Source organism: Aplidium turbinatum, chromosome 18 (genome assembly GCF_918807975.1).
Source record: "Aplidium turbinatum chromosome 18, kaAplTurb1.1, whole genome shotgun sequence".
NCBI lineage: Eukaryota > Metazoa > Chordata > Ascidiacea > Aplousobranchia > Polyclinidae > Aplidium > Aplidium turbinatum.
Genome location: NC_137489.1, coordinates 20,253,415 through 20,388,209, shown reverse-complemented (window position 1 = coordinate 20,388,209; position 134,795 = coordinate 20,253,415). Strand labels below are relative to the sequence as shown.

Below are 134,795 nucleotides of genomic sequence, written 5' to 3'. Positions count from 1 at the left end.
CAATCAATAACATTACTGAGCAATTTTCGACTGCAGGCAAATCAATACCTTGCAAATATTGATATGCTTGCAGTGTTTTCGGCTTTGGGCACAGTTGCGGATCAACAGGGATTTTGTTGACTACTACGACTTCTTGTAGCTCGAAGTCTTGTTCTTCATCTAGAGATGATACTATAAAGGAGACGACGGGGGGTTCCAAACGTTGAGGACTCTCAGACGATAGCGTCTGGAGAGCAAAACTACGCTCACACTCTGGTTTGGTATCCAGAAGTTTTATTAGTTCTTCTTCGCAGAAAGTACGGTCAGAACCAGAGTCTAGCAGCGCATAGGTTTCGACTGTTTTTTCACCACAAGTTACCTTTACGGGAACGATGTCCAGGTACGAGTTTTGGCTAGCTAGCTCTTCCGGTTCTGAGCGCACGGCGAAGTTAGGCGTTTTTACAAATGTGTTGTCATGGCGACTGCGAGGAGTACGGTGCCATTGGTTGCTCATAACTTTAGAATCCCAATGGTGGTCATTGCGACGGAAGGTATCGTCTTTTGTCCGTATTGCAGGTCCTGACGTACCTTGTTCTGAAAGATTAGGTGAATGTAGGAGAGTGTTGTGTTGTCTGCTCCCGCAACGGTCTATCTGGTACGAAAATCTTGAAGTACACGCTGAACTTAAATGGTTTGTGCTTAGGCATTGTTTACATAAGCCTTTTTCTTCGACAAGGCGTACTCGTTGTCGATAAGATAGAGCACGGAATTTTTTACATCGAAACACACTATGAAAGTCATCTAAGCAGCATGCACACTTCCAATCCTCCTGCCGTTTGTTAGGCTTAGTTGAAGGAGTTTTTGGGTTTTGTACAAAGTTAGTGCTAAATGAAGACACCTTATTTTTTCCAGATTGTGGTACACTAGACTTGTGTGGATTACTCGATAGTAGCTTTCGGCCGTAGACCGAGTTTGCATTCATAGTATTCTTTTCTATGAATGCTACGAAGTCAAGAAATCCAGCTGGTTTCTTGCCTTCAATGTTTTCTATTATCACACATGATTTCTTTATCCAATCTAATTGCATGGTGTGTGGCAATTTTTCCACCAACATCGTGATAAAATTGACGCTGTCTAAGCTGACGGCAGACACCTTGCCATCAGGCGTGCGAAATAGGGAAGCGCTGCAGCGGTTTAAAAGCACAGACAATTTTGTGAGACGTTCTGGGTCGTACCGCGTAAATTTCGGTACGTTAGTAAGAGCTTCTTCACAGGCCTGGGCTATAATATGTGGCTCACCATACCTGTGACGAAGTTCTTCTATTGCTAACTGGTAGTTATTTCTGCGGTCAGGACAGTCTGCAAAGTGATGGATTTGTTCCTGAACACCCCTGCCGCAATGTTGCAGAAGAAATGACAACTTCTTTTCTGAGGGAAGCCAACTGCCAACATGAGTCTCAAACCGGTGTTGAAAGGCACGAAAGTCCATGGGGTCTCCTTCGAACTTTCTTATGTCAGGCTTGGGAAGTAGTCGCTCACTGACTTTGGCCTGAAATTCATATGGGTTAATACGTCGAGATTGAGAAACATCGATGTCGGGGTTTGAGTACCTCATATCCCGGCTACTGTAGCTTGGATGTCCGAAGTGGGGTTCGTCATTAATTTCGAAGTTATTTGGGCGTGACGGGCTTGTGGAAAAGGCGACTTTGGCTCTTTCATGAGTTACATTATCATTATAGCTTCGTTCATTTTGTTGAGGTAAAATTAAAGTTTGATCATTTGATCGCAAATTATCATGAATTGGTGAACCATTAATTATTTGTTCAGGGTTTGAGACTTGGGGCGGAATTGACAGGTGACGAACGCTTCTTACAGAACCTTCCTGAGAATTTGCTTCCCACACATCTGCTTCGACCCTAGCTGCTTCTAAAAGGCGAAGGTCTTCAGCTGCGGCTCGGTCTGCTTTCAATTTCGCTTTCTCCAGCTTGAGTTGCCTCTCACGCGCTTCTTGTTCCAGTTTTAATTGTCTCTCACGTTCTTCTTGTTCCAGTTTTAATTGTCTCTCACGTTCTTCTTGTTGCCGTTTCGATTGCCTCTCACGTGCTTCTTGTTGCCTCTCACGCTCTTCTTCGAGACGACGCTGCTCATTATGCTGCACAGCTAGTCGTCCAAGTTCTAATTTAGCTTGCAACACCCTTTGCTTAGAGCTTCTGTTGAAGCTTGTTGTCGTCGTTCTGCGGCTTGCAGTTTTGGATCCCGATTTCGAATGATGGGAGACATTGAGAAGATGCAAGGAGTGAGACTGACTACCCTCATGCTCGTCCTGTTCTTGTAGCCAGCTGTCGACTTGGGCCATGAACTCGCCTTTATCTCGAATGTAATCATCCTTTGTAAGAGTGGAAGATTCGAGCAAAGGCGTGTCATCGGGCATGTCAGTGCAGAGATCCATCAGCGCAGGGCGCTAAATAACCTGTCTAGGCCGTGAAGCCGGGCACGCACTGTTGTTGCACAATTGGGACTTTTTATTAAGTTGTTGATTTCTAAATAGAAATCGCTTAATTGCTTGGCCACATCAGAAAGATTTTCAGCGGCCATTTTGCTGTAGAGTTTTTCGCTTCTTAGCATACAACGCGTTTGAAGGCAGAAAAGATAGAAAACCAAGCGAGAATTTGCTGGTTAAATTTGTTAAACCGTGTAGAATTTTGAAGCGAATTCTACGTTAAAGAATATCTTTCTCACTGGCGCCAAACAGTGGATTGGATTATTATATGCGTCGCTTAGTTAATACGGTTATGCGCCTACAACGGACAGAGAAACAAGCCAAGTAGATTGAACCTGAACACGGTCTTGAATTGATTGATTGAATCTTTATCCTCGGACTGGGAAAGCTTCTTGTAGAGCTTAATCCTGGCAGTTTCGCATACTTGTAGAGGCTTTGAATCACTGACGCAGGCCCGGTCACCGAGATTGACAGAGTGAAGTTTCCGATTGTTGAAGTCTTGTTGCCGGGGAATTATTCCATCCATTAGACGCCGCTGAATGGAGAGCAGTCCTTAACGTGTGTTGCTCAAGCGCACACCCCGAGAGTCGAACCAGCGCCGAGGTCAGAAGGTCACAAAGTCACAGGATCACAAGTTGCAGATCTCAAGTTCACGGGGTTGCAGGTCGCAAGTTCAGCCACAAGTTTGCAGGTCGCAAGTTTGTTTAACAAATTTAGTCCGCAGATATGGGCTACTTCAATCCTATACAGAGCTGATGGGGGACAGTTTGGTCGACTCACCGATGCAGCAGAAGCAGGGCTTGAAGTGATAATCCATACAAACCATAATCCAAATAATAATACGTCGCAACAGTCATACAGCAATTGATTCTACTAGTGCATCTTATTCAAATAGAATAGAATACAAAAATTTACAATTAGTAAATGGTTAAGAAATACTTAACATAAAGTTTCTCAATTTATGCTTAAGAGTTAAGATTTAAACATCTCGTTTTACCAAATGCAGCTAATACAAAACTCAACGGAATTTCTGGTCTATGCTTTCAAACGTTCGCTTTGCTAAGCCTTTTATGCTGATATTGCAAAACACAAAAAAGATGCGCTATATAAAGACAACGATAAGAAAAAATAGCTTCAGTAATATGCCTTGGTTGAAGAAAGCAAGCGGATAACAATCGTTCGCTAACGTTCATACAACATCTTTCAAGATGCGACGAAAGCTTCGAAGAAATATTGTGCTACACCAAGTATTTACATTCACATACAGACAAACAACATTTAGACGTTGAATTACCGTTGGCCGTGCTAAGGCAACGTTTAAATGGATGATGAAAAACAACGATTAATTTTCAGCCCACAAGATGACATAAAATTGTTTTTTAGAGCAGTAGAGTTAAAAATAGCATTTTAAAACAACACACTACAGAAACTCTGGTGCCGTTTCATGAGTCACAATCCCTTGCAAGCCCAGTCTCTTGTCTAGAAACTGACAGCAATTGTTTAAACTTGTGTTTCGGGAAGAATAAGGAATTGCTAAAAATGTAAATTGTTTTTGTACAATTCGATAGACTACTAACTCTGTGGAGAGAGATATATGGATTTAAGTAAACACAAGCTTTATGTCTGTAAAAGTAACGTAATAATTCTATCAGCACGAAGACGCGATTGACGTTTCAGAGGTTTGTCTTGAAACAACAAGCATCGCTAGGTCTGGCTGATGCTTGACATAATACTCAAAGCGATTATAAAATTAACACGTTATGCTCCAAAACAACAAATCAGTTAATCAAATGGAGGTGATGTTGACATGAGTGAGCTCAACAGACAGCCCTTCGATGTCCTTCAGATTGAGTTTTGATGTTGATTGCACAACCAGTCCTTCTCTGACAAACATGGCGCTGCCATGGTTTTCATGCGGCCTTTCAATAACGTTTTTCATGCCGTCCACCTGAGGTCTTGGATCGTTTTCCCCTCGGTGAGTTTCTTGAAGGCAGAGAACATCACAGTGATGGTCTCTGCACAATTTGGAAGTCAGAGCTTGCTTGGGTGCGGATACCCCTTCAGCGTTGAAAGATATTATGGTCAACGCCGGCTTTGATAAAAGCCGATCGTTGTGACGTTGACCTTTCTTCTTGCATCGTTGGCCTCTCTTCATAGCATACGCTCCTTGGGCAAAGTGGAAAACATTAAATCGACTCCGAACCGGTGTTGGAAGCACTAAGTCTGCAATGGTGGAGTGGGGCTACGACACGGGCCCTGCTGCATGTATCTGTGGCACCGAGCCCCAAACAGCGGACCACCTTCCCAGTAAACATTGATTGTTGGGCAACATTGGCAAGAAGTTGGCCGCAACATTGGCAAGATGCAGACGCCAACATTGGCAAGATGTTTTATGCACCATTTGGATGCATCTGGCCAGCGTTGGCGTCTGCATCTTGCCACCGTTGGCTTCTGCATCTTGCCAACATTGGATTATGCATCTTGCCAACGCTAGCTTCTGCATCTTGCCAACATTGGCTTCTGCATCTTGCCAACGGTGGCAAAATGTTTTATGCACCATTTGGATGCATCTGGCCAGCGTTGGCGTCTGCATCTTGCCAACGCTGGCTTCTGCATCTTGCCAACGTTGGCTTCTGCATCTAGCCAACATTGGCTTCTGCATCTTGCCAACGTTGGCAAAATGTTTTATGCACCATTTGGATGCATCTGGCCAGCGTTGGCGTATGCATCTTGCCACCGTTGGCGTCTGCATCTAGCCAACATCGACTTCTACATCTAGCCAACGTTGGCATCTGTATCTGGCCAACGTTGGCAAGATGGCTTGTGCACCATTTTGCTTCATCTGGCGCCTAAGTTCTGGTTGACTTTTATGCACCATGATGCTGCTTCATCTGATCTATTAACTATTGTGATGCCCGCGCTTTGACCAAGGTTGGCCATGCGAAGCAAGCTGGTGCATAAAACATCTGAACAGCATTGGCATCTACATTTGCCAAACGTCTCTGTACTTAAACCTCGCTCATCACCAAAAGTTTATTGTTGAACCTAGCTAATCCTTGGGCGAAAGAACAGCAGCAACACGGATTTATAAGCAACACTTCTCCCTTTGTGACAAAGCAAAGTAACAGCCGAGCTTCATATATTTTCACATTTATTAGAAACAAGCCACATCAAATTGTATTGATAGATGGAGATTCATTGCACATCAGCAGCTTTTTCTTGTGTATCTTTATCATTGTGAATTCCTGCGAATGAAACAAAAATATTTAATTCAAGAGGGCTGTTTGGCAACAGTGTAGGAATCATAGGCGTAGCCAGGGGGGCAAAAGGAGCCATGCCCCCCCAAATTTTCAAACTTTGGATTCCGAAGTTGAGCCCTTTGTTGAAAATGCAATAAAGTTTGTAGAAATTTATATCGTTTTCCAAGGCATCTGGCTATTAACACCCCCAAGGACTTGTTTTAGACACACAGAAAGACACCAATAAATTTTCCAAATCGTAAATCGCCCAAAATTTACGCGATTTACATTTCTTTGAACTAATTTGTGGAAGCAATTTCAGAATGGCTTACTCTGTTGGGCCTTTGTGTAGTTATTGAGTTTTTGTTTAGCTGAGTTTTTGGTGTTCTCTAATTTAGCCGCGCAGTTTTTGCCAGTTCGTGTGTAAGAGCTACCTTTAACCCATTAAAAGCCGCCACAAGTTCCCGTTGCTCTTTTTAGGAAATATTTCAGCCACAAAGTTGTATTGTCATAACTTTTGAATTAGTTTAAAAAAATTTGATGATTTTTGCTTTTTTGATGCATTTTTTTGTTTGCCTTTTAAAAGGACACCGGCCACATAGTCAAATGTAAATCTCGCGATACCTTAACATAAGAAGGTGTTTGTTTCGGTAGAAATTTGTCAGATCTTACTTGAAGGACGTTTCAAAGTTATTGTATGAACATATTATATTCACGGTAACCATCGGCGTAGCTAGTGGGGGGGTGTCCCCCCCAGTGGGCAGTCTCCCCCTCGGTCGGAAGCTTGTGGCAGTAGAATATTTTTAAACGTAAACGAAAAAGCATAGTCAAAATCTTTTTTGAAATGGATTTGGATCGTATTCTATTTGCTGGTTCCTACTTCACGCGTTCAGGGGTGCAAAATCATGGTCCGCCGCGGGCGGCACAAACCATAGCGATACGCCACTGACAGTCGTCGGCTCCAGCTCGTGACCGAGCATTGGTTTCGTCATCAAATCGAATTTGGCTTTGGATGGTGATGTCATATATGGCTTTGGAGGCCAGTGTATGATGGAAAAGACGTTAGCAAAAGTCACATTGTATGGGGGGTAAGGATTGTATGGAGGGAGGGACGTAGTAGTTTTAACTTTTCTAGTGTTCGTTTTTCTTGGGCTTTTTGTATCCTTTTTTTTCGAAAATTTCCGTGCCTTCCTTAGATCTTTTTCTCCAGAGTAATCTGTCACTAGCAAGGTTTTCCCATGAATCCAGATCAATGTTTGCATGGTTGAGGGAGACTTACAGCCGATCTTTGTATCTCATTTTTGGTCTTCTGGAGGGGGGGTTTCCTGTCTCTAGTTGTCCCTCCTCGTTGTTCCTTCTCATGACATGTCCTGTCCAGCGAAGGCAGTGTTGCAATATGGTGACTTCTGAACTGGGCAACCTAGCGCGATCAAGGATTGCATCTTTGGTGAGACAATCTTCCCAACGAGTGCCTAGCATTTGACCCAGTTTCCTCTGCTGAAAATTTTCAAGACGTTTGATGTAACGGCGGTATAATGTCCAGGTTTCACAAGCATAGAGAAGAGTGGATAGAACGACTGCCCGGAGGACCATAATTTTTGTGCGGATAAATATAGCATGGTTGTTGAAAACACGATGGTTAAGTCTTACATAGGCACAATGTGCTGCTTTTACACAATGTTCAATATTCTTTGACAGTGTTACAAACAACCAAAAAAATGTGGCCATGTGGCCGGTGTCCTTTTAAAAGGCAACAATAAATATAAAGCAAAATAAACAAATAAAAGACGCAAAACCTTACACAAATTAGAGTGTAGTAGGAAGCACAATATTACAGAGTGTCAAACTATGAAGAAACATAATTCATATCTATTACCAATAGGAAATAAAACAAGCATGTTCCTCCTCACTTCACTTTATCGGGCTCTTCTCATTTTTCAACAATTTTCAAACTTTCACAAAATTCAGAAAAAGTACGTTGTTTGCAAATATTTATCAACACCTTCCAAAACAGACCCTAAACAACTACTAGCAAGTCCAAAATGATTCAATCAAAATAAGATGATGCAATACTGATGCATTCAAAACGATGTCCTTTTAAAAGGACACCGGCCATGAATGGGTTAATAAGTTAATAGCTGTTTATCTGCTAATAAATTTCATACAAATATTACCCTAAAAGTGTTTTCAGAAAGCGCTATAATCCATTATTTGAGTGTAATTTTTCAAAAATTTTCCGGGGGAGCATGCCCCCGGACCCCCTTAGAATACGCGTGCCTTCGGCACGATCTAACGCCGCTACCAGTTTTATTGCTTCAACCCACCAGGATACGCCACTGCACATCAAAGTGGCGATGGCTTTAAATCAAACACTTTGTTGTTCTCTTCAATTCATCAAATATTTGCCCCCCCCAAAACATTTTTCTGGCTACGCCACTGTGTAGGATATTGATCAGTTGTCGTTCAGGATACTACGAAGTTAATTGACAATCTGCAATATCAATGTAATATCCCTCTCTCCAACGTGCGTGACAAAAAACTTATCATTCGATTCTGCGCCACGCAGAGCAATAATCAAGTTCCAATACATTCTAATTGCGTGTACAGTAGTTATTCAACAACTAAAGCAACACATTCGCTGTTGTCTTTCAAACATATAACAAGCTCACCAAAAGTTAGTTTTTGCCGTTTTCAGCCACCTTGCCTGTCTTTCCAATTTCGAAATCACTCTGAAACTCTTCATCAATTTGCTGCACGGCAGCAGCTTTGTCGTGCGCCATCACCATGTCTAATCATGAAACTAAAAAAAGAAGTGTTGAATCAGTATATGAATGCTGACATAGCCTACTAACCACCATGTTCGTTGTTCACATCAATGCGAATACACCACTAAAACATTTTCATACATTACTCAATACTCTTCACAATTACATCATACATTAATCAAAAGAACAAAATGGCATAGTTATGACATAATCATTTAGTCGTAGTAAAAACATTTATCCGTACTCACCAAGAACAATCTTTTTCAGATTCTTTTTTAAACAATCAAACGAGTGCTTAGACTTCACGACGTTTTTTTTTCTTTCTTTTTTCTCGACATGACTTGAACTGTGTTGTGTTCGATAATAATAGTTGGAATAAGTCCACTGATACAATCGCTTGTATTTTTGCCAACAACTTGACTTAAATTTGCCACCTGCAAAATGTAAATCGAATGTAATGACAGGGGTTTCATCCATCATATTAAAAAGCTTCAGCACTTGTTACAGAAAATTTCGACTGTTACAAATGACAGCCAACGATTAAAGTTTATTTTGGTATTCCAGTCGTCTGTTGTGTTGCGTATGTACGTCGCAGTGTAGGCTACTGTAGGCTATGTTGTCGCAATGGGCGCAAAATAAAACATGTTATTATTATTATTATTCATTTGACGGCAATGAAAGCTACATTTGCAAATACTCTACAACCATCACAGACCTATCCACACGACATAAAAATACAAACACATTCAAGCAGTCAGGCAAACACTGCCGGAGCAGCAAAATCAAAGATTGAGCAAAACCCTACACATGTTGTGGGACATCACAAGCTCTGCTACTTTGCTGATATCTTCTTAGCACTCATCTAGAAGCACTGGCACTAAATTTGTCACGAGAATATTTCATATGAAAGTTTTCCATTGGTCATTGAGTTTTATAACTTTCTCTAAATTGAGTTTTATAACTTTCTTTAAATTGTGTAAACGTAGCCTAGTGACAAAAACGACTTTACACAATGATTTCAGGTTCAATGAATAAAAGACATTTACTTACCAGGTTTTCATAAACATTGTCGTAAGTCATTCCTATAGTTTCATTTTGATCATTTCTAAAACTTCTTTCGGCCGTAATAGGCCTATCTCAATTGAATTCGATTTTTTATATTTTCGATGCAAGAAGCGAAAATTCCTCTTAGCGCTGTTCACCTAAGCATTGTGCTTTCGGCTCTCCACGTAATTGTGTATTGAGCACAACCGCCATGCTTGAACAGTCGAAGTGAATCGAGGGACGTCATAATCCCTTTAGCAAAGGATTACGTCATGGCCTTTGTCTTCCTTCATAAAAAAAACAAGTTCTTTTGCTAAATTGCATCTCCTCACGTTGATATAACACATCGCCGCATTATAAAGCTTTGTTGCCTCTTTCACTTCAACGCGTCATATTGCCCAGTCAAAGTTTAAGTAGTGACGTCATAATGGAGTTTTCACAACAATTATTGTGCCTGCAGTATTGTTCTATGCACCGCGAGAGGAGAAAAAACGATTCGCCGGATCGTTGAAAGTAAAAGTAGCGATCGTTTTGTGAAATCTTGCTTCAAGAAATTGAGGAGAGATTTCGACGCAACATGACTGCTCCTGAAGCTGGCCTATTGTGCAAGGTTTGCTACATTTAAAGTGAAAACGCCCCTTTGTTGGCGACACGAAAATCTCACCCACGTGGTCAAAATCAGACAGTGAGCGAGACTGCTCTCAGAACAAAATCAACAAGTGATACTGCATCAATCGATTTTTTTTACATTGATTCAGCGTCTGCAGACAGGTCAGCAGCGCGGCGGCAGTGCAGCCGCAACTCAATGATTACATGATCACCACAATCATGCTGCTGTGTCGAGCGCTACCAAACATCAACAAGTGAATTCGATTAAGCTTACAAGTTGTTTTAAATTTTCTTGAACTGCACGCAAATTTTGAGGTTAGTCCTAAAAAAATGTTTTCAAAAATATTACAACACATTTTAGTATAGTTAAACTTGAAAATTAAAAAAGCTTTTGTTGAACACAAGAAAAAAATGAAGACCTGGCAACTTGAATTAGCAACCACGTTTTTAAGTTTATCGCTTGTTAGTTACCTTACCAACGTCTGCAGACGTTGAATCAATGTAAAAAGAACGGATTATGCTAGTTGGGTATTGGAGGCGCCAAAGCCTAAACTTTCTGTAAGTGTTCTCTGAATCACAAGACATTTATTGCACTAAATTATCTGAAGCAATTGAATATGAACAAACGATTTTTATCATGGCGTTGTTGGTACAAGAATACGGTATGCTAAAGAAACTGTGTTTTTCCACTAAACCACATGAGTCATTTGGTTAAAGAGTCATTTTATTGTTGGCTATTAATATTTTCAAAGAATAAATCCAGTGAAACTGAAATGAAGTAGCCAACGTTGCAATTGTTTATTTTGTAGAAACGCGTAGGGCGAATGGAAACTTTAAACTGGTTCGGTATCAAGCACGTTATCGCGTTCGCGTTTTGTTGCTCCTACCTTTTTCTAGACCTCTGCTCCGTTTGGCATAAACAAACTTGGCAAACTATTGGCTACACTTTTGACCAACGCTGGTCTTAAATATTCATAGTATACTTGTATGGTATCAGAAAATAATAACAGCATTGATAGCCTATTATAAAAATGTAAAATTGTAGCAAAATCATGGTATACATTTGCATAATTTTAAAGAAAACACCGAAATTGTTATGAATTGGCACAACGCTGGCAATGCTTCTGACCGATGTTAGCCAACCACACAACTGTGTTTTGAAGCAATACCACATGAAAAGAGGTTTGTGTTAGTAATTTTAAAGATTAAAACAAATAAACCTGAAATAAAATCTTTGAGACCTTTTTGAACGCATGATAAGAAATAAGTTATTGAAATTGATGGCGTATTGTTGGCAACATGTTGGACATAATTGCCAATCTTGTGCCCTCACATCCAGCATATAGCCGACATTGCAATTGTTTATTTTGTGGAAACGTGTAGGGCAAATGGAAACTTAAACTGTTTCAGTATCAACCACGGAATCACGTTCGCGTTTCTGTTGCTCCAGCCTTTTTCTAGACCTCTGCTCAGTTTGGCATAAACAAACTGAAATGAAACTACTTTGTTGGCAAACCGTTGGCTACACTTCTGACCAACGCTGGTTTTAAACATTCATTGTATACTTGTACGGTATTATAAAAACAATAACAGCATTGATAGCCTATTATAAAAATGTAAAATTGTAGCAAAATCATGGTATACATTTGCATAAGTTTAAAGAAAACACCGAAATTGTTATGAATTGGCACAATGCGGGCAATGCTTCTGACCGATGTTAGCCAACCACACAACTGTGTTTTGAAGCAATACCACATGAAATGAAGTTTGTGTTAGTAATTTTAAAGATTAAAACAAATAAACCTGAAATAAAATCTTTGAGACCTTTTTGAACGCATAATAAGAAATAAGTTATTGAAACTGATGGCGTATTGTTGGCAACATGTTGGACATAATTGCCAATCTTGTGCCCTCACATCCAGCATATAGCCGACGTTGCAATTGTTTATTTTGTGGAAACGTGTAGGGCTAATGGAAAGTTTAAACTGTTTGGGTATCAAGCACGTTATCGCGTTCGCGTTTTGTTGCTCCTACCTTTTTCTAGACCTCTGCTCAGTTTGGCATAAACAAACTGAAATGAAACTACTTTGTTGGCAAACTGTTGGCTACCCTTCTGACCAACGCTGGTCTTAAATATTCATAGTATACTTGTACGGTATCAGAAAATAATAACAGCATTGATAGCCTATTATTAAAATGTAAAATTGTAGCAAAATGATGGTATACATTTGCATAATTTTGAAGAAAACACCGAAATTGTTATGAATTGGCACAACGCTGGCAATGCTTCTGACCGATGTTAGCCAATCACACAACTGTGTTTTGAAGCAATACCACATGAAAAGAGGTTTGTGTTAGTATTTTTACAGTTTAAAACAAATAAACCTGAAACAAAATCTTTGAGACCTTTTTGAACGCATAATAAGAAGTATTGAAATTGTTGGCGTAATGTTGGCAATGTTGGACAAAATTGCCAGCCTTGTGCCAACATACCCAGCATATAGCCAACGCTGGCCCAGCAATCAATGTTTGCTGGGTTCTTGTTTGCTCTCGGCTTGCCACCCGGTGCAGTAGATGGGACCTGTCAGTGTATAACTCAGCGGGGGGCCTCCCCCAGAAATTTTTGAAAAACACTTCCAATTTGGTGCGCTCTGAGAGCATTTCCAAAACAAATCAAAAATAAAAATCTGTCAAATTGTGCTTCGCCTATGTCGTGATCATACATCCATTTAATGTTTAGAAGTCATGAAATAATCTTAATTTTAACGTTGCAGGACCAAAATCCAGTGTTAGACATGGAATGATAGTTGTCTAAATATTTAATTCGTCATGAATGTTCATTCTCAGATATTCAGTTAGGCCTACACTACGAAAACTAACACTTAGGCCTAAACATTACAACCGCAAGCAATTTGTACAAAAAGCTGGATAAGTTTGCCTCCTGCGTATAGAAGCTTAAAGAACTAAATATTACATCCGCACCTGAACGTTCATTGGCGAAGTAACGTTATATTAACGCTGTAAAAAGGGCAAAAGCATGACTATGAAAGCTAGTAGGCTAAAGTACATGGCGAGGAGACATCAAAAAACAGCAACAATTATTTCGGCATTATGATGCTGTGCTCTGTACCGTGACCAGAGACCATACTGACAAGTTAGTCTAGCCGCTCTAACGAATGTTTGCATTGACGTCACTGGGAAAGCAAAACTAACCATACCATAACCATAACACATCTGATTGGCTAAGCAGCTGGTGACGTTTTGCAAAACGAGTGAGGATTGGATAAAATGAAGGCGTTTTTTGACATTTTTGAATCTGGGAAAGCAAGTTTGATAGATGCTTACCTGGAGCCTCAGTAATTGTTTCTGACAGAAGCATTTGCGTTAATTGGCATTTATAGGTAAGACATGCGGTTTGGTGAGGACTTGGACTACTCACAAGCGTTACGAGTAATTCTAGTCACGAATACAGTAATTTTCAAGTTAAAATAGGCGTGATAAAAATAATAAGAAGTTAAACCTAGAATTCAGTCATTATCATTATATTTTGCATAGTTTTCGCTGTTTTCACTGCTTTCCTTGCTTTCCCTCACCGATCGTCACTGCTGTCGAGACATTGTAGAGTCCACAAGACTTCAAGCTTAACTTTCGACACTTGGCCCCCACCCAACCAGAATGCTTTTGTCAAGAAAAGTCTGGGTGAAGCTCAATCGACCACACACTGACGTCAAATTGTTTCGGTACAACATGCACAAATGGAGGACTGTGTTCTATGAGTGCGCAAGAAAAACGATATCGTCAACCACATCACCTGTGCTTTCTATCATGCGCCAAATGGGAAACTAGATGATCAATCCAACATCGACAACTGCTCCTGACCGAGTCACTGCCACTACTCAAGGGTGATAAAAAGCACACCCCATTGACCCTTGGTGAAGTCACTGCATGAATTAAAATTTGTAGAAGTGAAAACGAAGGCGATTGCACACTGCACAGTGATGTCAAGTTTTTCTTTGCTGTTCAGTGCACTAAAATTAAAAAAAAAAAAACTAAAAAAGCCAAATAAAGTAAACAATATCACACCAAATCAGAAGAATCGGTTTATTTAAATACAGAGCTTTCGCCACACAAGTGTGGCTTCATCAGTATAAACTGCAACAATAATAAAGAATGATATACTATTAAGATGGTTATAAAATTTAATGAAAGTGGTAAAAAAGTAGATAATATAGTAAAGAAATAGAAAAGATCAAATATTATACATAACTATAAGACTTTAGGTCAATACACTAGATAATAAGATGATAATCAAAATGTAAAAATTCAAATCTATTAAAATTGTAATTGAAGAGAACTTTAGAGAAAATTGGAGAGAACTTTTAACTATAAAACTAGTTTCTACGTATTGTAGCTCCTATCATTTGTCTGACTTGTCTGACTTCTAACGATGACATAGCCTACACTATTTATTATCGTGATAGCAAGGAATGAAAACAAACTGAACTGCTAATTCAAAGAATGTTGAGATGCAAACAAACTGAACCGCTAATTTAAACAGAACTAAATTCTAAGAATGTTGAGATGCAATGACATTGGCATAGCAACGATAGGTTAAAAGTAAAAATGCATTTCAATAATGATGTCATAATGAAAATTTTATATTAGAAATGAATTAAAAATGAACAAGGGAGTAGTAAAGAAAAAAACGTATTGAAATGTTTAAATCAATTAGTGAAAGAAAAGAACATTTAAATCTAAAACGAGAGAATTAGGAAAATAGACAAAACAAGAAGGTCTAAAAAGTAGTTAGTAAAAAGATCGTCGGTAAAAGAGTGATAAAATAAAATAATGTATAATAATATAATAATAAAATATATATATAATATAGTATAATAAAACAATGAAAACTATTAATACTACAAAAAGTGCTCAATGCCAAGCAAAAAGGCAAAGCAGAGCGAATTAAATCAAATGTAGTTATTACTATCTGAAGCCTTTACAAATTGTTTCACCTAACGGATCATCAGAAGGTCTTATTCAAATAGATTCTATTTGAATAAGACCTTCTGATGATCCGTTAGATGAAACAATTTGTAAAGGCTTCAGATAGTAATAACTACATTTGATTTAATATAGTATAATATATATATATATATAATATAGTATAATAAAATAAAATAATGTAAAATAAAATAGTGTAGGCTATGTCATCGTTAGAAGTCAGACAAGTCAGACAAATGATAGGAGCTACAATACGTAGAAACTAGTTTTATAGTTAAAAGTTCTCTCCAATTTTCTCTAAAGTTCTCTTCAATTACAATTTTAATAGATTTGAATTTTTACATGTTGATTATCATCTTATTATCTAGTGTATTGACCTAAAGTCTTATAGTTATGTATAATATTTGATCTTTTCTATTTCTTTACTATATTATCTACTTTTTTACCACTTTCATTAAATTTTATAACCATCTTAATAGTATATCATTCTTTATTATTGTTGCAGTTTATACTGATGAAGCCACACTTGTGTGGCGAAAGCTCTGTATTTAAATAAACCGATTCTTCTGATTTGGTGTGATATTGTTTACTTTATTTAAAATGTTTTGTCACACCGTGCATCCCAGTGGATCATCAGTTGAATTATAGGAAAATTTGATGAAAAGTTTAGGAACGAAGCTTTGTTTTGGAATTTTTAAAAAAGCCAAATTTGAAAAAAGGCGCACAGGTGTGACATTTGCTACTTTAAAAGTAGAAAATTACCGCTACTTTAAAAGTAGCGGTACTCAGGTTAAAGTAGCGCACGCTACTCGCTACCAATCGATAAAATAGCGTGTGTTACAGCTGCTACTCCATCAGCTACCTTAATCTTAACAACTGACACAGAAAGCGCTTTGTGACATCAAAATGACCTTGAAAACGAATAATATCATTCGTCTTCACGCAACTTGAAGGTCGTCAGACCACTCAGCAATTACATTTCAGCTATTGCCAAGTAAGCAAATGAGATGGACAGTGAAGTTTCCAATTGTTGAAGTGTTGTTGCCGGGGAATTATTTCATCCACTAGGTAGGGGAAGGGAAGGTAATTTGATGCATTTTTGCCTGTTAACTGAAAATTACATGACACATAGGCTACTATTAATTTTAAGCTTAAATGAAAGTCTAATCCCTAACATACTTTTTAAAAATATTTTCACTTTTCTATTTTTGCTACGTTTTTAATTGAAATGTTAGGAACGTCACTCAAATGAAGGTAAATTGATGCACCCGGAAGGTAGCCTAATTGGATACAGTAAAACTAATCAGAAATCCCCTTTGACAGCAAAGCAATAAATAAAAATTTAATATGTGGTTGGCATGCTTGGGTGCAAAGATGACTGTTGAGGCCCATGTGTACGGCGAAGCTTCTGCTGCAGGATGGGCGTGAGAAGGATGATTGGCTGAAGTTCTTATTCAAGGTTCGTGCCTGACCTTGTTCTCGTTTTTTTGAAAGCAGATAGCTTGTTGGGTTTTCCTTTTTTTTACAGCAAAAACGGATCGTTCTGAAGTTCACATAATTGGAGTTGAAGCGCTGGGGGCTGTGTACAAACTCTAACGCCCATGGGGAAAAAAAATGAACAAAGTGGTAAGTTATTGTTATGCATCACAAAGTTTTTTTGTCAATTACAATAACAAAGAAACAAAAATTGAAGTGATATTGCTAGATTAGAGCAAAGCTGACTATCATTTCGAGCAGTGGCGGCTCGTGCCATGGGGCTGCAGCCCCACCTGAAAGAAAGAAAAGAGAGAAAATATGTTTTCCTCTGTGTTTGTCCGACCCAGTTACTTTTTTTCATTTAAGAAGCTACGGTTTAAGTGACGTAAAAAATGGCGAAAAGAAGACGATAGAAAGCAAATTAAGTGATGGATTTTTTGTCAGCTGGTTGGCTTAGAAATTAGGGTTAGGGCTAGAAAGTAGTCATTTCATTGACGCGGGTTGGATTCCCACTACTGCTATTGCTCTTTTTTTTCTGTAATTAGGCTACCAAATAAAGTTCAAAACAAGCATTAACTCTCTGGATGAGTGCTAGAAGGATCACAATTGGACAGTAGCCTCTTATAACATGTTCTGATTGGTTGACGGTTGCATTGCAGTCATTCGCAGTGGAAGAATTTCGACTTGTTAAAGTGGCTACCAACTGCTTTGCAGCCCGAGATTCTGGATTTCAAGCGCTCTGATTGGCTAAAAATTATCCTTGAAGCTCCACTCTTTTAGTATTTTACAGCAATTTTTGAATCTGTTGGGGCTGCCGGCTGCATTGAAAACAGCCCCACCTAACCAAATAACTTTACAGATTTTTTAAAGTTAGTTTTTATTTCGCAGAGTAGCGTGAGCCATGAATGTAGAAGTGTTAACTGTAGAGTTAGGGTATTCAACAGGTTATAGGAAGTGCTAGTCCAGCCCAGGGCATCTCAATATAACTTGAACCTTGTATGCAACGGCTAGGCTAGTCAAGACTAAGCTCAATACTACTAAAGTTTGTCTCCAAACCAACACTGTTAGTTTTTTTTTAAATTATAGCTTAGAAATACATCAACTTTTTAACAAAGTTTGAATGCTTAGAACTGAAGCTTGAATGCTTGAAAGCGAGAATGCTTGAATGCGAGAACTTGAATGCTTTGGAACTGAAGAACTGAACTAGAGCTATAGCTTAGAACTGAAAACAACTGAATGCATTGTTTCAAAATTTAGGGTAAAAATTAACATGCTCAGAACGCTCCAAATTTAATGTAATTTTTCAAATTATTCTGGGTTGCACCCCAGACCTCCCGGACTATTCATTGCAGCCTGTTACGGACAATTTTCATATCAAACGTCATATAAAACCGTTCAGGTCTACTGAATCTTAGCGTATTACGTAATGAGATATTTCTAAAAAATGAGCAGATTGCAGAATCGTTGCAAGACCTGTAAAACATTGCAGCTGCAGCATAACATTACATCATCGTTAAATCTTTAATTACTTGAACAGGTGTAAGCCAAACTTAAACAGGTGTAAGCCAAACTTGAACAGGTGCTTGAATAACTTATCATTGCTTATCATTATTACGCCACAGTAACTGCTTACGTGCGTTTGAAATATCGTAATTTATTCTCGTCATTTTAAAGTTGTTGCTTGAAGAAGTTGGTCGCATAAAATTTAACTGTTTTGCTTAGTGCTTGCCAGCTGGACAAAATTTTCGTTTTTTATTCAAGTAATTTGCATTGTAGTGACAAGTTTACCCAGCAAACATTATACTTCGGCTCAACGTGTGTGACAGTTGGTAAAATAATGCTCCTCTGTTGGCACTACGTTGTAGTCGAAGTTGACCCAACGTATCTTGCACCATTGGTCGCAGTTGGGACAACTTCTTTAAAAATCTTTGGGCCAACGTTATCCCAACTCTGCACCCAACGTAGTTAATCGTTGGTACCCTACGATGGCCCAACGTATTTTGCACCATTCGTCGCAGTTGGGCCGACTTATTCTAAAATCTTTGGGCCAACGTTATCCCAACTCTACACCCAACGTTGTTAATCGTTGGTACTCTACGATGGCCCAACGTATTTTGCACCATTTGTTGCAGTTGGACCGACTTATTTTAATACGTAATCCCAACTCTACTGCCAACGTAGTTCATCGTTGGTACCTACGCTGGCCAAACGCACTTTGCACCTCTCGTCGCAGTTGGCCATACATATTTTTGCACTAATCGTTGTAGTTGATCAACGTTGTTGGTTAAACTTAACCTGCAATTTCAAGTTGACACTGTCCTGATGATTCATATGCCAATACGATGACCATCTTCTTATACTGAGCAAATTTAAGTCAATGATGTAAACAAACGTAAAGTTGTTGAAAAATACATTTATTCGAATGGTAAAATGCACCACCCATGCACAATTCACAGCTACGACAAGACATGCATAAAAGTCTAAAAACACAGTGAACTGAGGTACTTCATGCCTCATCAGAAGACTGCGCCTGGATGTAACAACGTGATCTGTGGCGGCCTCAGACTCTAACAGACTCTAATTGCTACATATCTCATGGATATATGCAACATCCGGTTATTTTACAATAACAAGCATTTGTTTTTTGTTTTGTTATCATTATCCTGCATTGCGGGAAAGCGGACTTGAGCGCTATGCATCGGTGTACGCCTTCCAACGTACACCTGACCCACGCTGCAGCCGACTGCAATGTGTGTTTTCGGTTGTCTACTCTACTTATGTCTTAAATTTGGTACTACCCATTACTCGAAATTGATCACTGGGTAGTATCCTAAAGTTTCTTGCCCAGAGAAACAACAGCAACTGCGGGTGGCTGGAGTCGAACATGCAGGCTCTCGACTGCGAGCCCAACGCGCTAACCACTCGGCCAAATACAACCTAACATTACTCAGTATGTTATAATTCTGTAATTCGTATATGATGGGGTGGGGAATGGGTATACCGTTATGTTCTATTAACCTCCAACATTAATGCACATTCGTTAATCGTGTTAATGCCGTTTGCCTTCTCTAACCAGTGCAAATTATTATTGTTATCGTTTGATAGTCGAAGTCAAGTCTTAAACTGTGTGCACATTTCTTGAAGTTCTGCTCCAGTAATAAACTAATCGCTGGTTTAGTAAATAAAAATGCTTTTATTGCCCTTATTGAGAGAATAGTAACGATTTGTCTTGTTTGAGCTTAACTGAAGCGAGCAGCGTAAATATGGAATGCTCCCGCATATTTCTAATGTTTCTGACGGCATAACTCTGAGAAGTATAATTTGCTTTTTCTTGTTACCAGAGCTTTCAGAATTGCGTTGTTGCAGTTCTGGAGTTGCTTGCTACTGTATCTGTATAACGCTTTTGTTCAGTGATAGTGTTGATAGGTGTAGGCTATAGATCAGTGACGGAGAAAACAAATGAACATACCCGCAGTACTTTTTTTAACAAGACGTTTAAGCCGGCCCCCATCGCGGTCTTCCCACGTTTTAAACCAGTCGCCCAGTTTGTGGTCGATTTCCTGTAGAGTGCATGATTTCGTATTGCTCTGGACAACCTGTAAGTAAAGCAGTTTTGTAAACAATGTTGTTACATCGATTTTTATTTTTACACAATCATCTACAGGAGTGGCCAGCGGCTCTTAACCTGTGGGTAATTACTCAATCTGGGGAAGTTTGAGGTCTTCCAGAGGGCAATGAGCAGGACAGTGCAAATTGTTACCAATTTGTAATCAAACTTCAATCATTGTTGGGTTTGGCTTTGGCTATTTTGTTTGTTTGTTTGTTTGTTTATCTTTATCCTGCATTGCGGGAAAGCGGACTTGAGCGCTATGCATCGGTGTACGCCTTCCGACATACACCTGACCCACGCTGCAGCCGACGGCAATGTCTGTTTCCGGTTGTCTACTCTATTTATGACGTAAATTTGGTATTACCCATTACTCGAAATCGATCACTAGGTAGAGGCAATTATCGTAAAGTTTCTTGCCCAGAGAAACAACAGCAAGTGCGGATGGCTGGAGTCGAATATGCAGGCTCTCGACTGCGAGCCTATTTCATTCAATTGATTGCCAAAGACTAATAAAATTGGTACGAATGGAATTAATTTTATGCTGCTGTTTGGAAGTCTTCACGAGAAGATGCAGAACAACGTGTTTTTGTCGAAGGTTGCTTATTTGTGCGACTTTTTCTCTGACATGAACGCCTTGAACTGCTTGCAGGGCAAATGGACAAGGTTGTGGGATTTAATAGACAAAATAGATTTAAGATGCCCAGCATGCTTAAGTGGGGTAACGGGTCAGAAAAGGTTAAGAACGTTGCTCTACAGTCTGTTTCACGTGCGTGGCACGATCATCAGGAGAGCTGTAATGAAAATAAAAGCGAGGACATCACCATAAGCATAGCCGCCGAACACGGGAAGGTCGGCCTTCCCGGACCTTTTCGCAGGGAAGGCCACCCTTCCCTGCGAAATCGGCCAGATCAACTTTCTTATCTCATCTTTTTTATTGCACACGAGTAAACAGCAGGTGTTTTTCAACTGGATCTAGACTGAGGCATTAACCAGGGATAGTAAAGCAGCAAATTGACAAAAAAGATAACGAAAAAGGTGAACTTCAGATGCTGCAAAACTTATGTTATATCCAAGGTTGTTATTTTATTGAAAATTAATCATGAATAGTAAGTATTCTTTCTGGAGACGATATCATACCAACAAAAGGTGAATACAAAACTTAAACAAACTACTTACCTACGACCATCTTCTTTAAGTTTTGCATGGAATCACAAGAAAACTTTTTCTCTCCACTTTATTTTTCCCCTTCCCGGTCCAACTCGCGACTTCGTTTAACAGCACTGAGGCATCAATCGATTAACCGTGTCGTATAGGCTTCTTCTTTCTCCTATACGACACAGTTGTTTGAACTGCAATAGAACGGATGGATGTTGAAATGCATAAGCCGAGATCGTTAAAACAACATAGAAAGCAGTCCCATCAAACAGTCGCGGTGCGTAGGCCTACCAGGCTACCACCTACCAGCGTACAATAGCATGAATTTTTTTGTAATATTGGTGTACCATGTGGTTATGTGCGTTGAATTGTGTAATTAGCCTGTTGAGGCAGACATTAAATAGTTTAGAATTTATTCATTTAAGTTTAAACTCATTTTAGGCTACATAGAAGAACTAACTCCCCACACATAAAACTCATGTATTACCAAAAATGTGAGTGACTTTAGATAGGTAATGCACAGAAAGAACTAAGAACATACCGTGTTCACTAACCACAATCTGATAGGTCTCCTCATTCTCCAGCATGCTGTATACGGTTTTAAATTCCGCTATGGTTGTAGCGGGAAGAGGAACATCCTCAGGAATCGGAGCCAATTCTAGGAATTTATCTGGGATAATCCCTCCCTTCTCTCTCAGCATAATTTCGATTTCACAGAGCCGTTTGTTCATTTGACGTTGCTCTGTCAGAATGGTTTGAAGATAAATGAACACTTTTACAATACCCCAGTATGTCATAATGAAAAGGTGACATGACCACAAAAATCTGTCCGCCCCATTTTCTCAGTGGTTAAGCACTCGACTAAGACCAAGTGGCGCTGATTCGACTCTCGGGATGTGTTCTTGAGCAACACATCGAAAGGACAACTCCCCATTCAGCAGAACCTAGTGGATGCTGCGGGTGCAACCTAATTCGTACCATGAACAATTCGTACCGTCAGTTCGTACCTTGAAAAGATCGAAAGAAAAAATTAAAAAAGCCGTAGTTGCTGATCGTAGTTTCCGCAAACATTTTAAAAGGATTAGAGTATCAATTAGGCATCGGTATCCGCAAACAAACAAACTAAAAAGATCGATAGAAAAAAATAGAACATTGCGGATCGCAGTTTCCGTTTTTCCACAGTTTTCGCAAACATTTTAAAATTTCCGGTAATGCAAACATTTTAAAATTTCCGGTAATGATCCTAAAAGTTTGCCGAAGTCGCTGATCGCAGTTTCCATAAACATTTTAATAGGGTTAGGGTTGATCGGAGTTTCCGTAAACATTTTAAAAGGGTTAAGGTTTAAAGTAAGGGTGTTTCCGCAAACAAACAAACTGAAAAGATCGAGAGAAAAAATAAAACAAAACCGAAGTTGCTGATCGCAGTTTCCATTTTTTCCGCAGTATACGCAAACATTTTTAAATTTCTGATAATGATCCTAAGAGTTTGCCGAAGTCGCTGATCGCACTCGCAGTTTCCGAAAACATTTTAAAAGGGTTAGGGTTGATTGGAGTTTCCGCAAACATTTCAAAAGGGTTCGGGGTTAGGGTTGATCGGAGTTTCCGCACACATTTAAAAATTTCTTTGAATGATCCAAAGAGTTTTTGTTTGTTTGCGGAAAAATTTTAAAATGATTGCAGAAACTGTGATCAGCAACTTCGGCATTTTTTAATTTTTTTCTCGATAATTTCAAGGTACGAACTGACGGTACAATTTTTCATGGTACGAATTAGGTTGCATCCGATGCTGCGCAATCTATTTCATAAAACAATCTGCAAAAAACCCGTGGTATATACATAATGCGGTGATAGTAGTGTTCCAGACAATTGTTCACCTAATCAAACGTCATATAAAAACCGTTCAGGTCTACTGAATCTTAGCGTATTACGCCATGGAATTTTTCCTAAAAAAAGAGCCAAAATTGCACCATCGTTCGTAAGACTTGTGTCAAACCTGTTTAAACATGAAACATTGCATCACCAATTTTGAACACCTGTTAGAATTGCGTGACAATGTCTTTCATTATTGCGTCACAGTTACTGTTTACGTTAGTTTGAGATATCGCAAATTATTCTAGTCATTTTAAAATTGTTGCTTGAAGAGGTTGGTCGCATGTTTAACTTGTTTTGCTTAGTGCTTGTCAGCTGGACGAAAATTTCCGTCTTTTATCCAAGTAATCTGTTCTGTAGTGACAAGTTTTTAGTGGTGTATCGCGTTGCACCCAATTTTCGACAGCTTTGAGGCTATTTTTACAGAAATACAATTCTCGAATAGACGTTTCCTGAAGAGTGTTTCTTTTCGGTCATTACATACAGACGAACGGATCTGGGAATCTTATGTTACAATTTTCCCACGAAGAGATTATGGTTTACCGCTGTGACCATAAAGAATAAAAGACGTTACTCTGTCTAGTGTTTGGTGCAGAAGCAAAAGAAAATTAAAGACATTTCTTCTCAGTTGGTACTGAAGAACTTCAAGCTAAAAAATTAAAGGCGTTTCTTTGTCGGTTCTGAAGAAAAAACTACATTGACATTCATTGGCAAGAAAGAAGATTAAAGACAATCGATCTGTGCTTGAAGATTCAAGTCGAAGAATCCAAGCAAGTTTTGTGGAACTTTAGGACTTCATATACTCGTACAACTACGGTATTGTGCATTTAAATTCTTGTTGTATTTTTACGGTCTTTGCAGTTAAGTTTTTTATAACTACTGTAATATTTTTGTGTGTTTGTGTCAATTTTTTTAATTGTTAAATTTAGCCCCAACATTTAATATGTCTATACTCGGTGGCGACAGGGACTCGGCCGCCGTCGACTGGACTGAGTTTAAGCCTGATGATGGTCTTTGCGGTTGGGCAGGCCATTCTGGGGAGGGACCCAGTAACGATGAGGCTAAGTCAGTTCGAGAGGCCCGGCATCTTAGAAGGGATATTTTGACTCAAATTGGGGAACTTTCTGTAGCCCTAGGTTCTTTGAGTGATAAGCAGGAACTGTTAATTTTTAGATCTAAGTTCTCTACTTTGGAAGAGGATTTACGGCATTTCCATGCTCTTTTGACTAAAATTTTTAACTCTGCAATCTTGGCAGAACTTCGTGATAGGGTAGATCCCGAATTTAACTCGTTAAAAAATAACTTCGAACAAAAAGAAAGTGAGTTCTCAGATATGTTGGATGCTGACATACATCCTGAAGATAGCGCCTCAAATGTAAGCACTAGGATGTCTAGGAGTTCGTCTCGGATAGTGGCACAAATTAACCTACAGCTAAGACGAGAGGAGCTCCAGATACAAGCCGAAGCCGAAGCGAGAGCTGCTGAGGCTGCCATGAGAGCGGAGGGCATACGAGCTGAGGCTGCCGCGAGAGCTGAGGCCAAAGCGAGAGCTGCTGAGGCCGCCGCGAGAGCTGAGGCCATACGAACTGAGGCTGCCGCGAAAGCTGAAGCGAGAGCTGCTGAGTTCGCACTCAAAGACGCACAGTTGAGGGATGAACAACGTAAAGAAGTAGTTTTAGCTGAATATCGTTCAGAGTTGGGCTCTCGGCGTAGCTCTAAGAAGGGATCTTCTAGGCATTCCAGAAGTGAACATCAATCTCGGTTAAATTTAGATAACCTTTTCCAGACACCTGTTCAATCTGTAAGTGGTCCAGTCCAATCCACACGGTTTCCAGCTGTTTCAGGAGGTCTCGGGGCCGCGGCTAAGGGTCTTCCGAAGGCTGTAAAGCCAAGGCCTGCGAATTACAACGGAACTCCTCCCCCAGAGCGTACAGGTCACGGGGCCGCCATTAGCAGTAATGCTTTGCCCTCTTTACAGTTTTCTGCGCCGCTAGGTTTTAATCGCCCAGCTACACGTAATTTGGGTGGTTGTGAGAGGCGTGTCGCGTCTACTGATTTTAACGTTTGTGAGGATCTTGATCGTGCTGTGCACGTGACTGAGCCCCCTCAGCCCCTTAAGGGATATAGCTTGTCTTCTCCCGCTAAATCGAGTTCTCAACAGCAGGATTGCGTTTTTGAATACCAAAATAGTAGGACGTTTTTCGATAAGGCGGCCTTGATTGGTTACGATGGTAATAATATGCCATTTATCTTCTTTAAAAATCGTGTTACGGCCTCAATGGCAGCTTCGCCCTTTAAAGGAACTCGTTTGACTTTGTTACAAGCAGCTTGTGTTAGAACAGCTGCGCAAACGATTGCTAATTTGGTTTTCGACACTCCTGGCTTGTCAGAAGAAGACAGGATAGAAATGTCGTTAGCTCGCTTGTCCCAGCGTTTTGGGGTTCGTGGAGGTCTTTTCGCCGAACTGGAAATTAGAAAGTATCGCTATGGTAGCAAATTGACTTCGATCTTGTCCTTGCATGCATTGAGCCAGCTGCACTACGGCGCCAACGTGCTGTTCTTTCCCTGAGCCGTAAAGCCCTAAACCCTGGCCATCCGCTACACACAACCACGCTGAGATATCCACCAAAGCAGCGGCTAAAATCAAGAAAGCCATTTGTACGCGCTGCACAAGACCTTCTGGCAGCCTCTGGTGGAAGCCCTAGCAAACAGTGGTGCCACGCGGCGTGGTGTGAACAATGGTCAAGCAGCACGTCCCCACTTCGCCAAGTATTCAGATCCCCGTCCGAAAACCAGCTGGGACATGGCCTCTCTAGACTTGCCTCATCAAGGTGTAACCGTTTGCTCACTGGTGTTGGACGCTATGGTGCAGACATGTTGCGCTGGGGCTTGGCAGAGAGTGCTGCTTGTGAGTGTGGCGAAATGCAGACGGCAGCCCACATTATCAAGGATTGCCGGCTATACAGACCACCCCATGGTATGGAAGGCCTAATCTCCATCGATGACGACACCAGGCAGTGGCTAACCAACGGATGCCCTGACATATAGCGACAACACGAGAGAAGAAGACTTCGATCTTTTCCAGTGATTTGAAAGAGTTTAAAGATGAATTGTCGCAGTGTCTGCTTTACGCGCAAGCTTATGGTCAGCGTGACTAATTGGAAGGACGTTTTGTTTTGGATTTGGCTAAGCGACTCCCGTTTGACGCTAAGCAGCGTTATTTTGACTTTTTAGGTGATCAGTATGGTGGCACTAATGAGCCTACTTTTCAGAGTTTGTTCGATTTTGTCATAAGTCATTCAGGATTTGACTTTGTTCGATAAGTCATTCAGGATTTGACTTTGCAAAATGAAACCTGTGAATTGTCTCGCATTGATATTTTGGCTAGAGAACTTGTCGAACCGAATATTGCGTTGAAAGATGGTCGATTTGAGATACCTGTACCGTTGAAGGAAGATATTGATCTACCCAACAATTTTGTGTTGGCGTCAGATAGAGCTGCTGCTTTAAGGAAGAAGGCTTTAAAACAACCTGAACTTTGTGATTTCCTTACTGACACCATGAAGGATCTTAAATCTAATGGCTATATTGAGCGTGCTGGTGAAGCAGAAAATGTAAAGGGATTTGAATGGTATTTACCATACTTTGTGACGTCACAATTAAAAAAGCGTATTGTTTACCATGGCAAGTCTGAATTTCGAGGAACTTGTGTTAATGATGTAATGTTTTCGTGTCCTGATTTGTTAAACCCTCTGGCAGATCTCTTGGCTAGATTTCGGCTGAGTAGATTTGGTTTCGTGGCCGATATGACCAAGTACTTTTTTCACATTTTGGACTCTTCAATACGTAAGCCCAATTTCATTGAACTGCTTACGTACACAAGCAGTGCCGTTCGGATCGTGAACGAACGCCCTTTGGTACCTTTGAGTGACGACCCTAGGGATTTTACTGTCATCACCCCTGCCTCACTTTTGACCCCATACTTAGACCCATACTGTGCTGTTGGGCAACCACATGATCGTGACCAACTAAGAAGGGATTATCGGTTCAATTTGTCACTTTCTCAGCAGTTTTGGAGTAAGTGGATCGATTTTTACTTGCCAGGGCTTCAGGGCCGGAAAAAATGGTTAAAAATGGCCGAAAATTTGGAGCCTGGTCAACTTGTAGTGGTGGGTTCTCTCCAAGACATTGGTAAACGTGGGAAGTATCAACTTGGGAGGGTGCATGAGGTAGTTCCACAAATTAGGAAAGGGAAGCCTGTGGTTCGTAGAGCTAAAGTTGCCGTCTGCAACTATGATGAGAGTACAGGGAAAGTGAAAGTAGACTACGTGTTGAGGGATATTTCGTGCCTCGCCCCCGTAAAGAACACCTAAGTGTTAGGGTTTGAGCCTGGTTTTGTCTGCGGTGGCCGATACTTGTCTGAGCCCAGAACAGTCGGTTATTATCGCAACCATTGTACATAGCGTCAATTTAGCGTTTACCTATGGTACCAATTTCATGTATCGTCGTGTATTATTCGTATTGCTGTTCATTCGTTGCATGCCCTTTGTATTTGCGTATTAACTTAAACGTGAGTGATTCAAACAATTTGTGTATCATGTGTTTTTATTCATTAGCTCACAATTGTCGTCAATTCTTTTTTAGTTATGCCATGTCAGACTGTCATAACTAGGGGCCGCTATGTTCCAGACAATTGTTCACCTAATCAAACGTCATATAAAAACCGTTCAGGTCTACTGAATCTTAGCGTATTACGTCATGGAATTTTTCCTAAAAAATGAGCCAAAATTGCACCATCGTTCGTAAGACTTGTGTCAAACCTGTTTAAACATGAAACATTGCATCACCAATTTTGAACACCTGTTAGAATTGCGTGACAATGTCTTTCATTATTGCGTCACAGTTACTGTTTACGTTAGTTTGAGATATCGCAAATTATTCTAGTCATTTTAAAATTGTTGCTTGAAGAGGTTGGTCGCATGTTTAACTGTTTTGCTTAGTGCTTGTCAGCTGGACGAAAATTTCCGTCTTTTATCCAAGTAATCTGTTCTGTAGTGACAAGTTTTTAGTGGTGTATCGCGTTGCACCCCATTTTCGACAGCTTTGAGGCTATTTTTACAGAAATACAATTCTCGAATAGACGTTTCCTGAAGAGTGTTTCTTTTCGGTCATTGCATACAGACGAACGGATCTGGGAATCTTATGTTACAATTTTCCCACGAAGAGATTATGGTTTACCGCTGTGACCAAGTAGCAACACTCGAATCCTGATAAAAGCACTTCTCGTTGACATATTAGTCATTTTTATGCCACTTGAAAGTGAAGATACCACTTTTTAAAATAATTGAGTACTTCTAAAAACGTTACTCCAAAACCAATAAACAGGTCGCGTACCGTAATTGCTGTAAAAAGTATTAAATAGTTTACCCTGAAGAATAGATCTGAGTCAACTAAAACATACCTTACCTGAGTTTTATGATGTGGGCAGTGCTCCCATAAATGAAAACCTGAAATTCCCCAAAGTTACGTCTAAAAATTCCTAGATTACATCAATCCCTAAATCATTATTACACTTAGTTTCACGTTCTGAAACAAAAAGCAAGAGTTAAGCGGTTTAAACAACAACACTAGCAAAAACCATTCTACATGACTTTGTTGTATTAGTGGGCTAAGTCTCACAGCAAAAAGCAGTACGGCAGTGCTCTGATAGTGCACGAATACTGGCAGTGCACGGCAGTGCACGAATACCTACGGCAGTAGGTATGTTAAATTACAGTGATGCTTAACATTACAGGGATACAGTTGTAGAATTTTGACGCGAATTCTACGTTAAAGAATATCTTTCTCACTGGCGCCAAACAGTGGATTGGATTATTATATGCGTCGCTCAGTTAATACGGTTATGCGCCTACAACAGACAGAAAAACAAGCCAAGTAGATTGAATCTGAACACGGTCTTGAGTTCTGTTAGTTTGTTGTGGCAGAAAGGTTGCAAGATCACAAGTCAGAAGATCACAAGGTCACAAGATCACAAGTTGCAGGTCGAAGGTTCAGCCACAAGGTTGCAGGTCGCAAGGTCCAGCCACAAGGTTGCAGGTCGCAAGGTCCAGCCACAAGGTTGCAGGTCGCAAGGTCGTTTAACAAACTTAGTGGGCAGATATAGGCTACTTCAATTCTAGATAGAGCTGGTGATTACAGTTCAGACTCACCGAGACAGCAATCAGGGCTTGAAGTGATAATCCGTACAAATAATAATCCAAATAATAATAAGTCATACAGCAATTGATTCTACTAGTGCATCTTATTCAAATAGAATCGAACACAAAATTTACAATTAGTAAATGGCCAAGAAATACTTAACATAAAGTTTCTCAATTTATGCTTAAGAATTAACATTAAACATCTCGTTTTACCAAATGCAGCTAATACAAAACTCAACGGAATTTCTGGTCTATGCTCTCAAACGTTCGCTTTGCTAAGCCTTTTATGGTGATATTGCAAAACACAAAAAAGATGCGCTATATAAAGACAACGATAAGAAAAAATAGCTTCAGTAATATGCCTTGGTTGAAGAAAGCAAGCGGATAACAATCGTTCGCTAACATTCATACAACATCTTTCAAGATGCGGCGAAAGGTTTCGAAGAAATAACGCGCTTAGCCAGTATTTATAGTAACATACAGACACACGGCATTTATACGTTGAATTAACGTTGGCCATGCTATGCCAACATTTAAATGGATGATGAAAAACAACGATTAATTTTCAGCCCACAAGATGACATAAAATTGTTTTTTAGAGCAGTAGGCTAGAGTTAAAAATAGCATTTTAAAACAACACACTACAGAAACTCTGGTGCCGTTTTATGAGTCACAATCCCTTGCAAGCCCAGTCTCTTGTCTAGAAACTGACAGCAATTATTTAAACTTGTGTTTCGGGAAGAATAAGGAATTGCTAAAAATGAAAATTGTTTTCGTACAATTCGATAGATCACCAACTCTGTGGAAAGAGATATATGGATTTAAGTAAACACAAGCTTTATGTCTGTAAAAGTAACGTAATAATTCTATCAACACGAAGCCGCGATTGACGTTTCAAAGGTTTTCTTAAAACAACAAGACTTGCTTGTTCGGCTGGTAGCCTACTTGAGATGATATTCAAGTCGATTATAAAATTAACAACAGTGAAGATTTACCAAAGCTTATCACATGCTAAAAATGACATAAACTGTGCACGACTATCGACTTATTCATGAGAGCTAATTCGACTAGCAATTAGTTGATTAGTTCATGTGCTTCAGCATCTGCAGCTGAACTCTTCATGAGCCATTGCCAACTCAACAATTTAGCTCGATCCCTTAAACCCAGTTTGTCAGCTTTTGTCAGCCCAAGTCGTTCAACTGGGGCATTTGAACATGGCAGGGACATTAGGCACGTGACTACTTTGCTATGAACTCAAATACGGAAGAAAACTTCACAAATAAACTTCCATTCATTCTGTAACGGACAAGACAAAACTGCTAAAATCCCTAAATCATCAAATTTCCTAAACTTGTCCCTAAAAGTGGTCAAAAGTCCCGATTTAGGGACAAATTCCCGTAAAATGAGAGCACTGGATGTGGGCTACTTGCGTTTTCCTACACTACGCTGCCAGCTATGAAGCTAATGCAAATGTCAGCTAATGCAAATGAAATGTTGTCACGCCGCCAGCTATGAAGCTAATGCAAATGTCGTCCATTTGGGTTTTCGCGCGTTTTCTACGATCCACGTCACAGACACGTCACTAGCTTCTGATTGGCTCGAGGTTTTTAACAACAACTGGACAGCGCATCTCTTTTGAGATTTTTGAAGAAAGCACGTTTAGACGTCCGCTATTGTTATAGTGTACCAATTCCTCGAGTTTGTCAATGCTTTAGATATGGCGTGCTGTGCATATGGATGTAGAAAACAAAGAAAATACAATTCAGATGATAAAAGGAGTAAATATTATTCCAAGATATTTACTAATCTCTCGGATCATGTGTTTGAATGCACCATTACCAATAATCATATTTTCACACTAGTCAAGACTGTGTCCAAATGTTATTTAAAAATTAGGTTTTACCGCATTGGTAAGGAAACCTGCAAGCAAATACAAGCTAAATTGGTTCGTAAAATGCTTAACAAAAATTCTTAACAAACGTCTGCAGACGTTGAATCAGTGTAAAAATGACAGATTTTGTTGTATGGGTTGGCTGTAACAGCGCAGCTTTCACGCAAATTTGAGACACTAACAATGGCGAACGCCTTTTTTTAATTTCTTCAATCGAGATGCGAGAAGCGCTGTCTGTAGTGTATTGAAATGTGATTATTATGTTATGCTTATGACCGGTTACCAGATTATCTTTTGGCAACCCTGGCAAGTATCCCGGAAGGACATTCTGTTGTGAGTAATTAATCAAAGTGGAAGTGCATGTTGTTTCTGTATATAATACACCAGTAAACAGACAGAATATGACATTTGGCGACAAGGAAAATAATTAAAATCTGTAGCCTATTAGTTCAAGAGGTCCAAGCAGACAGTGAATTGTTCTTATCGTGTTGTCCAAACTACTAGTGAGCATCATGAATGGAGCTGCAGTTACCTGCGAGGTGTCAGCTGTATTACCCTTTGATGTCAATGGTGATGCACAAAGCCAGGGACAACGTTGGAAGCGATGGAAACGGGCGTTTTCATTGTATATCACTGGAAAAGGTGTCACCAGTGATGAACAAAAACAGGCTCTGCTGCTGCACACTGCTGGTGTGGATGTGCAAGAAATTTATTTTTCTTTGGTTCCAGACAATGAAGGTAAAACTCTTCAAGAGACTTTAACATTGTTGGATGATCATTTTCTTCCTAAGGCTAATGTACCTTTTGAACGCCATGTTTTTAGGCAATTGATGCAAAAACATGATGAGCCGGTGAACAAATTTGTTTGCAGACTGCGACAACAGGCAGCTATGTGTGAATTTGGTGATTCATTGGATACCCAACTTCGTGATCAAGTAATTGATAAATGTCATTCCAATCATTTACGACGAAAGTTTTTGGAAAAAGGAGATGTGCAGTTAAATGATATATTAGCTATTGCTAGAGCACATGAAGCAGTTAATTCACAGGTTAAGATGATGGAAAGAAAATCATTAGAACCAAGCATGCAGCATGAAGTAAATTCAGTTCCTATACAAAGAAAGAGTAACATTAAGTCAAAACAGGGAAAAGACACACAAGAGTGTTTTGCATGTGGATTATTTGGTCATTTCAAACTTGACAGGCAGTGCCCTGCAAGAGGGAAGAAGTGTCACAAATGTGGAAATCTGGGACATTTTCAAAAGAAATGCAGATCAAAAGTAAGGAATACAACACAGTTTTATCAACAAAGAAATGCAAAATCTAAAACCTTTTTAAAATCTAATGCCAATCAAATAGATAATTCAGGATTGGGTGAAAATGAATTTGGAGCATCAACTAATGTCTTTTCAATGAAAAATTCAACACATGGGCTGTGCAGTGTAAGTTTAAACATTGGTGGTGTGTCTGTGGGAGACATGTTAGTTGATTCCGGTGCATCATGCAACATTGTGAACAAGCAAACTTGGGAATGGCTGAAGACATGTAATATTAATGCAACAACAAGGAAATCTGCTAAAACATTGTACGCGTATGGAAGTAAGAAGCCAATTCCAACATTAGGAACATTTACGGCAAAAGTTGAATCAAAAGTTACACAAAAAGTATGTGTTGCTGACTTTGTTGTAGCAGATACCGATGGACACAGACTATTGGGCAAAGACACTGCAGAGACTTTAGGTTTGTTGCATGTTGGTCCAATACATGTAAATGGTGTTAAATCTGGTGCTAATAATGTTGAACCTCAAGTTGATAATGACATTGTGTCTAAGTATGATGGTTTATTTACTGGTGTTGGCTTGTTAAAAGATTATGAGTTAAAATTGCATATTGATGATTCTCTTAAGCCAGTAGCTCAACCTGTTCGAAGAATACCATTTCCGCTGAGAGAAAAGGTAGATGTGAAGTTAAACGAATTGCTTGATGCTGATATTATAGAAGAAGTCCCAGAAGGACCATCAAGTTGGATCTCTCCATTGGTAGTCATACCTAAGAGTGATGGTGACATTCGCATTTGTGTTGATATGCGACAAGCCAATCAGGCTATAGTTAGAGAGAGACATCCAATTCCCACTGTTGAAGAACTGTTGTATCAACTCAATGGTAGTACTGTTTTCAGTAAGTTGGATTTAAAATGGGGCTTTCATCAGATAATGTTGGATGAAACGAGCCGCCATGTTACAACATTTGTTACATATCGAGGTCTATACAGATATAAAAGGCTAATGTTTGGACTGAGTTCTGCTCCTGAAAAATATCAGAAAATTATTTGGGATTTATTGAAGAACTGCGATGGTGTTGCTAACATTGCAGATGACATTGTCATTTATGGAAAAGACAGGACAGAACATGACAGTCGATTACATGTGGTACTGGAAAAGTTGTTAAAATCTGGATTGACTTTGAATAAAACAAAATGTCAGTTTAGAATGTCAAAGCTTACATTTTTTGGACATGACTTGCACCAACAAGGGGTAAGTCCCAGTGCAGAGAAAATTGCAGCTATTCAAAAAGCACAACCTCCAACTTCAGCTAGTGAAGTCAGATCATTCATGGGTCTTGTTCAGTTTTCAGCTAAGTTTATCCCAAATTTAGCAACCATTGCAAGGCCTATACTAGACTTGACCAAAAAGACTGCAAAGTTTCAATGGCATAAAGCACACCAAGATGCATTTTTGAAATTAAAAGCAGCGATCACAAAGGCTGATACATTGGCATATTACCGGAATGACTGTAAGACAAGAATTGTGACAGATGCATCTCCAGTTGGTCTAGGTGCTGTGTTGACTCAGTTACAAGATGGAGTGTGGAGAGTCATTTCTTATGCATCTCGAAGTTTGTCAGATGTGGAAAAGAAGTACAGCCAAACGGAAAAAGAAGCTCTAGGGTTGGTTTGGTCTTGTGAAAGATTCAATTTGTATGTATTTGGAAGACATTTTGAACTTGAAACAGATCATAAGCCCCTGCAATACATTTACACGAAGAAATCAAGACCATCAGCAAGAATAGAACGCTGGGTATTGCGTTTACAATCGTTTGATTTTAGTGTTATCTATCGTCCAGGGAAAACTAACATTGCTGATGCATTGTCAAGGCTAAATAAAGAGCCCTATGAAGAAAGCAGAGATTTAAAAGAACCTTATGATTATGTGAGATCTATTGTTCTTCAAAGTATGCCAGTCGCTTTATCTACAGAAGAACTTGAACAAGAATCAGCTGCTGATCCACGGTTGTCAGAAATTAGGGACTATATTCATTCAGGAAATTGGTCCAAGTGTACAGACACAAGCTTTTTGCATGTAAAAAATGAACTGTGTACATATGGAAACTTGTTGCTCAGAGGGACAAGACTCGTTATACCTGCTACGTTGCGTGAAAAGGTGCTCAATTTGGCACACGAGGGTCACCAAGGCATTGTCAAGACAAAGAATCGATTACGCACAAAGGTGTGGTGGCCAAAGATCGATGCTGATGCAGAAAAGATGTGTAAACTTTGTCACGGATGTCAAGTCACCAGTGACTTTTGCAGACCAGAACCAATTGCTCGGGTATTGCCACCAGGGCTCTCACAAATGAAAACCAGAAAATCCCTAAAGCTATGTCAAAAAATCCCTAGATGGCATGAAAAATCCCTAAACATAATTAGCGCGTTATATTGGATTTCAAATGAAAGGTAGCCCACCGCATTTCCTTTCATTCAATCGTTTCAACACTATTTTCAATTCGGCATGCATATGATGCACACAAATGTATCATATGACAGCTACACTTCATTGTCACATCAGGATAGTCTCTCTTTAATAAGGCAACTACACTGTTGCTGCCAAAAATTACTTAGCAGTGTCAGATGTGTATCCGACAATGTTGCACATTGGTATGCCTTTGTCATTCAGTGACTGCTTGATTGCACTAACTGTATATGCCTTTTGCTGTGCTGTTATTAACTTCTCCAAGGTCAAGGAACTGGGTTTTAACACACATTGTCCGCCCCGTTAGCTCAGTGGTTACGCGCAGGGCTCAAGATCACCTGGTGCTTATTCGACTCTCGGGGTGTGCGCTTGAGCAATGTATTTTGAGACTGCTTTCCATTCAGCGGCACCTAGTGAATGGAATAATTCCCCGGTAACAACACTTCAACAATCGGAAAACTTCACTGTGCTAATCTCGGTAACCGGCCCTGTGTCAAGAGCCTCTACAAGTACCAGTATGCGAAACTACCAGGAATAACCAATCAAGGCTTTGTCAGTCCGTGGATAAAGATTCAAAACCAACCAAACCAACATACCTTCGACATCACAAAAGACTACAACAATGCCCAGTTGTTTGGCGGATGTTTAACATCCTTAGTTTCATCCGGTAGGATGCTGAATTTTGTCTTTATTAACGTACATATTAGTTTCTTAGCGAAAATAAATCAGTTCCTTGCCTCACAACATTGGTGCACTTTGTGGCATTAAGGTTCACTGGCGATAAGGCAACTTAATAAACGCCTGGCATAGTGGTGCTGCTGGTCAACCCTGGGCCACTAGTCTAAAAGCAAACCTTACCGTATCTGGTGTATAGTGGCGAAAAAAGAAACAAACAGGCCACTGACCACAAGGAAACAAGTGATGGTGACATGATTTCAAAAATCACATTCATATCACATAAAATAAAACAAAACAGAATTTACTGATTAGCAAATTATACAACACGATCTGCAAGAAATTGCGAAAAATCCCCAAAAAATCCCTAGATCATCAAAATCCCTAGATGTGTCCCTAAAAGAGGCTAAAAGTTCCAATTTGGAACTAAATCCCTAAAAGTGAGAGCACTGATTGCCACCAAGTGGGCCTTGGCAAGATTGTGCGGCAGATATTCTTGGTCCATTACCAAGTGGTGAGAACATTTTAGTAGTGGTAGATTACTTTAGTCGTTTTTACGAAATTGCAATCTTGAAATCAATCACAAGCGAAAAATTGATTCAAGCGATTCTGCCCATGTTTTCAAGGTTTGGAGTACCTTACTCATTGCGAACTGATAATGGTCCACAATTTGTATCGAATGATTTTGAGAATTTTCTTGAAGAATATGGAGTAATACACCGCAAAACAACACCATTATGGCCTCAAGCAAACGGTGAGGTGGAACGACAAAATCGAACATTGTTAAAGGCAATCAAAGTTGCTCAAGTTGAAAAGAAAGATTGGCGGTATGAGATCAACAAATTTCTAATGGCATATCGTTCAACTCCGCAAGTTTCTACAGGTTCTACTCCTTATTATATGATGTTTCGCAGAGAAATGAAGTCTAAATTACCTGAACTGTGCCGAGAACCTCAGATCTTTGATGAAGGGATTCGAGACAGAGACTGGAAGGGTAAAATAGACGGTAAACTATATACTGACTTTAAGCGACGTGCTGTCGACTCAGATATTCGGGTTGGAGATGAAGTTTTGGTTAAAAGTCAAAAATCAAATAAACTTTCTGCAAATTTTGATAGCGCTACCCAACAGGTAGTTAGGAAGGAAAGGGGGGAAGTGACAGTACAAAACAATGAAGGGGTTCAATTGACACGAAATTCGTCGTTTTTTAAAAAATTGAACACCAGTGATGAAAATGTAAACTCACCTCCTGCTGACATGACCGTGAACGCTGATTTGAATGAGTCCTCAATACCTGTACGTACTCGTCCGACACGTAATGTCAGTAAACCTGCTCGCTTTAACGATTATGTAACTTGAAGTGACTAGAATGCAGACTTGTATGCCTATGATTCCTTTTGTTCTTTCGTTATAAAGACTAGCTCTGGAACGCATGTCTATTTACTTAAATGTCATGTCAATTGAGTGGTAATCTATTTAATTGTTCGTCACTACAATTTCAAGATCAAAGTGTGAAAAGTAGAAGCAAACGTATTAGGCTAATCATGATCTTTGGTGTATGGCTATATTGCTTTTGACAGTAAATGTTGGTACTTAAAGTTAATCTGTGTATACCATAGATTGCATGAATGATGCTTACGTAAACGAAACCTAATGATGATGCGTCGTTTGGTTCAAGTGCTCATGGTTTTCATCACCTGTAGCTTAATAATCATTTAATGTAAAATGAGTTTTATCGAAATAAGTAATGCCTTTGAAAACTACGTTTTAAACCGAGAAGGAAGGGATGTAGTGTATTGAAATGTGATTATTATGTTATGCTTATGACCGGTTACCAGATTATCTTTTGGCAACCCTGGCAAGTATCCCGGAAGGACATTCTGTTGTGAGTAATTAATCAAAGTGGAAGTGCATGTTGTTTCTGTATATAATACACCAGTAAACAGACAGAATATGACACTGTCTAGTTGTTATAAGATGTCTATGGTAAAAGTGCTTGCCTGCGAACACATGGTACAGGAAACTATGGTCCAATTAGCCTATTCAGCTCAGTGTTGTCATATTTTTGTTCAAAAATAAAATGAAAACTTCGAAAACAAAAATGAACGGAGCACGTAAAAATTGCGAGATGAAACTACAGCCCTGATCAATTTAAAAAAAGGCAGAGTATAGTTATATAGAGCCATAGTAGAACACTAAAAAAACTAGCTGCTGCTAACAAACTTGAAAAACTGCAGCTAAATTTGCGAATTAGTGTTTTTTTTCAGAATTAGTGATCCTCGTAGTGATGCATGATTTAGAAAAACATTTCAATTTTTTTTTTACTTATAGCAATAACGTAAAAAAATTGAGGGGTTACCGTAGTTCGCCCGCAAATAATGACGTTAGCCCAACGTTCTGTACAACTGCACACCAACATTGGAAAGAACGACTTCCTAATTCTAAGTTTTTTTGCATTTTCATTGTCCCATTACAATTGTAAAGGGAATACCATGAAGCAAACTTAAACAATTCTTCGAAGGTATCTTCAATTAAAATATTTCAAAAGTTGGCAAAGTTGGCAAAACTACACTACCCTCAGCCAACCCAAACAACCGTCAGCCAACGTTGGGCCAAGAAAAAATGTTTATCGCGTTGCATTCCAATTTCGACAGCCAGTGGCTATTTTTACAGAAATACAATTCTCGAATAGACGTTTCCAGAAGAGTGTTTCTTTCGGTCATTACATACAGACGAACGGATCAGGGAATCTTATGTTACAATTTTCCCACGAAGAGATTATGGTTTACCGCTGTGACCACAACCCCACTGCTAACAAACACCACCAGCCGTCACTGATTTCGAGGGCCAAAAAAACGAAGCTCGCGGTTGCCTTATTCTCATGACACTACCAGTACCAGGGCGGTAGTTTGTATTGCTTTAAACATGTGGTTCTTTTTAAAATCGCAGAAAGTGCAGCTGGTAGTGCAGCTGGTATAATGAGCTACAGAAGACAGTTAGTAAATGTTACGTAGAGCATATTTAAAATAGGCTATACTTGTTTACAAAGACAGTTAAAAAGTTACCAGTAAGCTGTTTTTTTTACCAAAGCCTTTGCAGTAGGCTAGATGTAAAGAAAGTATATGGGTAGTTGAATTAACAAGCAACCACGAGCATGCTGTGAATATCCAGGCCTGATGCTAATAGCGCAATGCAAGTTATCATAACAAGATTTATTAAACTACTATCGGTGCCAATTGTCATTTTATGATAAACACAGATTAGCCTATTTACGATAAAAAAAAGCCTTTCCATTGTCAGACGTAATAAAAGCCTTCGTATCCCCTTTTTTTAGATATCCCTGATTTAATATATCGTACTGTACCAATTTATCTTCTGCACATATATCAATTTACCCTTTTCCTTTTTTTTTTTATAAAATTCTGATTTTTGCATGCTTGGATGCACATTGCAAAAAAACCACAACGGTACACGGTTCCACAACATATCTATGATAACATGCCCTTGAAGCCAAGGATGCCAGAGAGCTTTGTTTTTCCACCAGTGCTTCGACTGCTTCCACTTTGGTGGTAATTACCACAATTGTGGAATTTTCATCATGTTTGTGGTAAAAATGTGGTAATGAAAAGTTTGTGGTAATTTAGTGGTAATATGGAAATTTCAGATAATATGAAACCAAGGAACTTTAAGAAATAATTAATTAAACTACCATTCAACGTTTTTATAGGTAGAGAAAACTTTTTCTCAAACCGTAGAAAATTTCATTATCAGATCACCGCTTCAATGCGTGATGGAAATCTACAGATAAATCTGCATCAAGCATTGCAGAGTGCAAGCGGAGTTGAAGTGGTGATCTGATAATGAAATGTTCTACGGTTTGAGAAAAAGTTTTCTCTACCTATAAAAACGTTGAATGGTAGTTTAATTAATTATATGGAACTTTTGTTTGGAAATGTTGCCAAAATGTGGAAATTATAAATTTTGAAAATTTGACATAAAATGCAGTAATAAATAAGAGCATTTAAACTGTTGTCTTCCGAAATCGAACAGATATATATGCAAAAAAAAATACTTATAATAGCATGCGACCCCGCATGCGACTAGCATGTTCCGCTGTTTTTGGTTTGATTTTGGATTGCTTCCTGACTTTTGGCTTTTCTAGCTGCGATGTCAAGTACAATAGCCTACTTTTCTTACTCATTTTGGACGTTTTTATGACTGTTAATAACCGGCACTGTTAATAAACTAAGTAGTTGTTTTAAACCTTATTTTACACTATATAGTGTAATATAGCCAAATAATAGCATTGCCAGATAAGGAATTCTGTCCTAATTTGAGAAAAGTTTAAAGCTGTTGAAAACGGATGCAACCTACGGTAGTTCGTACCATGAACAGTTCGTACCCTCAGTTCGTACTTTGAACAGATTGAGAAAAAAAATTAAAAAAGCCAAAGTTGCTGATCGCAGTTTCCGCAATCATTTTAAAATTTTCCCCCTGAAATAATCGTGAGAAAAATTAGCTCAAAGCCAAAGTCCGCTGATCGCAGTTTCCGCTAACCCTAACCATAGAGTAATCTATGCTCTAACCCTAACCTTCGCTGACCGCAGTTTCCGCAAACATTTTTCCGCAGTTTCTGCTTACCCTAATTCTAACCATAGAGTAATCTATGTTCTAACCCTAACCCTCGCTGATCGCAGTTTGCGCAAATATTTTCCCGCAGTTTCCGCTAACCTTTACCCTAACTATAGAGTAATCTGTGCTGTAACCCTAACCTCGCTGATTGCAGTTTCCGTTAATCGCAGTTTCCGCTTACCCATGGATCACGGAATTAGAAATTAATAAAAATTAAAATAAGAATTAAAAATCTAATTCAGTGGTCCATGGCTTACCCTAACTCTAACCATAGAGTAATCTATGCTCTAACTCTAACCCTCGCTGATCGCAGTTTCCGCAAACATTTTTCTGCCGTTTTCGCTAACCCTAACCCTCGAGTTTGTTTCAAATTGTTTGGGAAAACTCCGATCAGCGACTTCGGCGTTGTGTTATTAAACTGCGATCAGCGACTTCGGCTTGTTTTAATTTTTTCTCTCGATCTTTTCAGGGTACGAACTGACTGTACGAATGGTTCAAGGTACGAACTAGGTTGCACCCGTTGAAAACAAAACTTTGCATTTTGGAATTTTTTTTAGTTCTGGGTAAAGATCAAAACCATAACGTTATTTCTAAGTCTAACCCTTACCTTAACTCTTCCTAACTTTAATCCTAACTCAGGCAACACCTGATTGTAACCATGGCAACAAGTGTGTAAAAATAGCCGCTTTGTTAATATAATAATAATAATAATATATGAGATGTTGTAAAGCAGAGTGCTTATTCATCTTTCAATCACGTACAGTAAACAACTAATAAAGATAATAACAATATTAAGATTAACAGAGGTATCAACAGTGATACACACGCAAAAGTAAACAGCTATATAAGGTAAAAAGACACACAAAAACAATACCAATAATGTAATAGTATGTTAAAATACGGTTAAAATTGAGAAGAAAATCACAGTAAAAAATGTGGTATATAATCTAAGGGCGTTTGTGGTAATACAAGTGGTAATCTAGCTTTGTAAGAGTGGAAGCACTATCATTTAGATCTGGGTTTTTTTGACCACATCTGGGTTTTAAGTTTTTTTTTCAAGTTTAGGTAAATCTAGGTTTTTTGGTTTTTAACTTTGTATAGAGCTTGCACGGTATTAAGGCACTGGGATCCTCGGTAAATGGTCCACACTGCAACACAAAAATGATAAGGTAATGTTTTTTGGGTGCAACCTAATTCGTACCATGAACAATTCGTACCGTCAGTTCGTACCTTGAAAAGATCAAGAGAAAAAATTTAAAAAAGCCGAAGTCGCTGATTGCAGTTCCCGCAAACATTATTAAAGGGTTATGGTATCGGAGTATCGGTATCCGCAAACAAACAAACTGAAAAGATCGATAGAAAAAAATAGAATATTGCTGATCGCAGTTTCCGTTTTTCCGCAGTTTCCGCCAACATTTTAAAATTTCCAGTAATGATCATTGATCCTAAGAGTTTGCCGAAGTTGCTGATCGCAGTTTCTGCAAATATTTTAAAAGGGTTAGGGTTGATCGGAGTTTCCGCAAACATTTTAAAATTTCTGGTAATGATTCTAAGAGTTTTTGTTTGTTTGCTGAAAATTTTGAAATGTTTGCGGCCATTGGCGTAATTTTTTTTAAAAATTTGACAAAATTAGGGGTGCTCTAAGTTATCTTATGAAAATCGTCAATATAGGCTAATCAATTGAAAACCTGACCGATGGAAAATGTTAAAACAAATGACTCAATCTAATAGTAAATTCAACCATGTTTACTGTTTAGCCTACAGGCCTCGAAATTTGTACTTTTTTTCCGGCGATCAAGCATGTCCTGCCGGACTGGCCCTTTCAGCGGACATTTAATATCTCAACCGGACATATTTTTTGCATGCGTAGATTTTGCACAAAATTACACTACAGTATTGTGTAGTCGTGTTTGTAGAAGATTTTCTACAACAGAATAACTCTGCAATGGTTGATGGCTTAATTAACCGACCCTGAAGTATACTGGAGCAGATTGCTTGCAAATAAATCAGTGCGTTAATGACAGTCGTGTAATGACGCAATAAACACAATTGAAAACAACAATCCAAATTTCCTTATTACGAAAGCAACTACGATCACTTATTCCGTGGTTTTCGCGTTATAAAATCGTTGTGCCGAGCGATTACTGCTGGCGCGGGGTCGTAAATCTCCAGCTCAGGACGGTCCAGACAAATGCGCAATAATGTTAGCCCTCAATGGTGTTAGTGTTAAATTTCTATCAGTATCAGCGTGAATAAGGTCGCCACATTCGCCTGTGCACGTGCGGAACCCAGCTGAGACTTGCTTCTCTGTGACGTTTCTTTTTAACAAACGATCAATGTAACGCAATAATCCTAATTGTTAAAATTAGAATACATATCCTGCCGGAAATTTCAGACAACTTTATTTCAAGGCAACAGTGCAAGGCGTTGAAATGATGTAAAAATGGCTACTTTTGCCATCAGCTCGTTAACAACGCTACTCTAATGTGATCTTTAAAGCAATTGCCTCTACTATTAATTGTTTCAGCTCCGTATTTGTTCGCGTTAAACAAACAATTGTAACAATTCAAATTTAAAATATATTTTTGCTGCATTAGCTCTATTTTTGTCAAGAATTTTGCGGCGGTCATTTATGACCGACCAATGAGTCGGCTTCGGCAGACATTCAAGGTCATTCCGGAGGTCATGTCCGCCATGACCGCCGGAATTTCGAGGCCTGCAGCCTACGTCATGAAACGTCGAATCAACATAAAAGAAGATAACTTTGTCATATGTGTAATCGAATAGACTGCAGCGGTATGTCAAACGATCAGATAGAAATGAAAACAAGTATTACATGCGAGGCGAAAGTGATCTTACATTGAATATTGAAATATATTCGACTTTAATTTGTTCACGTCTGCCTTATAATGCGGCTTGCTATAAATTAATCACATCCAAATTTGTTTCTGCGGGTCGTTGTCTTGGAAACAAACTCCGTGACAAGTTCTTCCATGTTTAATTTCTCCGCCAATTCGTGATGACTACCTATAACGGCCAAATTGTTCAATCGTTGTTGCGTTTGAGTGCTGCGAAGGTAGGTCTTCAAGCGTCGTAATAACGAAAAGGAACGTTCGGCTTCACAGGAAGAAGTCGGCATAACAATGTAAGTTACCAAAGCTGCATATATATTTGGCATTATATCGACCATTGACGGCTGTGCAATGAATTTCTGACGTAGCGTATTCACTGTCACAACATCACCGTCACGTTTGCAACAAGCGAACCACTGTTTGCGTTCACGCAGCAAATCCTTGCGTTCCCAGTCACCATCATAAAATTTGGTTACTTTCGTAACATCGGCTTCTTTCATTGTGGGATTCTCTAGCAGCTCTCCTAGCAAATTTGCCATTCGGTATGATAAAGAAGGGAAACGGCTAACGATTGCATCTGACGCCGTTTGCAGAATGTTTTTGTAGACGTTTGAGTAGAAAACAGCAATTTCGTCTTCTGAAACGGTGAAGTTCTTGCGAGACTGCCGGGGAATTTTGGGGAGATCTAACCTCAAGTCACAAGCATATGATTTGCATTCTTCGTAAAATGATGTAGCATTATCTGCAGAAGAGCTATCGGCAGTCAGAGTCTCTACAAGCGATTCCATCCAACCGCTAACATCACCAGCTACTACGTTCCTACCTTGACAAGATTTGTGAACTGGGTGAATAGTTTGGAAGAGATGTTGTAGCGAGCGAAGTCCAAAGTAGTTGCAAAATCTTTCCAAGCTTTGCAAGTGGCCAACAGCTCGACCGCGAATGCTCCCAGAGACCCAGACTGTGACATGTCATTCCCAATTTCTTCTAAAAACTCCAGAATAGAGGGATATTGGCTCAAAAAGCAGTTCAAGGCGTCCAATCTTAACACCCATCTTGTATCGCTGAGTGGTTTGATTTGACTCACCTTGCTTATATTAGGATCGGAGTTTGTCGCCAATATTCCCTTGAAAATACTCCAACGTTTTGGTGAATCTCGTATAAAATTTATAACTGCGTTCAGGAGTGTCATCGCTTGACTGGCAATGATGTTGTTATGACAGGCATCCTGTACAGCTAAATTTAATTGATGGCCACTACAGTGAAAATACAAGGCCTTATGATTTTTATCGGCAATGCGTTTTTGAAGACCGGTTACCTTCCCTGCCATATTGCTCCCTCCGTCGTACCCTTGTCCTCTCAATTGGTTGAAGTTGAGGTTATACCGCAAAAGAACATCATTGATGATTCTATAGAGTGATTCCGCATCTGTTTTCGGTGTTTCGTAAAAACCCACGAAAACTTCATCACTTTCTAAAGAGCTTGTGCAGTAACGGAAACATATACTTAATTGTTCTTTGTTGGAAATGTCCGATGTTTCATCGGCTATAATGGAAAATACGTACTTATCAATATTGTAAAACTTATTGACTCCCAGAGATTGACTTCGGATGTTAAAGATCACTTGACGGATAATTTTGTCCCCGATAATTTTGATTATTTCGTTTTGAATTTTTGGTGAAAGGTATTTATCACAAGCATCTGATGATAGGTAAGACATTACTTCATTGTTATAAATCCCAAGGAGCTTCAGGAGATTCCAGATGTTGGATGAAATCTTTTCATCGCCATGTCCCCGTAATGGTGTACATGATTTTCCACAGAAAAGAATAGCATTAAAAATAGCTGATAATGCAACCCTGTTTTTGCGTTGCTCTTCTTGGGTGCGACTGCAAATTCGTGCACGGTTGTGTGAATCACTGAGGCTGATCTGTACAAAACAATAATATTTAATAGTAGCCTACAGTTAATTTTCAAGCTTATTTTTTATATGTTGCGCTGATATTCATCTTGACGAGGCCTCTCCGCATATTGATTACAAAACTTCATCACTTGAGCGTCTTTTAACTGTATTAATATGCCTGGTGGGCCACCAGGCTACTACCACAATACCGTACGACATTACTACTACTATACCACTCTACTACCACCACCAGTGGTGGCAATTATCACTTATGCTAACTTACGTTTAGAACATTTGTAGATTGTTGATGTAAATCTGAATTTTTGTGCTTCTCTAAAGAGGAGGTTCCTTTGCGAAAAGTTTTCCATGCTGAACGTCTCAATATCCATGGCGTTGATGTGCCGACATTGACACGTTTATTCGCAGTGGCCCAGTAACAGAAGGAACAGTAGCAGCTTCCATCATCGTTTAGTCTTAACCAGTTATATTGAGAAAACCATTCTTTTTGCGCGGATCGATCTCCGTTGTCGTTTCTTGGCATAACTTCCGGAAATTTTGTGAGAGGAGAAATATCGGGCAAACTATGCGTATCTACTTCCGTTTGATTTTTGCAGCTGTCAGCTGATGAACCTGGGTTACTACTTGTAGGCCTACTTGCTGCTTCATTAGCGCTTGGGCGAGGCCGCTTGGGCGCAAAAAAACCTGCAATGCTTGTCTGATTTGTTTTTTTCATCTTAATAACTCTTGGTATCTGAAATACAATCTCTGATTCTTGATGCAACTGATTTGGATTACAACTAGCTTGAAATGAGATTTTATTCGACTCTGACTCCTTTATCGTTGAACTTTCTTTCATTAACTATCTGTTGCGTCACAAACGAACCCCTGCGGCTTCGCCGTTACATATTGCATCGACGGGAAACCAATCGATTTTCCAACCAGAGCCAGACAAATTGTTTTCTCTCGAACGGCACTTCTTGACGCAGTGCGCGTGTTTGTGCTTAATTGTTACAATCATGTCTGCCTTTGATATGTGTGGCGCTGCGTGCCACCCACAAATGTAAAACACTGAAAATATTGCGCTTTGGTAAAACGACTTTCAAGAAAGAAAAAAAAACGTTATTTAGCAATGCAAATTTCCATTTGAATCGGTGTATTTTGTATGCAAACCAGGGCCCAGGGGTGCTCTCGCATTTATATTGTTACCTCAGATTTTCATTTTGGGGTGCTCAAGCACCCTTCGCACCCCCGAAATTACGCCTATGTTTGCGGCGGAATGGCCCGTTTCGGCGAGTCCGATTCGGCGAGTCCGATTCGACTAGTCCGATTCGGCGAGTTCCCTATTCGGCGAGAGCCCTTTTCGGCGAGTGCCCTATTCGGCGAGTTTTTGAAATTTTTAAAAGGAAATTATCGGGTACCGTAGCCTAATTGCAATTGCCGTTTTTACATCGTTTTAACGTCGCTAAACGTTAAAATCGTGCAGAAAGGAATAAACAGAAAATGTTTGAACTATTAATTAAATTAAAATTCGTCATGTCAGTTCAGTTGTTTTTATTTCTGACCATCATATGAAAAACAACACACGTCAACATAGCAAAGGTAGAAGCGACAATTCACGTCAACATAGCAAAGGTGTAGAAAAAGGTAGAAGCGACAAAACGCGAACGTTAAAACGTGCTTGTGACCGAAGTAAGTTATTGAGTTGAAAGAAATTTGGCAAGGTTGCATCACCTTCAAAAAAATTTAAGATATGAAGGAAAAATACAACAAAGAAAATGTTACAAAAAAAATAATGTTTATGTCTATAAGTTAGTACTTTTGAATAGTTAAAATCATAGGCGCCTAACTATTTTTTTGGCCGTGGGGGCGAAAGCGTGTTTCATCAGCAGCAACGTAAATTCAGCGAAATGTCACGCAGATGGATGACGTAATTATGTCGTCACACTAGGATTGCTTTTATTGCCACACTCGGAGTTATCGCTACGTTCGACCTACCGTTAATTATTACAAACAAAGCTCGACCAAAACACATGGTCTGCGTTGGCTAGCGGTTGATGGACTGCGACTCTTTAAGCTAAGCGCAACATTAAGTTTAGCAACATATTTATTAGCATGAAACAAGAGACGAAAAGGTTTACTAAAAGGTATACTGTAAATGGAATGAAAATACTAACTTGATCATATGCTTGAAAATATACCTGTTGAAAGCAAAATCATTCATGTTTACATCAATTCAACAGCACGTCACCTTTAATAAATTTAAAAGTTGCTGACATCCGTAAACAGCCCTTGACAAATAGTTACAGAGAGACGTTTGATTAAGTTTTCGACTTGACATTGCTCCCTTTTCACTACAATATCGCAATTTATGGCTGACCAGCTTTCAAGTTTCAATTCGCTGTAATACGCCCGCTTTCGTGTTGCAGATCAAACAAAAGATGCGCATATTCCCCGCCTTTGATCGGGTTTCCATGGCAACGGACGTGTGTGCGCCATGCAGTTTGCGCGAGTCCGTTGTGTTGATTATGCCGCTTGTGCGACTGTGGGCAGCGCGGTTTGTACCAGCCTTTGTTACGTTGGTTGGTGGTTACCTCGGGCCGAGACTTCAAGTTCATGTTCACAGCAACCGATTCACTGCCGCGACAATTCTCTGCAGAGGTTTCGACTTTCGAAAGCGACAGGAGGCTGTTTGCAAGTGCATTAAGTTAAACGCACGCTGCGTCAACGTAGCAAATTATGTTGTTTTTGGGTGCATTCAACATCTGATGACATTGAATCGACGCAAAATGGTAGATTTTTGCTATGTCACAGGCAGCAAAATCAGTCATTTTTACATTGATTCAACGTCTGCAGACGTTAAATCAACGTAAAAATGACAGATTTTTTTGTCTGGGGTGGGATTGTAGCATCGCTACTCGTTCTAGTGATTATTTACTGCGAAGCTATTGCGGTTTGTATTTAAAAATGTTTTCCTGCTGCCGATCGCTAGTTCATCTAATGTTTTATATATCAATGCCGCATAAAAAGTTGCTCCCACGCGGAAATATGCGTGGGGGCCTGGCCCCCACGGCTTAGGCGCCTATGGTTAAAATGATTAGTTTGGATCAACAAATGTGTGACCTACACTCCTACAGCTTAGATTGAAAGGAAATTATCGGGTAGGCTACCGTAGCCTAGTTATACCGACCAGCAAAAATTTGTTCCAAGAACCCAGTTAGCCTAACAGTTCATTTTTACATTGTAGTTCATTCATAGCTTGTCACGCCAGTGTCGGAGCCAGGTAAGAGCATTGTTTGTGATGTTTTTGAGGTCGTTGTCATTGTAGTAACAGAATGAAAAGGCTAACCAAATGTGTGGCCTATCGTTTTAACGTCGCTAAACGTTGAAATCGTGTAGAAAAGGGTGCTTTTGCTGACTAGGATACGTTGAAACTGAGAAACATTCACAGAAGCCCTACGATACGTTGCATTTTTAAGATAATGTATTCAGACGTTGAATCAATGTGCAAATGAAATGTTATGCTAAATGGGTTCTTGGAACAAATCGTAGGGCTTCTGTGAATGTTTCTCAGTTTCAAAGTATCCTAGTCAGCAAAAGCTTCCTTTTCTACACGATTTCAACGTTTAGCGACGTTAACACGATAGGCCACACATTTGTTTAGCTTTTTCATTCTGTTACTACAATGTAAAAATGAACTGTGTTCTTGGAACAATTTTTTGCTGGTCGGGATAACTAGGCTACGGTACCCGATAATTTCCTTTCAATCCAAGCTGTAGGCCACACATTTGTTGGTCCAAACTAATCATTTTAACTATTCAAAAGTACTAACTTATAGACATAAACATGATCTATTTTATTTATTTTTTGTAACATTTTCTTTGTTTCATTTTTCCTTCATATCTTAAATTTTTCTGAAAGTGTTGCGACCGTGCCAAATTTCTTTCAACTCAATAACTTACTTCGGTCACAAGCACGTTTTAACGTTCGCGTTTTGTCGCTTTTACCTTTTTCTACACCTTTGCTATGTTGACGTATTGTTTTTGATATCATGATCAGAAAGAAAAACAACTGAACTGACATGACGAATTCAAGCACGTTTTAACGTTCGCGTTTTGTCGCTTCTACCTTTGCTGTGTTGACGTGTATTGTTTTTCATATGATGGTCAGAAATAAAAACAACCGAACTGACATGACGAATTTTAATTTAATAATTCAAACATTTTCTTTTTATTCCTTTCTTCACGATTTCAACGTTTAGCGACGTTAAAACGATGTAAAAACGGCAATTATAATTAGGCTACGGTACCCGATAATTTCCTTTCAAAAATTTCAAAACCTCGCCGAATAGGGCACTCGCCGAAAAGGGCTCTCGCCGAATAGGGAACTCGCCGAATCGGACTAGTCGAATCGGACTCGCCGAATCGGACTCGCCGAATAGTAGCAGACCCTGTTTGCGGAGACTGCGATCAGCAATTTCCGTTTTTTTTTCCTCGATCTTTTCAAGGTACTCGACCTATTCTTAAAAATCCAGTGCTTTGAATTCCATTGCCAAGTGCTAGAGTGTGCTTACGCTTACAGTGTTGCAAAGATTACATACAATGTTTAGCTTGTTGCGGAAACACACAAGTTTACTCCTGTCATAATGATTGATTATTTTGTAATGTAAGAGATAAAATCAAAGTTCAATGATGATCTTCGTTTCCAACCAGACAATGCCTTCAGTTTACCTACAACAGCACTAGCCAAATAAACACTATCCATTTTACTTGCTCTACTTGGATAACATTTCAACTGCCGAGTATTCTGTCATCAACGTTATTGGTTGGTCAGCACACTCTCCAGTCAATGGTCAATGCTCCATTACTTCAAATGATATTGCATCGCAACTGGTCAAAAATGAGATCTATTGGACAGGTGGCCGTTTAGTTCTTTTAATTTGTAAAAAGAGAAACATCTGACCTCTGGAAAATGTCAACACTAGATGGGGAAGCATTTTCAGCAATCTCACATTAGCTGAGTTTACCACTGCCCTCCACTCACTCAAGATCTAAAAGGCTTCTGGTCTCGACAACATTTGTCCTGCATTCCATTCTGGCAATGCTATTACATCTTGCTGTGAAAATTTCTAAATCTGGAGATAGGGCAAGTAGTCGCTAGAGGACCTGAAGAGCTATGCGCTGGCATATGTTGTGTTTGTGTTTTCTGCGCTGTTCTGTCCTTCAAACTCTTTGAATACCTGATCTACACTTGAGTCGAACCAACTATAAGTTTAATCATTAGCCTACCATGTAATTGTAAGCAAGGTGATTTTTTACATGAAAGATCTACTGCATACCAAGTCAAACAGTGATGATGTTGTAGCATCGAATTGGAAGATATATATAGCAGTATTTGAGCAACTCAATTTTGATCAAAGCTCTATAATTTTTCTATCAACTTAAAAAAGGATAATTTTAGTATTTTGTGGCCAGATATTTAAAAAACTTAGAAGTTAGTAGGCCTGTGACATTTTCCTAGTAGTTTGCTTAACAGCTGACAAATACCGAATACGTGGTTACTAGTTATGTTGTGGCATGAAATATATATATATATATTATATATAAATCAAATATAGTTATTACTATCTGAAGCCTTTACAAATTGTTTCACCTAACGGATCATCAGAAGGTCTTATTCAAATAGAATCTATTTTTGATTTGATTCTAAGCTATATTTGATTTAATTCGCTCTGCTTTGCCTTTTTGCTTGGCATTGAGCACTTTTTGTAGTATTAATAGTTTTCATTGTTTTATTATATATAAATTATATTTTTCAGTAGCTTTCTTCTTTGCTTGAAATTATCAATTAAATTAACACTTTTCCATAAATATATTGCAGTGATGGAATATTATTTGGAATGGGAAATCCCCTTTTGGATATTTCAGTCACTGTGAGAAAAGACTACCTTGAAAAGTAAGATGTCTTTCTTAGATAAAAGTTACAATCTTCATCTTTTCTAGCTTATTTTAACTTTATCTTTTTTAGTATATATATATATATTTGTTTTAAGTAGATAATTTTATTTTGGCTGCATTTTATTCTAAAACAGTGTTTGCCAACCAAGGCTGCCAAGGAATTGTTGAGCTCTGTTTAAATGGTCACAAAAATGACAAAACAATTTTTTTATATCATTTGACTAAAAGTTTCACTTGTGCATTAAAAGTGCTTCATCATACAGCACTTTACATCTTAATAACAATGAAAGACTAGCCTATGTGTTGTGTGTTGGGCTGGCGTGAGTAGGGGTGTACGACTGTATGTAGTACACCGCCCCACAATGGACAATTGGACATGATGACATGCTAGTCTGACATAACTCCCCTTTTCTTTATCAATTTAATGAAAAACAACAATAAAAGCATCAACACCATTTGTATTTTGTAATACCAGTGTAAAGTATTGCCGAAGTGTGTTGATATGATGTAAACTTGTACATAATCTATTTTAAATTATAGAAGTTGCAATAATGTTCTGCATGGATTGTTTATCGGCTACTATCCATATAATATATCGGAATGGCCCGTTTCGGTGAGTCCGATTCGGTGAGTCCGATTCGGTGAGTCCGATCCCTTAACGGGGGATTTTTTCAATTTTTTTTTTAAATTATTGGGTACCATAGCCTAATTATCATTGCCGTTTTAGGATTAGGGGTTAGAAGTTAGGAACTCACCGAATCGGACTCACCGAATAGTAGCAGACCCATAATATATACAATTTGGGTAGAGAGGTAGCTCTTTTGAACCATAAACAAACATAAGTCAGCAACAACACTACATTAAACATTACATATAAAACACACTACATTTAACATTATTTAACAGTTTTTGATTGAATTATCACGTCTTGTGCTTCTCGAATTTTCTTTGTTTGTGCCACTATCTCGTGTTGTGCTTCTGTCAATCTTGCGTAATTCTGCCTGATTTCTTTTCTGAATAATTAATTAATTTTTACTTCTCAAATACTTGACCCGTTGTGTTGTGTAATTTTCAGTTGTCGTTTTGTGTGAGAGAGACAGTTTCTTAAATGTTTAGATTTGACCATATTTTTGCTGTGATACTATATGATTCTTTAGCATTTCTTTTAATATGTATTTTTTCTTATAGGCTTGAAAAGGGCTGTATGACTAGCCGAAAACGTTCGCTTTTGTTTTTTGTTCCATAATATATAGCCTATTAATATTGGATAGTGTAACAATCTTCGAACTGCAAGTAAACCAATAAAACGGAATGAAGTATGTAATGTAATGCTGTAACCAGCGCATTATATACATTGTCCAATTATGCGTTACAAACTAGGTTTTGTCTCAAGCGCCGAAGATTGATTTACAATGACAACTGTACAAGCTGACTGTCACAGTTCTTTCTATCTCTTACCAGTAAAGAGACTTGGAAAGGATTAATAGCGTAGTTTAATGGGAGCAAGTTTTTCAGGCGCAGACAGTTAGGCACCGGTCAAATAGGCGCGCACACTGTGGCGTCTGGATATTTAGGTGCGGAGCACTGTGGCGCCCGTTCATTTAGGTGCTAATCCTGGTATAGTCTGCAGATTGTATCAGCTTGGCAGGTAGGGCAATGCTTTTCACACAAAATGTTGTATTGAACAGAAAAATATGTCATGGCTTCCGTGAGTGAAGCTGCTTAAACCGGCAATGCTTTTCACACAAAATGTTATATTGAACAAAAAACTATGTCATGACTTCCGTGAGTGAAGCTGCTTAAACCGGCAATGCTTTTCACACAAAATGTTACATTGAACAGAAAAATATATTGTATTTGAATGCGCGTGTTCGGCATTTATTTGTTGTTAGTCCATCCAAGTTTGCGTCAGCGAAAGCTTTATCAATAAATTATTCAAGTTTCCAAACATGACTGAGTTCACTTTTAGTGAGTCAAATAGTAACTACACTCAGTCCTCGAAATTAGCGGCGGCACACGGCAATTGCCGTGGTAAATGCCGCCGCAAACGTCATAATGGCCATTCTGCTACGGCAATAAAAATGCCGTCGCAAAATGAGGATTTAATTCGGACAAAAATTGTTCAAAATTTCTTCCTGTTTGATTTACTTGCAGCGTGAGTTTAATCAGCAGAAACATCGCACCAAGACCTCACCTCGGACTATTTTACTTGCTGTGAACACTCACACAGTCTTCAAAATTAGCATATTTTTGCTTCACAAAAACGTTGACGAGGCCAAACGGCAAAAGTTGAAATTGCCTCGGCAATTGCTGTGAACGTTTATTACAAAAAAATTGTACCAAAACATGTAAAACGAGAAGAGAAAAAAATAATTGAATAGTCTATCACGACTGCACTGTTTGATTTGTTGTGATGTAATAATACCAAAAGTAGCGATAAAGCAAACAACGCGATACGCACGCTGTTACGGTGATTCACGTTGTAACTCATTGGGGTAAAAAGTAAGTTAATTTTGGGTTGATTCAACGTTCGAGTCAGCACAAATCGATTTAATTTTCCCGGCGAGTTATATCGCGTAACAACAATGCCCAATAAGAAATTTACGTTTGTTTTACATTAATTCGAAATCTAGCGATGTTAAATTATCATGAAATAGCGTTAATTGCTCAATCAGGTAGCGATGACAAATCAATAGCTCCCTGCGAGAAGATTGCCTCGATTTACGTATACAGTACACTAACATAATTTCGGCACAATTAGGATACTGCGAGCAACACAAAGTCTATCGGATAATGAACTAGTCAGAATCGGAATCATCGAAGGATGAGGTTGTCGCGTCGTCACTGGAATACTTCGCAAAACTCCCCGTTCATGAACGCGGAATGCCATATGATCGGAAGCATTACTTTTCTTTACTGCCGAAGAGAACTATTTATCCAATTTTGTACCACTTTTTATATTTGAAATGACACCGGTAAACAATAAGCATTCGATGAAAGAATAACTTTTGCATAACAATTAAGCCAGTATTTATAAGGTTGCAAACTTTTTACAGTTCACAAGAGCATTGTCAGTGCATAAAATAGCGTGCGTGATGCTCTGGGCTACCGCCGTGTGACACACGATGAAAAAGCGCATAAAATTTTGTTTGATTAAAGCATACGGCAATTGCCGCCGCAATCCAAGGTTTGTTGATTTGGCGACGGCAATGTTTTTGCCGTCGTAGATGGAAGCTAATTTCGAGGGCTGACACTAAATATCAGTCAAAAATATACCGTAGCCTAGATTCAAGCGGGTGGTAGGCTTCAGTGAAGGGTAACTTAGTTTTCCGTCAAAACCCCGAATAGGTTTAATAACGAGCAAAGTTGTACCATTATGCTTGCAACTTGTAGCTAGGGTTCATGTGCCTCATGGAAATGTATTCATGTAGTAGAGCGTTGTCTCATACAAACTCGCCACACGACCAATCAATCCCGAGTAGAAGTAATTGCGAAAGATAACAGATTAAGTAAGGTTCCATCTGGCTGCAACCTGTGTTCAGGATGCATAGCAAATGTCTTGTGGAGATGTGCTAATATCAATAGTAGTAGAGCGCCTCATCTCCACACGCGCATTAACAAAACAAAATATTTTTCTGTTTAATATAACATTTTGTGTGAAAAGCATTGCCCTACCTGCCAAGCTGATACAATCTGCAGACTACTAGGAATAGCACCTAAATGAACGGGCGCCACAGTGCTCTGCACCTAAATATCCAGACGACACAGTGTGCGGCGTGCGCGCCTATTTGACCAGTGCCTAACTGTCTGCGCCTAAAAGACGTGGACCCAGTTTAATGCGGAATGGCCCGTTTCGGCGAGTTCCCTATTCGGCGACTTTTTGAAAATCAATAATCAAACAATTGCATATTATTCAAACAATTGCATATCTATTTGAATAAGCTGAAGATGCTATTACTATAGCGAAATCGATTCTTACTTAATAAATAACACTAAGAGGTTAGATTGTTGTGCAAATGCCAGCATTTGATGAATGCAAAATAGCAGTACCATTCAATATTCAGACATTGAATCAATGTAAATACGAACTGTTAGGCTAATTGGGTTCTTTGAACAAATCGAATGACTTTTGTAAATGTTTCTCAGATGTACAACCTACACTCTCAGGTGCAGCGGTACATCCACCTTTTTTGCGTCATGTACGACTTTTGTAAATGTTTCTCAGGTACAACCTACACTCTCAGGTACAACGGTACATCCACCTTTTTTGCGTCATGTTTATGTCATTCGTCATTGTAATGTTTTGCGTAATCCTTGACATCTGACTATCTCGGACGAACTGTCATAAACAAACAGATAACTTTATTTGAATCTCAGCATCAGGGATATATAAAGAAAGATATGTGAAGACTCACAGCGATTGCGTTATTCTTATGACACTACCAGGGCGGTAGTTTGTAGCGCGTGAAACATGCGGTTCTTTTCAAAATTGCAGAAAGTTTTATAGTGCAGCTGGTACAGTCAGCTACCAAAGACAGTTAGACTATACGTTGTCATAGAGTATATTTAAAGAATACTTGTTTGGAAATACAGTTGAAAAGTTACCAACAAGCTGTTCTTTTTAACAAAGCTTTTGCAGTAGGCTAGATGTAAAGTAACTGTACCATAGGCATAGCCAGAGGGGGCAAAAGGGGCCATGGCCCCCCCCAAATTTTCAAAGTTTGGATTCCGAAGTTGAGCTCTTTGTTTACAATATAATAAAATTTGTAGAAATTTATAACATTTTCCAAGACATCTGGCTATTAACACCCCAAGGACTTGTTTTAGACACACAGAAAGACACCAATAAATTTTGCAAATTGTAAATCTGGCAAAATTTACTTGATTTACGTTTCTTTTAACTAATTTGTGGAAGCAATTTTAAAATGGCTTACTCTGTTGAGTTTTTGTGTAGCTGAGTTTTTGGTGTTCTCTAATTTTAGCCGTAGATTTTGCCCGTTCGTGTGTAAGAGCTACCTTTAATAAGTTACTTAGCTGTTTATCTGCTAATAAATTTCATACAAATATTACCCTAAAAGTGTTTCCAGAAAGCGCTATAATCCCTTATTTAAGTTTAATTTTGCAAAAAATTTCCGGGGGAGCATGCCCCCGGACCCCCCTGGAATACGCGTGCCTTCGGCAGTTGGCACGCTTTAACCCCCACCAGTTTCATTGCTTCCCCTTGCCCAAGCCACCAGGATACGCCACTGCACATCAGGTGGTGACTGGCGATGTCATAAATCAAACACTTTGTCGTTCTCTTCAATTCATCAAATATTTGGCCCCCCCCCCAAGTTTTTTTCCTGGCTACGCCACTGAACTGTACGGGTAGTTGAATTAACAAGTAACCATGAGCAATTGAGCATGCAGTGAGCATCCAGGCCTGATGCTAATAGCGCAATGCAGGTTATTATAACAAGATTTATTAAACTACTATCGGTGTCAATTGTTATTTTACGGTAAACAGAGATTATTTACGATAAACAAAAGCCCTTCTATTGTCAGACGTATTAAAAGCCTTCGTATCCCCTTTTCAGCAATCATCATGTACTCAGACTTCAACATAAACTAGCAACGTAAACGTCCACATAGCTGCGGCACTAAAACGATTGACTTACTATTGGAACTCAAGTTCGAAAATGACGCGACGCTGTCAGGAAAGCATATTTAACAGCGGCCGATCAAGAGGTCATGGAAAACGCATAAGGCAAATTGCGAAACACAAGGTACAAACTTAAAAGGCATGTTTCCAATATTACAGTCATGTCATTCATTTTTTAAATAAGCTATTTGTTGGTTTTATATGATATTTCAAATATATTTTACATCGAAACAACCTTTTTCACAAAACGATGAGCTGTAACTCAAAACAGTCAAAGAATTTTTGATGTCAACAAAACTTTTGAATTTAATGTAAAGGCAATTACATCGTTTTAACGTTGCCAGACGTTGAAAGCGTGTACAAAAGGGAACTTTTGCTGACCAGGTACGGGTTGAATCCAATTAAAGAACCCAATTCAAATAACCCAACTAGCCTAACTTACATTGATTCAATGTCTGAATATTGAATAATATTCAATCATTGGATTTACAGAAGGTGTCGCTGGATTTTCAAAAAATTGGCGAATAGGGAACTCACCGAATCGAACTCGACAAAACGGGCCATTCTGCATTAAACTACCGGTACGTTATTAATCCTTTCCTAGTCTCTTTCCTGGTAAGAGATAGAAAGAACCGTGACGGTCAGCTTGTACAGTTGTCATCATAGGCGCCGAGTTTTCAAAATAGCTGGGCTGGCGAACACATACTGTCACGTCATAAAGGTTATTTTGTGCGTTTTTCTAAAGGGCGATTTTGCTAGGTTGTTGGGCTAGCCTAGTTTTACATTTAAGTTTATGTCTCCTTTAACACGATTTGGAAACAAGTAATAACTATAATTGGTACGCAACAACGTCTGGTCCTGATAATTCAGTTCCGCATATTTTTTGTGATTGGTATGTGCGGGTTGCGGGACGAAAACTGCAATACTGTACTAGTTCCATAATGACATTACTATCAGTGTTGCCAACCTTGCGGTTTTCCTCGCGAATTTGGGCTTGTTTCTTTCTGGGTTTGCGGTATTTTTTTAAGACTTGCGGGTTGCTTGTTTTTGGGCTTGTTTTTTTGTTATTGATATATTTCATTTTATTGATATAATTGTTACATTTTTAAAATTATTATGAAATTTTTAAATCTTATGGAACTTTTGCTGTTTTAATTTTCTGTTTAAACAGATTTAGTATCTGGCAACGCTGGGAAGCGGTTTCCTTTTCCACTAGGCACTTTCCAGGAATTCCAGGCCAGCACACACACAACAGTCAACAACTCAGGACTCAGCACACAAGTTTAGTCACAACTTAGTAGTTCAAGTTCACAATGTCACAAGTCAGTAGCCATAGCCAGGTAGTCAACAGGGGTAGTGTGTGCTTCTGCCTTGTAGTGTAACTATAGCTTATAGTAACAGTGTTGTACGCGTCAATGAAATAAATGGACGGCGTCGGCGCAAATTGCCTAAAGACTTTGCGGCATAAAGTACTGCGTCAGCTCTTAAAGAAATTGACAGCGTCAGCGCTAATTTCTAGCGCTATTTTAGCCAGGGTCTCACAAAACGGAAGTATTTCAACCAAGTGTAGGCTAACAATTAGCTATAAATATAGAGCAGGTTTTATGTTTTGAGAGTGAGACTGTATTGTAATTAGCTACTTTAGCTTATTAGTTAGTTTTTTGTAGAAACACAAGCATTTCAAAACGTTTGTCTGACAATCTGCTGCGTTTGGGACGCATAACGTCCTTTCCAAGTGAAAACATATATGCGTTCCACAGCAGCGCTGAATGGTATTGGTGTGCTGTATTCAAAAATAAGTCTTGAAAACATTTACTCGGAAAGGTAACCTATCACTGTCTGTTCCAAGCGTGATGTGATGTCTTAGCATATATAAATCTTATTTTAACGAGGTCCACTGCAACAACATCGCTCTTTTCAGCTCTTGAAATAAAGTTTCTTCAACCTCTGCGATGACATTCTTTGATTTTTCGCTTTCTCTCTCTGATTCATCGTTCTCGATACTGCTCACGATATGAGTGATCACCATTTGGCAAGCTTCTACCGCTTGTATTCCAGGGAGCCATTCCAACCAACGCGAAAGCCATTAATTCAGACTAGTCGCGCTGGCCAGAATAGATTGTGAAACGAGATTTTCCATGAAGACAAAAATGACGCATAGCGTTTGACGCTTAAAATCGGCAAAATTGTTCACGGCGCTATCACTTCCGTCAACTAAAAAAATAAACTGACGGCGCCAGCCTCAGCGTCAACAAAAAGTTGACGGTGTAAATTAGGGATTCATAGTATAGGGATCGCCAACTCGGCTGAAAATCCGACAATCGGAGTGTAAAAGTGTTGCCAGATATTTTTTATATTTTTAGAAAAAATGTTATTTTGGCATTTTTAAAGAGTAATGGTCGCCCAAAGCTTGTCCGTTTAAAACTAATCTGAAGTTTAAAGTTGCACAAGATTGAGTTAAAGTAATTTTTAGTTGTGTTACTTTGCAATAAGAATGTGCTGAATTTATGTGCAAAACTTAAATAAAACTTGCAGGTTTAAAAAAAATTATACTAACCAGTTAAGAACAAAAAAAATTGAGAAACTTAAAAATAGACCTCAGGAATAAAGAGCTTCATGTTTTAAGTGTTGAAGCCGCTAATTATTTTTCAAGTAATATGTTTTATGTACAAGAGAGGTTAAATTTGCCAAAAATATGATAGTTTGATAAGTGAACAATAAAATTTTTTTAGATTAGTTTTAAAATATTTATTTAAGGGCAAGTTTTGGGCAACTACTACTTTAAAATTGCCAAAATAATATTTTTTCTAAATATATAAAAAATATCTGGCAACACTTTTACACTCCAATTGTCGGATTTCCAGCCGAGTTGGCGATCCCTATAGTATGAATCCCTGGTGTAAATGTACAACACTGCCTAGTAACTCCTTATTTACTGTACCAAATAACTCTACTTCATTTTTGTTACACTTAATAATTGTTCTATCATCAACAAACAATAAGCATTACTTTCGGAAAGGCAATTATTAAAATCATTCACTGCTATTGCTGCTATTCCACTGCTATTTTGGCTGTTTTTTTTTTTGTTGCTTGTTTTTGGGCTTGTTTTTGTGTTAATTTGCTTGTTTTGGGCTTGTTTTTCAAATTTTTTTGCTTGTTTTTGTAAAATAACCTGGCAACACTGATTACTATTGCTAAAACCACACAATAACACACACACAATACATCGGTGGGTTCATACGATAAGTCGGTCCTAGCGAGCGCACAGATAAGATACAAGATGCAGTAATGCAACGCAGAAGCGATTTTACGGCAATTCAGCTCCCGCAAAGCCATCTAGCGATAAACTGCGCTATCAAACCGAGCTTAGATTGAATCTACAATTAGAACAGTTATAGAACGAAGGAACTGAATTGCAACTAATGACAACCAACGGTTTCATCCGGCCAAACCAACAGGTGTGCACAGTTTAATATCAGTGACGTAACAGACGAAACTGTGATGATTGGAGACAACAAAATAGAGCATTTTGGCAGCAGAGTTAGTCGTTTGAGAGAAAATTACTCCTTTGAAGAACAATGCTACAGTTTTACATCTGGCGATGTTAAAACGATGTAAAAGCAGTGGAAATCGCGGTCAGACTTTTGCCACGAATGAAGTTCCTCGCAGGTTTGCGCAATTTACTTGATTTATAGCACTGGGCTACGAGTGACAGAGTGGAGACAAACGGCGCGGCTGGACACTTTTGCTCGTTTAACTGCGAATCAACGTTGTTTAACGTTGCATGAATGTAACAATAGCAATAATTGACGAAAACTAATCGCTTAATTAGTAGGGCCTATCATATGGTGACAAAATTCTGCGAATAAGGTAAGTAGGCTAGTATAAGAAGGTGGCAGATGGTTACAGAAATTTTGGGATTTAAAATTGCATTAATTTTTTTTTTAATTCCTGAAATTTCCGGCGGGCGCGGCCCGCTCGCCCGGGACTCGGCGCCAGTGGTTGTCATTTTAAATCAATCTCCGGCGTTTGAGACAAAACCTAGTTTGTAACGCATGATCTATATTCTATATGATAGCTATAGCTATTCAGCTTTTGTTTTCTTCAGATATGGTTTGACTGTAAATAATGCCATCTTGGCTACAGACACACACATACCTATGTACAAAGAACTGGTCCAAACATATGACGTTGATTACATTGCTGGAGGCTCCACACAAAATACCATCAAGGTCGCACAGGTTAGTGTAGCTGCCGATTTTACACACTACGGTATATAATAGTACCGTATTATGAATGAGCTATTTCTTTCAGAAATAAAAAATTTAAACTCTTTTTCAAGATTTTTTGCTGAAAAAAATGGGCAAAAAAAGGAGCTTTTCAGCTGTGGAGAGGTCAAAAATTGTTATGTTAAAGGAAGAAGGGTACTCAGAAAGAAAAATATCCGAAAGACTAAAGTTCAGCAAGACAGCAGTCCACCAGGCAATAGTTAAATTTAAAAAACTTGGAAGTTTAGTGGACTTGAAAAAGGGTGGTAGACCTAGGGTTACCAGTCCAAGAGATGACCATATGATGAGGAGGATGGTAGTGCGCTCACCCACGTGTTCTAGTAAAAAAATTAGATCGGCTTTGTTGTGTAAAGGTACAAATGTAAGTACATCTACCATAAAACGCCATCTTAGAGATGAATTTGGCCTCAAAGCACGTGGGTGAGCGCACTACCATCCTCCTCATCATATGGTCATCTCTAGGACTGGTAACCCTGGGTCTACCACCCTTTTTCAAGTCCACTAAACTTCCAATTTTTTTTAATTTAACTGTTGCCTGATGGACTGCTGTCTTGCTGAACTTTAGTCTTTCGGATATTTTTCTTTCTGAGTACCCTTCTTCCTTTAACATAACAATTTTTGACCTCTCCTTAGCTGAAAAGCTCCTTTTTTTGCCCATTTTTTTCAGCAAAAAATCTTGAAAAAAAGTTCAAATCTTTTATTTTTGAAAAAAAACAGCTCGTTAATAATGGCTTAAACAGAAGGCTCTGTTACATAACACTGCCCTAATGGCATAAAACCCAATTTGACATAACATTTAAAATGATTTCCATAGATTATTGTAAGAATCCAAAATTTTGACAGGTGGTCTTAAACTTTTGAGCGCGACTGTACTTTATATAATCGACTTATGATTGAAAAGAGTATTTAGTGAATATTGGTTTCTTGATACTTGTCAGAAGATTGACCACTCTTGTACATCCTAGTCCAAGGCTCTAGTAAGATTTTTCTACATGTGGTGGACAGTGGCTGGTATATTGAAGGTTTGCATGATGTTGCATAGATATTTTGTCGGGTAATGATGCTTACACTGATTGCAAAGTAAGAATGGACACTTTGAAAATGGTATAATACCATATTGTGGTGTGTTACTGGAATGTATATCATGGTAAATAGTGAACATACTTAAGTTGCTCAACAACAAAATTTCTTGCATCCTTACGACTGATCGTTTAAAATGGTGACCTGCTTTATGGCCTTTTGTCAGCATGCCTGACTTAATCAAGGTGTTGCTTCAGACAAAATCTATCCGACAAAGGCATTACCGGTATGCTATTTGCTGCTTTATTGTTCAGTGGATGCTGCAGCATCCTCACAGCACAACATTTGTTGGTTGTGTTGGAGACGATGAGTACGGGGTGATACTGCAAGAAAAGGCGGAGGAGATTGGAGTGCGGACGGCTTATTATAAAACAGCGGAGGAATCTACTGGCTTGTGTGCGGCGTTGCTTTGTGACAACGACAGGTGAAGGAATCGGTGGCGTTGTGGTAACCTGACTAGTGACTACGTTTCAAACAATCTGATAAAATGTTCAAACTTGTATGTATATATAGCAAGATGGGCTTCCCCTTACAAATTTGCTTGGATGCGCTTTTTTTCTGGTTTTAGATACAACAATACATATTTTATCAAAGTCTAGTTGAATATATTGGCTACCACTAGTGGGTCTGCTACTATTCGGTGAGTCTGATTCGGTGAGTCTGATTCGGTGAGTCCGATTCGGTGAGTTCCTAACCTCTAACGCTAAAACGGCAATGATAATTAGGCTACGGTACCCGATAATTTAAAAAAAAAAATTGAAAAAATCACCGAATAGGGATCGGACTCACCGAATCGGACTCGCCAAATCGGACTCACCGAAACGGGCCATTCGGACCACTAGTCAACCCATACAATGTTGGAATAGTTTATGTATATATCTGAGTAGTTTCTTCAATCTTCCGCAAATAAATAGATTTCAGTTTGGCTTGCATCGTGTTGCGAACCTGGTGGCATTGAAGTTATGCCTCATTATGAAATGAATCACTGGAACCAGTGCTTAACGCGAAATGGCATTGAAACAAATAGCAAGTGAAACACACTTACTTTACCGTGGCTGATTACTGATTAGGAGACGCTTCTATGAGATGATTGTTTCGGTGCAGTTGTTCTCGGAAACCAGTTTCATTGGTGCTGATGTTTAGTTGAAGAAACCGCCGTGAGCATGATTTAGATAAACGGATCGTTCGGACTGTATTACAGTGTTGCGGATTAACATTAACTGTTATTTTCCAAGTAATTGTAGCTGCTCGATTACATCTTAGGTATTGAGCATTTCAATTGATAGCCTTATTTGTTTATCTTCAATGTCATCTGTGTTATGTGCTGTCATAACTCTAATTACGTTTGAAGACGTTAATGCAAGAAATTACGAAATGTCACGCTCAGCACTTAATTAAATCTGGTGTCTCCAGAGACCATCGTATTTTTAATATAGCTTAATTTCAAATTTGTGCAAGAAATATCTTGATTGCGTGAGTTTGTTCACACTTTTTTTTATTAGCGTCACACATATCGGCATCTGTGCATTAAACAGTATGACAGACTGGAGTTATCAGGGCTGCAATTTTTACACTATTCGACAAACGTAGTGCCTTACGGAAAAAAGCTGAGAAAGGACGTCAAGTCAAGTCGAGGAACAATCGGAACAATGTTGCAAATGAATGTATTGTCGAGTCATTCTGCTCCAGCTCCGCACTGCATGACTCGCGATTAAGGCCGCTGTCTGATGAAGCTATTCAAGATGAATTATTCATTGGCATGTGCAGCCCACCAATTTCACTAACGAAATCATTGTCTCCAAACTGTTTGGAGACATGTCTGCACCGAAACGGGATGTATCCAAAAACGGAATTTTGGAATCGACCATTGTCTAACTGAACAACAGTTGCCGTCCTTTCAAAGGATGCCCTAGTGAAGCCTGGATTAATCAACACAAAGTCCAAACAACCTCCATTTTGTTGCTGCCCACCGTAGCAACCAGACAAACTGTTAACGTCATATCACGTGAAAGCTACTGGCAGATGGATTTATGAAAGGGTTTCTGAAAGTGTGTTCAGTTTCTGGGTTTCAGTTGGATCAACTTTCAATCGACTCCTTGCAACTGGAAAAGTTCATAAAGACAAAGTGTGAGTCGCGCGAGTGATTACACGTCGTCTATGAACGACAGGCAACGTCCAGCGAATATGATATAATAGTTTTAAAGATACCGCCACACTTTGGTTAAATACTAGCCATGATTACACATGCTGTCGTCAGCATGCGGTGATGCCTTGGATCTCGGTATACTTGTAGCAGAATTGCTCATGCAATTTGATGAAACACATTTATCAAACCAATTTTATTGATTTTTATGTAGTTAATGAATCCGCACGGAGTCTAATCTCTCTATTTACATGGACGCCGGCTTAAATAGCTTCAAGTTCTAAGCTTGTTAGAAAACAGTTTGTTTCCAGGTCGTTGTGTGCCAACTTAGCTGCAGCTAATTGCTATGATGTCGCCCACTTAAAGTTGGAGGAGACATGGAAGTTGGTTGAAAAAGCCAAATATTTCTACATCGCGGTGAGTTGCTTGCTCAACCAGTTCAAAGATTAAGTCGAGTGCTTGCAGTATCACTCTTACCGGTTCTGTCGAAAGGAACCGCTTTCAACCGGTTTAATAGAGCTTGTTTTCTTCCAGGGATTCTTTCTCACTGTGTCTCCAGAATCAATACAGACAGTGGCGCGACACGCTGCTACAAATGGGAAGACATTCATGATGAATTTGTCAGGTTCGTTTCATCAGTCGTAACTTGAAGAAAATGTATTGTCGGTACTCGTGGGTAAAAATAACAGGGGTGGAAATTGATGCACTTTTTAATGTGATCCTAATCGACTGTGTTTTCAAAGCATTAACGCAGTGGTTCCCAACCTTTTTACGCTTACGGCACCTTCCAAAAGAGATTTAATTGCAAATCAACAATCTTTCATTTCGAATGCAGCAGGTTGTTAAAGCAAACTTTAACAGTTTCATACCAAAGACTTTAAAAAATCGTATTCATGGCAATAATCAAGGAAACATTAACAATAATAGACTAAATGAAAACGATTAAATTCAATGGATAAGTATTGAGCAACATACACTACTGTCATTTTGACTGACACAGAAGAAAAATAGGAGGAAAGTATGGACGAAATCAGCAAAAACTACCAAATGAAACTAAATTTGAAGAAAACAAAGACAATGTTGAATGAAAAAAAAACAAACAATGAAAATAAAAATTAAACTGGATGGAGGACAATTGGAACAGGTCACTAACTGTGCAAACATGCTTACGGTCCCTCATAGCGCAAGATGAAAGATGCATCAATGATGTAAAAAGAAAAATCGGTCCAGCAAAACCGTTATTTTGGAAATGTAAGGAATTTTTAAGAGATATAGATTTGCAATTAAAGCTGAGACTATTATCTTGTTATATCATTATATCAAACAAAAGACGATGAAGAAGGTGAATTTATTGAAAAGATGCTAAAGTCAAAGAAAGGATCAGGCACAAATTAACTATTGTTAAACTGATAATTTCACTTCTACTTTGACTAAATGTTTATGATGATTTATTAATAGTTGTACTGATGAGTTCTCTATGAACGAAAAGCGGTTCTGCAACAAATACATTGTAAAATGAAATTGTAATGCTGTGTGGGAGATAGCTAGTCGTCGATGATATAAAGACTGACTTCGAGCAAAAACCTTAGAGGTTTGTGTCATTTAATGAAGAAGGTGAACCACTATTGCAGTCTGAATTTAACAAAGCCATAGCTGAATTGAAAAATCATAAAGTTTCTGGTACAGATCAAATAACAACGGAAATGATAAGAGCTCTGGATTGTGAAGGACTGAAACATATTTATGACTTATGTAATAACATCTACATGAATGGCCACATGCCACTAGAAATGAATGAATCCATTCTTGTCAAACTGCTGAAGAAGTCAAAAGCCATGCAGTGTACAGAATTTAGAACTCTTAGTCTGATGAGTCATGTACTAAAAAATTTGCTGAGAGTTGTTCTCAGAAGAAGCAGAAAAATCATTGAAAGCGAAATTAACGAAACTCAAAGTGGTTTTATGTCTGCAAAGGGAACATGGGAAGGAATTTTCAGTATGAGAACTACATGTGAACGTTACAACCAAATAAATAAAGATGTCTATTGTCTATAGACTATGAGACTAAGGTATAGACTAAGTTTCATAGACTATGAAAAGGCCTTTGACCCTTTTATTTTTCCCGACTCCGCAGTGGGCTCTAGAGTAAAGGCTATTCAAGCAACACCACTCTCTTCTATTAGCCTAAAGATGGAGCTTGTTGAAGGCTTTCAGATGAACTTGACATAGCAGGATGTTGCGTTCCATCAAACTCGGATGACCATTGTTCTAATCGTGTCACCGTTCTCACGCTTGTGTGTTCCAATGGGCTAACAAAACTGTAATAGAAAAATTTCACAACAGATAAAAATTTCACAACTTCATTGCATCCAACTCTCGAGGAAGATACTTAATAATGATGATCAAACTAGTTATGTCATATGGAAGTGACAGTTGGACCTACAACAAAAGTTCACAAAAACGTTAATGCTTTTCAACTGTGGTGCTACAGAAGAATATTAAAAATATCGTATAAAAAACACAATACAAACAAAGCAATTAGAAAAAGAATTGGAGTGCAATTTTGAGACCTCGATCATTTTCACACGTTTTTAATTGCAATAAGTATTAAACCATTGTGTATTGCATAAAAGGCAATTCTTTCACTCAAATCAATTATGATGTATAATACCTACACCGGTACACGACAACTGGGCGAGACAAAGTGGGCGAGACCAGGTGGGCGACGAGACAAGTGGGCGACAGACCAAGTGGGTGACGAGTAGGGTGTTTCATTTGCTCCCTTTATTTGAATTTTGATCTGTCCCTAAGTTAATTCTGTTCCATTTGGGAAAAAAATAACCTGGAAATAATTTTTAATTTCATGGCCCCCCGTTTACCCCCCCCCACCGCGACTCCGAAATTTCTGCCTACTCCAATTGCCATAACTCAAAAACCACTTTAGATAGACATGGGTTGTTGGGTATCAAAGTTATTGCCATACCCCACTTTAATTCAAAAATGCTGTCAAAATAATAATCTGAGCAAAAAAATTTTTTTTTTCATTTTTGCACAACATAAGAAAAGCAGTTGGCATGAATATTGAATAGCCAAACATACGATGTGAACAACCAAGCATAAGTGGCAGCAACTGACACAACACCAAAATTAATCACATGACACAATATTATCAAAAACCATCTATGAAGTAATAGGACATCACAATAAGTAATAGCACAGCAGGGGCTCACACAACCTCCATTAAGCAGGCAGCAACGTGGTGTGTTGTGCTTAGCGCATTGGTCTTCGCACCAAAGAGTGTTTACATTAATTTCAGCTACTGAAACCACTGCGTTGCTGTTTTCTTGTGCAAGAAAGGACAAAATGATTGCCTCCATCCAGTAATGGGTAGTTAAAATAAATTCCAGTCATACTAATGTAAGTCACTGGAAACAGTGTATTACAGGCAACTCCAAAGCGAGTGCTGCAAAAATTGCCTACTATGGGCTGTGCTTCAATGATGTTTTTCCGTCCTGGAGGATAAAAATTCAATGACGACAATACAAGTGGGACATGAATCATGAATAGTAACACAGCAACAGCTAACGCTCATTAAGTAGGACATAGATAGGATACTAAGGCCCGTATTCTGAGACCCAACTTGAGTTCAAGCTGGAACACAAGTTGGACTTGGGTTATGGTATACCAAATGCATGGACCAAGTCAAACTTGAGTTTCAGCTTGAACGCAAGTTGGATCTTAGAATACGGGCTTAAGTTATCTATAATCCTGCAAATAGTTACATTTTTTCAAAAACTGCAAGAACGATTAGTATCCAAGCCAGTTGGTTGACAATTGACATATTATCATGATTGATGATGCATGCATATAATCGTCAAAGAGGCAGTTGGGCATCATCAACAGTGGGTGCTTCTTTTGCGAAGGAATAGTTGACACTTTCTGTGTTTTTCTGCCACTTGCAGGGTGTCTTGGTAGGCCTAATGTTCTTCGCTGTGAGAAGATCCCAAGAAGTCTGAGCTTAATTTTATATACCTTTCAGCACAGTCATTAATTACATTGCTTCCTAGGACATTTACCAGGTTTTCGTTTAAGATGCTGGTATCATGCCATTTATTAACAGGCAGGTGCAAAAATTTATGGTTCAGGTTTAACAAGTTGATAAAATAGCATGAATCTTGTCCAACTAAATCACCAATCCTTGTTGATGGCCCAAAGTGTTGTGGATTTGTTTTTCAAAAACAAATCCACAACACTTTGGAAATTTTGGTTTTTCAAACCCAGATCCATGTCGCTGTTTTGGGATGGCTGAGTGTGTATGTATCAATGCATTGTAGCATTCGATCAGCAATAAACCAAGTTTCCTCAACAGGGGTGTGTTCTCTGAATAGAGAAAGAGAAATAATTTCCTCTGTCAAGTACCAAAGGTGTCTCTTTAATGCCTTCAGAGCAATACAGTTATTGATGTTGCTGTAAGTGAACAGCATCTTGTAAAACTTTAGATCATTCCATGGAGCATCAGTGGGCGATGGACATGTCAAGCACCACTGAGAATACACATGACATGAGTGACGAAGTTGACAAAGCCTCTTATCTTTGAGGTTTGTTGAGTGGTAGTAACAGTGCCAAGTGGAAGTTCTCCAATGTACTTTCCCAGAAGATATATCTTAATGGAGTAAATCAGCTTTGCCGTCCATCTGGCTTTATGCAAAGCACCTGGGTTTTTGAAGGTTATTGGATTTTGCAGTGAATTTTCCAGGAAAATATGACAGAGTTCAATGAACTCTAATTAATCACCCCTCTGGAAACTATGCTGAGCAGTACAGCGTAACATCAGGAGACTTGGTAATTTGAAATTTTAGATCATTAAAAATTCGAGACAGAGTGACTTCCCTTATACTATGGTGTCTACAGGCAGACTACAAGGGACGCTGCAGACTATCTTGATACATGCTGCTGAATACATCAGAAAGTTGGACTTGGGTTATGGTATACCAAAAACATGGACCAAGCCAAATTTGAGTTTCAGTTTGAACTCAAGTTGGATCTTAGAATACGGGCCTTAGTATCCTATCCATGTCCTACTTAATCAGCATTAGCTGTTGCTGTGTTACTATTCATGTCCCACTTGTATTGTCGTCATTGAATTTTTATCCTCCAGGACGGAAAAACATCATTGAAGCACAGCACATAATAGGCAATTTTTGCAGCACTCGCTTTGGAGTTGCCTGTAATACACTGTTTCCAGTGACTTACATTAGTATGACTGGAATTTATTTTAACTACCCATTACTGGATGGAGGCAATCATTTTGACCTTTCTTGCACAAGAAAACAACAACGCAGTGGTTTCAGTAGCTGAAATTAATGTAAACACTCTTTGGTGCGAAGACCAATGCGCTAAGCACAACACACCACGTTGCTGCCTGCTTAATGGAGGTTGTGTGAGCCCCTGCTGTGCTATTACTTATTGTGATGTCCTATTACTTCATAGATGGTTTTTGATAATATTGTGTCATGTGATTAATTTTGGTGTTGTGTCAGTTGCTGCCACTTATGTTTGGTTGTTCACATCGTATGTTTGGCTATTCAATATTCATGCCAACTGCTTTTCTTATGTTGTGCAAAAATGAAAAAAAAAATTTTTTTGCTCAGATTATTATTTTGACAGCATTTTTGAATTAAAGTGGGGTATGGCAATAACTTTGATACCCAACAACCCATGTCTATCTAAAGTGGTTTTTGAGTTATGGCGATTGGAGTAGGCAGAAATTTCGGAGTTGCGGTGGGGGGGGTAAACGGGGGGCCATGAAATTAAAAATTATTCCCAGGTTATTTTTTTCCCAAATGGAACAGAATTAACTTAGGGACAGATCAAAATTCAAATAAAGGGAGCAAATGAAACACCCTAGTGACGAGTCAAGTGGGCGACGGACCAAATGAGCGACGAGCTAAGTGGGCGACGGCCAAAGTGGCCGACGGAAGCGAAAGTTTAGCCGTTCGGAAAAAAAATACGACTTTTATTTTTTACTTTAAAATACAATGATTGATTTGTGGAAAGGAGGCAATGAGAGTTCTCACGCTGAGTTTCACGAAGCATTGGAAGCAACATTTTCATTATTTTTTGTAGTGTAGTATTATAATAGCGCTTGCTGTTTGATGTTAATTTGCATTGTGACATCATCTTGACACATTATTTTGCAATTTGCGGCGTCAGGGTTTATCGTGCATCTTAAGAGAAACCCCTCAGAAAAGAGAAAATGTTGCTTCCAATGCTTCGTGAAACTCAGCGTGAGAACTCTCATTGCCTCCCTTCCACAAATCAACCATTGTATTTTAAAGTAAAAATTAAAAGTCATATTTTATACTGACAAGCTTCGATAATGGTTAGGGAGCGTTCATAACTGACTTAAACCACTCTTTGGCCATTCGTTTGTCTCTTTTCTGAGGAGTTTCTTTTGAGCTTCACAATAAACCCTGATGCCGCAAATTGCAAAATAATGTGTCAAGATGATGTCACAATGCAAATTAACAGCAAGCGCTATTACTAGACTACAAAAAATAATGAAAATGTTGCTTCCAATGCTTCGTAAATGTCTCCCTTCCACAAACCAACCATTGTATTTTCAAGTAAAAATTAAAAGTCATATTTTATACTGACAAGCTTTGATAACGGTTAGGGAGCGTTCATTGCTGACTTAAACCACACTTCAACCATTCGTTTGTCTCTTTTCTGAGGGGTTTCTCTTAAGCTTTACGATAAACCCTGACGCCGCAAATTGCAAAATAATGTGTCAAGATGATATCACAATGCAAATTAACATCAAACAGCAAGCGCTATTACTAGACTACAAAAAATAATGAAAATGTTGCTTCCAATGCTTCGTGAAACTCAGCGTGAGAACTCTCATTGCCTCCCTTCCACAAACCAACCATTGTATTTTCAAGTAAAAATTAAAAGTCATATTTTATACTGACAAGCTTTGATAACGGTTAGGGAGCGTTCATTGCTGACTTAAACCACACTTCGGCCATTCGTTTGTCTCTTTTCTGGGGGGTTTCTCTTAAGCTTTACGATAAACCCTGACGCTGCAAATTGCAAAATAATGTGTCAAGATGATATCACAATGCAAATTAACATCAAACAGCAAGCGCTATTACTAGACTACAAAAAATAATGAAAATGTTGCTTCCAATGCTTCGTGAAACTCAGCGTGAGAACTCTCATTGCCTCCCTTCCACAAATCAATTATTGTATTTTAAAGTAAAAATTAAAAGTCATATTTTTTTTCCGAACGGCTAAACTTTCGCTGCTGTCGCCCACTTTGGCCGTCGCCCACTTGGCTTGTCGCCCACTTGGTCCGTCGCCCACTTGGCTCGTCGCCCACTTGACTCGTCGCCCACTTGGTCCGTCGCCCACTTGTCTTGTCGCCTACCTGGTCTCGCCCAAGTGGGTATTGCCCACTTTGTCTAGCCCAGTTGGCGTGTACCGTACCTACACAATTGGCTATTAGCAAGACAATGTTACTGTAAAATTGCTTTGGGCATTTTATTAGAATAAAACAGTGATGAGAATTCAGAGGAAGTACTGGGAGAATCATAGTTAATTTGAAAGCATAAGAGAATCCAAAGTAAAAGTTTTCGGAGGTGAGTAAATATTTTTGTAGTAAACTTGTCATGCCTGGAAAGTACACTAGTAATGAAGAGAAGGCTCGTATTCTTGCATGGAGGCAGGAAAATGTGCCAATAAAAGTCATATGCGAGTGAAGTGGAAGAGGAAAAGCAACCATTATGAGGCTCTTGGCTGCAGCCAAAAATTTTCCATGCAAAACAGTTCCCAAGCATAAGTTTGGTGGAGGAAGAAGAAAAAAAAACATATAAACTGACACCATCATGAAACGAGGACTACAAAAGAACACTCGTTTAACAACATTAGGCCTGCAAGATCTTCATCCAGATCTGCTGCAGCTTGTAAAAATCCGGACAGTTCAGCACCGCCTCCAAAAGGACTTAGATCTTCCGAGCCGTAAAGCTGCCAATAAGCCTCTTATCAATGAGCGGATGAAAAAACAACGGCTAGCATTTGCCAAGAAATATGCCCATTGGACCACTGAACAATGGAGAAAAGTAATGTTCTCTGATGAGAGCAACTTCCAAGTCTTTAAGATGGGGTCTACTACGGTGCGGCGTCCAAGGTCATCTGATCGTTTTGATCCTCGATATACGGTTCCGACTGTTAGTCATGGTGTGAGGAAGTTTTTCTGGAGAGAAGGCCTGCACTTTCTTCCAAAAAACAAAAAAATGAACGCTGATCTCTATATGCAAGTTTTGGAGGAGCATATGCTCAATTTCTTCCACATTCATGGCTCCGAGGTGTTTATGCATGATAGTGCACCCTGCCACAAAGCCAAAAAAGTAACAACATTCCTTGAACAGCAACAGATAAATGTTCTTGAATGGCCTGGCAACAGCCCGGATTTAAATCCCATCGAAAATTGCTGGCACAAAATGAAGAGAACAATGGCCGAAAAAAAATCCTAACCTGGATACTCTTAAAGAAGAGCTGAAAAAAGTGTGGTGCTTGGAAATGACACCGGATTATTTTAGAAATTTAATTGACTCTATGCCCAAACGCTTGCAATGGTTATCAAAAACGGTAGCCGGTCAGTTGGTCGACAGGACAATTGGTCGACAGACATTTGGTCGACAGGACGATTGGTCGACATGACGTTAGATCGACAGAACGATTCATTTTAGGGTTAGGGCTAGTTAACTAACCTTAACCCTAACCTAACTCTAACCCTACCCAAACCCTAAAATGAATCGTTCTGTCGACCTAACGTCCTGTCGACCAATCGTCCTGTCGACCAATTGTTCTGTCGACCAATCGACCTTACACCTCAAAAACAAGGGCAATATGACAAAATATTAACAAAAGTGACTATTTTTAATAAAAGCGTTTATAACAAATAAACCTGTGTTTTTCTTTAAAAATAAGGTAGGTCTCAAGTCATTTTGCGGTAGCTGTAGATGGGCAAACGACTTAGCAAAACAAAAGATGAAATTCGCGGGACATAGTTTGAGAGAATCGACAGGACAGCTACATCAATTGGTTATTGAAGGTATGGTGAAAGGAAAGGTTCAGGGGAAGAAGGAGAGAATAACCTGGGAAGATGATGTAATACAGTGGGCTGATTTGTCAAGCATCAAAGAAGCAAAAAGAGTAGCAGAAAAATATGTGACGTATGGAAACAATTGACAGCCGACGTTCTGCTCGGAGACGGCACATGATGTTGATTCATAGCTTTTCTGCTCGACTTTCAGTCCTACAGTAATGCAATGCAGAGAAAAGTGGAAAATTTCGCTTGTTGTGCGTTGGGAAGTTTCGCCCGGGTAGCCTATATTTAAGCCGGTCCACTGTATCGCGGCAATAATAATAATGAATTAATTTCTAATATATTTAATTTAGTTTACTGTTTTAAAATTGAATATCATCGTAATTATGTTATTTGAATTTGTAAATAGCCAAACTCATCATATGTGAAATCATTCTCATCTTTGCAAGTAGATGCAAATTGTGGTCATTGCTTCGTATGTTATTCAAATTTTGCAACAACTACATAATGTGATGTAAAACTTTAGGATCATTTTAAATCACAACGCTTAAATTTACCAAACATCAAAATTAACCCAATTTGACGAAAAAAATAAATTATGCAAGCTGCTATGATGGAGCCACAGCCCCGCAGACTCAGGCAGGTTTTGTTGTCACTAATAATGGAGTTCGTTACGGGCACACTTCAGGCGATCTACTACGGCTGGTTGAACGTCGGCAATTGTGGAGACTTTTTTTTATTACAAACTGGCATAAATAATGCTTGTTTTAGTGAGATCAGGTGATTATGAAGAAAATTTAGTTGACCGGAACATATTTTCCATCTATCGCATGCAATGTGCAGTATACTGCCGATTTACTAAGCTTTCAAGTTGATGCCAATGAAGTTTGAGATTGAGGTGGGTGACCAAAATAGTGAAGCAAAAATATTTTACATAATTATTATAAGCATGCAGCAACCAATGTGCACTGTATTACTATTAGTGCACACAGTAACCAAAGCACACTGCACTGATGCACACAGCACTGATGCACACAGCAACCAAAGCACACTGCACTGATGCACGCGGCAGCCAAAGCACACGGCACTGATGCACCCAGCAATCAAAGCACACTGCACCATAGGCGTCGAAATAGGGTGGGCAGGGTGGGCGACGCCCACCCTGCCGTGAAACGAGGGTGGGCAAAATATGTTTCGCCCACCCTGTTTTCATGACACTTATGAAGTGTTCGTTACAATTATTTCCGTTTTTCTTAAACGCTGGACTATCCAACCAACTGCAGCGCAACTTCTTGTTTTACGGTATGTCTCTCGCTAGGTATCCGACAGAACAAAGCAATTCCGTAACAACGCTGCGTGGAAAAACGGCGGTACGCACTGCATTGTTGTTGCTACGGCAACTGCCACAGCTGGCAATTCCTGGTGAGAGAAAGCCACGTTTGATCTTTTCTCCAAATTTGCGTCGGCAATTTGATCTTTTCTCCGAATGGTCTCACTTTCGTTACGTCACAATCAAACTTCAGTTCCCGGTCAGCGTAAGGGAATGTGAATATGACATCATAATGAACATGACAATAAAATAACCGATACAAACTAAAGACGTACTAAAAACAATCGCTTTTACAAATGCGGCAAATCCGAAGGCGCCACTTTAAAGATAACAGGTCACGAGTCACGCGCTTTTTAGGTCGCAAAGGAAAACATAAAAGAAGTTTGTTTAGTTTAGCAGCGCTCATAAGATCGCAAGATGCAAGAAAGAAAACATCCAACCTATTAAAGCTTAATTGCTGCAGCGACGCTAAACGCAGTCTTTGTGAGAAAGACTAACCACACTTTTCGAAATTAGCGTCGGCAATTGCCGAGGTGATTGTAAGGACAACAAGATTACAAGAAAAAACTAATTTACTTAGACTACACCAGACTAGAATGTTGATTCAATCTTACTATTGCTGGATGGTTTATTTGGGTTACTTCCTACTTCGACGGCGCTTAGACACGTGCCCAGCTGGGAGAATATTTTATAAAAATATCACCCTATAATTCAGGCCTCGAAACTGAAGGCGGCCATCGCCGCGATTAACCTACAAAAACCGACATTTTGTCCGCCGGGTCTCGCCCTTCCGTCGGCCGCATTTGTTCGCCATGAAGTTCCGAGAAAATTTTACACAAGCGGCCTTGTAAATAAAGTAGTAGTACTTTGCCACTTATAATCACAAAGGACTAGAAAAGAGTTAAAGCACTCGATAAATCACAATACACCTTTCTATGCTTGAATTGTTAACATTATTGATTGACCAAGCAGCTGATGTCTGACATAAGCAGGATGTAAGTGACACCACAATACACTTTATTGATGCGATAAATTCAGTTTTCAAAATTAGCGTCGGCAATGAAATTGCCGAGGCCACACGAGCGCTTGTAATGTTAGGGTTAAACATTCCTCCCAGTCGTTATGGCACAGCATAGATTTATTCCCTAATCAACACCCTGATGGATCTTTATGAAAAAAAAAGAGGCCTGTGGAGTGGTATCAAAGCCCGAAAGCCGCAAAACGTGGACGCTTCATTGCGAACGGCAAAGACGGTATAGATTTACAGCCAAGCTATGAGCCTCTTGATGTGTCTGATTCCAGTGATGACGCGACAACCTCGTGCTCCGATACAGCATCTGATGATTCCGATTCTGACAGCTAGTTCTTTATTAAACAGACTTTGTGTTGTTCGCAGTATCCCAATTGTGCCGAAATTATGTTAGTGTATACGTAAATCGAGGCAATCTTCTCGCAGGGAGCTATTAATTTGTTACCTGTTTCTGGTTGAGCAATTGACGTTATTTTATGATAATTCAACGTTGCTAGATGTCGAATTAATGTAAAACAAACGTAACTTTCTTATTGGGCATTGTTGTTACGCAATATAACCGAGCGGAAAAATTAAATCGATTTGTGCTGACTCGAACGTTGAATCAACCCAAAATTAACTCACTTTTCCCCGTGAGTTATTTAACGTGAATTCCTGCAACAGCGTGCCACGTGCGTATCTTGTAGCTCGCTTTATCGCTACTTTTGGCATTATTACATCACAACAAATCAAACAGTGCGGTCGTGATAGACTACTCTAGTATATTTTTCGCTTCTGCCGAAGTAAAAATGTGTGTCGAAGTTCCGATGGCCGCCATGTGCTTGTGATTGGCCGCCGAACAGCTTGATTCAGTCGGACACGTTTGGCCGCCGGAAAAAAAAGTTGTTTCAAGGCCTGCTATTTGCATTGATTTAACTCCAGTAGACGTCAAATTATTGTAAGCATCTACTCCTTGTTGCGCCTCGCTTTCCGTTATCTCGTCCAGCTGATACAGCATCTGATGATACCGATTCTGACTAGTTCATCAAACAGACTTTGTGTTGCTCGCAGTGTCCCAATTGTGCCGAAATTACGTTGGCTTATAAGCTTACGTAAATCGAGGCGATCTTCTCGCAGGGAGCTATTAATATGTTACCTGTACCTGGTTGAGTAATTCACGTTATTTTATGATAATTCAACATCGCTAGATGTCGAAATTAATGTAAAACAAACGTAAATTTCTTATTGGGCATTGTTGTTACGCAATATAACCCGCCGGAAAAATTAAATCGATTTGTGCTGACTCGAACGTTGAATCAACCCAAAATTAACTTACTTTCCCCTCCCGGTGAGTTTTTTAACGTGAATTACCGTAATAGCGTGCGTATCGCGTTGCTCGCTTTATCACTACTTTTAGTATTATTACACCACAATAAATCAAACAATGCGTTCGTAATAGACTACTCTAGTATATTTTTCGCTTCTCGTTTTACATGTTTTAGTACAATCTTTTCCTAATAAATATTTACAGTAATTGCCGAGGCAGTTTCAAATTTTGCCGTTTGGCCTCGGCAACGTTTTTGCCGAAGTAAAAATATGCTCATTTCGAAGACTGAACCATTGCGAATTTGCAAACACACATTCAATGAAATCTGTTTGAAAACTCTTGCCCACCCAGAATTCCTCTCTTCTAAGAAAAAATCGACGCCTATGCACTGCACTGATGCACCCAGCAATCAAAACACACTGCACTGATGCTCGCAGCAACCAAAACACACTGTACTGTTGCACGCAGCAACCAAAGCACACTGCACTTATGCACGCAGCAACCAAAGCACACTGCACTGATGCACGCAGCAACCAAAGCACACTGCACTTATGCACGCAGCAACCAAAGCACACTGCACTTATGCACGCAGCAACCAAAGCACACCACACGGATGCACGGCTTGCACGCAGAAGCCAAAGCACACTGCATTAATGCATGCAGCAACCAAAGCACACGGCACTGATGCATGCAGCAACCAAAGCACACTACATGGATGCACGGCTTGCACGTGGAAACCAAAGCACACTGCATTAATGCACGGAGCAACCAAAGCACACTGCACTGACGCACGCGGCAACCAAAGCACACTGCACTGATGCACGCGGCAACCAAAGCACACTGCACTGATGCACGCGGCAACCAAAGCACACTGCACTGATGCACGCAGCAACCAAAGCACACTACACTGATGCACGCAGCAACCAAAGCACACTGCACTAATGCACGCGGCAACCAAAGCACACTACACTGATGCACGCGGAAACCAAAGCACACTGCACTGATGCACGCAGCAACTAAAGCACACTACATGGATGCACGGCTTGCACGTAAAAACCAAAGCACACTGCATTAATGCACGCAGCAACCAAAGCACTTGGCAATGATGCACGCGGAAACCAAAGCACACTGCACTTATGCATGCAGCAACAAAAGCACACTATACACGGATGCACGGCTTGCACGCGGAAACCAAAGCACACTGTACGGATGCACGGCTTGCACGCGGAAACCAAAGCACACTTGCACGGCTTGCACGCGAAAACCAAAGCACACTGCATTAATGCACGCAGCAACCAAGGCACACGGCAATGATGCACACAGCAACCAAAGCACACTGCACTGATGCACGCAGCAACCAAAGCACACGGCACTAATGCACGCAGCAACCAAAGCACACTACACTGATGCACGCATCAACCAACGCACACTGCACTGATGCACGTGGCAACCAAAGCACACGGCACTGAAGCACGCAGCAACCAAAGCACACTGCACTTATGCATGCAGCAACCAAAGCACACTGCACTGATGCATGCAGCCACATATCTGCGTGTGAAGCTTAGAACTATATTCACTCGAGTGGAATGGCCAGCTGGAACTATCGGACCATTACGTTACGACACTTTCTTAGCATTTTAAGTAAACTACTTTTATATTTGGTTTGCTTGATAGTTAAATTTGTTACTTTCGTTGTTCAGCCCCTTTCCTGTGTGATTCCTTCAACCAGCTAATGATGGAGGCGATGCCATACGTGGACATATTATTTGGAAACGAAACGGTAGGTTGAATGATGTTCCTGTACCTGCAATGTGGCGTTTAATTTTCCTTACATTTTATTTGGACAGGGACTTTGCTGTTGATGAATTTCCAATTGGTTCTTTTATTGTTGTTTTTTTTGTCGTTGTTGTCATAGGCGCCTAATCCGTGGGGGGCCAGGCCCCCACGCATATTTCTGCGTGGGAGCAACTTTTTATGCTGCATTGATACATAAAACAATAGATGAACTAGCGATCGGCAGCAGGAAAATATTTTTAAATGCAAACCGCAACAGCTTCGCGATAAATAATCACTAGAACGAGTAGCGATGCTACAATCCCACCCCAGACAAAAAAATCTGTCATTTTTACATAAAAAATCTGTCATAAAAATCTGTCATAACGTCTGCAGACGTTGAATCAATTTAAAAATGAATCTACTATTTTGCGTCGATTCAATGTCATCAGATGTTGAATGCACCCAAAAACAACATAATTTGCTACGTTGAAGCAGCGTGCGTTTAGCTTAATGCGCTTGCAAACAGACTCGATGTCGCTTTCGAAAGTCGAAACCTATGCAGAGAATTGTCGCGGCAGTGAATCGCTCGCTGTGAAAATGAACTTGAAGTCTCGGCCCGAGGTAACCACTAACCAACGTAACAAGGGCTGGTACAAACCGCATTGCGCACATGCAGCATAATCAACACAACGGACTCGCGCAAACTGCATGGCGCACGCACGGCCGTTGCCATAGAAACCCGATCAAAGGCGGGGAATATGCGCGTCTATTGTTTCATCTGCAACACGGGCGTGTTACAGCGAATTGAAACTTGAAAGCTGGTCAGCGATAAGTTGCAATATTGTAGTGAAAAGGGAGTAATGTCAAGTCGAAAACTTAATCAAACGTCTCTCTGTAACTATTTTTCAAGGGCTGTTTACGGCGTCAGCAACTTTTAAATTTATTCAAGTTGACGTGCTGTTGAATAGATGTAAACATGAATGGTTTTGCTTTCAACAGGTAAATTTTCAAGCGTATGATCAAGTTAGTATTTTCATTCCATTTACAGCAGGGGTCGGCAACCTTTTTGAGCCGCGGGCCAATTTGATAAAATAAAATATACTGGCGGGCCGTAACTGCCGGACAGCTTTTCTAAAACGCGAATATCTTACCCTTAAATTGCACGGTGTTTTACACTCCTATTTATGCTTATATAATATGTTCATTGATATGATAAAATGAATTTATTACTTTGAAACTGATTATTAAAAGAACAAATGTGTGCAACAATTTAATGTGAATGTTGATGTTGTTTGCATTTTTTTTTGCCAAATTGCCAAAGTCAGTTTTGATATTGGAACAAGAAATTTGTAAAACATCATTAACATGTTCATCAGATAAACGTGACCAAAGTTTATTTTTTGCAAAGTTCATCTTGGAAAATAATTGTTCACAAAGATAAGTGTTCCCAAACATGGATGCAATTTTTTCGCATTATCTGACACAATCTTATCATTATCTGATTACCATCATCATTATCTGACACAATGGAAGATCTGAGAGGGAAATTTGAGAAGTGTAAGGAGTCGTTTGAATGTAAAGGTATGCGTGTGGACATCAAAAAGACAAAGGTCGTAATAAGCGGAACGGAAGGGGAAATCACAATGAGCAAAATTGACCCATGTGGCGTCTGCGGAAGAAGAGTGATGGCAAATTCTGTTACATGTACGAAATGCAAGAAATGGGTGCATGGAAGATGTGCAAAGATGAAGAGAGTGACATGCAGATCTGGAGATAATTTTGAATGTGAAAGATGCAAGAAGATTGAGGAAGGAATGATTGGTCTTGTTGAAAAGCTGAATGACGAAGTTGAATCAGTAAATGCCTTTTGCTATCTAGGAGATACATTGAATGCCAGTGGTGGTTGTGAAGCGGCAGTGACTGCAAGAGGAAGGTTTGGTTGAGTGAAATTCAGAGAGTGTCGAGAGTTGTTATGTGGTAGAAGATTTCCGTTGAAAATGAGAGGAAGAATTTATACTAGTTGTGTGAGATCTGCAATGCTGTATGGAAGTGAGACATGGTGCTTACGGGAAAACGAATTGGCGATTTTAAGAAGAACTGAGAGAGCGATGGTGATAGCAATGTGTGGTGTAAAGCTGATGGACAAAAGGAATACCGAAGAACTTATGAGCTTGCTTGGGTTGAATGAGAGTGTTGATAAGTTGGCAAAAGCGAATGGAGTGAGGTGGTATGGGCATGTTTTGAGAAGGGATGAAGATGATGTTTTGAGAAGAGCGCTGGAGTTGCGAGTGGAGGGTCGTAGAAAACAAGGAAGACCAAAGAAAACATGGAAAAAGCAAGTTGAGGAAGAAAGCAGCAAAATGGGCTTGACAAGAGAGGACGCGCTAGACAGATCGATGTGGAGGCAGGGTGTGAAGACGATTGCGGCACTTGGAGGTGAATCCGGCCACCCTCGGTAACGGGGACATCATCGAATTAAAACTGGACTACTACTACTCGTAATTTTGGAAATAGGGTTGCAGATACATGTTCTTTGTAAAACACTTCCGGAGAAGTAACGTGGAACTTCGACTTTAACGTTGTATTATTCTGAAGTTCAATCAGTTCCATCTGCACGCTATTGTCCGCATCGGCTGGATCCACATCAAAAGTTGTTGCACTATGATTTTAGCATGCGAAAAACAACTTATTTATTGCAGCGGGCTGAATTGCGTGCTTTTGCTTGGAACTGCTCGCGGGCTGGAACGAAGCGCCTGGCGGGCCGGACCTGGGCCGTAGGTTGCCGACCCCTGATTTACAGTATACCTTTTAGTAAACCTTTTCGTCTCTTGTTTCATGCTAATAAATCTAGTTCGTTGCTAAACTTTATGTTGTACTTAGCTTAAAGAGTCGCAGTCCATCAACCGCTGGCCAACGCAGACGCATAGCATGTGTTTTGGTCGAGTTTTGTTTATTATAATTAACGGTAGGTCGAACTTAGCGATAACTGCGAGTGTGGCAATAAAAGCAATCCTAGTGTGACGACATAATTACATCATCCATCTGCGTGACATTTCCCTGAATTTACGTTGCTGCTTATGAAACACGCTTTTGCCCCCACGGCCAAAAAAATAGTTAGGCGCCTATGGTTGTTGTTGTTGCTTCCAATGCTTCGTGAAACTCACCGTGAGAACTCTCATTGCCTCCCTTCCACAAATTATCAAATTTCAATGTCTACAGGAGCTGTTTGAATTGCATTTACGAAGTCACTAGGGTTTAATCATTGTATTATCAAGTAAAAATTAAAAGTCATATTTTATGATTGAAAACAGAAAATATGACTTTATAAGGACTGACAAGCTTCGATGACTTCAACCACTTTTTGGCCATTCGTTTGTCTCTTTTCTGAGGGGTTTCTCTTAAGCTTCACGATAAACCGTGACCCCGCAAATTGCAAAATAATGTGTCAAGATGATGTCACAATGCAAATTAACATCAAACAGCAAGCGCTAATACTAGACTACAAAAAATAATGAAAATGTTGCTTCCAATGCTTCGTGAAGCTCAGCATGAGAACTCTCATTGCCTCCCTTCCACAAATCAATCATTGTATTATAAAGTAAAAATGAAAAGTCATATTTTATGGTCTAAAATAGAAAATATGACTTTATAACGACTGACAAGCTTCGATGACTTAAACCACACTTTGGCCATTTGTTTGTCTCTTTTCTGAGGGGTTTCTCTTAAGCTTCACGATGAACCGTGACGCCGCAAAGCAACTAGTTAAATTATATATGTCACCACCGTTCTGAACGGCTAAACTTTCTCTACCGTCGCCCACTTTGGCTGTTGCCCACTTGGCTTGTCGCCCACTTGGTCCGTCGCCCACTTGGCTTGTCGCCCACTTGGTCTCGCCCAAGTGGGTATCGCCCACTTCGGTAGTTCAGAGGTTACCTTCTAGCTCAAGGGTTGGTCTCCAGCTTGCTTCACGAGTATTGATTGAGAAGAACGTACATTCTGAATTTGGCACTCAGGGCTGCAATTTTTTCTTTCTTGTCGAACGACCAAAAATTCTGCGTTTGTTTGTCGAATAGTGGTATGACGTCACAAGAGTCAGATTATAAGCGTTTGGCCGCGAATTACTGAGTGATAGAGAGTTTTTTCTTTGTTCCTTATGCACTTGAACGGGTTTATCTATAAAATTTTATTGTTGAAAAGTGAAAACCATAGAGAAATAAGTGAAAACGTAGTAGGCGCATTTTACTAAGCATGCTTTTGCTTACAACTATTAAACTAAGCATGTTCAAAATTGAGAATGCTTTGCGACGTTAGGCTACTAAACGCTATTAGCCGGAAGTTTACCTGAATAAGTTCCAAAGTGACGTGGCAATGCTTTTCTCGATAGCTCCATCGAACAGATCCCGCACTTCACTCGCTGTTTGCTGAACCTTAACCGCTTCTCGGTAAGACCGACCGAAGCTTTTGCCATCCGTGTTGTCGGAGGATTCTTTCGTTTTTTAGTCATTATAGGATACTGACTAACTGAAGACTATCCTATCTGTAGTTGGGCAAAGCTATGCTGTTCTTACAACTTGCCAATACCTTGCCTTGTCCACTCCCAGTGACTACCTACTATTCTTCTAGAAGCGAACTCTTATATATAGCGACCTTTCTTATCTGTGTTTCTGATTGTGAACATCTGGTCGGAAACTAGGCTATTTTCTTGATGTAAAAAACTTGCGTAATAAGTAGGCTTTATTGTGTGCTTCTGCGATTATTTTCTCCTGTATCAATCACCTGCTGTTATATAACGGAAATGAAATCTTTAATTTGTTTTCGTCATCATGCACTGGCTACATAAATCCATCATTATGTGTTAAATCTGTCAAAGGATGACATCTCGCCTGGTGCGAGATGTCCAGATTTCCCAGCCAGCAGACTTGTTTTTACATGTCATGCACTGTGATTCAACGTCTGCAGACGTTGAATCAATGTAAAAATGACGAGTTTTGCTAGCTGGGTTGTGTGCTTTTGTGAATGTGCAAAATCGCCCATTACGTAATCACAGAAACTCTTTTAGTGGAAGGAAGTCGAGTTGCAACCGTGTTTATCTGTCTACTATTCTTTATTCACATTGCAAAACATGTTTGATGGCAGGCGTTAGAACTTTGATCAAAGCATTTTCCCGCAGTGTTCAAAATGTTCTGTAAGAGAACTCCTTGCCATAAAAATAGCGTCTTTTTTCATCTGTATTTCTGAACATCTGGTCGGAAACTAGGCTCTTTTCTACATGTGAAAAACTTTCATAGCAAGTATCCAACAGTCATTTTACCAGAGCAATATTGTTAATTGGTTCAAACGGTGAAATACAAACTGGCATAGACGTTGACAACTCAACGTAGCCTAGATTATTTCATCTACAAAAGAAACCCGTTGTGTCGAATAGCACGAAACGTGTGTTGCGAAATGTTTGATGCCAGGCGTTGGAACTTCGATCAAAGCATTCTCCCGCAGTGTTCAAAATGGCGGTGCTGACGCCTTGGGAGTTTCTCGTGTGAAGCGTCGCTTTTAGACCTTGCTTTGAAGTACCTGGCGCAAGAAAGTTTACGTAAGTCAGCACTTTTATGATTGCATCACATGATACCCCCCCTTCCCCCAATTGTTCCTCGACCTGACCTCGACCTCTCTCAGTTTTTTTTCCTTTATAATTTCCTTTTTTTCTTTTTTTTCTTTTCTTTTTTTTTCGTAAGGCACGGCGTTTGTCGAATAGTGATGGCGTGTGTCGAGTGACCTCGTCACCGAAAAAGGCAAAAATCGCAGCCCTGTTGGCACTGAGATTTTCATTTTCCACTTTTCGGTTTAAGCGTCTCGACAATATTTTTATTGGCTTTAACCGGTAAACAGTTTCTGCTCAGTGGTCCATTAGGTCCATTGCTGATGAACAACAATGCTGAAACAAGTAAGTCTTCTTCGTCGTATGAGCTATTCTTCCGGACTATATGTTTGGGCATGATGTCATCAGCCACTCGACAGTCTCGTCATCCAGGGCCTTCAGTCCAAGCGTTCCATGTGGTGGTTGATGAATTGTGCAGTCATGGACGACATGGTCTACTGTCTGGTCTGTGGCGCCACACTCGCATCTCGGTGAGAGAGCCAGGCCCCATCTGCACATTTCTGAACGAAAGCGACCGACGCCGGTTCGTAGGCGGTTAAGCCGGACCCACGCAAGTCTTGCGAGGGACATTCCCGGAGGGTGGGGATCGACGTCGGGTAGGAAATCACGGAATCGGGATTCGGGAGGTGTTGTTTTGCCACTCCATGTTCCATGTGTAGTTCGTCCAGTGTGCCGCACTTATTCCAAGATATTCAGCGTTGTTCAGAAGCTGTCGTGCGGCGGGCACAAATGGGCATCTTGATTTCAGTCGCTGCTGTTCTCCAGGTAACAAGTGATTGCAGCCGTGTGATGACCAAGTTCATTTGCAAAAATCTACGTTTGGTTTCAGCTGAACTTATTGCAATTATGTCGGCTGCATAGCCGAGTGGTGAGAGCTCTGGTTTGGCGCCGCTCAAGACCATGCAACTGTGTCTGTGACAAGACACTTATAGGCACACCTGAAGGTGCACACGATAATTGGCTTCCATGACTTCCTGTGTTTGATCTTCAACTACCGTTCTTGAGCAAGTTCATCGTCTGTGTTATATATATGGTCAGGGTTGGCATCGTACAATCGGGAATAGGACTGATGGCATGAAGTCGTTCCCTATTTCTCGTTATCTCTGCTCCCCTTCTTACCATGGAACTTCGATTGCTGCAGGTCATAGCTCTAGTCTAGTACAACAATTTCTAAGTTTATCACATAATTTTCATTGTTGGTGTCAATCATTATGCTTTTGTCGAGCAGAGCTTGAATAAACCGATTACGCTCAAAAGAAGCATAGTCTCTACGTCGAGCTTTGAACTGGTCAAACAGTATGTTTTTAAAGGAGCAGTTTTCTTAAATTTGAGGACTCATGTGAACATCTTCATTAAACACCTTTCTTCTTGAACACCTTTTTTATTTGAACGAAGCAACAGTTCATTTTAACTTGACGATTTGGTACTAAATATTCTCTGTCTGGAGAGTTTCTGACAAGAGCGCTCACTGCTGAATACAATTGTTTAGAAGCGCCAGATCCTTTGCGAATTCCTGGGTGGTCACTGGTCAGTTTGATGCAGAGACCTCTGAGCGTGGCTCTAATGTTCGTTTCTGCGAGACTTGTAATTGTTCAAATGCAATGTTGGAAAACTATTCCACAGAGCATCAACAGCACGATGCGAGAACGCAACTCAACTCACACTGAAATTGTTACCTGCTTTCCACCCGACATTGAACTATATTGTACAGTTTCCGGTACAAATTTGCGGAACTCGAATAGCTACTGTAAACTTTGTCGTAACTGATGAAATCAATTTATAGAGTCTATAAAACTGTTCAATCGAAACGTTGTGGTTCAGCAAGAAGAACAAAAACATGAAAGCTTAAACGAGCCCCCTTGATCAAGATTTTTTTTATTTTGAGGAGATGAGCCTTTCAGTAATGCAACCCTGTTATCGGGCGACAAATTTTTTTTAGCTGTTCTGTCCCTATCTGCTCCCTTGTTTGAGGTGACCACAGCTCCGTGACCACATGCCAGATTGCCGGTCCGGTTGTTTTTACAAGCAGCACATGATGGGTGTGGCTTATATTTTGATCGGCTCTCAGCATCAGCGATAGTGTCACAATCAATGTGCGGGGCCTCGCGATGGACTGCTTTGTGTCTTCAACGAGCGTGTTGTTTTGATTGTAAAATTCTGGTGCGATGTGTTATTATTGGTTATGACCTGAAGTAACCTTTGATCGCGAATCGTTGTTATGTAACGTAGTTCTGGAACATTCTGTTGTTTTCACAATTGCCAATATCGTTTGTCATGATGTCACAAGGATGTTTACCAATGGATCTCTGATTGCGAAATCATTATTATGCAATGCATTTTCTAGAATCGTTTACCCTACGTGACAATCTAGAAACTTCGGCTTGTTTACGATTTAATGCAACTTGACAGAACCATTAGTCCTATGACGTAACATTACGTAACCTTCTCGAAGTTACTATACCGAAAAACCTTCTATAAATAGTGGTGTAATTTGTGTAATGTTTGATATGTTGAGTTGATTATTATGATGAGTTGGTGATGAGAGATCATTGTTGTAGTAGTAGCAGTCGGTAACAGACGCAAAGATTATTGTTGATCGAGAGTTGAAGTATTGAATACGAGTAAAGCAAAGTTGATGCTAATATAATTTCTGATTGAAATTAGAATCGTATGAGAAGCTGTGAGTGGATTACGTTAAACTCGATCAATACTCGCAAGCATTGGAATCTATTGCTGTTTACTGTTGCTGTTATTTTGATTAATTGCTGGAAGTGGTGAACCATTCGTTGGAGTCCTTCAATCGTTTTTGTATATCATTTCACCAGTAGAACTATCCGTGAATTTAATTGACTGCTTTTCGGTTATAACCCATTAAACTACGTCATTGAACCTTTCCAAGTCTCTTTTCTGGTAAGAGATAGAAAGAAAGCGAGAAAGAAAGAGATAGAAAGAAAACGTGAGCGGCCCATTACCAAACTTTCACCACACACAGTTTGGGAAGCTCTGTCTTCAGAGGACGGTTGAGGTTGAGCACCCCCGGCTAGACGCATCTATCCCGGTGTGCAAGTTGTGCATCATCCATAGACACCATAAATAGCCATAGACAATCTATTTAAGGTGTCTATGGCACCATCATACGAACCTGATCAGTTGACTTCTTCTTCCTCATGCAGGAAGCGTTGACCTTCGCGCGCGTTCATCAATTCGACACCAGTGACGTCACTCAGATCGCGAAGTTGATCGCCGGGATGCCAAAGATGAACAGATCGAGGCTGAGGACTGTCGTTATCACCCAAGGCCACCAACAGACGATCGTCGCGACCGGTAAGTTGGTCAGGACCATCCTGTAGACTGTAGAGTGTAGACGTACCGTCATGCACCGGCAACCCTCGTCACAGGAGACAAGACGATTCCACATACAGCTTCACCAGTTGCGGTGGAAAGTGTAAGGAGAGAAACTTTAAAACATTTGCTTTTTATTTATACTTGTAAACAAACACATGCATTGCATGTTTCTCATCTCGTGTTGTGTGGAGATAGAAAGCGGTTTAAATGTTTTTTCGCTTGTCAGGTCCTGATGACGTAACATCGTACCCGGTGATTCCCCTAGATGACGACCAGCTGGTCGACACTAACGGTGCCGGTGACGCCTTCGTTGGAGGTGAGTGATCCGAGGGGGGGGCGCCTGCACGGTCATCCGGTGCTAACAGCTTCAACGATCAGCTGCGTCCAAGACGAAATTTTAATGTTAATCTTGATCGACTTATACTTTTAGATCAGGTATCGACGGTTCAACTCTCGGCGTGTGCGCCTCAAATTGTTCGCCCCGTTAGCTCAGTTGGTTAGCGCGTGACTTCGTAAACGAAGAAATTTCAAGATCAAGCTGGGCTGGTTCGAGTCTCGGGGTGTGCACTTGAGCAACGCATTCTAAGGATTGGTCTCCATTCAGCGGTACCTAGTGAATGGAATAATTCCCCGGCAACAACACTTCAACAATCGGAAACTTCAATCTCGGTAACCGACCCTGCGTCAAGAGCCTAGATGTCAGCGAAACTACCAGGAATATCAAGGCTTGGTCAGTCCGACGATAAAGATTCAAATCCAAACTCGGCACCAAACGAGTAGAATTATTTACAATCAACAACACTCCAAACCTTTGATGATAAATATAAATATTGTGTCACAAAAATAACTATTATTTTTGCGTCCAATGTGATAACACACAGCAAGATACGACGAAACAGACGACTAGAAATCGGGAAAGACTATGCTATGCAGTCATCAAGGACTGCTCCTATTTGATGACGTGTGTTTAAGAGTCTCGCCGAGACGCGGCTTTCGGGAGTTGTTGTAACGATGTACAGAATCATTCCTCGTTTAAATTAAATCTCCACAGGTTTTCTGTCCCAGTTGGTGCAGGAGCGGCCCATGGGAAAGTGCGTGGAGGGAGGTCACTTCGCGGCTAATACAATAATACGAAGGTCTGGATGCACAACACCAAAAGAGTGTCCCTTTGAATGAAGCCCATGCGGTTCCGGTCGTTGTGCGGTTTGTAGCTTCATCCTGGCATGTCAAGCTGTTATTTCTTTGACCATGCACATAGCAAACTATCGTGACTAATGCAAGATTTTAAAGCATTTATACACAAAACAAGCCTGGTGGCTTATTCTCTTAACATATTTTACAACACTTCACAAATGCATTTGTACACTGATATCCTCCACTGTGCGTTCATGTTGGTACTTTGTCTTTATTACACAACATATTTTACCTGCGTCATCATGAGATTGCTGCATGACGACTTGTGCTAACATTAATGAAGTGTCATTTCTCAAAAATTTTCAACGATTTGATCGCAATCCCTAGATGAAGTTGAGCAAATTGTCGTGATCACTGTGCTGAGGTCGGCGCCATCCGTAGTTCGGCAAGCTCTTTGCAGTTCCCACCATACTTGTGGTGCAAGATGTTGTGTTTATGTATTTTTCTTTCGCATCAACATGTCTTGTCCATTCAACAGCAAAGACTTACTCGTGGTGGAAGCCTGGCTAGCTCAGGGTTACCATATTTGAAAAAGAAAAATTCCCGACAGTGCATGACTATTTTCATGAAACCATATATAGCACTACCGAACTATTAGCCATTAGAATTAGTCAAGGAGTCTATATCAAAAATTCACTAGGCTTCCTCCTCTATGACATTTCAAGTAAATCTCTGATTAGGCTATATTTGCGAAATCGCCTGCTTTTATAGACTGTTGGAATGTTCTAGTAATTTTCGCAGCATGTGATCTATATCTAACCAATTCTGATTCAGCACAACGGTCAATAAGTTGAAGAAAGTTCCAAAGCTCCAGAAAGTTCTAAGTGGTAAACATCATTGATAAGGAAAACGCTCTGTTACATCATAATTCCGTACAACCTCGCAGTAAAAAAAATGGCAGTGTTGCACAGTACGATTGCAGATGCAGTAAAATGAACTGGCTGAGCGAATTTTCTAGAAAAAAAATTCTAATTCCCCCAAAACGCCCATCATAAAATTCTGGACATTTGAGCATTTTTTAAAATTCCTCCCGGACGCAAAATTTAACACTAAATTCCGGACATGTCCGGAATTTTCCGGACGGTATGGCAACCCTAGAGCTAGCTCAAAGTTTACGAGAATTGTTCTGTGATGATTGATGGCTGCTCGTTGCGGAGCGTTGAAATAAATATTTATGCCATCCACACTATAAATTGAAGCATTCGTTTTGAAAGTCTGCATTGTATAAACTCCAGATCTATCAACATGAACGGATATAACGATAACAACAGCAAAAAAGGACCAGGAATTCTCTGCATTACTTTTTTTTCAATTCAATTTATTTGATTTGAATTATCTAGATTTGGCTACTTTAAAACCACAAATAGGCCTATACTATTCTTATTAGCCTGTGTTTCCTTCAGAAAAATAATCACAAGATCTCAAAACCTCTCTGCGTGTTATTGCTCAGGATACCTTTCAAATACAATTTTATGCTACATGTTTTTTCGCCCATCTAAATTTTTTAACCACGGTAGTTCGCCTAACCCTCATTTTGCAGCTCACCCAAGACCTAAAAGATGTTTAGTTGTAGACTAGGCTTGATGGTCTATTCAAGTCAAGAAACTTATTTAAACTCAAAATTTCGAAGAAAAAGAATCAAGACAGGGCTGTACGTAGGCTAATTTGTAATAATCTCTTTTTTCGTTTGGTGGCTGTTCAAATTAAAAATAGTGATTTTCAAACGCTGTTTTATACTTATTTTAAACCTTTTGCTTTTGCCATTTTTTCATTTTGTTGGTGTGGAATTCGTGTGTTTACTTTAAGTTTTGTACATATTCGCGCCATCAAAGAAAAATAAATTGAATTGATGTCAGGAAACCATTTTTTCTTATTTTTATTTTAAAAAGGGAAGTTTTCTTAAACGATTTAAAAAGCAAAACCAAGTGACATAGTCATATTTCTTTCAAATCCTTTTCGATCGCAAAATATTCGTAGATTGAGCAGTGAGCACTTTGGCAAGGTGAATGAAAGTATCCAAATGTGGTTCCTTTTGTAGCCTATCACAAATGGAAAAATCACCACGCTGAGTTAGCCTACTTACATCGTAGGGGAAGGTGGGGTTAGTTGAGTCATGTTTCAGATTTTTCCTTATATTTTTTTACTTATTGTAGATTCACCTATGAAACTCAAAGTGAAACAAAGGTAATGAAGTATGCTTGCTACTACCCGTTTATCAAAATGCTATCTCACGTTTAATTGCCATTTTTATTACCTCGAACACAGAGCACCGTTTGACTCAACCAACCCTGCAGGCAGGGTTAGTTGAGTCAGTGGGTGGGGTTAGTTGAGACGTAATAAAATTCATGAGATGCATAATTTTTGGGGGCTATTGGGCACCGCCTCCATCTGGCACCTCTGATTTATACCATCAATGAACGTTTATTGTATCCAGGAGTGGGGAATAACTTATAGTTTGTACTGTGGGCCACAGGAAATATTAAAAATACCAGGCGGGCCACATGGCTCCAAATTCACCCGTTTCTACAGTCTTTTCCTAAAAAAAGAGCTTCACTGCCACCAGACCCAAATTTTCCTCGATTTTGCCTGACTTCATGTCGTTTCTCTAAAAAAATTGAAAAGAAAAAGGTCTTCACCGCAACCAGGCTCAAATTTCCCTCGATTTTGCACAACTTCATGCCATTTCTCTGAAAAAAAGGTCTTCATACCGCCCAGACCCAAATTTCATACGTTTTATCGAAAGTGAATTGAAATCTAATGCTTTTCATGCTCCACTGGCCACATTATATTGCTTCGCGAACCAAATTTTGCCCGCGGGGCCGCAGGTTCTCCGCCTCTGAATTAATCACCAGTGGGACACTGTTGTCGGTGCACGCCAAATGTGCTCAACTATTGCATTGGAAACATGTAGAACTACTACTTCCACTGGGGCAGCACGAGTTGCATCCAGTACAGAAACAACGAATCGAGCAATTCCCAGAACGTTGATGGTGCCGATCATAATGACCAAATCTCCTCTATCCCTAGAAACAATAGACTCAACTTGATAGACTTAGCATCAGCTCCAGTTTCATTTACCTTCTTCATATATCTACGAAACGTTTCTTTTGTCCACACCAACTCATCCTGCTGCCTTTCTTATAATCTTAACGACAATCCATCTTCCACTAACTTCAAACCAGCTTCAAAAGTCTCCATAGGCCATCGTCCACGACCAGTTTTTCTAAGTTTTTTTCGTGATTTTTAAGACTTAATTTGAAAATATTTTAAACTAAACAGAAAAGTAATACAGTAGATAATTAATCAAATAATAGCTCATTTTGTCCAAGTAACTGATTTAATGATACGCGTTTAGCAATTCAAATGCAGAAGTAAGATTTCAGCAGCCTGCAACTTGAGGTAGGGTTAGTTGAGTCACTGCCTCAACCAGCCCCGCAGCTATTGACTCAACCAACCCCAATCCTTCCTCGTGACAATTATTGAACGTATTATCTACACGTAAAGCTTTATCAGTCTTACACAAATGCACTGCGAGTAAGATAGCTATAAATTATATGAAACTTTAACGCTATCTTCGCTCACGCCTATCATAGCTTCAGCATCCCAATCAACTTTGAGCTAAAAATATTTACTTTTTAGTCCAAAAAATGGCATTTTTCTGATTGTATAATCTGTATAACTTACACAGTGCTAAAACAAGACGGACGCAGTCTGTAGCGCACCCAGCATGGGGCTAAGGGGGCTCAAGCCCCCCCCAAACCCGCCACTAAAAATGAAGTTTTTGTATGTTCCTCATTTAGCCTATACATTTTGCTTACAGGTTAGGTATGAATAAGACACAACAATACAACAGGGCTGAGCATTATAACAATATATTTTACATATTTAACTTAAAAATAGTTTTAACAGTTGAACATTTTCGGTTTAACTTAAGCTCTCATCAGGAATCTGAAAATATTTATAAAAATGCAATAAATTTCAACTTCTTGAAGGTAAAATTACATTAGGAAAAGGCAACTACATAAATAACTACCTACGAAAAAACTTGCTCCACGGGGAAGGTGATACATCAAGTAGGCTAAATGTTGAAGAGAATGGACTCGACCAGCAAATAATTGTTTGTTTAAATTTGAGTTATAGCGTTTGATTAACAGTGCTTCCTGAATTTTGGTGTCAAATTGGGATTTGTCTTTGCGTAAAATTTTAAATGAGTCGGCAGAGAATTTTCGATCAGAGCAAAAAGAACATTCCATGATATGGTCTTTGATGGCACTTTTCTTTAACTCCCTATAAAGTTCAGATGCTCCTGTACTCTCGTGGTCAAATGTCTGGTGGACATACGTACCGATGTACCGTACGGTACGTCAATGCCGAATCACACGGACATGTAAAACTGTTTACGACGTTTGAGCAGAGAGACGAAGGCGTCTGGGACTTTAGTTGAAAATACGAACTAAATTTGAATGTTTTGTAAGTAGAAAAAACGTCCACATCAAATTTATTGTTTACAAATTTAGTGTTTTGTTTCAAAGTGTTTTCGTGCTAGTTGTTGTTTTCGCACTTATTTGTGTTGGCAAACGAAAATCTAATTCTGTTTTGTCATACATGACGAAAACGTCGAGATCTATAGAAGATTGCAAGAGTGGACGTAGGGATGAGGAAGCTGATGGTGCTAGTAGCATGGGGTTCACTAGGCCAACTTCTAATCTGATTGAGAGAACGAATCCTGATGTATCGGCAACCGGTGGGTTGTGGGCTGTGAGCAGTGGCGTAGCCAAAGGGGGGGGGGATTTCAACACCCCCCCTTTGGCACGCGTGTTACGTCACGATATTGAGAATGATGCTTTCAGTTTCTTTATGTCTTTAAAACAAAGTTTGCCTAATTTTAAGCGAAACTGCATTACAAGAGCGAGTTTTGCCAATACCAAACATTCAAATATCTCAGCTAGGAATTAGCAACAAGAAAACATAGAGACTTAGTTTTATTTCGAAAAAATGCCGAAGAAAACATGATCTTACCCCATAAACATTGGCTCGTGAAAAACACGAGAAAGATACGTGTTTTTTTACCCCAGTTTCTCGTGTAAAACCCGTGATGTGCACCCGTGTATTACACGGGTGTTTGCACAAACGCAACCCGTGTTTTTCACGACTTCTAAACCCGTGTTTTACACGGCATCTAACCCGTGCTTTACACGACTTCTAAATCCGTGTTTTACACGACTTCTAACCCGTGTTTTACACGACTTCTAAACCCGTGTTTTACACGGCATCTAACCCGTGTTTTACACGACTTCTAAACCCGTGTTTTACACGGCATCTAACCCGTGTTTTACACGACTTCTAAACCCGTGTTTTACACGGGTGTTTGCACAAACGCAACCCGTGTTTTTACACGACTTCTAACCCGTGTTTTACACGACTTCTAAACCCGTGTTTTACACATCAAACCCTTGTTTAATATGGCAATTTATTTGGTACCAAAATCACACATGCCAAAAAACACAGATATAACTGAAGATAGTACAGCCGTTTCACACATCATCAGTTGGGCGAACCGTGCTGGATGAAGATGTCCTTGCAACTGACTGTCTTCTTATTCTCTTTTCAGCTGATTTGAGGAATTCTTGCACAACAGCTTTAACATCGCCCATGGTTGTGTCTTTTGTGTAACTGTATGTTCGAACTGATGCTGTAAGCAAAAAAGAGTTAGTGCTTAGTCACAAAGCAATAGGCTAGCAATAGATATACAGAATTCTTCACGGATCAAATATATTAAAAATAGATTGCAACATACGTTCATTAAGCAGGGTATACGTGCAAAATCTAAAGTTTAGGCTACATACCATAAATTACAAAAATAAGTTTGCAATCTTTAATTGGGCGCTTGGAACCGCGTTGACCCATCCAATTAAACTTCGTCATAAGCTTATCCGTAAATACTCCAGAAAGAATTTGCTTTACGCTCTTTTTGTAGTCCGTCGAAAAATACCGACTCAAATAAGAAATCTGCAAAACAACATTTATCATATAAAATTTAGACTTCACGGTTACATTCCATAGAATAAACGTAGAGCGCACTCATACTGCAAGCTGTTAAATTTCATTGTTAACAGTCAGGGCTGTGGTGTCAGAGCCGTAACAATGTTTATAGTTTAGCCAAAGGAGTCGGAGTTTTAAAAATTGCACTGACTCCTACCCCTATATAAAATTGAGGAATGCTCTACATTGCGAGGAATTTTAAAATTATCCATTGTCAAAGTGTCAAAAACTTTGGGAAATGTATAATTTTGACCATTTTCAAACAAATCGTTGTTTTGCTGCAATCAATGCTGGTTGAAACTTTCAAGAAATTTGCAGCAGTACCGACATTGCAAAACTGCTAAGAGGGTGAAAATAACCAGTATTTCTTGTATGTCTATTCTATGAGGAGAGTCGGAGTTGTGATACCGATTCCACAGCCATGTTAACAGTAAAAAAAAATTACCAGTTTATTTTGAACAGTGCTGTTTCCCAGGTTGTGTTCAAGCTGATCAAAATCCTCCAGGCTGTTGATGGGAAAAGATGGAATGTCCGAAGGGGGTTCCTCTATTTGTTGAGCTGGGGCGCTTCTTTCGTTTGTCATTATTATATCCAATTATTCGTTGACAGAATTAAAGTTCCCATAATTTCCAGTTGAGCAATTCGAATTCGTTGAACTGTGTGAAAAATAAATAGTTGCTTTAACATGATTTGGTGTTAGCAAAGGTGCTTTGCTTTGACAATACAAAAAGAATAGCTCCCAGGCTAGGGCAGTTGTGATTTAAGCAGCTGCCAAACAAGAAAAGCGAGTGGTAAATAATACTGCCAATTAAGAACAATGCTCTTGTAGGGGCGCTCACGTGAGAGACTCAACAGATCTTCCAAAATTCGAGAAACTGAATTTTCAAAATGCGCTGCTTGTGAGTAAAGATGGGAGTTACGAAGGATAAAAAAGAGAGTAAACATAAATAAACGAAGTGAAGAATTATAGCTAAAACTATATCATCACACCGATGCAGCTGAGCAATTGTTGAGCGAAGTTAATCGAACAAGTTTCAAGATTTTAATTTAACCAGGTGCAAACCTTCACTTTGCAGCGCAACAAATTCGTCACAAGATATGTTCTTGGTCACTTCAGGCGTAGTGTCGATTGCAACATTCAACTGATTGTCATCCAAGTGAAAATCAAGGACTGATTGTTCGCGCTCTGGACTTGATTGCTGTGGTGCCCTCACAGAGGAAGATTGTGGAAATTCCGGAACTTGTGGCAGTTGCTGCAAGGTTGTAGCAACCTCAGCTGCTCGTACAGGAGTAGAAACCTATGGAAGATTTAGTGACCGTCAGAGTGAACATTAACAAAATATATTTAGTGATATGCTTGGCTCCCTCTACACCCTCAAGTGTCGCACACGAAAACAAACTGACAACTATGTTATTCAGGACTGTCCAATCTATCGCGTTCTAACTAGGGCACATGCTGGTCTCAAAATCCTGGATGACGACAGCATATTTAGGCAACGTTCGAAAAGTTCTGATTGAACACCTTAATCCATGCTATTAACCTTAAAAATAAGATTGCAATATTTTTTTTAAAATCATATTACTTTTAGAAACCGCTCAATTTCCCTAAAAAACAACACCTAAAAATCGTCAAATTTTGGGATTATCATAATTAATAAGTGATTAAAGTATTTGTTTACTTACAGTAATGATATTTTCTGACTCCGGTGAGTCGCTTTCATCTGTATATGCAATCCTCATAGACAACCGGCAATTCCTGCATTTATAATTTGAAAACAGTTACTTCAGCTAGATGTCATGCTTGCCCTTGCTTATTGGTACATTACCTACTGATATCTCGTCAACATCAACATATTTTGCATATATATATACAACCAATCATCATGCTATAAACGTAGAAATGCATGGGTGTACGGTATCTTAAAGGATTAGCTTATATTTGCATCACGGTGTTGTCAGGTACAATGTAACAAGCCAAAATGTACTTACATTAGATACAATTTATACAACAATGTTACAAAAACGTTATATACAACTGCCACGTTAGTGTAACTGTGACTTCAATGCAATAAGTTACTATAATGCGAAGTACTGGCATGCACCCATGTATGATAATTAAGTTAAGAAAGGGTAAAATTAGTTTTGAGCAGTTAAAATCAAAATGAAATGAACAAATATCAGGAAAAAATGAATGCATTGTTATACCGCTTTCTTCTTTTCGATTTAGGTTGTCTACTATCATTTACTTCTTCTTCACTAGCTGCTGTTGAAGCCAAATCAGAAGTATTTTCAGCATGTTGTAACTTTATCAGTGCTTTGGCCAAATCATCTGTTGCAAAATATTAACAGGTCATCTTCCGATAACAGTGATCAAGATTAGGAAAAACAATACACTGGAGAATAAGATCTCATGCATATTGCATATGGAATAATAACAATCTGCTAAAGCGGTTAAATGGAAATTACACACCTTTTTACAGTAATATTCATACCCAAATTTTTGTTGAACATGCTCAAAGAATGCCCCAAATTCAACGTAATTTTTCAAAGTTTTCTGGGGGAGGACTCCCAGATCCCCTGCCGCTGGGTGTCGCCTTCGGCAATTACGCTGCCAGGCTTCGCCGCCGACCGTCAAACCACCCCTCCTCCCCTTTCAAAATACCTAGCTACGCTACTGAATTGGATCATTGTCATTGGGGCCCGCAAAGCATATTCCGCACAGGGCCCGAAATACCCTAAGACCGGCACTGTACTGGGGCGTTTCTTTCGTTTGTCATCATTACTGCATAAGCGTAGCCAGGGGGGCAAAAGGGGCCATGCCCCCCCCAAATTTTCAAAGTTTGGATTCCGAAGTTGAACCCTTTGTTGAAAATATAATATAATTTGTATAAATTTAAATCGTTTTCCAAGACATCTGGCTATTAACACCCCCAGGATTTGTTTTAGACACACAGAAAGACACCAATAAATTTTGCAAATCGTAAATCGCGCAAAGTTGATGCGATTTACGCTTCTTTAAACTAATCTGTGGAAGCAATTTCAGAATCGCTTACTCTGTTGGGTTTTTGTGTAGCTGAGTTTTTTGTGTTCTCTAATTTCAGCCGCAGTTTTTGCCCATTCGTGTGTAACAGCTACCTTTAATCAGTTAATAGCTGTTTATCTGCCTACAAATTTCATACAATTATTACCCTGAAAGTGTTTCCAGAAAGCGCTATAATCCATAATTTGAGTGTAATTTTGCAAATTTTTTTACGAGGGAGCATGCCCCGGACTCCCCTAAAATATGCGTGCTTTTGGCACCCTCTAACCCCCTGCCAGCCTTATTGCTTCCCTTGCTTAAACAAAATATATTTAGTGATATGCTTGGCTCACTCTACACCTACAAGTGTCGCACACAAAAACAAACTGACGACTATGTTATTCTGGACTGTCCAATGTATCGCGCTCCAACTGGGGCACATGCTGGTCTCGAAGTATTTTCAGCATGTTGTAACTTTATCAGTGCTTTAGCCAAATTATGTGTTGCAAAATGTTAACATGTCATCTTCCCATAACAGTGATCAAGCTTAGTAAAAACGATACACTGAAAAATAAGATCTCATGCATATTGCATGTGGAATAATACCTAACAACCTGCTAAAGCGGTTAAATGGAAATTACATATCAAAAAATTGACAGCTAATTAAGACAAGCAGCTGTGCTGCAACAGAAACAACAGAGCAAACATAAATTTTGTTGCACAAAACTCCATATATTGGAAAACATATTATATACATATAGGTACATGTTGATTGTTGAATGAAACAACCTTGACACTTGGCAATGTAAATTAGTAAGAGAGAATCATAAGGCCAGTGAATTCCAACTCTTAAGTCACCATAATTATATATATGTATAATATAGCCGGCCATTGGGTACTCTACTGGCAAAACCCTACCTCTGATTGTTTCCAACTTTTATTTAGGTGCCGTATATATTATAACTTAATGGGTAGTATAAATTAATATTAATGTTTACCTGTTTTGTACATAATTCGTACATGATACTTTTTCCAATTTGGATTGACATCTGAATTTTGTAGGCATAACTGGCGAACCTTGTAACCGGAAGCTCAGGCCAATAACATTCCAAAACATCATTATCATGAAATATCCATTTCTCTAGGACAAGATCAACTTCACATCTTGATATAAAGTACAAGACTGAAAATGCTCTCAGTCATAGTCTTCATATATTTAATCTACAGAAGCACAAAATAGACTGGACTTACTTAACATAGACAGTAAAGCATTTTCAATCAGTGTTGTTTCTCAAGACTGCACATTAAATGATAGGCCAATCGAGTAAAACTATTCGTACAATAGAAATAAATGCACTGTCTACACTCTACAGCAAGCCCTGTAGCCTGTAGGTAGGTACCATACTTCGATAGATGACAAAAAACAGGCACAGCTTTTCGCTACCTTTTTGAACAGCACTGCACCATTTCGGTACGGTATGTTCATCGCGATTCGTGCACAATCTTTTGGTAAAAAGAAAGATTGAACCTTTTATCTTCAGGCGCTTTTCGGTAGATTTAAATCAGTTAATGATTTCTAAATATAAATGGAAGATTAATTAACACAAACCTTGTAGCCTACTTAACAGTCACTCTAAAAAGTCCTCTCCTAAGCTGATACGCAAATACTTTGTGACATAAAAAAATGGCACAGAATTTCACTGACTCACAGGGATATTTAATCAGGTGACCGCTGGTAACCGCGATATAAGGTTTACGAAAAATAAAGGGGAGAAATTCGGTTTTAATGAAAATTACATAATACTGTATTCCTGAGTTGCACAATTCCTATTGTAAAGATATTAACATAAAACACAACAAATAGCCTACTAGAGTTGAAAATTTATTTTAAACGAGAAAAACAAGATAAAACAAACTTGCTACTAGCGTGAAAAAAACACGTGTATAACACGTTAAAAACACGTGAGTATACAAAAAAAGTGAATATGCAACTGCCGAATTTTTTTAAAGATATTAACATAAAACACATCAAATAGCCTACTAGAGTTGAAATATTACTTTAAACGAGAAAAACAAGATAAAAAAAATTTGGTACTGGCGTGTAAAAACACGTGTATAACACGTTAAAAACACGTGAGTATACAAAAAAAAGTGAATATGCAACTGCAGAGATTTTTTAAAGATATTAACATAAAACGCATCAAATACCCTACTAGAGTTGAAAAATTACTTTAAACAAGAAAAACAACATGAAATAAACCTGCTTCCGGCGTGTAAAAAACACGTGTATAACACGTTAAAAACACGTGAGTATGCAGAAAAAAATGGATACGCAATTGGAGAATTTTTTTAAACATATTAACATAAAACGTATCAAATAGCCTACTAGAGTTGAAAAATTATTTTAAACGAGAAAAACAAGATGAAACAAACTTGGTACTGGCGTGTAAAAAACACGTGTATAACACGTTAAAAACACGTGAGTATGCAGAAAAAAATGGATACGCAATTGGAGAAATTTTTTAAAAGTATTAACATCAAACGTATCAAATAGCCTACTAGAGTTGAAAAATTATTTTAAACGAGAAAAACAAGATGAAACAAACTTGGTACTGGCGTGTAAAAAACACGTGTATAACACGTTAAAAACACGTGAGTATGCAGAAAAAAATGAGTATGCAATTGGAGAAATCTTTTAAAGATATTAACATAATACGTATCAAATAGCCTACTAGAGTTGAAAAATTATTTTAAACGACAAAAACAAGATGAAACAAACTTGGTACTGGCGTGTAAAAAAACACGTGTATAACACGTTAAAAACACGTGAGTATGCAGAAACAAGTGAATATGCAACTGCAGAAATTTTTCAAAGATATTAACATAAAACGTATCAATTGATATTCTAGAGTTGAAAAACTTACTTCAAATATGATATAAAGCATTATTGCAATTGATGACATGTGTAAAAAATCTCGTGTTAATCACGTGTTAAAGAGGTGTAAAAAAAACGTACCCCAGTATTACACGAGTTCCCCCAGAATTTCACGTGTTTTTCACGAGCCAATGTTTATGGGGTATCCTTTTGCTATGCCACCAGACAGCACCAGTTACAGGAATATTTATACCCACATTGTTGTTGAAAATGTTCTCAGAATGCACCAATTCAAAGTAATTTTTCAAAATTTTCTGCGGGAGGCCCCCCAGACTCCCCGCCGCTGGGTGTCGTCTTAGGCGAACACGACGTCGGGCTTCGCCCGCCGGCCGTCAAACTCTTCCCCCCCTTAAAAATTCCTGGCTACGCTACTGGCTGTGAGTGCCTTTAAATATTAATCAAGGGATGGGTATTGGCCTATTGTCACTGTCACTATTGTCGCAAATTACTTGGCCGACATTTCTGAATTAGCCCCCCCCAAACTTTTTTTCTGGGTGCGCTACTGGACGCAGTTACCCATAATGCTTATTATTTCAAGCAATTAATCTTCACGAAGTCATGCTTGGTTAGTCAGAAAACAATGGTGACTCAACTAACCCACTGACTCAACTAACCCCACCTTCCCCTAACAAGGCGTTCATTCTAGTGTAGGCAGGGGCGGAGGGGCAGGGGAGGCGGATGCTCCCCTGCCCTCAATTTTTCTGCAGATGGAGGGGCAGGGGGGCAATGGTGCCCTTTTAAAGTCATGTAAGCTACTGCACATTTTGCAATATAACAATTTCTGCTATTCGCTTTTAGCCTAAGTATAATCTTTCATTTTGCTTCAAAATAATATTTACGGCACAAAATTTTGCAACACAGTAGGCCTACAGGCCTTAAAACTCGTTTTTTTTCCGGCAGCCATCGTGGCCTACCGGAAGCTCCTTTTCGGCAGCCAAATCTGCGTGCTTGGAGACCAAAATACAAAAAAAAAATAACGACAGCACAAGTAAATAGAATTAAACTTGCAACAATGCTAAAATGATCACTTAGCGTTGTTGAAGTCTGGGCCTGGGCGACGTCCTACAATAGAATCGTTGCACCACGCAATAGATTGTAATCCAGTACTGCGGGACTATCTAACGACACTCGCACGAGTGTCTCCAATGTGGCTGATTTTAAAGAAGTTCGCCACTACCCTAAAATTCTTTTTAGCAACGAAAAACAACTTTCGACATGTGTTGACGATGACGGCAAGGTAATAAAATAAGTATTTCAATGATGTGAAGGACATTAGGCTACTAAAAGAAGCATAATATGATCCAAAAATGTTTTCCCCTCGGATGTCAACTAACCTCGTTCTCCTTTTTAACAACTCTTCAATGTCCGACAACATCGAATCGACATAAAAACGACAATATTGCCAGCCGATGTAAATTAGCACTTTGGATTAACACTTTGTTAAAATAAACGTCGGGAATTACAAACAAGACTGACAGCGCTGGTGATCGCAGATGAATATATTCCATCAATATCCCTCACAATGCAACAGTGGCGATTATGACGCGCTGACCTAATTTTGCGCCACTCTTTGATACTACATATTTTCCACAGTTAATCCACGATCATTCTATTGCAAAATTAAATAATTGGCTAGAAGAGACCGGCGGCCAAACTTGGCCGATTGAGGAGGTAGCACCGGCGGTCATTCAAGCACTACTTAGCGGCCATGGCTGCAGGCTGCTTTAAGGCTTGACAGTAGGTTACATCATGATAACATAGCATAATGCCCTTTTTTGTATACCGGACACAAGTAGGCTATCATTACTCAATACATAGTGAGCTAATAGATTTAGTAAATAAAAGTGCCCTTTTTTCGTAATCTTGCCCCCCCAGTCAAAAATCGTTCCGGCGCCCCTGAGTGTAGGCTACGAGTCCTGTCTGCAATTAAAATGATATAACTTATGCAGAAATCTACTGAGTAGAAGGCTACTAAATTTCAAATCCATTTTTGTAAAAATAGTATGAACCTGTCACGTGGTGAAATACTTTTACAGTAAGTTAGGTTTACCAACAATGTTCAGTCCGAAACAATTTACGAAACAGTCGTCAATGTTGTGACAGTAAAAACGGTCACAGACAAAGTTTATTCATATACCGTTCTCGTGAAAGTTTTTATACTCGTAGCCCCGACTATTTCTAAAGGTATATCATTCCATATTTCAAGGCCGAAGAATTTCAAACTGCCTTGACCTTTTCTTGAGCTGACACTACGTAAGGGAAAGTTATTTTTTGAGAAGCTCTCGTGTCATGGCGCAATGTACTTCAGTAATTTCCTGAAAGTAACCTTCAAAGTAGCAAGGAAATAGTGTGGGAAGTTATTTAAGTCTAATGGTTGTTTATATTTCAATTAATAATAATACTAGTAACCTCAGTTCTGGCTTCTCGGTGTTAGACTCTTAACCTCAGTTCTGGCTTCTCGGTGTTATGGGAATTGTTAATCATCAATAATTGTAGGATCCATGTGAGAAGATTCAACCAAACGTATAATAATCAATAAATAATAAAAAATCAACCAGGTTTGGTAACTACAAAATTTATAGTCGTCAATGTTGCTCATTTATTATTATTTAATAATAATACTGTCTGATGAAAATTCTATCTATCTAATTGGCTATCTGACTCTTTCCACATAGGCCTAATCATTGCTCTGATTGTATTTTTGAGATTAACAGAAGGTATTATTAATTTTGTAGGTTGAACGAATGAATTTAAAAATTGCAGGTTAATGAAAAATATCGCAAATGATTACATTTTAGCAGTCGTCCAAACTGTTACGTAAAACTACACAATCACTTTTTAATGTTTTCTGAGCTGAGCTCTCGCCAAATGCGAACAAACTATTTTATTGTCTGTTCCCTTTTCCTATTTAGGCTACTTTGGGAGGAGTGATGTAGCTGCTAGAAATCGATTTTTAGCTACCGGTATATATGATTGAACCGATTCGTGTCAAAATAAATTCTTTTATATTCATTAAAATAGAACTTTAAATGGTGCAAAGAGTGAGTGATTGGCGTTTATTTTTGTTGCTAGTAGGCTATAAATACACACATTCAAAGCAAAATCAAATAATACAAACGATCACATAGAATGTGTGGGCAGTGGCGTACGCAGGATTTTCTCAAGGGGGGGGGGGGGGGGCATTGAGAGAAGCGTAGCCAGGAATTTTGAAAGGAGGGGTTTTGACGACCGGCAGGCGAAGCCCGACGGCGTTTTCGCTTAAAACGACACCCAGCGGTGGGGGGCCTCCCCCAGAAAATTTTGAAAAATTACTTTGAATTTGGTGCATTCTGAGAGCATTTTCAACAAAAATGTGGGTATGAATATTCCTGTAAAACGGTGCTGTCAGGTGGCATAGCAAAAGGATAAGATCATGTTTTCTTCGGCATTTTTCCGAAACAAAGCCAAGTCTCTATGTTTTCTTGTTGTTGATTCCTGGCTGAGATGTTTGGTCTTGGCAAAACTCGCTCTTTTAATGCAGTTTTGTTTAAAATTAGGCAAGTTTTTTTGAGACTGAAAGCATCATTCTCAATATCGTGACGTCACACGCGTGCCAAAGTTGGGTTGTAACCCCCAACCCCCCCCCCCCTGGCTGCGCCACTGGCCATTGATATCCCAGACGTCTTCATGATATCCCAGTATGGTTTTAGTTTAGACTTTATCCACTTCTCTCTCACTAATCACTATAATAGGCTTACAGAACACTATGCCACATTGGCATACCTGGGGTGGGGTAGGTGGATTGGACCATGTATTTCGTATTGGCTTAGTCTATAAAACCACATTGTTACAGTAATTGCTTTGACAGAGCAATGCAAAACATATTAAATGCCTTAATTTACGTCGTTAACTACTAAAACATTTTAAGGGGGGGGGGGGCATGGCCCAATGCCCCTCCCCCCTGCGTACGCCACTGTGTGTGGGTACTGCAACTAGTGACCTGGAAAGTCTAGTCAAGCAGCCATCCTCAACAAAAGAAAATGTAAAAAATTAAACAAAAGAAGCGAAGCAAAGGAATTGAAACATGTAGGCTAGTTGCTTGAATGAACGCAATAGGCTATGCAATATGCATCGGCTAATAAGAGATCTACGTAGGGCTGAAGCCATCAACATTCGTAACACAATAGTAGAAAATTTTTATAATGAGTTTGGTGAGTTTTTTTTCTCATTCCCAACGGGATTGAGTTCCAAATTTCCACAGCTTTATATTTGAAGCTACCATACGTTGAAGATACGTATTAAGGAACATAATATTTATCCTTGCCAAATGCATTTCTGGTTTGCGAGAATGAACATTTTTTGCCTTTTTAATCTAATTAAAAAAAGTACATGGCAGAGAATTGTTTTCATATTTATGCATTAACTTTGCAGTTTCGAGTTTGAACAAATCTTTTATTTTAAGAAGGTTTAGTTGTTTGAAATATGGAGTCACGTGATCCGACCATCTACTTCCCGCAACGATTTTTATTGCTTTGTTTTGGAATGCTTGGAGTTTGTCGACATGTGTCTTAACCCTATTCGGACTAACGGGTTCCGTCCATACCTAAAACTTTCATCGATTACATAAAAGCTACTGTGTCAAATTAACTGAAGTTTTATGACTTTTCCTAAAAATTATTCATCTTTGATTTAGTAAAAGAATGACATTTTTGTGTAGTATAGTTTTTTAGTTATCAGCAGTTTTTGACATCCTATTCCCAATATTGTGTGCAAGACTAGTAAAAAATTAATCAGCGTGAAATTGGAGAGGGATTAACTCCACCGCTGGATTTTGCGTCAGCAGTTGTCGGAAGAAAATAGGTAACGACGTCAAATTTTCTCTCTGCTTGATATCAGATGTGTTGCAATGTATTGTTCAGAAAAATCAGTGAACCATAAACTCAACTTTGTCACAATTTTGTAATCGGCTTCTAGCAACAATTTCCCTACGTAAAAATTTAGGCAACGGAACAAAAAAAAACTCCAAATTTTAGAAAAACAAAATATTTGATAAATAATACAAAATTTAAAAAAAATGTTGGTATAATAAATAAACACAAAGATTAAATGTAACCATGAATTTACTGCATACTTTTAGGTTATTTTTATGACTTTACGAAGGTCAAAAAGAAGACTTTTATGTCATGTCAAACTTGTCATTTTGTGACTTGTTTTCATGTAGGCCTACATTTTAGTTTACACAAAAACAGAAAAAGTTAGTATCATTAGCTGTTGGAGCTTTTTTCACCAAAAATGACAGAGGCTGCCAGACAACAAAATCTGTCATTTTTACAATTCATTTTCATTCATTTTTACAATTAATTTAAAAATGACGGATTTTGCTGCCGAGGTTCTTCATTAGACTTTGAGGTTTGAATTGTGTCTAATGCTAATAGGTTATCTAATTATAAATTTGCAAATTACAAACACTGAATAGAACTGTTTTTTTTTTTGTTTTTTTTATGCAAGCAGGATTGCAGCCTAACTAGTGAGGTAGATAACCCTGAAAATACTTCATTTGGTGACACAAGCATGAAAATTGGCACACATGTACTTTGGACTATGTAGATTTCAAAAGTTTAATTAACCAAAGAAAAATTCAAAATGGCGGCCCGTGACGTCAAAATTCAAAATGGCCGCCATTCAGGTCCTGGACTGACGTAGAAAAGTTGCTTTATGAAAGCAATGTAGATGTGTCTCATTTCTTACAACCTTGAAAATGTTACTTTTAAGACAGTATGAATGATTTAAGATGGTATTCAACAAAAACAAGTGTGTAACGTACTATGGACAGAGAAAGGGTTTCACAAATTTGACAGTCAGGTGTGCAGAATAGTCTAAACTTTGATACTTCCACCCAAACAGACTTAAAATACTTTCTTAAAAAGACAATTCATGTACAGTCAACATTTCTGTTATCAGTTATCACTACTGAGTACGTAAATCATGTTCATGACAATGATTCACATGTAAATAATATCTATTCATGGTCACAAGGACAGGAACATATAGTGAAGTGCATGGTAAATTTGCATTTTTACGTTTAGCCTACAGCTTTTGCATTCTTTTTTACAATTGCATCGTCTTAGTTCTTTACATGCTTCGGCAACGGGGTCTTTTCTTGTCGACATAATGTCCCATGTTCCCCCATCTCCAGATTTCCACCCCCAGTTACTTGGAGATGGCAATTCTGGACTCCTTTCCAGTGCTCGTCCCCAAATGTGTCCGGCCTGATATGCTGCCCGAAGTGTATGCAATTTCAGCGCATCTTTTGTTGGTGGAATATTATTATATTGTTTATTTTTAAGTGTAAACAAAGTCATTCTTGCAATGTCTATCTTATCATCAGTGCTACTTTTATCATAAAGATATACCGTGAATTTTTGAAGGATCTCAAAATCTTCTGCATTTATTTCCTCTGGACACTGACTGAGCTTCTGAAATGTTGGCGTCACATCTGGATACACTGACCACGTTGCAAAGAACGACTTCTTCCCCTTTCCTTTCATGCCTGAACAAGAGTCACAGCCACTATAAAGGCATGAAAGAACAACAGCCCTTTGCACTTCTGTGGACCCAGGACAGAAAATATCTAATGAATAGGAATCTACCTTCTTTTGTTTCCTCTCCCGAAAGACATCCAGAGTTCGTGAAGTCCATCCTTGCTCAAGTTTTCAAACAAGCCAATTCCAATAACGACCACATCAATGTCATTAGCCAGGATGGCTGCTTTTTGTATAGTTTCACACTTGAGACCATGATGAAGATGAACAAACATTTTGGTATCGGCTTCTTCTTGGTTTGAGCTCAAATTGAGCAAAGCGGGATTGTCATTATTAGTAACAGCTTTTTCATTCTTGGAAGCGTAAACGATATCATTCGGTGGCATGAATTCTTGGATGGAATCAGCTAAGAATGGATAAAGTTCTTTTTTATTATCTGTATTTTGCAAAAAGTTTGGCCAGTTCTTTGGGACTCTCCCATCTCGAGTAACTCTCCGCCTGCTACCATTACCCCTCTTTATATGAGCATGAGATTTGATGCTTCCGTCCTTGTAAGTGTCAAACACAACATCCGTTCGTTTGTGCTTTCTGGCATATAGCTTAATTTTCTCCACGAAGTCTTTCTGGGCATATTCACCAAACGTATGATGTTTAGGTGTAGTAGAGTGTACTAAACATTCTCCATCTATCACCATCATGTCTACATCGTCCAGTAAAGCAGGTTGTGCAGGTACCACATTCTCTAGGCAACCCATTAAATCTGCTTTCTGTGTTTGGTAAAGATCACCTCCTGAACTTAAAGCTGCTGGGAATCGTTGGTTTTCATGGCTAAAAAATTCAGGCAGATCAACTTGTCGGATCTGGCATGAAATAAAGAGCTTTGAAAAAAGGCTGCAGTCACCCTTCAATGTGTTCTGATTCCCTTTTCGTGTTGTCTTTTTTGAGAAACAGTGTGAATTTGTTCCGAGCAATTGGTGAGTAGAATTTGTCTAATTCTGATGTGAAGTTTTCCAACTGATTTTTACCTTTTTTATCATAGTCTTTTAGCATATCTGTTACCTTTTGCTCCATGACATTTTTCGTATTAAGAGTAAGCAGATCTGAAGTTGACTCCTCAAGATAGGGATTGCCCATCTCTTCAATGGTTCGGGTGAGAGAAATGACGTCTTTGAGAAATGCTTTCTGTGCTGATGGTGTTGCTTCAGGATGATTTAGGGATACTTTCTCTTGACTTTTAGAAAAACATTTATATTCCTGTATAATTCTACAGACTTCAGGGCCTGCTACCGTCCATTGTAGCAAGGCTGATTCGTGTTCTGTGATTCCAAATATCCCCCCATCTCCTTTCATAATAGCATTATTCTGTTCATGGGCTTGGTCAATAGCAATCGCAGAATATTCTCTGTTGGTCTTCTGAATCACAAACTTCCCTTTCATGAACTGCTCATAAACATCAGGAAATTTATCTTTCAATGACAACATGTCAAGTAGGTGTATGGTCAGCCACCTTGAGTAGTGAGTTCTGTCACCACTAAAGAATTTTGGAAGGAGTATTGCCAGAGCCTCCTTGTATCCTGGAATATTTCTTTCCCGGAGAGTGCCCACAAAACCCAGCAATGAAAGTTCCAGATTGAATGCAGTGTACCAGTAGTTGAAAATTGAAAAGTCATCCGCTTTCCTGGCGCACCATTCTTTGAATTCCACCTCATTGTAAATCCAGCCTGGTGTCTCCACTTCTTTCGCAGAACGCATCAATGCATACAAACTACACGCTGTGACCTGGTGGATACGTCTAGTCTTTGCTACATTGGATGCAGAAATGAAAGATTTTGCTGCACCTGATGATGCTACCTTGGCTTCTTCAAGAGCAGTTGTCCAGCCACTACCTTTCAGAAATGTACCTAATAGTTTTAATGCAGCCATTTCAATGTGAAGACCACCCATGATGATGACCAACTTGTCGTATTCATCAGGCCAATACCATTGCACTTGTTTAGATAGTGCAAAAAGAGGTTGGTCAGCTGTAATGACTGGTGTTTGAGACGGATTAAGATACGACATAGTTTGCTGGACTTGATTCATAACATGCTTTATTGCAGACACACTGTCTGCTTTATCTCTCAAAAGTGGTGAAATGCACGAAAAGCTGACATCGAATTTGTGATTTTGCATCTGTGAGGCATTGAATGCGGACCACGTTGCTTGCACCTTGTCATCATATTCTTCAGTGAGAAGTACGTGATCTAAGCCAGTTGAACTGTCTGTCAATCAGAAATAAAGATGGGCTAGGTATTTTCTGTATGTCATACGCAGGTGGAAGTGGTTGTTTAGCGAAAAATGCAGGTTTGACAACCGTGTACGAGTCAGGCAAATCTGGTATCTTCTTTACACCTCGGATAACTTCTAGTTTGTTCTGTGGTATTCCACCAATCTGGCTTTGAAAATGTGAAATACTTGGTCCGTGGAATGAGCTTGTTGCTGTTGTCGCCGAAGGATTGTGGTCAATGTTGTCAACTGCCGACACAGTAAAAGTATCAAACTTGAGCTTTGGTGGGCAAACGACACCTATCTTTACAAATCTGTTGACTGTTGCTTCTCCGAGTTGGGTTGAGATCTCTAAAACTCTGTCATAGCTGATAATAAGTCTTGCTATTGGTCAAGGTTAACATTGTCGTTTCAGCAGCGTCAAAAAGGAAATTTTGTGCGTTACTCTTGGCAGCTAACCAATAGTTACGCACAAAACTTCATTTCTGACGCCCGCGAAACATAATTATTTGTAATAATTGACAAACCAACAATCAGATTTTACTACAAATACCACCTCTGTTTGCTCGAAAAATTTACTCTGGTGACTTTCGAGTTAGACCCCTACTTTTGTCTCTTTTTAAATACACTGAATTTGAGGGTGAACAGTAACGAGGGATTTTGCTGAGACTATCATATTTTAAGTAACATATGACCACCCTTTTTTCGCTAAAAACACTAAAAAAAGTTTTTTCCCCGTTTTTGTGAAGATTTTTAATGAGAGGTACAATCCGAAATCATAAACACTGGCTAAAAATGTCACAAAAAACATTTTCAAGATAGTAAGAGATGAAAAACACCTAAATTGCTCTCATAAAACAACTTTCCTACGTCAGTCCAGGAACGGAATGGCGGCCATTTTGAATTTTGACGTCACGGGCCGCCGCTTTGAATTTTCGTTTGGTTAATTAAACTTTTGAAATCTACATGGTCTAAGGTACATATGTGCCAATTTTCATGCTTGTGTCACCAAATGAAGTGTTTTACGAAAAATCTAAAGTTATCTGCTTAACTAAACGTAATAAAGTTTCATGAAATAGTAACATCAAGCTGTGCAAAATAACCCAATCGCGATTAGTCAACATCGCTTTGTTTAATCTTGAAACCTCATTTTTTATTGTTCTGCACGCAAAACAGTAGTTTGAACAAAATAAAATTGTTACAAATTCTCCTCAGAACGGATTTAGAACAAACATCCAGCATAAAATTAGGTTAAGTAGGCTAAAAGAAACGCTCAAGCTGTTGTGCAAACATCGCTGTGTTCAGAACATATTGATTGCATTCATTCCTTTGTCTGTACTGTAACAATGCCAGCAAAGTTACAATTGTTTCTAATTGGTGTTTACAAACAGTATGGTGCAACCAGTTTTCCACATAAATACTCAGAAAGCCCAACATGACATTCATTTGTGAGAAAACTTTGTGCATGACATACAACCACACTTCAAACGCGCAACATGGCTCGACAGCAATTTTCTGCAAGCGAAGTTGTCGAACAACTGGAAAGTTTATTTGAAATGTTTATTAAAATATTAATGATGTGCTAATGTCTGATTCTGGTGAAGAAATAGATTATGAGCCGTCGACAGAAGTGCTTAAATTAGAGCAAAGGCATGTGGAATCAAATGCTGGTAGTAGAAGAGTAGGCCTAGCTGTAGCAGTTTCTAAACGACGAGTTCACGATATTACTTCGGCCTTGAATGAGGAAAACTATGATGACGTGAATGTAGCTACTTAGACCACATAAATCGTAGCCTACGTAGGAATATTAGAAAAAGGAAACAAAAGCAAAAAAGATAAGGAAATTGGCTGGACAACTAAGTCACCGCAACAAACTGGTCGCCAAGCGAGGTCATGTGATATTGTGGGAATACAGCCAGGACTCAAAGATACTGCAACGCATGCAGACAATTGTGAGAAGGCATGGAAGCTATTGTTTTCTCAACCAATGATTGACTTGATAGTTGATAGCACAAACAACCGAATACGTTACATGAATTTAGGCAGAGACGATGATGATCTCAAAGAAACCAATCAAACGAACTATTGGCATATATTGGTTTGGTTTATATGCGAGGTATGCTGGGTCTCAACGGTCATGAAATAAACCAATTATTCGCACCTGTAGTAGGACCGCCAGGGTTTGGAGCAACAATGAGCAAAAATCGCTTCAAGTTTCTCCATGCTTGCTTGACATTTGATGATCAAGCCACTCGCCAGACAAGATGGAAGCATGACAGATTTGCTGCTATTCGCACACTGTTTGAAATGTTCAATGACAACTGTTCCAAACATATTATTCCAGCGGAGTTTCTGGCATTGGATGAAACATTGTATCCAATGAGAAATCGTATAGGTTTCAAGCAATACAACCCAAGCAAGCCAGTTAAATATGGAATGCTCTTCAAATCGATTAACGCAACTAACTACAGTTACACTTTTACCACCTATCCTTATTGTGGAAAGCCGCTGGAAAATCCCACCGAGTTTGTTTGTTGAACGTTTGTGGAACGGAAGAACGGAAATGTCTTATCAGTGTTATTGGGAGAGTTCTGAAAAGAAGTTAGTGCTACATTTCTATATAGTAAATACTAAAAGTTCAGGAAAACGCCATGTTCTGTAGCTTTCAACAATGCAATCTCTCATTGGAACTACAGAAGAAGACCCAAAGAAAAAGCCAGCAATGTACAAGCTTTACGACTTCACGAAAGGTGGAACAGATGTCGTAGATCAAAGGATTGGCTTTTATTCTTGCAAAACAAAGTCACGACGTTGGTCTACAACCGCATTTTGTTATACTCTGGACACATGTCGGGTCAATGCAAGCAGAATTTTAGCTATGCAAAAAGCAATTGATCCCAAACTCAAAATTCTTTTGATTTTGGTTGGGAACTTGCAATGATGCTGATCAAACCGCACATACAAATGCGGTCACGGTGCGGTCTTCAAAACTCCGTTCTAAGCAAAATAGTTACTATTCTTGGATGCGAAGATCAAACTGATGTTGCTTCAGCAACTTGTCTCAAAAGAAGCAATTTCCTACAAAAAGACAGACGTTGCTATTTTTGCAGCCCTCCAATCACTGGCTCACCTGCAAAGAGGAAAAGAAGCAATTTGTTTAAAAGTAAAAACCAGTGCCAGCTGTGTGGTAAAGCTGTCTGTGCTATTCATGTGGCGCAGGCTCCTTTCAAACGGGGACTTGCACAACTTGCCCCGTTGCACAACTTGCCCCGGTCTCCCCTATATAGTCAAGTTTATCAAAATCTACATCATGCCCATGTTTAAATAAATCTTCATGAGAGTTAATGTGAATCCAATTACCTGTGCCTTCATCTTTTTCTTCTTTTGATAAATCCTGCTTTTTTTACCGATTTCTTCATCCTAATTTTTCTTATCAGCGCATTCTTTCTTGGCGTAGTTAAGGAGTTTCGATTTCATTTATGTTAGATCTTCAGTAATGAATGCATCTCTATAGGTTTGACTTCCTTTTAGCTTAGACTTAGCCCTGATCACTTCATTGCGTTTTTTGTAGTTCGAGAAACGAACAATGATCGGTCGGCATTTGTAAGATTAGGCTACATGGAAAATTACAGAATCATTAGGAAATAACATATAGGCCTAGGTTAAACTGGTTCACTATGGTTGAAGAAAGGGAAACATATTTGACGCAATAATGGATCGCTACAATAGCATATTAGGCAATTAAATTTAAAGACAAATTTAGAAATTTCTAATTGATGCAAATCACTGATAGGAAGTATGTCGAGATCTTGGTACAGTAATGAAAGTTTTGCTTTTCTGTTGCTAAAGGTTATTGTGCGAATGATCAGATTTTGCTTTGTTGAAATTTTCTTGAGCAGTTTTTGTATGCTTGAACCAGAGCTACTGTGCTTGAACTCCAACACAAAATGCATATTGTATTATTAAGCATCCAAGAGCATAGTAGCTTACGATGTTAAAATGCTTTGTTTGTGTAGTTTCTGATTTTATAAACTATTCCAGATATTTTCGCCAATCTCTCAAATCAAGAAATATGCCAAGATATTTGATGTTTGTATACGGTATTTATTTTGTTTAAGACTAGCCTACATTTAGTTTTGAAGTTGATCCTCTTTTTCGTTCGAGTAGCCTACGTCTACTACGTAAAACATCTTGGAGTAGTTGATCATAATTTGTTTGCATCAGGGATATCTATAACTACGGGATTGGAAATTCTATCCAGTGCTATACATCAGTAGGGTCATCACCAGGCCCGGATTAAGGTCAAATGGGGCCTTGTGCTAATGAATTTTATGGGGCCCTTACCAGCTTACGTGGAGCGTAATGGAAGTGAGCTGGTTTCGCTTGCAGAGGAAACCGAGCGTTGCTTAGGTAAGCAGGGATCCCTGAGGTAAGTTAGATAACTTTGAAATAGCACGTGATCGATGATTAAATAAGCATGTGCAAATTAAGTCAACAATGTTTACGTTATAATGGATGCAAAATCACACACATTAAATCAACGAAACCGTGCAAGGGAAAACATTGTAGCAAGGGACCACTGTTAGTACTGCACACTACACTGCAAATTGCAATGAAAGGTTATTCTGAATTTCTATTCTAAACTGCTCTTTTATTCACTACTAACTACCAATAGGATTTAGAAAACTAACATGAAATTCAGTCGAACGACTTTTTTCTGGCTTTCTTTGCTGCAAAGTCTTAAAGAAAAAATACAAGAACCATATTTCTATTTCACGTGAAGAGGAAGATATATTGATAAATGTGTTACTTTTTTTAGACAGAGGGGCCCCACTTTTCTTAATTTTTTTTCTTGAAAATCTTTTTCAGGAAAAATTTGTGATTTTATTTTATTTATTTCATTTTTAGGAAAAGTGGGGCCCTCTGTCTGCGGGGCCCCTGTGCTTTAGCACACCCTAGCACAATGGTTAATCCAGGCCTGGTCATCACATTACTAGAACAATTAACAAAATAAAATGCCGACTAAAAGATATAGCCTACAAAGTTAGATTTTGCAATAATAATACAAAATGTGCACTCACATGAAATTTAATTGATGTATAAAAGTACATTTACACTGCTAGAAAAAAAAACGATGAATCCAAAAAATGAATGAATGCAACGAGTCTAGAAACAGCCTACTGTTGTTCTTTAGCATTTTGCGTGCTGCAAATCGGATCAGAAGTAAATGAGGAGTGTTCAGGAATCAGTGAAATATGCTGTTGTATCATAAACTTGTTCACAGACCAATCCAGTACGAAACCAATCTTCGTTTACGATGTCATCAGAAGTAAAACCAATAGTCATTTGGAAATTTTTTAAGCAGCAAACAAAATACAACATAACTGCACTAATGGAATACAAACAAATAAACAAACCAGGCAAGCATAGACCTTACAATTTACAGGTGAATTGATGATTATACTTTTGGTTGTTCGTTTGGCCTACTAAGCTTACTTGCTACCCTTTGAGGTCAATTTATGTGTTTGTTTGTTTGTTTGTTTGTTTGTTTATCTTTATCCTGCATTGCGGGAAAGCGGACTTGAGCGCTATGCATCGGTGTACACCTTCCGACGTACACCTGACCCACGCTGCAGCCGACGACAATGTCTGTTTCCGGTTGTCTACTCTGCTTATGACTTAAATTTGGAACTACCCATTACTCGAAATCGATCACTGGGTTGAGGCAATTATCGTAAAGTTTCTTGCCCAGAGAAACAACAGCAGGTGCGGGTGGCTGGAGTCGAACACGCAGGCTCTCGACTGTGAGCCCAACGCGCTAACGCACCAAGAAAAATGACCCTACTGGTGTATAAAATGGTTTTCAGTTCCACAGAGTTTCCAATCCCGTAGTTATAGATATCCTGGTTTGCATTGAGCCAATCAGTGATACGCTGCATCTCAATTTCAGTGTTTTGGAAACAAGAATAACTATTGCAATATTTAGAGCGTCCGGAGACAGGAAATATTCCTTGTTTTAAGTCAAGCATGCATTAACAAGTTCGGTTGAATGAGGTGCAATAATACTTTCCGATAACATCCGAGAAGAGATGTCCGCCTCGATAGCTCAGTTGGTTAGTGCGTGAGTTCTGAAACGAAGAAGCTTCACGATCAAGCGGCGTTGGTTCGACTCTCGGAGTGCGCTTGAGCAACGCAAGTTAAAGACTTTTCCTTTTAACAGTGGCACCTAAAGCGAAAGACAGAATGGTGTAGGAACATATCTGGAGGCCATCTGCCAGCTGTGGCATGACTGGCTGATGATGATAATGATAACCCAAGCCCACAAACTATACCTCAGGGCTACTCAACTAATATTAGCAAAGGTCCATTTTGACAAGTTGAATATTTTTGCGGTTTGGTGAATATTTTATATGCAACCACGAAAATTAAACAACCAGTAGCCTACGAGCACAGAAACACTATTCTGGTAGTATGTAACACGACTTGGATTTTTGTCTGACACAAACAAAGAAATAAAACAGGAAAAAATGTATTTTGTTTCTTTGTATTGTACGGTAGCTGTGTGGATCCTTGGATAATCCAGCTCCTTGGATAATCACAAAAAATTGCTTTTCCCTAAAGGAAATCTGTTTAAAGAGGCCCTAAAATGTGGCAATGAGATTATTTTTCCAAAAGCCCGAGGTCCACCTTCAACACCCAGAAGGTCCGGATTCGGACCGCGGTCCGCCAGTTGAGTAGCCCTGCTATAGGCTAAATTTAACATGAGTTATTTAAGGATCAAGCACCGACTGTCTTAGAACTTGAAGACCTCGTAGGCGGTGCAAGTATAGAATCCGCCACCCTAGTCAACATGACGTCACAAAACGGACGCAACTACTACATAAGGGGTGAAAAAAAGGATGCTGAAAAGCGGCGGAATGAAGGTGATAAAGCGGAATGGATATGGGTTATTTAACAATTTTACTGTGTTTTTACAATAAAAACATTAAACCAACGTCGAGTGTTGAATATAACTACCTAGAATGACATAAAATTTACCAAATTGCATCAATTCAGCTAAAAATTTACCCAATTAAACTTTAAAAATAAAAATATAAAACGTTTGCAACTAAATGTGTTGTAGCTATCTAATTTCAGCTCGCATTTTAATTTTTACAATAAAAGTACCAATGTAACGCAACTGCAAAGAGTATGTCTTGCTTTATGCACCTGGAAAGTTTCAGGTTTATATCTTATCTACAAAACGGGCAATCGTCGTTCAATCGTAGACGCTCGGCGACACTTTTTTCCAATGCATTGTAAAGGCGAATCGATCCTTATTCAGTATAAGCCACCCCTGTTTGCAGTGATCGGTAAATAGTGCTTCCACTAAACTTGCTGTAGTTTTCTCGTTTCTGCTCGGATTTTAACAATTTTGCCATCGTTGGAAAGCACAATCATACATCTACACGAATCAATTAAATGCAAGCACAAATTAAGCACCAGATTTATCTTGTGATAACTTAAACTTCACCAACTTGTAACGATTCTCAGCAATTTAATTTTCACAAGAAAATCATTAATATTTTACAAATTGAAAGAGCATGTCTTGCTTTATGCACCTGAAAAGTTTCAAGTTTATATCTCATCTACCAAACGAGCAATCGTCGTTCAAACTTAACCGCCCAGCGAAGCTTTTTTCAATGCATTGTAAAGGCGAATCGATCCTTATTCACATATTCAGTATACGCCACCCCCTGTTTGCAGTGATCGGTAAATAGTGCTTCAACTAAACTTGCTGTAGTTTTCTTGTTTCTGCTCGGATTTTAACAATTTTGCCATCGTTGGAAAGCACAATCATACATCTACCTGAATCAATTGGCTACAAATCCAAAACAAGTACTATCTTTATCTTGTAATAACTTAAACTTCACCAATTTGTACCGATTCTCAGCAATTTAATTTTTACAATAAACTCATTAATATTCTGCAAATGGAAAGAGTATGTCTTGCTTTATTCACCTGAAAAGTTTCAGGTTTATATCTCATCTACCAAACGAGCAATCGTCGTTCAAACTCAACCGCCTAGCGAAGCTTTTTTTCAATGCATTGTAAAGGCGAATCGATCCTTATTCAGTATACGCCACCCCCTGTTTGCAGTGATCGGTAAATAGTGCTTCTACTAAACTTGCTGTAGTTTTCTCGTTTCTGCTCAGATTTTAACAATTTTGCCATCGTTGGAAAGTAAAATTATATATATACCCGAATCAATTAAATGCAAGCACAAATTAGGCACCAGATTTATCTTGTGATAACTTAAACTTCACCAACATGTACCAATTCTCAGCAATTTAATTTTTACAATAAAATCATTAATATTTTGCAAATTGAAAGAGTATGTCTTGCTTTATTCACCTGAAAAGTTTCAGGTTTATATCTCATCTACCAAACGAGCAATCGTCGTTCAAACTTAACCGCCCAGCGAAGCTTTTTTCAATGCATTGTAAAGGCGAATCGATCCTTATTCAGTATACGCCACCCCTGTTTACAGTGATCGGTAAATAGTCCTTCCACTGAAAGTGCTGTAGTTTTCTCATTTCTACTCGGATTTTAACAATTTTGCCATCGTTGGAAAGTACAATTATACATCTACCTGAATCAATTAAACACAAGCACAAAGTAAGCACTAACTTTATCTTGTGATAACTTAAACTTCACCAACATGTACCAATTCTCAGCAATTTAATTTTTACAATAAAATCATTAATATTTTGCAAATTGAAAGAGTATGTCTTGCTTTATTCACCTGAAACGTTTCAGGTTTATATCTCATCTACCAAACGAGCAATCGTTGTTCAAACGTAGACGCTCGGCGAAGCTTTCTTTCAATGCATTGTAAAGGCGAATCGATCCTTATTCAGTATACGCCACCCCTGTTTACAGTGATCGTTAAATAGTCCTTCCACTGAAAGTGCTGTAGTTTTCTCATTTCTACTCGGATTTTAACAATTTTGCCATCGTTGGAAAGTACAATTATACATCTACCCGAATCAATTAAACACAAGCACAAAGTAAGCACTAACTTTATCTTGTGATAACTTAAACTTCACCAACATGTACCAATTCTCAGCAATTTAATTTTTACAATAAAATCATTAATATTTTGCAAATTGAAAGAGTATGTCTTGCTTTATTCACCTGAAAAGTTTCAGGTTTATATCTCATCTACCAAACGAGCAATCGTCGTTTAAACGTAGACGCTCGGCGAAGCTTTTTTTCAATGCATTGTAAAGGCGAATCAATCCTTATTCAGTATACGCCACCCCCTGCTTGCTGTGATTGGTAAATAGTCCTTCCACTAAACTTGCTGTAGTTTTCTTGTTTCCGCTCGGATTTTAACAATTTTGCCATCGTTGGAAAGCACGATCATACATCTACACGAATAAATTAAACAGTAGCACAAAGTAAGAATTAGCTTTACCTTGTGATGACTTAAACTTCACCAAATTTTACCAATTCTCAGCAATTTACTTTATACAATAAAATTATTAAGCCTGTGCAAATTAAAAGGGTATGTCTTGCTTTATGCACCTAGAAAGTTTCAGGTTTATATCTTATCTACAAAACTGGCAATCGTCGTTCAAACGTAGCCGCTTGGCGACACTTTTTTCCAATGCGTTGTAAAGGCGAATCGATCCTTATTCAGTATACGCCACCCCCTGTTTGCAGTGATCGGTAAATAAATGCTTCTACTAAACTTGCTGTAGTTTTCTCGTTTCTGCTCGGATTTTAACAATTTTGCCATCGTTGGAAAGCACGATCATACATCTACACGAATCAATTAAATGCAAGCACAAATTAAGCACCAGATTTATCTTGTGATAACTTAAACTTCACCAAATTGTAACGATTCTCAGCAATTTAATTTTCACAAGAAAATCATTAATATTTTACAAATTAAAAGAGCATGTCTTGCTTTATGCACCTGAAAAGTTTCAAGTTTATATCTCATCTACCAAACGAGCAATCGTCGTTCAAACTTAACCGCCCAGCGAAGCTTTTTTCAATGCATTGTAAAGGCGAATCGATCCTTATTCACATATTCAGTATACGCCACCCCCTGTTTGCAGTGATCGGTAAATAGTGCTTCAACTAAACTTGCTGTAGTTTTCTTGTTTCGGCTCGGATTTTAACAATTTTGCCATCGTTGGAAAGCACAATCATACATCTACCCGAATCAATTGGCTACAAATCCAAAACAAGTACTATCTTTATCTTGTAATAACTTAAACTTCACCAACATGTACCGATTCTCAGCAATTTAATTTTTACAATAAACTCATTAATATTCTGCAAATGGAAAGAGTATGTCTTGCTTTATTCACCTGAAACGTTTCAGGTTTATATCTCATCTACCAAACGAGCAATCGTCGTTCAAACTCAACCGCCTAGCGAAGCTTTTTTTCAATGCATTGTAAAGGCGAATCGATCCTTATTCAGTATACGCCACCCCCTGTTTGCAGTGATCGGTAAATAGTGCTTCTACTAAACTTGCTGTAGTTTTCTCGTTTCTGCTCGGATTTTAACAATTTTGCCATCGTTGGAAAGTAAAATTATATATATACCCGAATCAATTAAATGCAAGCACAAATTAGGCACCAGATTTATCTTGTGATAACTTAAACTTCACCAACATGTACCAATTCTCAGCAATTTAATTTTTACAATAAAATCATTAATATTTTGCAAATTGAAAGAGTATGTCTTGCTTTATTCACCTGAAAAGTTTCAGGTTTATATCTCATCTACCAAACGAGCAATCGTCGTTCAAACTTAACCGCCCAGCGAAGCTTTTTTCAATGCATTGTAAAGGCGAATCGATCCTTATTCAGTATACGCCACCCCTGTTTACAGTGATCGTTAAATAGTCCTTCCACTGAAAGTGCTGTAGTTTTCTCATTTCTACTCGGATTTTAACAATTTTGCCATCGTTGGAAAGTACAATTATACATCTACCTGAATCAATTAAACACAAGCACAAAGTAAGCACTAACTTTATCTTGTGATAACTTAAACTTCACCAACATGTACCAATTCTCAGCAATTTAATTTTTACAATAAAATCATTAATATTTTGCAAATTGAAAGAGTATGTCTTGCTTTATTCACCTGAAACGTTTCAGGTTTATATCTCATCTACCAAACGAGCAATCGTCGTTCAAACGTAGACGCTCGGCGAAGCTTTCTTTCAATGCATTGTAAAGGCGAATCGATCCTTATTCAGTATACGCCACCCCTGTTTACAGTGATCGTTAAATAGTCCTTCCACTGAAAGTGCTGTAGTTTTCTCATTTCTACTCGGATTTTAACAATTTTGCCATCGTTGGAAAGTACAATTATACATCTACCCGAATCAATTAAACACAAGCACAAAGTAAGCACTAACTTTATCTTGTGATAACTTAAACTTCACCAACATGTACCAATTCTCAGCAATTTAATTTTTACAATAAAATCATTAATATTTTGCAAATTGAAAGAGTATGTCTTGCTTTATTCACCTGAAAAGTTTCAGGTTTATATCTCATCTACCAAACGAGCAATCGTCGTTTAAACGTAGACGCTCGGCGAAGCTTTTTTTCAATGCATTGTAAAGGCGAATCAATCCTTATTCAGTATACGCCACCCCCTGCTTGCTGTGATTGGTAAATAGTCCTTCCACTAAACTTGCTGTAGTTTTCTTGTTTCCGCTCGGATTTTAACAATTTTGCCATCGTTGGAAAGCACGATCATACATCTACACGAATAAATTAAACAGTAGCACAAAGTAAGAATTAGCTTTACCTTGTGATGACTTAAACTTCACCAAATTTTACCAATTCTCAGCAATTTACTTTATACAATAAAATTATTAAGCCTGTGCAAATTAAAAGGGTATGTCTTGCTTTATGCACCTAGAAAGTTTCAGGTTTATATCTTATCTACAAAACTGGCAATCGTCGTTCAAACGTAGCCGCTTGGCGACACTTTTTTCCAATGCGTTGTAAAGGCGAATCGATCCTTATTCAGTATACGCCACCCCCTGTTTGCAGTGATCGGTAAATAAATGCTTCTACTAAACTTGCTGTAGTTTTCTCGTTTCTGCTCGGATTTTAACAATTTTGCCATCGTTGGAAAGCACGATCATACATCTACACGAATCAATTAAATGCAAGCACAAATTAAGCACCAGATTTATCTTGTGATAACTTAAACTTCACCAAATTGTAACGATTCTCAGCAATTTAATTTTCACAAGAAAATCATTAATATTTTACAAATTAAAAGAGCATGTCTTGCTTTATGCACCTGAAAAGTTTCAAGTTTATATCTCATCTACCAAACGAGCAATCGTCGTTCAAACTTAACCGCCCAGCGAAGCTTTTTTCAATGCATTGTAAAGGCGAATCGATCCTTATTCACATATTCAGTATACGCCACCCCCTGTTTGCAGTGATCGGTAAATAGTGCTTCAACTAAACTTGCTGTAGTTTTCTCATTTCTGCTCGGATTTTAACAATTTTGCCATCGTTGTAAAGCACAATCATACATCTACCCGAATCAATTGGCTACAAATCCAAAACAAGTACTATCTTTATCTTGTAATAACTTAAACTTCACCAATTTGTACCGATTCTCAGCAATTTAATTTTTACAATAAACTCATTAATATTCTGCAAATGGAAAGAGTATGTCTTGCTTTATTCACCTGAAAAGTTTCAGGTTTATATCTCATCTACCAAACGAGCAATCTTCGTTCAAACTTAACCGCCCAGCGAAGCTTTTTTTCAATGCATTGTAAAGGCGAATCGATCCTTATTCAGTATACGCCACCCCCTGTTTGCAGTGATCGGTAAATAGTGCTTCTACTAAACTTGCTGTAGTTTTCTCGTTTCTGCTCGGATTTTAACAATTTTGCCATCGTTGGAAAGTAAAATTATATATATACCCGAATCAATTAAATGCAAGCACAAATTAGGCACCAGATTTATCTTGTGATAACTTAAACTTCACCAACTTGTACCGCTTCTCAGCAATTTAATTTTTACAATAAAATCATTAATCTTTTACAAGTTTAAAGAGTATGTCTTGCTTTATTCACCTGAAACGTTTCAGGTTTATATCTCATCTACCAAACGAGCAATCGTCGTTCAAACTTAACCGCCCAGCGAAGCTTTTTTCAATGCATTGTAAAGGCGAATCGATCCTTATTCAGTATACGCCACCCCTGTTTACAGTGATCGTTAAATAGTCCTTCCACTGAAAGTGCTGTAGTTTTCTCATTTCTACTCGGATTTTAACAATTTTGCCATCGTTGGAAAGTACAATTATACATCTACCTGAATCAATTAAACACAAGCACAAAATAAGCACTAACTTTATCTTGTGATTACTTAAACTTCACCAACATGTACCAATTCTCAGCAATTTAATTTTTACAATAAAATCATTAATATTTTGCAAATTGAAAGAGTATGTCTTGCTTTATTCACCTGAAACGTTTCAGGTTTATATCTCATCTACCAAACGAGCAATCGTCGTTCAAACGTAGACGCTCGGCGAAGCTTTCTTTCAATGCATTGTAAAGGCGAATCGATCCTTATTCAGTATACGCCACCCCTGTTTACAGTGATCGTTAAATAGTCCTTCCACTGAAAGTGCTGTAGTTTACTCATTTCTACTCGGATTTTAACAATTTTGCCATCGTTGGAAAGTACAATTATACATCTACCTGAATCAATTAAACACAGGCACAAAGTAAGCACTAACTTTATCTTGTGATAACTTAAACTTCACCAACATGTACCAATTCTCAGCAATTTAATTTTTACAATAAAATCATTAATATTTTGCAAATTGAAAGAGTATGTCTTGCTTTATTCACCTGAAAAGTTTCAGGTTTATATCTCATCTACCAAACGAGCAATCGTCGTTTAAACGTAGACGCTCGGCGAAGCTTTTTTTCAATGCATTGTAAAGGCGAATCAATCCTTATTCAGTATACGCCACCCCCTGCTTGCTGTGATTGGTAAATAGTCCTTCCACTAAACTTGCTGTAGTTTTCTTGTTTCCGCTCGGATTTTAACAATTTTGCCATCGTTGGAAAGCACGATCATACATCTACACGAATAAATTAAACAGTAGCACAAAGTAAGAATTAGCTTTACCTTGTGATGACTTAAACTTCACCAAATTTTACCAATTCTCAGCAATTTACTTTATACAATAAAATTATTAAGCCTGTGCAAATTAAAAGGGTATGTCTTGCTTTATGCACCTAGAAAGTTTCAGGTTTATATCTTATCTACAAAACTGGCAATCGTCGTTCAAACGTAGCCGCTTGGCGACACTTTTTTCCAATGCGTTGTAAAGGCGAATCGATCCTTATTCAGTATACGCCACCCCCTGTTTGCAGTGATCGGTAAATAAATGCTTCTACTAAACTTGCTGTAGTTTTCTCGTTTCTGCTCGGATTTTAACAATTTTGCCATCGTTGGAAAGCACGATCATACATCTACACGAATCAATTAAATGCAAGCACAAATTAAGCACCAGATTTATCTTGTGATAACTTAAACTTCACCAAATTGTAACGATTCTCAGCAATTTAATTTTCACAAGAAAATCATTAATATTTTACAAATTAAAAGAGCATGTCTTGCTTTATGCACCTGAAAAGTTTCAAGTTTATATCTCATCTACCAAACGAGCAATCGTCGTTCAAACTTAACCGCCCAGCGAAGCTTTTTTCAATGCATTGTAAAGGCGAATCGATCCTTATTCACATATTCAGTATACGCCACCCCCTGTTTGCAGTGATCGGTAAATAGTGCTTCAACTAAACTTGCTGTAGTTTTCTCATTTCTGCTCGGATTTTAACAATTTTGCCATCGTTGTAAAGCACAATCATACATCTACCCGAATCAATTGGCTACAAATCCAAAACAAGTACTATCTTTATCTTGTAATAACTTAAACTTCACCAATTTGTACCGATTCTCAGCAATTTAATTTTTACAATAAACTCATTAATATTCTGCAAATGGAAAGAGTATGTCTTGCTTTATTCACCTGAAAAGTTTCAGGTTTATATCTCATCTACCAAACGAGCAATCTTCGTTCAAACTTAACCGCCCAGCGAAGCTTTTTTTCAATGCATTGTAAAGGCGAATCGATCCTTATTCAGTATACGCCACCCCCTGTTTGCAGTGATCGGTAAATAGTGCTTCTACTAAACTTGCTGTAGTTTTCTCGTTTCTGCTCGGATTTTAACAATTTTGCCATCGTTGGAAAGTAAAATTATATATATACCCGAATCAATTAAATGCAAGCACAAATTAGGCACCAGATTTATCTTGTGATAACTTAAACTTCACCAACTTGTACCGCTTCTCAGCAATTTAATTTTTACAATAAAATCATTAATCTTTTACAAGTTTAAAGAGTATGTCTTGCTTTATTCACCTGAAACGTTTCAGGTTTATATCTCATCTACCAAACGAGCAATCGTCGTTCAAACTTAACCGCCCAGCGAAGCTTTTTTCAATGCATTGTAAAGGCGAATCGATCCTTATTCAGTATACGCCACCCCTGTTTACAGTGATCGTTAAATAGTCCTTCCACTGAAAGTGCTGTAGTTTTCTCATTTCTACTCGGATTTTAACAATTTTGCCATCGTTGGAAAGTACAATTATACATCTACCTGAATCAATTAAACACAAGCACAAAATAAGCACTAACTTTATCTTGTGATTACTTAAACTTCACCAACATGTACCAATTCTCAGCAATTTAATTTTTACAATAAAATCATTAATATTTTGCAAATTGAAAGAGTATGTCTTGCTTTATTCACCTGAAACGTTTCAGGTTTATATCTCATCTACCAAACGAGCAATCGTCGTTCAAACGTAGACGCTCGGCGAAGCTTTCTTTCAATGCATTGTAAAGGCGAATCGATCCTTATTCAGTATACGCCACCCCTGTTTACAGTGATCGTTAAATAGTCCTTCCACTGAAAGTGCTGTAGTTTACTCATTTCTACTCGGATTTTAACAATTTTGCCATCGTTGGAAAGTACAATTATACATCTACCTGAATCAATTAAACACAGGCACAAAGTAAGCACTAACTTTATCTTGTGATAACTTAAACTTCACCAACATGTACCAATTCTCAGCAATTTAATTTTTACAATAAAATCATTAATATTTTGCAAATTGAAAGAGTATGTCTTGCTTTATTCACCTGAAAAGTTTCAGGTTTATATCTCATCTACCAAACGAGCAATCGTCGTTCAAACGTAGACGCTCGGCGAAGCTTTCTTTCAATGCATTGTAAAGGCGAATCGATCCTTATTCAGTATACGCCACCCCCTGCTTGCTGTGATTGGTAAATAGTCCTTCCACTAAACTTGCTGTAGTTTTCTCATTTCCGCTCGGATTTTAACAACTTTGCCATCGTTGGAAAGCACGATCATACATCTACACGAATAAACTAAACAGTAGCACAAAGTAAGAATTAGCTTTACCTTGTGATGACTTAAACTTCACCAAATTTTACCAATTCTCAGCAATTTACTTTATACAATAAAATTATTAAGCCTGTGCAAATTAAAAGGGTATGTCTTGCTTTATGCACCTAGAAAGTTTCAAGTTTATATCTTATCTACAAAACTGGCAATCGTCGTTCAAACGTAGCCGCTTGGCGACACTTTTTTCCAATGCGTTGTAAAGGCGAATCGATCCTTATTCAGTATACGCCACCCCCTGTTTGCTGTGATCGGTAAATAAATGCTTCTACTAAACTTGCTGTAGTTTTCTCGTTTCTGTTCGGATTTTAACAATTTTGCCATCGTTGGAAAGTAAAATTATAGATATACCCGAATCAATTAAATGCAAGCACAAAGTAAGCACCAGATTTATCTTGTGATAACTTAAACTTCACCAACTTGTACCGATTCTCAGCAATTAAATTTTCACAAGAAAATCATTAATCCTTTATAAGTTGAAAGAGCATGTCTTGCTTTATGCACATGAAAACTTTCAGGTTTATATCTCATCTACCAAACGAGCAATCGTCGTTCAAACTTAACCGCCCAGCGAAGCTTTTTTCAATGCATTGTAAAGGCGAATCGATCCTTATTCAGTATACGCCACCCCCTGTTTGCTGTGATCGGTAAATAGTGCTTCCACTAAACGTGTGGTAGTTTTCTCGTTTCTGCTGGGATTTTAACAATTTTGCCATTGTTGGAAAGCAAGAGCATACATCTACACGAATCAATTGGCTACAAATCCAAAACAAGTACCGGTACCATCTTTTTCTTGTGAAAACTTAAACTTCACCAACTTGTACCGATTCTCAGCAATTTACTTTATACAATAAAATTATTAAACTTTTGCAAATTGAAAGAGTATGTCTTGCTTTATTCACATGAAAAGTTTCAAGTTTATATTTTATCTACAAAACTGGCAATCGTCGTTCAAACGTAACATTTTTTGGTAATAGAGCTAAGTCGCTATGTTTTCTTGTTGCGTATTCCTGGTTGAGATATTTGAATGTTTGGTATTGGCAAAACTCGCTATTTTAATGCAGTTTCGTTTAAAATTAGGCAAACTTTGTTTTAGAGACGTAAAGACTGAAAGCATCATTTTCAATATCGTGACGTCACACGCGTGCTAAATGGGGGTTGTAACCCCCAACCCCCCCCCCTCCCCCCTTGGCTACAGAACTGGTAGGAAGGCTATGAGCTACCCTCCAAACAATCCCAATTCAAAGGGTTTAAATTGTGTTGCGTGTTCTTTGAACTGGACGAATGACAAAAACGGCTAGCATCTTGCTCTTTTCCTAGATGTGAGATGTATCAGTGTTGTCCAAATACGAAAGACGATTGCTCGCTTTATAGATAAGACATAAACCTGAACTTTTCAGTTGCATGAAGCATGACATACCCTTTCAATTTGCTAAGATTTAATGATTTTATTGTAAAAATTAAATTGCTGAGAATCGGTACAAATTGGTGAAGTTTAAGTTATTACAAGATAAAGATAGTACTTGTTCTGGATTCGTAGCCAATTGATTCGTTTAGATGTATGATCTTCCTTTCCAACGATGGCAAAATTGTTAAAATCCGAGCAGAAACGAGAAAACTACCGCAAGTTTAGTGGAAGCACTATTTACCGATCACTGCAAACAGGGGGTGGCGTATACTGAATAAGGATTGATTCGCCTTTACAATGCATTGAAAAAAAGCTTCGCTAGGCGGTTAAGTTTGAACGACGATTGCTCGTTTGGTAGATGAGATATAAATCTGAAACTTTTCCGGTGCATAAAACAAAACATACTCTTTCCATTTGCAAAATATTAATGATTTTATTGTAAAAATTAAGCTGCTGAGAATCGGTACAAGTTGGTGAAGTTTAAGTTATCACAAGATAAAATTAGTACGTACTTTGTGCTTGTATTTAAATGATTCAAGTAGATATATAATTGTACTTTCCAACGATGGCAAAATTGTTAAAATCCGAGCAGAAATGAGAAAACTACAGCAAGTTTAGTGGAAGCACTATTTACCGATCACTGCAAACAGGGGGTGGCGTATACTGAATAAGGATCGATTCGCCTTTCCAACGCATTGGAAAAAAGTGTCGCCAAGCGGCTACGTTTGAACGACGATTGCCAGTTTTGTAGATAAGATATAAACTGGAAACTTTCTAGGTGCATAAAGCAAGACATATCCTTTTAATATGCTATAGTTTAATAATTTTATTGAATAAAGTAAATTACTGAGAATCGGTTCAATTTGGTGAAGTTTAAGTTATCACAAGATGAAGCTAATACTTAGTTTGTGCTACTGTTTACTTGATTCGTGTAGATGTATGATCGTGCTTTCCAACGATGGCAAAATTGTTAAAATCCGAGCGGAAACGAGGAAACTACAGCAAGTTTAGTTGAAGCACTATTTACCAATCACTGCAAACGGGGGTGGCGTATACTGAATAAGGATCGATTCGCCTTTACAATGCATTGAAAAAAAGCTTCGCCGAGCGTCTACGTTTGAACAACGATTGCTCGTTTGGTAGATGAGATATAAACCTGAAACTTTTCAGATGAATAAAGCAAGACACACTCTTTCAATTTGAAAAATAATAATGATTTTATTGTAAAAATTAAATTGCTGAGAATTGGTACATGTTGGTGAAGTTTAAGTTATCACAAGATAAAGATAGTGCTTACTTTGTGCTTGTGTTTAATTGATTCGGGTAGATATATAATTGTACTTTCCAACGATGGCAAAATTGTTGAAATCCGAGCAGAAATGAGAAAACTACAGCACTTTCAGTGGAAGGACTATTTACCGATCACTGTAAACAGGGGTGGCTTATACTGAATAAGGATCGATTCGCCTTTACAATGCATTGAAAAAAAGCTTCGCTGGGCGGTTAAGTTTGAACGACGATTGCTCGTTTGGTAGATGAGATATAAACCTGAAACGTTTCAGGTGAATAAAGCAAGACATACTCTTTCCATTTGCAGAATATTAATGATTTTATTGTAAAAATTAAATTGCTGAGAATTGGTGGAAGTTGGTGAAGTTTAAGTTATCACAAGATAAAGATAGTACTTATTTTGTGCATGTGTTTAATTGATTCGGGTAGATATATAATTGTACTTTCCAACGATGGTAAAATTGTTAAATTCCGAGCAGAAACGAGAAAACTACAGCAAGTTTAGTGGAAGGACTATTTACCGATCACTGCAAACAGGGGGGGGGGTGGCGTATACTGAATAAGGATCGATTCGCCTTTACAATGCATTGAAAAAAAGCTTCGCTGGGCGGTTAAGTTTGAACGACGATTGCTCGTTTGGTAGATAAGATATAAACCTGAAACTTTTCAGGTGAATAAAGCAAGACATACTCTTTCCATTTGCAGAATATTAATGATTTTATTGTAAAAATTAAATTGCTGAGAATCGGTACAAATTGGTGAAGTTTAAGTTATTACAAGATAAAGATAGTACTTGTTTTGGATTTGTAGCCAATTGATTCGGGTAGATGTATGATTGTGCTTTCCAACGATGGCAAAATTGTTCAAATCCGAGCAGAAATGAGAAAACTACAGCAAGTTTAGTTGAAGCACTATTTACCGATCACTGCAAACAGGGGGTGGCGTATACTGAATAAGGATCGATTCGCCTTTACAATGCATTGAAAAAAGCTTCGCTGGGCGGTTAAGTTTTAACAACGATTGCTCGTTTGGTAGATGAGATATAAACCTGAAACTTTTCAGGTGCATAAAGCAAGACATGCTCTTTCAAGTTGTGAAGGATTAATGATTTTCTTGTAAAAATTAAATTGCTGAGAATCGTTACAAGTTGGTGAAGTTTAAGTTATCACAAGATAAATCTGGTGCTTAATTTGTGCTTGCATTTAATTGATTCGGGTATATATATAATTTTACTTTCCAACGATGGCAAAATTGTTAAAATCCGAGCGGAAACGAGAAAACTACAGCAAGTTTAGTAGAAGCACTATTTACCGATCACAGCAAACAGGGGTGGCGTATACTGATAGGGGGGTGTGTTAATTGTCGATTCATACCGTACGCTGCTAAAAATTTGTGGAGCAGTATCAAAATCTAGAAGATTTATTAAAATTCGACATACGATCCCCCTAACCCCCATGTACATGCCCCCTGAATATAAGGTACCCCTATTTTTAGAAAAATATAAGATTGTTGGCCTTTTCACCCACTATACTTGCGTTTTGGTGGTATTTATCTTACTCATATGTAGCTTTTCGGGGTCTGTGTGTTCAAATATGACATTAGAAAATTCTTAAGAATTTTCAATATGGCGGTATTTCAATATGGCGGCCAAGATGGGGCTTGGAATGGGTACTTTTGTAAATTTTGACCAAACATAGTTGTGTGATATGTCGAATTATAAGTTTTCGAGGGCGTAGAATATGAATTTGATCCCAAAAGTAGGCTTATTCTTTCCTGGCATGCGCAATGAATATACCTGAGCATTTATATATGTTCATACTGATGAATTATGCTTGTTATTTTGCATTGTGTTTTGCAATATCCTCAGGATATGCAGAGTATCGACAGATCGCGCCAGACGGCTGTCTTAGAAAAATCATACTAAGAAGAGAAAGCAGAGATAGGTGGCTCCTCCGAACAATCAGCTGAAGAAAACCGAAGCGAGTATGAAGTAAGTGATTCCGAGGAAGTTTCAAGAGGACATAGAAAGAAACAAAAGCTCAATTTTGGTCTCAGTATATCTGATGAACATGCTGATGACATGCCAGCGCAGTATCGTCACATCCGTTTAGGTGAACGAAAAGTGTGTTCAGAGATTTACGAGGCAATGTACAAATTAAAAAGCGTCAACCACATGTCAGAAACACAGGCGGCGTTGTGACCATCGGCAATAAGGTTTTTGGTCGAAAATGGAAACTTCACAATGAGTCTACCGATGAAATAGACAGAGATACGTTGCCTGATCAGCGCAACGTGAAACAGGTGGGGCGAAGTTTAGAAGCTTTGGCGTTAGATGAAATCGTAAAACAGATGATGGACAGCGATGGAAATACAGTTACGTACGCAGATGACGGATCAAAAAAGCAAGGAGCTGGGTCCTTCTCAGTTCAGGGTGTAACGGTAAATGGCATGTTTCGACCACTACCAACATTGCCAATTGCATCCGAGACTCGTGAAAACCTAGCAGAACTGAAGATTGCCGTGTTAAATATGTTATCAGCTGCTAGTGGAGTCAGCACCAAACTTCTGTTTGAAAAACTTGACTTCATTCTTACTGATCAGACTTCGCACAATTTAGACTCTAGAGGTAGAGAAATTTGTAGCTGAAAGACTTAAGACTGGGCACATCTCTGATCACCTCTTCTGTAATGTGCATCCAACTTTGATCTTCAATAGAATAATCACGAGGTTATGGGCAGAGATAGAGAACGCTCTTGGAAAGGACAAAATCTATTCAAAATTCCTCGTTGAAGCAAGTTCAGTTCAGTTCAGTTCAGTTGTTTTTATTTCTGACCATCATATCAAAACAATACACGTCAACATAGCAAAGGTCGAGAAAAAGGTAGAAGCGACAAAACGCGAACGTTAAAAACGTGCTTGTGACCGAAGTAAGTTATTGAGTTGAAAAAAAAATTTGGCACGGTCGCAACACCTTCAGAAAAATTTAAGATATAAGAAAATAAAAAAAAGAAAATGTTAATAAACAAAAAAAAACAAATAAATTTAGGCTATAGCTTTATTAGCCCACATAGCTTTAGCTGATATATTTAAGATTTGTATGGACAGTTGCTATGAAGATCGGCCATGGTGCGTTATCAAGAGTGCTGATGGTCTTAAGGGGAACACGTCTTGATGCGTTTAGCTCATAACAAGAAGAGCAAGGCAGGCAAAGAAAACCCCACAAAGAAATCCTACCACGGGCAAAGCCATTTCAAGCGCAACGCACCATAGGCCTTGCACGACTCACAAATTAGATAGGCTATAACTTGACGACACTGAAAACAATGACGAAAACAAATAAAACAAACTAGCAAAACAACATCATCATCTTTCGGAAATTCAATTATACCCAGGGAAGTTATGTCTTGAAGATATCAAGCGTGCTTTGATAAAAGTTGCGTTGATAAAGCGATAATTTTAAACCCCAGTCAGCTAAACTCGTCACTTCCACACTGATCCAACGTTAGCAAACGTTGAATTAATGCAAAAACGACAGGCATCGCTAGCTGGGAAGTAGTAGTGGCATGTCACAGTAATATGATAAATTTGGGTTACCGTGTATATGTTTTACACGTTAAACCATAACAAAAGTGATAAAGAAATCCAATTTGGCATGTTAGAAAAATAGATAAATAATCAGACAATAGCATGACGATCCAGTCCAAGATATTGATATAAAAAAAAATACACATTCAAGTGTGACCGAGCAAGCACTCGATTGCATAACAAGGCTCGTAAACCACGACTTCGATCACAAGCCTTGGAACAGAGCAGTGGATTTTGATATCTTCATAGCGCCTAAAAAGAATCTTTCCGTATGTTTAAAAGATGAAAGATTTAATCGGTTGACACTCACTTGCGCTGTAGTTGTTCACCATCTTCAAGACGTGAATAGCTTTCCACAAAAATTTGAGCAAGTAACAAACCAGCTCGCTTGTATTGTAACATGTTTTCTAGAACTAGATTTCATGAAAGTAATGTACGTTGTAGGAGCACTGATTGGATTGCATTTGGTAGAACCTTTTCTATCCCTCACTACGGCAAAAACTACTAAGTATTCAAAGCTAACAAAAGCTTTCCAAACACTGAAGAAAAACCTTCGTGAAACCGATGCTCAGGCTTTGCTCAATCTCGAACAGCCTGCATGCAACTTCATTTCCCTGGAACGCTTTAACCAGACAACATACAGCCAAGATATCCGTAAGTCACTTAGTAAAGCAATTGAAGACACACGTCCTGAAGTGATTAAGGTTCTTACTATGTTATTACCAAAACTAGCGGATGGTTTCCAACGCCAGAAAGGGGACATATTTGGATTTGGATTTCAGATGAGTATCGGAGATTGCTCTGTCAAGAATGGATTCGGAAAAACTAGAAAGTGCCCCTATACACAATCTGGATTCAGAACGGGCGTAGGATTCATAAATTATGAACTCAAACAACGAGGCGCCAAGAACTTAAAGTGTGCGTCGACTGTTCAAGTAGCCTAAAGGCCAAATCACAGGACTTGATAGAATCCAAATCTTCTGGTTCATTCCGAGAAATGGCAACATTGCAAAGTTTACAATTCCCGCCGTAATGAAAGCCTGGGATGAGCAACAGAAGCATTTGCAACAACAGGGCCTCGCCGACAAAGAAATAGCTAATGTAGCACTTGATAAAAGACGAAATAATGCTTTAAACGAACTGAAAAAACAAGGCGGTCCTTTTGCGAAGGACTCTAATGTGGATGAGATTCTAAATAGTAATATAACAGAGATTGAGAAACAGAAGCGGTTATACCTCGAGATCAAATACGCCCGTGACACTGCACTCTCAGTTCCAAAACAAAGTGACATTTTTCGTTTATTGAAAGACCACAAAAAGTTGCCATCTTCTGTTTATGGAGCCAATCTGAAAGCTTACCTGAGTAATTTGAGTTGCAAAGCGGATGTTACGATGACTGATTTAAATTCTGTTCTTGACGGCATGAATCTAACAAAGACCTGAATACTGTGTTTTATACTAAATTACCTATACGTCATAAGTTTGAAAATATGTTGTTATCAGCTTATTTTTCTTTTGAAATAATCATGAATTCGTATTCTACGCCCCCGAAAACCTATAATTCGACATATTACATGACTATGTTTGGTTAAACTTTTTGAAAGTACCCATTCTAAAAGCCATTTTGGCCGCCATATTGGATTACCATTATATTAGATTTTTGGAGGTAATTTCTAATGCCATATTTGAACTCACAGACCGCGAAAACCCCTATAGGAGCACCATAAATACCGCCAAACTACACGCCGTTTGGTGAAAAGGCTTAAAAACTCATATTTTGGTAAATTTATGGATACCCCCTTTTCAGGGGGCATGTACATGGGGGTTAGGGTGGTCCAATATGATAATTGTTTTCATATTCCTGATTTGGATACTACTCTACATATTTTAAGCACCGTACCACGTTGCCATCGTGAAATTCGTCAAATAACACACCCCCCTAATACTGAATAAGGATCGATTCGCCTTTACAATGCATTGAAAAAAAGCTTTGCTGGGCAGTTAAGTTTGAACGACGATTGCTCGTTTGGTAGATAAGATATGAACCTGAAACTTTTCAGGTGAATAAAGCAAGACATACTCTTTCCATTTGTAAGGGATTAATAATTTTATTGTAAAAATTAAATTGCTGAGAATTGGTACAAATTGGTGAAGTTTAAGTTATTACAAGATAAAGATAGTAC

The 134,795-nt window shown here is 38.8% G+C and overlaps 4 protein-coding genes across 9 annotated transcripts; 2 read left to right on the top strand and 2 right to left on the bottom strand.

The window, feature by feature from the left end:
• Positions 1–5,627: 5,627 nt before the first annotated feature.
• LOC145787815 (uncharacterized) lies at positions 5,628–10,262 on the bottom strand. 3 transcript variants are annotated; one of them, XR_014291455.1, is made up of 4 exons: positions 9,534–10,262; positions 8,732–8,917; positions 8,388–8,518; positions 5,628–5,724 (listed from the first exon to the last, which is right to left on the bottom strand). XR_014291455.1 is itself a non-coding variant. In XM_082599649.1 (3 exons), the coding sequence occupies exons 1-2, from the start codon at positions 8,961–8,963 to the stop codon at positions 8,394–8,396; spliced, it is 345 nt and encodes a 114-aa protein (XP_082455775.1). In that variant the 5' UTR covers positions 8,964–10,262; the 3' UTR covers positions 5,628–5,724; positions 8,388–8,393. The 3 variants fall into 3 exon arrangements, 1 of the variants encoding a protein (XP_082455775.1); XR_014291454.1 differs by having other exon boundaries at positions 8,732–10,262; XM_082599649.1 differs by having other exon boundaries at positions 8,388–8,506; positions 8,732–10,262.
• A 21,588-nt stretch (positions 10,263–31,850) lies between these two features.
• Positions 31,851–37,121, top strand: LOC145787274 (uncharacterized). The gene is made up of 3 exons (XM_082598985.1): positions 31,851–32,463; positions 32,698–34,946; positions 36,552–37,121. Exons 1-3 carry the CDS (start codon positions 31,851–31,853, stop codon positions 37,119–37,121), a joined length of 3,432 nt encoding a protein of 1,143 aa, XP_082455111.1.
• Positions 37,122–41,453: 4,332 nt separating this feature from the next.
• LOC145787957 (adenosine kinase-like) lies at positions 41,454–90,852 on the top strand. Of its 2 annotated transcripts, XM_082599795.1 has the most exons (10): positions 41,454–41,563; positions 51,024–51,098; positions 60,850–60,982; positions 62,365–62,534; positions 64,565–64,670; positions 64,788–64,878; positions 78,731–78,810; positions 87,633–87,783; positions 88,031–88,120; positions 88,856–90,852. In XM_082599795.1, exons 1-10 carry the CDS (start codon positions 41,556–41,558, stop codon positions 88,978–88,980), a joined length of 1,029 nt encoding a protein of 342 aa, XP_082455921.1. In that variant the 5' UTR covers positions 41,454–41,555; the 3' UTR covers positions 88,981–90,852. The 2 variants fall into 2 exon arrangements, with proteins under 2 accessions (XP_082455921.1, XP_082455922.1); XM_082599796.1 differs by lacking the exons at positions 41,454–41,563; positions 51,024–51,098; positions 60,850–60,982 and adding an exon at positions 61,986–62,052.
• Positions 90,853–94,476: 3,624 nt separating this feature from the next.
• On the bottom strand, positions 94,477–99,506 carry LOC145787554 (uncharacterized). Of its 3 annotated transcripts, none has more exons than XM_082599318.1 (5): positions 99,058–99,506; positions 97,246–97,369; positions 96,724–96,796; positions 96,104–96,338; positions 95,492–95,696 (listed from the first exon to the last, which is right to left on the bottom strand). In XM_082599318.1, exons 1-5 carry the CDS (start codon positions 99,068–99,070, stop codon positions 95,626–95,628), a joined length of 516 nt encoding a protein of 171 aa, XP_082455444.1. In that variant the 5' UTR covers positions 99,071–99,506; the 3' UTR covers positions 95,492–95,625. The 3 variants fall into 3 exon arrangements, with proteins under 3 accessions (XP_082455445.1, XP_082455444.1, XP_082455446.1); XM_082599320.1 differs by having other exon boundaries at positions 97,287–97,369; XM_082599319.1 differs by lacking the exons at positions 96,724–96,796; positions 97,246–97,369; positions 99,058–99,506 and adding exons at positions 94,477–94,690; positions 94,845–95,007 and having other exon boundaries at positions 95,486–95,696; positions 96,104–96,245.
• Between the last annotated feature and the right edge of the window lie 35,289 nt (positions 99,507–134,795).

Excerpts from the sequence above, each read along its gene's own strand:
- LOC145787815 (XM_082599649.1), bottom strand. The coding sequence starts at position 8,963 with ATGATGGATGAAACCCCTGTCATTACATTCGATTTACATTTTGCAGGT. Across the intron at positions 8,507-8,731 it reads TCTGAAAAAGATTGTTCTTG|ACATGGTGATGGCGCACGAC; the intron begins GTGAGTACGGAT and ends TTTCATGATTAG.
- LOC145787274 (XM_082598985.1), top strand. The coding sequence starts at position 31,851 with ATGAATGGAGCTGCAGTTACCTGCGAGGTGTCAGCTGTATTACCCTTT. Across the intron at positions 32,464-32,697 it reads AGTTCCTATACAAAGAAAGA|ATAATTCAGGATTGGGTGAA; the intron begins GTAACATTAAGT and ends CCAATCAAATAG. Across the intron at positions 34,947-36,551 it reads GACCAGAACCAATTGCTCGG|GCAATCAAAGTTGCTCAAGT; the intron begins GTATTGCCACCA and ends ACATTGTTAAAG.
- LOC145787957 (XM_082599795.1), top strand. Across the intron at positions 78,811-87,632 it reads TATTATTTGGAAACGAAACG|GAAGCGTTGACCTTCGCGCG; the intron begins GTAGGTTGAATG and ends TTCCTCATGCAG. Across the intron at positions 88,121-88,855 it reads CGGTGACGCCTTCGTTGGAG|GTTTTCTGTCCCAGTTGGTG; the intron begins GTGAGTGATCCG and ends AAATCTCCACAG.
- LOC145787554 (XM_082599318.1), bottom strand. Across the intron at positions 96,339-96,723 it reads AGTCAGAAAATATCATTACT|GTTTCTACTCCTGTACGAGC; the intron begins GTAAGTAAACAA and ends AATCTTCCATAG. Across the intron at positions 95,697-96,103 it reads TGTTGCGCTGCAAAGTGAAG|TTCAACGAATTCGAATTGCT; the intron begins GTTTGCACCTGG and ends TTTTTCACACAG.